Source organism: Lycium barbarum, chromosome 12, assembly GCF_019175385.1.
Source record: "Lycium barbarum isolate Lr01 chromosome 12, ASM1917538v2, whole genome shotgun sequence".
NCBI lineage: Eukaryota > Viridiplantae > Streptophyta > Magnoliopsida > Solanales > Solanaceae > Lycium > Lycium barbarum.
The window spans coordinates 87,854,471-87,998,649 of record NC_083348.1 but is presented as its reverse complement, the minus strand read 5'-3'; the positions used below and the strand labels follow the sequence as shown (position 1 = coordinate 87,998,649).

Below are 144,179 nucleotides of genomic sequence, written 5' to 3'. Positions count from 1 at the left end.
GTCGTTCTAGGGCTTGAAGGAATGAAAAATAATGATTTGAGCTGATATGGACGAAGATATATTGTTCTGGAAAATTGAATTTTACGCCCAGTTAAATATTGGCCGTATTTTGAAATACGGTCCGTATTCCGCATGGACTGCACTGTGTCTCTTCAGTAAAATGGTCATAACTCTTTGTACAGATGTCCGTTTGACCCCCATAATATACCGTTGGAAATGTATTACAAAGCTCTACAACTTTCATTAAGGAAGTTTTCCCTAATTCCAAATATGTTTTGAAATACGATCCGTATTTAACAATGTAACATCCAAATGTCAAATTCCAGAATGCTCAGAAATCTTTGGTACCAGTTTACTACTTGAAATACGGCCCGTATACTGAAATATAGTTACTGTTCATGGGCGTAAACCCCATCTTACAACTGAACAGGGAAATTCTAATTCCCACATTCTTTATCTGGTTTTCGAAGTGTAGGATCATGGTCAAAGCTTAGATTAAAGGTACGAGGTGTTACAATATCTCCCCCTTAGGATCATTCATCCTCGAATGATGGGTCATGGTTAAGAATATGGCTGGGCATGGCTGAATACATGAATGTGAAGAAAACATGACATGAAACATGAGACATGAAATAATGTGATTACATGAAAACATGGATACTGAAGCATGAGACATGAAACATGAGCACTGGATACATGACATGGGCGTGAAACATGAGACATAACATGACATGGGCTATGGAAAGTTACCTTGAGAGTTCTCTGCTTGCTGTTCAAACAAAAATGGGTACTTGGATTTCATATCTCTCTTCGGCTTCCCATGTAGCTTCCTCAACCTTCTGGCTCCTCCACAAGACTTTCACTGAGGCTAATTCCTTAATTCTCAACTTGCGAACCTTACGGTCAAGAATGGCTATGGGGATCTCCTCATAAGTGAACCCATCCTTAATTGTTATAGTATCAGCCGGAACAACCAATGACGGGTCTCCTATACACTTTCTCAACATGGACACATAAAACACGGGATGTACAGCAGCCAAATCTTATGGCAACTCAAGTTCATAAGCTACTAGACCGACCTTTCACAAAATTCTATAAGGTCCAATATATTTGGGACTGAGCTTCCCTTTCTTGCCAAATCTCATAACACCTTTCATGGGTAAGACTTTAAGGAACACCCAATCATCAACTGAAAATTCTAAGTCCCTTCGCCTCACATCTGTATAAGACTTCTGGCGACTCTGAGCCGTTTTCAAAAGCTCCTATATTAACTTGACTTTCTCCATAGCCTGATAAACCAAATCTAGTCCTAACAACTCTGCTTCACTAACTTCGAACCAACCAATTGGTGATCTACACCTTCGCCCATACAGAACTTCAAACGGTACCATCTCAATGCTAGCATGATAACTATTATTATAAGAAAACTCGATGAGAGGTAAGTGATCATCCCAATTACCTTTGAAATCTAGGACACATGCTCTCAACATGTCCTCAAGGGTCTGAATAGTACGCTTTGCCTGGCCATCTGTTTGTGGATGAAAAGCTATGCTGAGATTCACCTTAGCACCCAATCCTTTCTGAAAGGATTTCCAGAAATTTGCTGTGAACTGAGCACCACAATCTGAAAAAATGAACGCTGGGGTCCCATGCAATCTGACAATTTCATTAAAATACAGCTTGACATAATCTTCTGCTGAATCTGTGATTTTGACTGGCAAAAAGTGTGTCGACTTAGTAAGACCCAAATAGAGTCATGCCTCCTAGCTGAACGAGATAGACCTGATACAAAATCCATATTGATTATCTCTCATTTCCAGACAGGAATATCAATATTCTGAGCCAAGCCACTAGGCCTCTGGTGTTCGGCTTTCACTTGCTGATAATTCAGACACTTAGCTACAAAATCTGCCACATTTTTCTTCATATCATTCCACCAATAAATATTCTTAAGATCATGATACATCTTAGTGGAACCTGGGTGAATGGAATACCTGGAATTGTGAGCTTCTGACATGATTTGCTCTCTGATCCCATCTACATCTGGAACACACAATCTATCTCGGTACCTTAAGGTACCATCATCTCCCCCTTGTTCGAAAGCCGTTGTCTTATGTTTGTGAATCCCCTCTTTTAGTTGTAACAAGTAAGGATCATTAAACTGTTTCTCCTTGACTTCAACCACTAAAGAGGAAAGAGCTCTATTCTGAACAACTATATCGCCATCCTCGGAGTCCAAAAGTCGAACTCCAAGACTAGCCAAACGGTGAACTTCCCTGGTCATAACTCTCTTATCTGCATCAATGTGGGCTAAACTCCCTATGGAACGCCGACTAAGAGCATCGGCTATAACATTCGCTTTCCCCGGATGATAAAGAATATCCACGTCATAATCCTTAAGCAATTCGAGCCATCTCCTTTGCCTAAGATTCAGCTCCCTTTGCTTGAAGATATACTGCAGGCTTTCATGATATGTGAAAATATCAACATGCACTCCATACAAATAATGACGCCATATCTTAAGTGCAAAAACTACAGCTGCCAACTCTAGGTCATGAGTCGGATAATTCTTTTCGTGAACCTTGAGCTGACGAGATGCATAAGCTACAACCTTACCACGTTGCATTAAGACACATCCGAGACAACCTCCTGAAGCATCACAATAAACTACGAACCCTTCAGTTCCCTCTAACAGCGTCAAAATTGGAGCAGAATTTAATCTCTTCTTCAACTCTTCAAAGTTTCGCTCACAAACATCTGACCATTGGAACTTAACCTTCTTCTGAGTCAACGTAGTCAACGGAGCAGAGATAGAAGAAAATCCTTCTACAAAGCATCAATAATAGCCTGCTAGACCCAAGAAACTTCTTATATCAGAAACTGAGGTGGGTCTGGGCCAACTCCTTATGACATCAATCTTCTGAGAATCAACTTTAATACCTTCACCTGAGATCACATGGCCTAAGAACGCCACTGACTTAAGCCAAAACTCACACTTTGAGAATTTTGCAAAAAGTTCGCGATCTTTAAGAGTCTCTAACACTATTCTGAGATGGTCTGCATGATCAGCCTCATTACGGGAATACACCAAAATATCATTAATAAAGACAATGACGAATAAGTCGAGATAAGGCTTGAAGACCCTATTCATAAGATCCATAAAAGAAGTTGGCGCATTTGTCAACCCAAATGACATAACAAGAAATTCAAAATGGCCATAACGGGTTATGAAAGCGATCTTCAGAATATCAACTTCCTTAACCTTTAACTGATGATAGCCTGATCTGAGGTCAATCGTGGAATAACATTAGGTGCCCTGAAGTTGGTCAAATAAGTCATCTATTCTAGAAAGAGGGTACCTGTTCTTAATGGCGACCTTGTTCAACTGACGGTAGTCTATACACATACGTAAGGAACCATCCTTCTTACGGAAAAATAAGACTGGCGCACCCCAAGGAGAAACATTGGGCCTAATAAACCCCTTGTCAAGAAGATCTTTCAACTGGGCTTTTAACTCTTTTAACTCTGCTGGAGCCATTCTGTATGGCGGAATAGATATCGGCTGAGTATCGAGATGTAGATCAATTCAAAATTCAATCTCCCTATCAGGAGGGACTCCTGGAAGATCTTCTAGAAAGACCTCTAGAAATTCATTTATAACTAGGACAGATTGGAGACTTGGAGTCTGAGCATTTGAATCCTTGACTCGAATTAGGTGGTAGATATAACCTTTGGAAATTATTTTTCTGGCTTTTAGGTAAGAAATAAATCTACCCCTGGGTACTACTAAATTACCCTCCCATTCTATGACTGGCTCATTAGGAAACTCGAATCTTACAACTTTAGTTCTACAACATATTGTGGTTTAACATTAAGCGAACCAGTCCATACCCATGATCACATCAAAGTCTACCATTTTCAATTTCGCTAAATTAGCTATGGTTCTGCGGTGATAGACTAAAACTGGGCAACCCCTATAAATACGTCTAGCTATGACTGATTCCCCAACTGGGGTGGACACCTCAAAGTGTTCATATAATTTTTCTGGTTCAATACCAAACTTTTTAGCAACAAAAGCAGTTACATAAAATAAGGTGGATCCTGGGTCAATAAGGGCATATACTTCAAAAGTAAAAACTGTGAATGTACCTGTGACATCATCTGCTTTAGCCTCTGTATCCTGATGACCTGTCAATGCATACAAACGGTTCTGACCACCGGCTGTATTGCCAGACCTTGCCATGCCACGCCCATGCTGGGCCTGATTGTGACGAGGAGCTGCTGAATTTATGGATTGTGTCACATTACCTCTAGTACCCTGTCTGGTTGATGGATAATCTTTCTGAAAATGGCCCTTCTGACCACATCTAAAGCAGGAATCAGTACCCACATGAAACTCACCTGAGTGTCTCCTATTACACTTGCCGCCTATCGGATGTGTATAAGTCGACTGACCCATACTAGCCTGAGAGTAAGAACTTGATGGCCTGAAATTCTGCTTCTTATCAGTACGGAACTTGTGGATTGGGGCACTTGCTGTGGACGGAGCAGGTGTTGCACCCCATTTTAACCGGAGTCAATTAGGGGTATGACGTATTGGTGATTCCTAAATTGTTTTGTTTTAAGGAGTCGCCACCTAATTAATTTAACGATGAATTAGGACATCTAAATGTTAACTAAGGTAAAGTTAAAACTAAACCTCAATTAATAGTCTGCTTAACCAGTGTGATTCTAGGTAAGGGCTCTATATTATCCTAAAGGGAAGGGGTTAGGCATCCTTTAGAATCCGTTAACTTACGGTTATCCGACCAAACTTAGGTTAATTAATTAAGACTAAATATAGTGTTTAAATTTTATAAAATAGCTTAATAAGACGTTAAACCTTAAGAAAAAAAAACAAAAAAAAAAGGCTAAGAAATGTTGCTAAGGTTTTTTAAGAAAAAATATAAAAATGTTGCTGAAGATAAGATTTAAATAAAATATAATAATTTGCATGAAAGAAGATTTCAAATGCCATTTAAAACAAAATTGATAAAACTTTAAATAAAAAATGCTATTTAGAATGAGATTTGTAGAAAACGTGATGATTCGCATAAAAGGAAATTTCAAATGCCATTTAAAATAAACTTATGAATGTTGATATGATTTTGAATACTAGTGCTATTTTTGCAATAAAACTTGCAAAAGATAATTTACATATGAGTAGACAAAAATGAGAGTTTATACAGCGTTTTCACAAAATACTTGAAATAATTCAAATGGTGAGATGTTCATTGATTTTTAGGAACAAAATACAAAAATAACCATTGAAAGTTTTCTTTATCCTCTTCATTATTTTTTATTAACTATGCTTAGCTAAAAAATATATATATAATTGATTCAAACTTGAAGAGTTATTAATAAAATATACTTGAGTTCATTTGAGTATTAATGATGTTTTGAAGTGTCTATAATAGTAAAATATGCTTCCCTTTACTTGAATATATAATCATGTTATTTTGCAAATCAATTGTTTCAAATAAAATAGATATTAGACATTATAAATAGTTCTAACATGAAAAGAAGAGAATAAAAACTTATGGAATTAATTATTGGTTTACTACCCGTTACTAAGACTAAACCCCACTAATTTCACTACGGTTCATCTGAATTAACAAGTGTTAGTCATGCGATACAAATTAAATGTATAAAAATAGAGGAGTAAATAAGTTAAATGGGCTCAGCCCATTTCATGGCTGCTGTGATCAGATTGCTGTTGGGCTTCAGCCCAGTAATTTCATTGTATTGCTGTGGCCTGCTGCTGTATGGGCTTAGCCCAGAATATTTTATTGTATTGCTGCGGATAGAACTGATGGGGACGATGACTCGAGAATATTATGTTGGGCTTTTAGCCCAACATCGAATGCGGCAGAAGAACGAGTCCCTCGGACTCGTATGCGAGGTTCATGCGAAAAATAAAAGGAAAAGGATTAGTATACAATCAATAAGGTTAAACATATAAAAAAAATACAAACTGAAAACAGCTCAGTAGACTACTTATACTATGTATATTAAAGTACACTTACATACATACTTCGGATGAAATATGCTTGCAACAACGTACAAAATTTAAACACTATACTGACAATGTACTGTAACATGAATCTGCCAACACATGTTTCATTCCCACGAAGATGCACATAATATGGACCAAGTATATTCACTATGTCCAACCATACAGCAGTCACGCAAACCAATTACAAAAATATGCTAAGGCAAAGATTATGCACAACAGCAGTAGCGAACAGAAGTTTAAAGGATGTGAATAAATTCATGAAGCATATAATTTCATATAGGGGCACACAACAACAATCAGGTATACATTAGACGTATCAGCCCTTTAAATTCTCAGATGGGCTCAAATCAATTTAAATGCAAGTAAGCATAGCACGATTGCCTTAAGACTCTCAAACATATTACTATTTTTTTTTCACGGCCAATTCATGCAAAGGCTCCTTTATTCATTAGAGTTCTAAAGCTCACAAGCTAATGAAATAACGACAAAGACAAGTTGAGATATTACAGTGCATAGGTTTGTGAAGATTCAGTTAGCTCATGCACATTTAGACCAGCACAAGAACTCATATTTAAATGAAAGAGTAACACATGATGAACATTATTCTTAATCATTTCAAACGTGCTCTATACAGTTTTGGAATAAGCACAGGCTAGATCAAAACAAATCCCATCAACTTAGATATATGATGCTTCATGCTTAAACAAAGAACCAGAATTTCAACCAAGGTGAAACAGTGACGTAAACGATGCTCTTATTCTTTTAACAGGCCATGCATACTTAATGATGGATGATATACCAAATGCATATTTGATATGTAAGCCTGTAACATATCAGAACATGTGAGGACAGTATACTTGATATATCCCTATATGCATAACATCTCAATCAAATAGAAAAGATCCCATGATTTTCAGATTTTGTTGGTCCTATTTAGACTCATATTTTTACCCTTACTTTATTCGAACTGGAAGCTAACTGGAACAGGCAGGTTCATGCCAATACCAAAAAGGAAATTTCAGGAACAGTTTGTACATTAGCAAAGAAAAACTACAACACCATATTAAGCCAGTTTGGACATGTTTCATCATTTGAAGTTATTAACCACCTAAAGAATGCTAAATATAAGTTTATGTTTTAGATGGGATGAGCCGAAGTTAAATTAAAAGTGGACTTCATGCAACAGATGGACATCTAAAAAGGGGCACCTTAACAATAAATCAAATAGATAAGCAAAGGGGTTGAACAGATCTCCACAGGATGCAGAACCCAAACAGAACCATTTAAGATGTTATCAGCAACACGATTTGATCAATAAGAGTGACATTAATCCCATTTGGTTTAAACAAGTTTCAATAATAAATGAAAGGCATGGATTATATTAAACTATTACTAAGTAAATATTGAACAGAGACATGCTAAAAATGCTGAACCATTAACAAGCAGTCAACTTGTAATGTGATTAACAAATATGCTGAATTATACTAAATATAATTACTAATTCACTAGAAACAACCATAACATCTTAGTCATGCTTAGACTGTTTGCAACAAAGGAAACTAACTAACAGCAAAACTTATCAGAACCAACTCATGGACTAGGATAGAGACATTAAAGATAGCACAGAAACAACTCTGGAAATCTGATTCCCTTTAAACCTACAGGATTAATTTTCACTCTCATAATCATACTTTTACCCATCTCGGATGAAGAAACAGTGGAAGGACGAGACCCTTTATAAATAAAGAATTTGTTCGTATAAGATTAAGCCAAAACACGCAGTTAAAGAGGTTTAAACCAGGCAGAAATATAGTCATGCTTAATTATAAAATCACTTATCGTATAAGGCTTCATATTTGTGATACTACAACAGCAAACCAAACAGCAACCCATTTTAAGAACAATTCTCGACTCAAGCAAACCACCACAGAGAGATCATTTTTGTATGTCAAACACCTAGGTCACAGATGACTCTAACTTGATTTTAAAGGTACAGACATGTCTCAGGCAGTCAAAATCAATTCAACACTAGTTTCAAAAAAAAGACAAAGAGCTGAATACACTAATCATGGTGTCAAACAGAAAAGTTTATACATTACCTAATGTATATTTAACCATACTGACCAAATCCAACACCCATTAATCCAGATTTGAATTAAACAATTAATAGGCTGACCAATAAAGTCTTCAAACACAATGTTTCAGTTTGAGAGATAAGGCAAACTCTTTTAAATTTGGACAGGTTAGAATCTCAAACGAACATATACTTGGGCTTAAGGAAATAATTTAATAATATCCTATCTGTGGTGACATAACATATTTAAGGGATTTTCAAGAGAACCAATTCAAATATCAATTTGCTGTTATAACTAAAGTGACTGCCTAACTATGCATTCAAGTATGAGAGAAGAACAACCAAATTTTAACTTTTTGAGCATGTTGGAATATGAGGGATAAAGTAGACGTACTAATGAACTTTAATCATTGATTCAGACTAGACGTACTAATGAACCAAATGATGAACCATATAATCATTTTATTAAACATATAGTGCAACAAACGACAACCAGTCAAGCGCGACTCAAACTGTAAACACATGGACAACATCTATAAACACATGGTTAAACGACACTCAAACCAATCAAGTCCGCAAGCACCCCAACGATTAACTGGCTGATTTCATGAAAAACTAACAGATTGACCAACTACTTCAATAAATGGCAAATGACCAAACTAGTCATGATTGAGCAGATACTGTTAGCATTTAGCGATTTCCGGGGGGTTCCAAACTTATATCTATTTGCCAAAATTAGTTAGGTATACTCATGTGATCCAACATCAACATCGAACAAGCCAATTAATCCACACATGGTCAACAACCAACAACTTAACAATAATAATTAAACCTAAAGCAGACTTATTAAGACCAATCATAGACTAATCTTAAACAAACGCAACCAAATATTAAACATACAGATATAAACAATAAATTGAAGCACTATGCTAAAAGGAGGAAAGTTTACCTTCTTCGGGTGCAGCAAAGTGGGTACAGGGCCTCGATATCCACTCGAACACTCTAGAATCCGAGCTTGCAATGCTCGGATTCAAAGCAATACCAATGCAAACGAAAGCAGAAAAAATTAATTTCGTTTTCTTAACTCGATATTCGGAACTATTACCACTACAGATTCAAAATCTTTTCTTTTTTAGGGGATTTTTGGCCACTGGAAAACTTGTTATTTTAGGGGATTTTTGGGATTCAAAGACTTAATATTTTAAAGGACTCAAGGGATTCGAGGTTTTCATTTTTTCGATCTGTTTACTTTCGAGGGATTGTGGGTTCCTTTAGCTCGTTTTTTGTAACGTAATTTTAGGGGTTCTCCAACCTATCCCTTCTAAACGATTCCACCCAACTATTTATGGGGATTTGGGGTTCTTTTGAGTTGAAGAAAAAGGAGAGTGGAGCGGGGGGACAAAACGAAGGTGGGGAACACAGGGAAGTGGGAGCGGGGTGCAGGCGGCGGTGGTGGGGACGATGATGAGAAAAGGAGCGGCGGTGGTGGGGTTGAAGATGACGATGAAAGAGGAAAAGAAAGGGAGAAGGGAAAGGGAAGAGGAGCGGAGGGAGCGCGGAGGAAAATAAAAGGGGGGGGGGAACCCTACCTGTTTTCTTCAATTAAGAAACGGGTCGGGTCCATTTTTGGACTGGGTAGGATTTGGGTTGTGGGCTGATCTGAAAAATGTGGGCTGGTCATTATTGGACTGGTATTAAATGAATGGGCTAGTCCGAAGTGTTGGTTAATTATTTGTCCTGGGGTGAATTAAGTTGGGCTGGTAAATTAAAATGATACTAGGTAAATTAAAATGTGGACTGGTATTGTGAATTGATCCGAAAATAATATGAGTTGATTGGGCTACTACATTTAAATAAAAGACTTATTTAAATAACTTGTGTTAAAATATTACTTAATATAAAATATGCAATTATTAGTGCTCAGATAATAAAAATGGCGTTGTAATAGCCGTGCAATAATATTTTAAAAATCCACAGTAAATAAAATTATTATTTAATTAGGCGAAGATAAATGCGATGTGAGTGCGTAAACCGGTCAAATGTGCTAAAATGATAAAATAATAATAATATTAAAATAATAATAATAATAATAATAATAATAATAATAGTAACTGTAATAGAATAATAAAACGTGAGTATTAATAAGAGGCTAAAAATTATAGTAAAATATAAATATATATTTTTTTAATTTTCCCAAAATATTAGAAGCGTAAATAGGTATTTCGGAGGAGAGGCGGGACAAAATTGGGTGTCAACAGCAGGTCCTGCTGACTTGTTCTAAAAGAATTTCCTGTTTCCGTTCCCGCTGAACTGTCCGGTAGAGTTGACCCTCTTGTTGAATTCCTTGTCTTTCTCTTTCTGCAAGGCTTCTTCCCCCTTTAGCATTATCTCATTACCCTGTACCAAAGCAACCATCTTAGAGATGGTCATTCCCCCATTCTGTGCAGCAATATTGGCCCCATCATACAAATGGGAATCAAGTCCTCCAATAAACCTCCTTACTCTTGTCCACATATCCGGTACCATATGTGGAGCATGCTTAGCTAGACTGACAAATTCCAAATAGTAGTCTTGAACTGACCTGCCATTCTGCTTAAGCTTCATAAATTGCTCAGCCTTAGCCTCTCTGACTTCTATTGGCATGAAGTGGTCCAGGAATGCGCTTGTAAATTCATCCCATGTAGCATCAGGTGCATCCTCACCTCGGGATAATTCCCAAGATTCATACCAAATGTTAGCAATGCCCTATAGCTGATGAGCTCCAAAAGTAGTTGCTTCAGTTTCTGTAACTGTTATAATCCTGAAGATCTTCTGGAGAGCATCAATGTAGTCCTGAGAGTCCTCATCTTTGTTTGTCCCCATAAAGACTGGGGGATTCATCCTGAGAAAGTACTTAGTCTTAGAAGACTCTCCATTACCTCCTGAACTTGACCCAGATTCCTGATGTTGGGCCTGAGCTGCTACCAGTTGTGTGAGCATATTGATAGCATTCCTAACATCCCCATCCGAATCACTAAGAGGTGTAACTATAGGAGCGGTTGGGGCTGCTGTCTGAGTCGGAACGGTCTCTTCGCGAGTTGCTTTTACAGTAGCCCCTTAGCTGGTGGTTATAGCCTTTCTGGTGTATTTCCTTTTTACCAGCATTTTCTTAAAATACGTACACGCAGAATTAGGAAGATATCCTAAAAATACTTCTCTAACTGCACGATCTAGAATATGAAAGAAGTGAGACAATCCTGAATGTCTTGGTGGTCAACTATTTATATGTATGGGGCCCTCACACATATAAAAGTGACCCCGCTGGACACGGTTTCATAGACTCCCTAAAGACACTTGAACCTTGGATGTGATACTAAGTTTTATCACGCCCCGAACCATGTCCTTGGCGTAACACGGCATTCGGTGCCTGACTGCATGTGACCGAGTGAACCACATATTTTGTTGAATCATCATGAGGCATACATGAGCGGAAATATAACGTGAAGTGCATGATGAGCTTTTATAAAACATAGTAAGTCATAATATTAAATATAAGTACTTGGTTAAGTCATGAATGCGGACAATATAATAAATGAGCCAAACCGGCTAACCAACTTTGGAAGTCTAACATGACACTTGTCCTGTCTATGAAACCTCTAACATGAGTCTGAAACACGTAACATACTTGCTGAAACAAGGACCCCAACATACCTTTAGATGCAAAACTAAATAAAGAAAGACAATGTCTAAACCCCGAATAAGATGGGGCTCACTAATAAGCTGGTACGTGCAGATCCTAATGAGCAGAGGCGTAGTCTTGTAAATCCTTACCTGCATCATGAAATACAGGCCCCCGGGCAATAAAAGAGGACGTCAGCACATTGAATGTACTGGTATGTAAAGCAACTGAAAGAAATAACATGGGACATGGAATAACATAATAAGAACTGAAACTGAAAACTTAGACATGAACATGAGCATGAGCATTGATACATATATATATAACATAAGTAAAACACGATAAGTAGGGAGAGCATTTCATAAACCGACAACATGATATCACCAAGTGGATACATGGAGTCTGGTACCTCGCCGGACCAGCAGAGCCCCTATACCTTGCCAGGGTATAAGGTGGTAACGTGCCTGATGGATCCATTCAGTGTAAAATTAAGGAATCGTCCTAACTAGGCGGAGCGATCCTTGTCCTACGGTGGCTACATAGTTTCAGGCTATTTGAGTCTTCTCGGTAACTTGTGCAACTCCCAAAAACATGAACATGATATAATTGGCTAAGAAGCCCATGATTTTCGTGAATTAACTTGTACTTGACTTGTAATCATGATTTCACGAAATATCTTGTAAACTCGGTTTCATGAAATAACTTGTATTTAGCATGTATGTATCTTGTATCATGACATGAAAGTAATTATATAATATAGTTGCATGAAAACTTGTAGACATGTAGGATATTCATGAAATAAGCATTTTTAGTTAAAAACATGCATGCAAGAATCCATAGAATACAAGATATGGGTTTTCATGGACTGATTCTCAATAATCATATAGAGTTATTAAGAACACAATGATAGAATAATAGCAATTCATACATAATATAATCATGGACATAGACCTAGGGTTGTTATGAGCATGGTGTAGAAACCCTAGTTTTCATAAAGAATCATACTTTATGGATTAAGAGGCGTAGGGAAGAACAATGATGTTCCCACATGTAGATAGCAACTCTACATACCTGGTAATGCTCCAAACTTGAATTAAAGACTCTAACTTTGAAGAGGATTTTCAAAATCTTGAATTCTTGAACCTTTAGCTGGGTTTTCTTGAAAACCCTAGTTTAGGAACGATGATTTCTTGTTTAGATTACAAGGATATGTATTAGAATTGACTTGGAATAATTATAGTAGGCTTACCTTGCTGTTCTTGATGATGGAAGATGGTAGGAGGTCGTTCTAGGGCTTGAAGGAATGAAAAATAATGATTTGAGTTGATATGGACGAATATATATTGTTCTGGAAAATTGAATTTTTGATGTGGCGTGAATTTACGCCACAATTGATGCTTTTCGGCTATAAGTTTTACTTGTTTTTTAGCAAGTCTATGTGATTTTACGTGGTTTTTATTATGTTTCAGGTAATACGAGGTCCCTAGAGCCTAAGTGTGGAAAACAAGCAAAAACGTTAAAGAAGTTGATAACGCGCGGAAGTGACTCTACACGTTCGCGCTAGTAGGTCACGCGTTCGCGCTGAATAAAGAGAAGTGGTGCTGACGTCATCAACGCGTTCGCGCAGACACGTGGCGCGTTCACGTTGAAGGTTTTCAGGCCCAGTCCGAACAGAACTTGGATTTTGACGATTTTTGCTATTCCAGTTCTTTTAAAAATCCAACTGAGAGCATTGTAAAATTATCTTTGGCATAAAACTCAAGTTTGGAGGCTATGGGAATTTCTTGGTGATAATTAAGTTTGATACTTTTGTTGTGCTTATTTATTCATCGACATTATTTATATTCAAGTAAGTTCTTGTTATTTTAATTATTCTTGTTCTTCAACGTTTCTCGAGGGAGTGGCTAACCTTAGGACTCACCCATTTATTTTGTTTGAAACTCGGAAGAGGAAAAACGGGATTGGGATAGAATAATTAACATGAATTTGGGGCGTTAAACCTCATCTAATGGAAATTGACCTAGGAATAGGCGATACCACTTTTAGCCATATTCGGGTGTTCTTAATGCTCCTAATTGCTTGAGGGATCTTCAATTGGGTAGTCCCGTTAATCTTCGGAAGAAGTTAATTTAGAGTCATTATCCGAGGCTAAATACCATAAACTTGCTATTATTTATAATTCGTGAAATATATTGGATCGTTACTTGAGAAGTAGTTTCCTTTATTCCATTCTTGTGGCCATTGACCAATTTACTTGCGTTCTAGATTAGAATTTATATTTTCGTATTTTATCATAACCTTATCAAAAACCACCATTGATGAGTTCGGTCTAACTATTGTTAGTGATAATTCCTAATCTGCTTAAATCGCCTACATATTGTTCTCTGTGGGGTTCGACCCCAACCTTGCTAGGTTACTATATTTGACAACATCCGCGTTATGCCATTAATAGGTGTAATTTGAGCCTATCAAATTTTGGCGCCGTTGCCGGGGAACAATTGGCGTATTTTGGCTAATCTAGGAAATAAGCTAACTTGCTTTGAACCGAACCTGTGAATATTTGTATATTTGTTTTCTGTGTTTTATTTTATTTAAAAAAAATGGCATCTTTCCATGAAAACTTGTTTAGTAGTGATTTTTATTGTGAGCATGACCAAATTGGTGAGTTCAAACTCATGATGGAGTGCCTGCTAGGTGAGGGTAACGAAAATCAAAAAGCCTTGGAAGAATACTTGGAAACTAGTCTCCAACTTGGTTTGATGACAGACGAAGAAAAGCCTCCATGGGCAAATCATTATGAACTCCCCAATGCTCAAGATGAAAGGGTAAATCATGAAGATGAGTTTATTGAGAATGCCAAAGAAAAAAATGAATTGGAGTCAACCATTGTTCTGAAAAATATGGTTGGCGTTGACTCCAAGCTGGGGGAAAAAGAGGATGTCGTAATTCAAGAAGTTCAAGAGCCTTATATTTTACAATTTGAAAATTCAAGAAGGCAAAATGACATTCCTCCCTTGAAAGACAAGAAGTGTAAGATGAAAAATATTATGCTTGGCTTGTTCATCTACTTACCACCCCCGCTGCTCGTGGTCACAAACTTGAGTCCAAGTTGGGTGCCCAATTCATAAGCTCCAAATGGCGAAAAAAATAATAAAGTTGGTAACCGTCGTGCCGCGACGTTAAATCAAGTGCTTGGTGGGAGGTAACCCATCATTTATAAATTTTTAGAATAGTTTATTTTATTATTTTTGACTAACCCAAAAAAAAACGATCTGGAAAAAGGGGGTTTCATATACCTCTGCGCGAACGCGTATAACTTGGCGCGAACGCGCTGAACAAAAAAAAAAGGAGAAATTTTTTTCTTTGGTCAGTGCGAACGCGCAACGCGGATTTCCCAAGTATACATTCAATTACAAAACAAAAGAAAATAAGGTATAACCCCCATTTCCCTCCCTTTTCTCTCACTTTTCTCTCAAAACCAACTTCAAATCTTAAGAAGAATTCTTCAACTTGCAACCACAAAGGTATGCGATTCTCTCATTCTCTTGTTCATAGGGTTGTTTTTATCATCTTTTCGTGTTAGAAATTGTGAAAGAAAATTTTAACTTTCACTTGTTTAAGCATAAAAAGTTGATGAAATTGTTGAATTTCCTGTCATATAAATTATGTTAGTTGTTGAGTGATGTGAGTTGAGAGTTGGGTGTTGTTGTGTGCTAAAGATGGGGCAAAATACGTGCTTAAAATCATTAAATCGAAGCCCTAAAAATCATGCCCATAACTTGTTTGTGAAAATGCCTTTTGGAAAATCTGAAATATCGACTCAGCGCGATCGCGCTGAGACCCTGCGCGAACGTGCTGAGATAAAGAAGTGAAACAGCGCGAACGTGCCACCTTATTACGCGAACGCGCTGAAGGAAAATAGGCAGCTCACAAACAGAATGCTCGCACAGAGCTGCTCGAAACTTCTGTGACCGATTCCTTTGGCCTAATTGCCTCATTATACATTGTTTTAGGTATTCATATGTGTGCTCGACATGTGTGTTCATTTTGTAGGTACTTACGCTTGAAAAATGGCTACAACATCCAATGTTGCCCAAGTGCCTTTGATTGAATACTATGATACTACCACCTTTCAGTCAGCAAAATGTTCGAAGCTCTATGATAGACTGCTGGGAAAGAGCTTCATCGAAGAGAGGTTCATTGTAACAGAAAATTTGGAAGAAAAGTTGCTCGAGTTCTATGAAAGGCTGGTAACAAGCAGATGGATACGCTTTGCGGATGAAACAATCAAGGCAAATTATACCTTTGTGCGGGAATTCTATGCAAACGCTGCAGAGGTAGACATTACAGATCGGGCGATTGTCAAAGTCAGAGGCGTATATGTCCTGTGCAATGCTTCTCGAATCAATGCCTACTACAATCTGCAGGATGGTGATAACAGTGAGATGGCGCAAAGGTACGAACAAATGCGGCAACAATGGTTTGTGACCCACCTTCACGGTGGGGAGCAACCAAAGTGGTTGACCACAATGCAACGAAAGATTGACTCCACAGAGTTCACTGCTGAGGCCAAAACTTGACTAGATATTGTGACATCAGTGTGCTGCCTTCTAAACATGATTCAGAGGTGCCCCTTGATAGGGCTAAACTAATTTGTGCTGTGATGGAAGGGCTGCCTGTTGACGTGGGGAGGATAATTATGCGAGAAATACGGGAGGTGGTGCTTGAAAGGACTAAGAGTCTATTCTTCCCGTTATTGATCACTTATTTGTGCTCCACTGATGGGGTGCCCACAAGGCCAGGTGACAAAAAAAAGGGGTCTGGTGGACCGATTCATCCATTGAAGAAAAGAGGGCCCGGTAATGCGCAGAAGAAAAGGAAGATTGACGTAGCAGCCCCTTCATTTGGGCAGTTCACCTCTACTGCATCGGTCTCGAATGATGGGGCGCCTGCTCCTACTCCAGCTATACCAATCTTGCCACCACTACAAGAGGCCGCTAGGCTTTTTCAGTATATCTCCACCCAGGTCCATGGGGTGGACACTCGAATTCAGCAGCTAGTGGCTAGTCTCCCTTCGGGCCCATCTGGAGAGGGCACATCTACAGCTCCTTCTGGATCTGGTGGTCCAACATTAGCAGGTGTAGTGGAGGAGCTGAAGCATATAAAGGAAAAACAGGGTAAGATGGAGAGGAGACAGAAAAAGGCAAGAGAGCACGCCAAAAAGCAAAGCAAGTTTTTGAACAAGATGATGAGTATTCTGAGGAGTGTATGCGGAGCACAGAATGAGGAGGAGGAAAATGAGGAAGATTTTGTCCTGCCAGAGCCCAACAGCTCCAGCTCCGAGGGTGAGCAGAGATGACTATAGCACTCAGTGCTAGCAGGTATGCCTAAGATTTTTTGTATGCTTATGTGATACAGTGAGGACACTGCAAATTTTTTAGTTGGGGGTGGCTATCTGGTATTGTTGTATTGTACATATGTGTTTAGGACCCCCCTCGGCTTTTCTTTGCCAAAGTTCTTTTCCTGAGGGGTTTTATATTTTTTGTTGAAACTGGTATGTTTAGGATGTTACTTAGGTTGAATAGAGTAATTGTGACTTATTTGGTGTTACTCTGTAACTGATGGCATGTTGTTATGGTTGTTGAAAAAAGTTGGACCCCTCAAAAATTTGAAAAATGCATACTTAGTGTTGACACCCAATTTTGTCCCTCTTTTATTTAATTTACTCGGGTTTCTAAATTTACTAACGAGCTAAATACTTTATTGTCACAATATTTTATTACTACTACTATTAATATCATTACTTTTATTTTTTAACATTATGAGCATTACTTTACCACAAATTTTGAACAGCTAGTCATCGTTTTCGTTTCAGGTTCGGATTCGTTAAATTAATTACAAGACAACACTTTATAAAATATCTATTTTTTACATATTAATTATTTATTATCTTTACATAATATATATTATACCGGGCATTAAATCAGAAGCCCGAAAATAATTAAATAGCGGAGGAATAGCTAACAATTTTCAGCAAATTAATGGCTTAAAATACAAATACAATATTATTTCCCTACCCAAATAAACAACCTACATTTTAATACCCAACCCACATTTATATCAGCCCATATTTAAATTATTAGACCAGCCCATACCTTACCCGATCCAGCCCATTACTCCTTTGACCCGGTCCAACCCGTTTCCCCTTCCCCTTTAACCTAATTTCTCTCCCTCTTTTTCTTTTCTCTTTTTTTGATTCCACCGCCGCACACCCCTAACCTTTCCCCTTTCCCGCTCTCGTCTCCTCCGCCTTCTCTCGTCTCTCTCTTCCCAAGCTGTCATACCCCATTTTAACCGCGGAGAGTTAAGTTAGAAGTATGATGTATTGGTGATTCCTGTTTTTTTGTTTATGTTTTAAGGAGTCGCCACCTAATTATTTATGGTGAATTAGGACACCTAAATTTATTAAAGTTATTTTAAAGTTAACTCTGTTTAAGGTCTGTGAAACTTAAGATTCTAGGTAAGGGTTCAATTAGTCTAAAGGGAAGGTATTAGGCACCCTTTAAGACCCATTAACAATGGTTAACCGACCGGACTTATGATTAATTAGGTATAATATTATAGAAAAGAAAGTAGCTTTGTAAGTATGGCTAAAGTTATAGATAAGCATGTAAAAATGCTATTTGTAAAAATAGGACTTATAAATAATAATTTGTATAAAGGAATACTCATTATGCTATTTTTAACATACAACCTATAAATGTTGTTAAAATTTTAAATGAAAGTGTAATAATATTGTTTAAAATGATACTTATAGAAGAATGTAATAATTTTGCATAAAAGAAATTTCTAGATGTTAATTAGACTCAAAATATTGCTAAGGCCTTAAAGTATAGTAATGTTTATTCAAGGAATAAGATTTTGTAGAAAATAAGGTAATTTGCCTATGAATAACAGCCTTTAAAAAAGATGATTTGTCCAATGTTATTTTTTAGATAAAAAATGATGTTATATGAATGTGGCGGTATAGAAATGCCTAGATTTATGTTCTTAAATATGATGAAAAATCCATAAGTTCCTTTCTTTATTTAACCAATTTCGGCTAAAAATATGTATAATTGAATAAATCTTGAAAATGTTAATAAAATATGATTGAGTTCCTATTTACCGATGTTTTGGAATTCATGAGATAGTAAGAATAAAAGATAATTCATTTAACTCAAAATATATAGTCATGTTATTTGAAAATCCATTACTCGAATAAGTGTTATAGATACCATAAATGATTTAGAAAATAGAAGTGAATGTAATTTATGGATTTTTACTACCCATTACTAAACTAAACCTTAATGTCTAGAATGTATCCAAATTATCTAAAAGATAAGATGTTAGTCATACAAGGTAAATAAGAAATACATAACAAAAGTGAGATAGAAGGAAAGAGGAGCAAATGGAACAGTCCATTTTTTTGGACTTTTGACATTGGGCTTCGGCCCAGAAAGGCCTCTTTTTTGTTGTTGTTATTGCTGTGGGCAGCTGGACACGGAGAGATCATGTTGGGCTTTTAGCCCAACGTCAAATGTGGAAGAAAACGAGTCCCTCGGACTCGTATGCGGTAGTCATGCATAAAATGAAAAGAAACGGATTAGATATAATCAATGAATAAAGCTAGGCATGCATAAGATAAGCTCAAAGGAAGACAGATTAAAATTCATATATGTACTATGTATACCTAATATATTGCCTATTCGTAGGGAACATAGAAGAGATCTGTTAATTACTCAAAGCCCTTAGTTAATCGGCGAAATGCTCAGAGTCCGCATATTACGATTCCCAAGTTTAGCAGTAAGAAAAGAGATTAACAAATGCCTCCTTGAATAACAAAATGCAGTCGAGAATATAACACTTTGATCCGACAAATAATTATAGCAGAAATAGGTTCAAAAAGCATGTGGCACAACTCGGCAGATTTCAGACCAAAACAAAAGGGTCTTAACAAGATAACATCAGATGGAAACATGGCATTTTATATTGCATAAGTCATATTAAAATCCTACTTTTGAGAATCTGTTTTTTTGTTCCTTACCATGCAAAACAAAATTGTCCATCCTTATATTAGTTTCCAGCAGTACATTTTAGCAAAGAAAAAGGGAAATAAACTTATTTTATCAAAATGCCAACTGGTTTGTATTCGAGTTGGACGAAACTGATGACTGCGCCTAATCCTACAAAAAGACTAATCATGGACAGTCTACACTAGTTGATTATTGTTTCAAAAGAATACTTGCAAACAAATGACATAATGGGGACGAGCAGATATGCCCAAGGCTATGTTCAAAAGTCATTTTTATTAACCATCCCTAAGGTTCAAACAAGGACAGATCTGGAGTTTTGTTTCAATTCTACAATAAAAACCAATTCAAACTGTACACAATGGAAAGAGAAATAAAACCAGTAACACTCGAGGAAACTATATTTTTGTAGGGGAACCTTTGGATAACATGAAAGTATAAGGTTTCTATTTAAAACTTTCTTTGTTCAGGAATATTTATCCAGAAGGATGTATATCCCAATAGATAAAATAACACAATTACTAAAATGGAACATAGCAGTGATTCAACCTAAAGATTGTCTAAACCAGCATTTATCACAATTTAAACTCTAAAGAGAGCAGCTAAATGAGAGATATTAGTACATATATGAAATATGGACTTAATTAACTGAACTGTCAGTAACTCTTGTTAAAGCATAAGACAGATTCTAATATTTCAGGCCAAACAAGACTTACATTGACTGCTTCAGCATTATTAAACCAGGATAAAAAATGAACAAAACCCGACAGTGATCATAAGCAGGGGAAAACTGATATTGAATCCAGCAGGCAAGTCTAGAGCATCTTAATGTATTGAAGTATAAACAAACAAGAGAAATGGATTCATGCTTTGCATACCTGTTGCACTAATAGTTAAAAACTAACTTCTGAACTCACAAAAAGAAACTCAGTCATGCTAAACTGTTACTGGATCGTCAACAAACCAATCATAATTATAATTCGAACAAAAGCATAAGAATGTGAGGGAGCATTCATGTTCACTGCTAAGGCGGAGTTTAGAAAAAAAAAAGGGCAGGGATATTTTGCAAAGCTTTGTCCTATAATATTATAGGTTCAAATGGATATTCTCTTAATCCCTTAAATAAACCACAGTTAGATAACCAACAAATTATCATCGAACATTATAATCCAATCCCTTTGTAGAGGATGCAACAGACCAAGAGCTAAATAAAAATGACTATTGATGGACATATCCTAACCAACAGATTAGTTTCAACGTAGATTCATAATGATCTTATTTGATTCGAATGAGTAGCAATCAAGCTATATATGCTCATTTGACAACTATATTACAAGAATTAGTATTTTTTCACATACTCGACTAATCGATAAATACATCATAAACAAACATGCAAACCTACTGATGATAACAACAGGGAAAAAACATCATATTTCTACGAACTTAACGGAAATGTAAACACAACAGCAACATAAAGAAATAGAAACCAAATAAAGTAATTAAAGGAGGGAAAGCTACCTTAGTTGGTTGCTGTGAAGTGGGTGTCGACGGGGTCTCGAATCTATGCTCGAACTCGAAGAAGTCGATTAAAGTAACAAAGTTTCCAACTAAAAGTTAGAGTAATCGTTGGCTGATCTCTGTTGATTAAAACTTGTGTTTTGTGAGATTTTCGTGGTTCCCTCTTTTCTCTTGATTCGGGTTTCTTATCCCTAAGAATAAACCATTCAAAACCCCAAAAATCCCCCTCCTTTTAATTGAGTAATCCTTCTTCATTTATAGATTGAAGAGAGAGAGGGGCGTATGAAAGAGGAGACAGGCGTGGGGGACAAAGTGAAGTGGTGTGATGGTGTCAGAGCAGTGAGGGAGACAAGGAGAGGTGTGTGGAACGTGAGGGGCATCTGTTGACATCCAATTTTGTCCCTCCTTTATTTAATTTTTATTCACTCGGACGTCTAAATTTATTGACGAACTGGATACTTTATTAATACTATTATTAATATCATTACTTTTATTTTTCAACATTATGAGCATTACTTTACCACAAATTTTGAACAACTAGTCATCGTTTTCGTTTCAGGTTCGGATTCGTTAAATTAATTACAAGACAACACTTTATAAAATATCTATTTTTTACATACTAATTAATTATTGTCTTTACATAATATATATTATATCGGGCATTAAATCAGAAGCCCGAAAATAATTAAATAGCGGAGGAATAGCTAACAATTTTCAGCAAATTAATGGCTTAAAATAACAATACAATATTATTTCCCTACCCAAATAAACAACCTACATTTTAATACCCAACCCACATTTATATCAGCTCATATTTAAATTAATAGACCAGCCCATACCTTACCCGATCCAGCCAATTACTCCTTTGACCCGGTCCAACCCGTTTCCCCTTCCCCTTTAACCTAATTTCTCTCCCTCTTTTCTTTTCTCTTTTTTTGATTCCACCGCCGCACACCCCTAACCTTTCCCCTTTCCCGCTTTCGTCTCCTCCGCCTTCTCTCGTCTCTCTCTTCCTCCTTTTTCCCTCTTCTTTGTCATCTTCTCCATCTCTCTTCCACCCCACACCCACGTTCTCTCCACTTCGCCCGACATCGCCCTGCCATTCCTCACGCTCCCTGCCTCTCCACTTCTCACTGCCCCTCACGTTCCACACACCTCTCCTTGTCTCCCTCACTGCTCCGACACCATCACACCACTTCACTTTATCCCCCACGCCTGTCTCCTCTTTCATACGCTCCTCTCTCTCTTCAATCTATAAATGAAGAAGGATTACTCAATTAAAAGGAGGGAGATTTTTGGGGTTTTGAATGGTTTATTCTTAGGGATAAGAAACCCGAATCAAGAGAAAAGAGGGAACCACGAAAATCTCACAAAACACAAGTTTTAATCAACAGAGATCAGCCAACGATTACTCTAATTTTTAGTTGGAAACTTTGTTACTTCAATCGACTTCTTCGAGTTCGAGCATAGATTCGAGACCCCGTCGACACCCACTTCACTGCAACCAACAAAGGTAACTTTCCCTCCTTTAATTACTTTATTTGGTTTCTGTTTCTTTATGTTGCTGTTGTGTTTACATTTCCGTTAAGTTCGTAGAAATAGGATGTTTTTTCCCTGTTGTTATCATCAGTAGGTTTGCACGTTTGTTTATGATGTATTTATCGATTAGTCGAGTATGTGGAAAAATACTAATTCATGTAATATAGTTGTCAAATGAGCATATATATCTTGATTGCTACTCATTCGAGTCAAATAAGATCATTAGGAATCTACGTTGAAACTAATCTGTTGGTTAGGATATGTCCATCAATAGTCATTTTTATTTAGCTCTTGGTCTGTTGCATCCTCTACAAAGGGATTGGATTATAATGTTCGATGATAATTTGTTGGTTATCTAACTGTGGTTTATTTAAGGGATTAAGAGAATATCCATTTGAACCTATAATATTATAGGACAAAGCTTTGCAAAATATCCCTGCCCTTTTTTTTTTCTAAACTCCGCCTTAGCAGTGAACATGAATGCTCCCTCACATTCTTATGCTTTTGTTCGAATTATAATTATGATTGGTTTGTTGACGATCCAGTAACAGTTTAGCATGACTGAGTTTCTTTTTGTGAGTTCAGAAGTTAGTTTTTAACTATTAGTGCAACAGGTATGCAAAGCATGAATCCATTTCTCTTGTTTGTTTATACTTCAATACATTAAGATGCTCTAGACTTGCCTGCTGGATTCAATATCAGTTTTCCCCTGCTTATGATCACTGTCGGGTTTTGTTCATTTTTTATCCTGGTTTAATAATGCTGAAGCAGTCAATGTAAGTCTTGTTTGGCCTGAAATATTAGAATCTGTCTTATGCTTTAACAAGAGTTACTGACAGTTCAGTTAATTAAGTCCATATTTCATATATGTACTAATATCTCTCATTTAGCTGCTCTCTTTAGAGTTTAAATTGTGATAAATGCTGGTTTAGACAATCTTTAAGTTGAATCACTGCTATGTTCCATTTTAGTAATTGTGTTATTTTATCTATTGGGATATACGTCCTTCTGGATAAATATTCCTGAACAAAGAAAGTTTTAAATAGAAACCTTATACTTTCATGTTATCCAAAGGTTCCCCTACAAAAATATAGTTTCCTCGAGTGTTACTGGTTTTATTTCTCTTTCCATTGTGTACAGTTTGAATTGGTTTTTATTGTAGAATTGAAACAAAACTCCAGATCTGTCCTTGTTTGAACCTTAGGGATGGTTAATAAAAATGACTTTTGAACATAGCCTTGGGCATATCTGCTCGTCCCCATTATGTCGTTTGTTTGCAAGTATTCTTTTGAAACAATAATCAACTAGTGTAGACTGTCCATGATTAGTCTTTTTGTAGGATTAGGCGCAGTCATCAGTTTCATCCAACTCGAATACAAACCAGTTGGCATTTTGATAAAACAAGTTTATTTCCCTTTTTCTTTGCTAAAATGTACTGCTGGAAACTAATATAAGGATGGACAATTTTGTTTTGCATAGTAAGGAAAAAAAAACCAGATTCTCAAAAGTAGGATTTTAATATGACTTATGCAATATAAAATGCCATGTTTCCATCTGATGTTATCTTTTTAAGACCCTTTTGTTTTGGTCTGAAATCTGCCGAGTTGTGCCACATGCTACTGTGTTTTGAACCTATTTCTGCTATAATTATTTGTCGGATCAAAGTGTTATATTCTCGACTGCATTTTTTTATTCAAGGAGGCATTTGTTAATCTCTTTTCTTACTGCTAAACTTGGGAATCGTAATATGCGGACTCTGAGCATTTCGCCGATTAACTAAGGGCTTTGAGTAATTAACAGATCTCTTCTATGTTCCCTACGAATAGGCAATATATTAGGTATACATAGTACATATATGAATTTTAATCTGTCTTCCTTTGAGCTTATCTTATGCATGCCTAGCTTTATTCATTGATTATATCTAATCCGTTTCTTTTCATTTTATGCATGACTACCGCATACGAGTCCGAGGGACTCGTTTTCTTTCACATTTTACGTTGGGCTAAAAGCCCAACATGATCTCTCTGTGTCCAGCTGCCCACAGCAATAACAACAACAAAAAAGAGGCCTTTCTGGGCCGAAGCCCAATGTCAAAAGTCCAAAAAAATGGACTGTTCCATTTGCTCCTCTTTCCTTCTATCTCACTTTTGTTATGTATTTCTTATTTACCTTGTATGACTAACATCTTATCTTTTAGATAATTTGGATACATTCTAGACATTAAGGTTTAGTTTAGTAATGGGTAGTAAAAATCCATAAATAACATTCACTTCTATTTTCTAAATCATTTATGGTATCTATAACACTTATTCGAGTAATGGATTTTCAAATAACATGACTATATATTTTGAGTTAAATGAATTATCTTTTATTCTTACTATCTCATGAATTCCAAAACATCGGTAAATAGGAACTCAATCATATTTTATAAACATTTTCAAGATTTATTCAATTATACATATTTTTAGCCGAAATTGGTTAAATAAAGAAAGTAACTTATGGATTTTTCATCATATTTAAGAACATAAATCTAGGCATTTCTATACCGCCACATTCATATAACATCATTTTTTATCTAAAAAATAACATTGGACAAATCATCTTTTTTAAAGGCTGTTATTCAAAGGCAAATTACCTTATTTTCTACAAAATCTTATTCCTTGAATAAACATTACTATACTTTAAGGCCTTAGCAATATTTTGAGTCTAATTAACATCTAGAAATTTCTTTTATGCAAAATTATTACATTCTTCTATAAGTATCATTTTAAACAATATTATTACACTTTCATTTAAAATTTTAACAACATTTATAGGTTGTATGTTAAAAATAGCATAATGAGTATTCCTTTATACAAATTATTATTTATAAGTCCTATTTTTACAAATGGCATTTTTACATGCTTATCTATAACTTTAGCCATACTTACAAAGCTACTTTCTTTTCTATAATATTATACCTAATTAATCATAAGTCCGGTCGGTTAACCATTGTTAATGGGTCTTAAAGGGTGCCTAATACCTTCCCTTTAGACTAATTGAACCCTTACCTAGAATCTTAATTTTCGCAGACCTTAAACAGAGTTAACTTTAAACATAATTTTTAATAAACTTTAGGTGTCCTAATTCACCGTAAATAATTAGGTGGCGACTCCTTAAAACGAAATAAACAAAAAACAGGAATCTCCAATACGTCATACTTCTACTTTAATCCCGGTTAAAATGGGGTGTGACACTTAGAACAGTTATTGGTTGACATGATTGATTCTCTATATGACATTAGGATTATTGGGGTATTGTGTGTGATAAATGACTACTTAGGAGGTCACAAGTGGACAAATAATTGTCCTGATGCCAATGTGTGTGTGAGTTGTTAGTTTAATTCTGTTTAAGCATGTATAATCTAGAACTTGCCTGGTTGGTCTTGTTTGATATCCGAAAGTTAGTTTGGTTGTGAAATGATCTTAGGCTTTCTTTGTGTAAATAGTCACTTTGCCTAAATAAGTCGTACCAAAAGCTGAAAGTATCACTAGTTTTCCTTTTTTGAGCCTTTTGACCTTTTTCTTGGCTAGCCGAATGAAACCTCACCCGTTGTGCAATTTATCCATCTTCGCACCCATTCTCTCCTTGATGCTACTAGATAGATGAGGCAAAATGCCTAAGTTGGAGGTAAATTAAATGTGGAGTAGATGTTAAAAACATAAGTTAGGGGTGGTGGAGTTTGCTAGTGGAGATTCGATGTGGTAGTTGCTTATATAAAATAAAAAAAATAAAAAAATCCGAAAATTGTCACACAAAAAGAGTTGCAAGTTAGGTAGGAATGAAACCATCGAGGTCGAAAACTTGAAAGGAACTTAAGGGGTGGAAAGAAAAAAGGCGAATTAAGGTGACGAGATGTTGAAGTGTTCAAGGAGAGTGAGTCACTAATATCCAAAAAGTATCCTACCCGTCCCTAAGCCTACATTACAAGCCAGAACAAGTCCTAGTGTGATCACAACCGAACAAGCCTAGAATGAGAACAGAGAAAATAAGGGCAAGCCTATGGTATTTGCATGTGTAGATATGAATTTCTTTGTGAGTGTGAGTGTTTTTATCTTCTCTTTCGTCTTCGTCCCATTCTTGTTGTATATATGTGTGTTGGGACATTCTTTGGTCTATGTGAGGGTATAAGGATGAGAATTGAGCAAAATAAAGTGACCGCCTAAGGTAGCGTTTCTGTGCATCATAATATGTTCGATAATGTAATGTCATGCATTGAAGCTTCATTGTTAGTCATTGTGTTCCTGAGTTGTGTATATTGCTTTAAAATAGAGAATGGGGGTGGTCCTTGGAAGAAAGATATGCATGCCGGTGGTTCAGAGTCAAAACCAATGTAGACATTGTTATTCTATGATATCTAGGTGTTAGATTGAGTCGTTGTTTTGTATGGCTTGCTTGAGGACAAGAAAATACTATAAGTTGGGGGTGTTGATGTGGCGTGATTTTACGCCACAATTGATGTTTTTCGGCTATAAGTTTTACTTGTTTTTAAGCAGGTCTATGTGATTTTACGTGATTTTTATTATGTTTCAGGTAATACGAGGTCCCTAGAGCCTAAGTGTGGAAAACAAGCAAAAAAGTTAAAAAAGTTGATCACTGGAAACTAATGGAGATTCTGGAAATTTTGGTGGAAAAATACTTTGTGCGTTCGCGTAGGTTAGTCATGCGTTCGCGCCCACGCGCGGAAGTGACTCTACGCGTTCGCGCTAGTAGGTCACGCGTTCGCGCTGAATAAAGAGAAGTGGTGCTGACATCATCAACGCGTTCGCGCAGACACGTGGCGCGTTCGCGTTGAAGGTTTTCAGGCCCAGTCCGAACAGAACTTCGATTTTGACGATTTTTGCTATTCCAGTTCTTTTAAAAAGCCAACTGAGAGCATTGTAAAATTATCTTTGGCATAAAACTCAAGTTTGGAGGCTAGGGTTCCTACGTAAATATTCTTTCTTTTATTTAATCCTTGCTTATGGGAATTTCTTGGTGATAATTAAGATTGATACTTTTGTTGTGCTTATTTATTCATCGACATTATTTATATTCAAGTAAGTTCTTGTTATTTTAATTATTCTTGTTCTTCAACGTTTCTCGAGGGAGTGGCTAACCTAGGACTCACCCATTTATTTTGTTTGAAACTCGGAAGAGGAAAAATGGGATTGGGATAGAATAATTAACATGAATTTGGGGCGTTAAACCTCATCTAATGGAAATTGACCTAGGAATAGGCGATACCACTTGTAGCCATATTCGGGTGTTCTTAATGCTCCTAATTGCTTGAGGGATCTTCAATTGGATAGTCCCGTTAATCTTCGGAAGAAGTTAATTTAGAGTCATTATCCGAGGCTAAATACCATAAACTTGCTATTATTTATAATTCGTGAAATATATTGGATCGTTACTTGAGAAGTAGTTTCCTTTATTCCATTCTTGTGGCCATTGATCAATTTACTTGCGTTCTAGATTAGAATTTATATTTTCGTATTTTATCATAACCTTATCAAAAACCACCATTGATGAGTTCGGTCTAACTATTGTTAGTGATAATCCCTAATCTGCTTAAATCGCCTACATATTGTTCTCTGTGGGATTCGACCCCAACCTTGTTGGGTTACTATATTTGACAATGTCCACGTTATGCCATTAATAGGTGTAATTTGAGCGTGTCAATTTTACGCCCAGTTAAATACTGGCCGTATTTTGAAAGACGGGCCGTATTTTGAAATATGGTCCGTATTCCATATGGACTGTACTGCGTCTCTTCAGTAAAATAGCCATAACTCTTTGCACAGATGTCCGTTTGACCCCAATAATATACCGTTGGAAAGGTATTTCAAAGCTTACAACTTTCATCAAGGAAATTTTTCCAAATTCCAAATAAATTTTGAAATACGGGCCATATTTTGAAATACGATCTGTATTTAACAATGTAACATCTAAATGTCAAATTCCAGAATGCTCAGAAATCTTTGGTACCAGTTTACGACTTGAAATACTGCCCATATACAACCCCCATCTTACAATTGAACAGGAAAATTCTGATTCCCACATTCTTTATCTGGTTTTCTAAATCTAAGATCATGGTCAAAGCTTAGATTAAAGGTATGAGGTGTTACACCCTGTTGTTCTTGTAATTAGGTCATTATACAGTATTGTGCCTAATTAACATATATAGACTTCCATTCAAATTGCTATTCTAGTTTAACCGCACGAATGTTTGCTAACCTAACATTAACTTGAAGAATTTTTGTAGGGAAGGATGATAAAACCGCACGAACTTTCATTATCATTGTGCCAACTGTTACAATTGTTATTCTTATTATTTGTATTTCTGCCATCTTGATGAGGAGGCGAAAGAGGAAGCTGGTGAACGGAATTTACTGTAACAGTTTCTTATTAACAAACAATATTAAGGAAAGTTGAATTTAATTAAGACTGTTTCACTAATTTGTTCTGTGCTATTACTACTATGTTGATGAAGGTATATGCGAGGATGATACTACCAACTCTGCAGAATCCATGCAATATGATTTTTCTACAATTAAAGCAGCAACAGATAACTTCTCAAATGCTAATAAGTTGGGACAATGTTACACCCCGGAAACATTTCGTCTTACCGAGACTGCAGACGACTTAGTATGGGCTCAGGGGAGAGTAAAGATATACAAGGATTAGAGATGAAGATTCTGTTATATATGTATAAGAAAAACATATAGACGACAGTGGAGGCCATATGGTGTAAGTTGGTTAATACGTTACTTGACAAATAGCCCTCGTAACCGTAAGTTAAGGTGGGGCCCACATGTCAGGATTTTATAAAGGGCATATGACAAGTTATATGAATAGTAAATAGGAAGTTTAGTAAGTCTTAATAGGGACACTTAAGCCAAATATGAGCATAAGCACTCCAAAAGGATCATTTAAGGATACGTTTTCGGGTGATCTAGTTTTACGAGGCCAACAAACCATTATACGTTGAGAATTTGGGAAAACACAAAAAATGAAAGTTGTAGATAATTGACATATCTTTCCAACCATAAGTCTTTGGCCTTCATGTGACATAGGGATAAACAGTTATGGACATTTTAAGGAGGAAAGGTCACACTGGCAGTGGGCTCAGCCCAACCCGACTCCAAGTCGGGTCAGGCCCACTTCCTTGGCTATTTAAGGAAAATTTTCACCCATTATCTTCCTCATTGCATGCCAAAAGATCTGGAATATTTTAGAGAGTTAGAGAGATAAAGCAAGGGTTCGATCAAGTTCGAGGCCCCGAATCTCGAGGCTCGTGAAGGATAAAGTGTAATACGAGTTGTCGTCATCGTTTCAAGCTAAATATTGAGCTTGGGGGATGATAATTTCGTGGTTGAGCTGCTGCTAAGGTATGTATTATTTTCTCATCTTTGTTATTGAGATGACTACGTGGAGATTTAACGGATTAAAGTGTTAGAAATATAGTTATAATTATCGTATACCGAATATTAAGGCGTTGTGGTTTAGGGGTTGTTTTGGATAGAATTGTAAGATGAGTTTAGTCATATTATTGTTGTAAATTGTTAGATTTGTTGTTGTTGTTAGTTATTAGCTTAATTTTGAATTGTTGGGTTGGTAGGATTATAGGGGAGATGTTGTCCAAATCCCGTTAGGCGACAGAATAAATGATTAGTTAGAATAATCTTGTTGATTGTATTTTAGTTGACTAAGCTCGGGAAGGGACTCGAGGATTAGGTTGAGGCATAAATAAGGTATGTAAGGCTAACCCTTCTTTCATATTTTGGCATGATCCCTTTTATATGACTCCTAAAGAACGTAAAACACAAGTACTCTATTCTTTGTTGGATTTGGAGTCGATATCCAATGTCTTGTTTCGTTCATGCTATACTCTTGTTGATAATTCGAAGGAAGCTTCTGCGATACATTATACTTACATGTTCACTACAAAGCAAATGGTAAATGAAGGAAACTCTAAAACTTGTTCTCAAAATCTCTCCAAAGGGAGTTGTCAAGTTATCCAAAATTGCTAAACTATTACATATACAGCTAAAAACTAACTTAGTAGCGGTTGTACCATTTTTGTCATCTTAATACACATACCTAGAAATAAAGTAGAGCGTAAGAGCTTTTAGTTGTTGTTACAAACATACATATTATAAATTAAACATAAAGACTACCTAAAATTAAAATTAAAATTAAAATATATGAGATAAAAAAACTTTGTGTAATGATCCTAAACTTTGAGGCAGTACTTGCATTTTGCCCTCAATTCTCCCATTTTATTAAAAAAACTTTGTGTAATGATCCCAAACTTCAGACCCTATCCCCAAGGCTAGGGTCTCGACTACAGAGTTGTTCTTTACTCCTTAAACAATCATGTGAAATAAGTAGACCAAAAATCAAATTAATGATTAAAAGGTATAAAATATTTATAATTATTTATGAAAAACTAATATTATACATATAAATAATTATAAAATTTATGTATATAATTTATCGGTTTGGTTCGGTTATTTATTCGGTTATTTTTTAATAGAACCATAACCAAACCAAATATTATCGGTTTTTAAAATTTAAAATCAAATCAAACCAAACCAAACCAAACCAAATGTCGGGTTTTTTATTAAGTTTGGTTAAATTTTCAGTTTGATTTTGATTTTAACCAAAACCGTGAATAGCCCTAGCTGCAACTAGTTTGTCTAGAACCTTTATTAAATTTGGTGAAACTATTCGTTTATTTATTATACATTTAGTACATCTTGAATCTACTAACGCTACTGTCTCTATTTCATAGTCATTTATTTTAATTCTTGCAAGTATTTTTATTGTTCCTAATTTTTTATCTTCATTACATACTAGGGCTCCATGGTCTTCTATACTCATTAGTTCCGCTGTTAAATCTTCTGGTATTGTTCTTAGCGGCTGTATATTAGATAAACCTATTTCTTCATCTTCGCTATCTGCTTCTTTTTGTTTTCCTTTTTCTAATTTATATAACCAGATTTCTAATTCGTTTATTCTAGTTTCTAATGTCATTATTCTTATACTAATAGTAGGGTCTTCTATTTTTTTATGTATTTTTTCTTTGTGTATATTTGTCTTAAATTCTTTTTCTATACACATGATACATCCTTCTATAAAACAATTTGTACATTTTGCTCTTTTTTCTCCATTAGGAAATCATTTACAAGAGAAACATGCATTACTATCTAAACCTTTATTTCTTTCGAAGTTGTGACTACAGTCTTCTGATATATTTGCTAAATTATCCATTTGAATTGGTTCTAGGTCTAGTTTTTCTAATCCTATCTCATTGATTAATTCTTCTAAGTCTAATGAGTTTGTTTTAATTTTTTCTTCAGTATCTACACTTACTATGAAGTATATACTTTCTGTGTCTGAATATATTCATCTATATTTATTAAGGTCTCTTGAAAATCTTCAATAAGCTGTGAATTTCGTGTCTTATTATTTATTCTTTTTGGACATGTATTTGCTAAATGTTCTACACTTCCATAAGTAAAACATTCCAGTTTATTTTTATAATTTCTATCTGTTCTGTATTTTCTTATATGTCTATTTCTGTTTAAATAGGATTTTTTGGTTGATGATTTTCTAAGATAATATTTCTTTCTATTGTATTGAGGGTAGTTTCTATTATATTGGGTTTTGTATTTCTTATACTTTTCTTTTTATAATTGTCTTTATCGTAACTCTGAGTAGTGTATACCATACTTCTACAAAAATTCTTCTCATTTTGTTTTAATTGTTTTTGTATTTTTATATGCGTGCATTTTTCTTGTACTATATCCATTATATGTTGTATTCTATGTCCTATTGACCATTTTAAATTAGGATTTTGTACTACTGCATCTCTTTTATTCCATCTGTCTTCTATTTCTCTTCCTAGAGCTCCTGGTAGTTTATTAAATAATTTCTTTCCTAGTTCTTGGTCAAAAGCGTTTCCACTAATTGTACAATAATAAAAATAATCATTTAAAAAAAATAATATGAAACCAGCTACTTATACTTAACTGTTCTAATTTAATTAAAGCATTTCTTTGTAGTATTACTAATCCACTATTTGGATCTTCTCCTTGAATTAAAGTATATATTTTATTAGTAAAATTGTATGGATTTTCTCCCATGGATACTAAGTATTAAAATTCCATCGGAAAATCTTCCTTATATGCTTCCCATAGGGCTTTACCTGATTCTCCTAAAAATGTTTCTAAGTATTTATACATAGTTTCAGCATCTGTATCATTATAAGTTTTTATATAGTCTGCTACTACTATTCCTTTCCAAAGGTCTATTACTGAATTCCATCTTTATGGATCATGAGCTGCTATATTTAATATTTTTCCTTTATTACCTCATTCTTGGAGAATAGTAGGTTCTTCTATAGGCATTATTTTCCCTGATGGTTTTATATTGTCTATAGGTTTTCCTGCTGTTCTAAAAACTCTTCTTCTAGATACATTTCCTGTGCTCGTGTCTACTGTGTATTATTATGTTGTTCTTTGAAATGAATTAGAACTAGATGCACTAGATTCCATTAATTCTTTTTGGCTTATTATGGAGTCTAATTCTATTTCGTCATCACTATATTGTATATGTTCTACTCTATATCCCCAATTATCAGTTCGAGTTTCACATAATTTAAAATGACTTATGGTTTCTTCTATTGTTGGTTCTCCTAACTTACACCCTTTACATTTAAAAAGCATATTTGTGTTTTCTTTTTGGAGTCTTTTTGCTTCTTCTATAGCTATGTCTACCGCAAACTCGTCTTGTATTAGTTCTATATTCATAAAATTTGATTCTGTAATTTTATTTTCGTCTAAAGTACTTTCTTCTTTTATGTCTTTTTGTGGCGTATAATTATAATTGATAAATCTTATAGATGTCTCTCCTCTAAAATTAGTGTACATTAGGTGTGACTCTGGTTGTAGAATCTTCTTTCTACTAAGATCTTCTAATTTCCATTCTAACCCTGCGTATTCTTTAGGATTTATTTTTATAGGTTTAATTAGATTTATTCCTCCATTTCCCATTAATTCTATGACATCTTCTACTTTAATTTTAAACTTAGTATTACTATTATTCGTCATTTTTCCTAAAAATCCTATGCACATTAATAAATTATTACCATTACACATTTCTTCGTATCCTTTAGTCTGTATTCCTATTTTTATATGTTTTTCAAATTCTGCTAAATTCATTATAAAGTCTGGACTAATATAAAAAATTCCTCGATTATTTGTCATATCTACCTCTGTTATTCCGATTATTGACTTCTTCATGTCTGATCATCCATCATCATAGATTACTATTAAGACTTTAGTTCCTAAATTTTTTCTAGTTAATCCTTTTAATCCTATTACTATTAATCCCATATGCATTAGCGTCCTTCCAGTATTTTTAATTTGTCTTAAAGCTTCTGGATTTATTAGATTTATAGTAGTAACTTTAGTTCCTATGGCTGACAACTGCTCTTCTCTATACTGTCTATATAATTGTGTTGTTCTTCAAAATTGTCATATGTTGTATAAAGTGTTTGGATTTAATAGTTTTAATTGATTTTGTTGGAAAATCTGTATGTCTAGGTCTACATCTATTACTTCACTTAATTGTTGGTTGTTTTCCTCTGGTGTTCTTCTATTTAAAATTCTTGATAACAAATTATTACCTATTCTATTATCTGAAAAACTTACTCTTGGTCTTTCTTGTCTTTCTGATCCTCCTTTGTTTCTTGATCTAATTGGAAGAAGGTCTATTTTTGTGCTTTTCGGTTATTTTGACTTTTTCTTTTTGAGATTTTATTTCTACCTTTTTTAATTGGTCTATTAATTCTTCAACTTCTTTATTTTTAGAGATCTCTTTATTTTTCTCTTTTTGTTGTTCACTTAACAACCAAACGCGCTCACCTATTAATTCTAACCTTGGTACTATTATTTCTATTTTATTTATTATTTCTAATATTAATGAAATTATAGTAATATTTTGTTGTAGCGTTATTTGATCCGATTTAGCGTTAGGTATATAATCCTTATAGTCTGCTGGTAAAGTTATAGACTTTTCTATTAATTTTAAGGTTTTTTCTTGAGCTAAGGTTGGTCTACTCATGAAAGAGTGATTTCTTTTAGTTCTTCTACTGTCTTTTTTAATTCTTTAATATCACTAGTTAAAACTTCTACCTGTTCCGTTATTTTAGAGACTATTTGGGTTGTCTTTGGTTCTATCTCTTTTGGTTTTTCTGTAATAACTTTAACTAACTTTTCTATTTCCGTCTTTGTAGGTAATTTTTCTAGATTAAATTTGTTAACTAGAGTCTGGACTTTCTTTTCTAATTCTAATTCTTGTGTTTTTAAGTAATCGAGATTTTGTTCTAATTTTTCGAAAGTTTTCTTTTGCTTAGTCTAGGATGCTTCTACCACCTCTAATATTTTAGTAATGTCTTTATTATTTTCTTGTATTTTTTCACTAAAATTTATGACTAAATCTACTAATGTGTTCAACTGTTTGTCTTCACTATGTAATAGATAGTCTCTGTTACTGAAATTACACTTTATAATACTATGATCTTTTAATGCTCTATATTTCTTTTCTGAATATATTCTTAAGTCTAAGTATTCTAGATTTTTTAATGTATCTATTTTTATAGCTTTATTTATTACTATATAACACTAGTTATGTGAGACTCAAGATATAAAAGTAGATATTTTAATTAAAGAAATATAATTTGTGTTAGCAGAAGTGTACAATAACAACAACCATATACCTATTGTAGTCCCACAAGTAGGTAATTACGTAGTAATAATTAAATTTCATATAAGTATATTTTCAATATATGAAAGCAAAACTTTCATTCCACTCCGGGCCCAAACTCAAGATATAAAAGTAGATATTTTAATTAAAGAAATATAATTTGTATTAGTACAAGTGTACAACAACAACCATATACCCATTATAGTCCCACAAGTGGGTAATTACATAGTAATAATTAAATTTCATATAAGTATATTTTCAATATATGAAAGCAAAACTTTCATTCTACTCCTTTAATATTTTAACTTTCACTTGATGAAATTATTTACTTCAAATCAAATGCGAAGCCAAAATTTGACATTTATAAGTTATGTATCCTAATTTTCTGAAGTTATTTAGTTTTAAATAAATAATCTACACATAGTTAATGAACTTTTAAGACAAATACATAATTTAACTTGTGCAGCGGATGAAGTTGTTCCTCCCTTAATTAGGGATTAGGGGTTCGAACATGGATATGAAAAAATCTTTGGAGGGAGCGCTTCCCCCAAATGGGCATGATACAGTGCGAATTATCTGGATTAATTGGGTTCAAATAAGGATATCGAGCACCAAATAGAAAATCAAAGAACATGAAAAATGAGGTAGGAGATTTGATATCTTTTGAAAAGTAGACCTTAAAAACAAAAAACAAAAATTTGACTTAAATAAATAAATTAGGACCTGAAAGTAATTAATTAAAAAGTTTTAAAAAAAAAAAAAAATCTTGTGAGGACTACAAAATTCCCTAAGTTTGCCCTTATATATAATAGTAATATATAAATATACCAACAATATACTAATAAATACTATAATAGATATATATATATATATATATACACAAAAAAACAAAACAAAAGGATTTTTTTAATGTTTTGGACCAGCCGGTTCCGATTTCCATATTTGGAATCGGTAAATCGAAACCAGTTAAACCGGAACCAGTGGCCGGTTCCAATTTTTAGACCAAAAATCGGCCTGTTTTATGACCGGTTACCGGTCCGGTTCCGGTTGAACCGGTTGCCAGGCTTAGTCGTGCTGTCGTGGTTTAATTTCCAAAGGCCGAGCCAACCTGCTTCTTGAGTCAATTAGCTCGTGATACATGCCAAGGTCGTATCATCAATATTCTAATATTTATAAATGTGAAGAGAGGATTAACACAGCAATATAAATTTATACCACAAGCTATACAAATTACACATTTTAAGCAACTACTTTTATATTCCTCGTGAATATATGTCATAGTATTAAACATTTATTTCTTCTCATGTACACACGTATGCACTTCAAATTTAATTCTCCGATACATTTATTTCCTCCGTACACTTATACTTATTGACCTTGACTTTTCAAGTTCTTTAAGAATTAATAAATGCAATACTCCCTCCGTCTTATATTACTTAGTCACATTACTAAACTATTTTTTTATCCTAAGTGGGCATATGTCATAGTACTGAATATTTATTCTCTCATCATGTATACACGTATGCACTTCAATTTTAATTCTCCGACGCACATTTATTTCCTCTGTGTACTTTTACTTATTCATAAATGAAGTACTCAACAATACTAAAAATATATGTCCAAATTAATTGTTCATTTACAAAATCAAGATAAAATTAATTAAATCTTTCCCATCTTATCCTCTTTGTCCCATATTACTTAGTCACATTACTAAAAATATATATATCCAAATTACTTGTTCATTTACAATAAAATTAATTAAATTTTTCCCATCTTACCCTTAGTAATAAATGTTCTTGAATATAGTCCATTTTGATTAGAATGTATTTATTGGAGAGAGATAGGGGTGTAAGATAGTAAAATATATCTTTTATTTATGATTTCTTAAAGAACGTGCAAAAGGGAAGGTGACAAGTGATATGGGACGGAGGAAGTATATATTTTACCATAATATTTATATTTATTGGTGTAAGTCTCAATAACCTTTGAAAATGATTTGAAAGGAGTAATTAATGTGAAGGTAAAATTAATAATAAGAACACAAATTTCTTTCTCTTGATATGTTAACGTGGACAAGTAAAGTTGTGAAAATATATTCATGGACGGATGGCAAGCTCCTCGTTTTTCTTCCTTTCATCTCCTGGCTAAACTAAAATAAATACATAAGAACGGGAGTAACAGAAACAGCAACATGAAAGCGATCAGACAACTTGTTCTTTTATACCTCGGTAAGTTTTGAAAATATATTGATGGACGGATAGCAAGCTCCTCGATTTCTTTTTGCTTTCATCTCCCGACTAATAGTTAGTACAACAACTTTAAATTCAGAATAATTAAGTTGATAGTACAACAACAGTGAAGGAGTAATTCAAAGACATGTTAGAATAAAAACATCAAAACGAATGTAACGAAAACCGGAAACAGGAAAAAGACAACTATTAAAGATATAGACATTAGTGGATGAGTTGAAGGCTTTTCTTAAAAAAAGGTGCGTATAATATATAATTGAAAAAGATGCCAACTATACCACATCACAATACATCAAAAATATGCACTATAAGCAAATCTTTGTGTACCTTCTAAAATTGATTGAATTTGTCAGAAGTTATAAATATAACAATGGTCAATTTGAATTTGACTTTAAACTCCCATTAAATCCAAAAAAAAATAATTCATTTATTCCACATTCTGACAAGTGACAAATTGTAAGGGCCATTTACCATATAATTTGAGCAAAATTGAAGAAAGGGAACAACAGATCGAAAAAGGTTGGAAAAGGAAGAATAATTGGAGGGGAATGAAAGAAAGTTGAGACAATTGACGAATCGGTGTGCAAAAAAGGAGTGGGGGAACATTGTTTTTAGGTTGTGGTAATAAGTAGTAGGGTTTGTAACCGCTTCTCTTTTAATCTCTGTAATAAGAGTTACCGTGTTTAGAAGAAAATGTGACTATTAGAATATCTGTTTTATTCGAACACTTTTAACTTTTAATCATTTAAAATAGTTTTTGCTCCTCTAAATTCTGTAAAAATAGATAAATAGGAACCCTCTAAATTCTGGATGAAGGATCCCCTACCAAAATAAAGCGATGACAGTCCTCGAATAATATTTTTTAGAGCACTGGATCCAAGCACATATTCCTCAGAGTATTAAATTAACACACATAACCTTGAGACAAAACTACTTCAATGTATTTCCAAGAAAAAAACTTTACACGTGACATCTAAATTTTCCAAACAGATTTCTATTTGCTTTTAAAAAGAGTATGCATAGTAGCAAATAAGATAATTGATCCACAGGAACTGAACGACAAAAGAAACACACGAGGTACGTATCACCAAAAGAAGATTCAGGCTTTGCATTAGGGCCGGATGTAGCAGCACATTACTGGATATCTAGCAGATTACATACTTTCCTCCAAAACTTAGAAGTCTGAGAACTTAAAGCCAACTGGAGAAACTAGCTAGCGTTTATTTTCAGAAATAAATTATTAAGAAGGTAGCATATATGCCTCGGTGAATTAACTCATCTCAACAAGGGATCTCAAGTTCACAAGTACACTTTCTAATTTCCAAAGGTCTTGAATAAATTGCCCCAGACTTAGACTCAAACCTAGCAACTGATCCTAATAAAAAAAAAAAAAAAACTCAAGCTACTGATGAGGATATTTCACTTCCACATTTTTAAAGTTTTAACATGTTTTGGCAAATTCCTATAAGCTGACAAACAATATGGTAAATCCATGCCAAATTAACAAGTTAAGAACTCTGCGCCCAACGTTTACATCAAACTGGAAACAAGCCGCACATGCTGAGACTTTGCTCATATTTTATGAAGAGGGATTTTCAAAAGAACACGGCCATCACCACCTATGGCACTTCACGAAAAGTTAGCAGTTCTACTTTATGATTTCAGAACTAACATATAATGCCTTTTGTAAAGAAGAGGCAGGCTTATGTAGACTTGATATTAATCACATCAACAACAAAGAAAACCATTAAATCGGTCATGAAAACATCCAATTGTACTAAGCAAACAGGATACTTGTTATCCCTTCTAGAGACAGATTTAATCTTCACGAATCAGTAACTTTTCCTTTAATCAAAACAGGTAACTTTTTCCCTGATCAAAACAGTAACTTCTTTTTTTTCTCTACTCAAATTAGTTACTTTTTTTTTTCCTCTAATCAAAATAGTAACTTTTTTTTTCTTTAACCAAAATAGCAACTTTTCTTTAATCAAAATGATAACATTTTCTCCAGCTATATGATATCATCATATATTCACATATTTGGTTTCTACACGGAGTCACTTCAAAACAGTCTTTAAGAGTATTAAAAGAAAGAAGATATACAAAAGCGATAAAGTTACTTCAACAACAGCAAGTTTCAACTAATGCAAATTTATATAAGTCAGGGGTTTCCTTCCTAAACGCCCTTAGTTTGTATTAGCTTTTTACATGCTGCTTTTCGAATTGGAAGTGTAAACGCACAGATTTTGATGAGCACACCAAACAGAAATTTAGTTGCGATGCAATTATTCTCATAATCGATAGGTTACATAGTTATTACTCTTAAGTGTTATTAGTTCACGTAACCATTTCATCTACTATCTTTGAAACAAGAACAAACCCAAAATGCACAGAACACAAAATGAACTAGCAGAGATAACCAAACGATTACATTTTTATTACATAACTGAGAATGAAATGAGAGGTGAGGGTGTTTACACGTTTAACCTAAACTATTCAAAGTTCACACCAGGACCTCATTTTCCTTCTAACATAAGGAAATATTAACTAAAGATAAGTTTTGCACAACTACTTTACTATCCGACACATTTGCTAGTTTTTAAGAATAAAAACGCTAGTAACTTAGTCATGAACACACACTTAGCAGTTTTGGAATTTCAGGCAAGGAGCCAGTTCAATTTGCTTGAATTCGAAGTTCAAAATTAAGGAAAAGGGGGGAAATTTTGGGAGATATTTTCAATAGATGAGATGATGAAAATGGGATGGGACTTACCCTGAAATCTGCTGAAATGGCACATGGAGCCTGCAAGCTTCAGAGATGGAGTGTGAGAAAGGAGAAGAGGGGTGTAGGTAGCGGATTTTGTGGGATATTGCTATGTTTAGTTGTAGGTGTTTGGGCCGGGTCGGGTCGGTGGGATGTGGGCTGGGGCGTTTGTTGGGTGAATTGGGCTGCTGAGAATTACTTTCAAGAAATAAGGATTGGCCAAGTTTAAAAATTAGCTGAATTAGCTTCTAGTCTTGCTTTCTCTAATCCCTTTTTTACTTCAATCAATTAAAATATGCTTCTTTATCCTAATTAATTCCCGCAAAATGCATACATATATAATTTACAATATAAGCAATCTAATTTACATATTTAGTTTTAAAGTAGAGTAAAATATTATTGATACGACAATAAGTAGGATTAAAGGAAAAATGTCAACACCCATATTGATATCGGAATATCAACGTTATTTTCAAGTGATTTTAGTTATAAAATGTTATGTTTAGTAATTTTTTTTTAAGGAATGATAAAAATAATCTTAATAATATCTCAAAAATTAGTCTGGTAATTAGTGAAAATATTCAAAACTTATTTTGGGGAATTTTCAGGACTAAGAAGCATAGTGAAATTAATTAAATAAAAAAGGAAGGCCAATGGGTGTCAACACATACGTAGATACATGAGAAGAGAATAAATATTTAATACTATGACATATGTCTACATGGGATTTATTAATTCTTAAAGAACGTGAAAAGTCAAAAGTGAGCTAGCAAAAGTCCACGGAGGAAATAAATTTGTGTAGAAGAATTAAAATTGAACTGCATACGTCTATACATGAGAAAAGAATAAATATTCAGCAAGAATGTGTGGCCCAACATGATTAATTTGGTTGCTCACTTTAGGGATTACTAGCGAGATTTCAAATCAACTTATTGGTCTTATGGTATATTTCAGTATCGAGGATGAGACCAAAGAACTGTATTTGTTTATAAACTCTCTTGGGGGCTGGGTATATGCAATTTGTGCGACCAGATGTCCATAAAGTATGCATGGGATTAGCCGGTTCAATGAGATCTTTTATCCTGGTCGGAGGAGAAATTACTAAACATTTAGCATTTCCTCACGCTTGGTGCCAATGAGGTTTTTATTTGAGATAAAAGAAGACTACGCCTTCGCTATATGAATACTAAGTAACAATAGCATGGCACTTCAAATTTGATATGAGAAATTTTATATTTAAAAAAAAAATGGATTTTGTATCGAGAGACTGGTATGAGATAAGAGGGTATTTTCGATTTGCTCTTATCTATCGGGAGTTTACTTCAGCGTCACAAACTTTTTTTGTTTTAAGTCGGAGAGTTCTTAACAATATTTATGTTATGAAAGAGTCTGGAAAAAAAAAGATTTTTTCCTTATTTGATCGGATTAAAAAGAAAATTTGGGATTACTGAATCACAGACCAAAAAAAAAAAGTAAACATATTTATGGTTTGTATATTTTGCAAAGGATACTGTGATTCTCCTTAGTGAGTCTCTATAGTTTGTTTCTTTTCCTCTTATTTTCCCCCTTAATTTCTCAATTGTTATTAAAATTTATCTTATTTTGGTTATGTCCGCCTCTTTTTATATTTAGTAAGTTGATAATTCAAACATCCTACATGTCAAGTTTATAATCACAAGATTCAAAGGATATTTTATTGTATTATACACTTTTTAATTTAGAACTACAAGATTTAAAAGTCTAATTTTATTTCTTAAATTTCGTGTCTAGTCAAAGTTAGACACTTAAATTGAGACAGAGGGAGTATATGCCAAATGAAGCAAATGAAATGACAATTGAGACAATGCAGACATGTGGGGACCTAAAAAGTAACACAAAAGAGATATAATTAATATTAAACTTCTGAAATGTACACATGTTAGTTGCTGCTTAGAGTACAATTTCATGTGTTTTCTATAATAGAGTAATAAAATGAAGTGTAGAAGTAAGGAAATATGATAACGTAAGAGTGTAATACACATGTACAGGTGGCAAACCAAGCAGTAGTAATTGTTAAATGAAGTGGACCCCCAACTGGAAAAAAAAAAAAGGAAAGAAACCAAGTACAATTGAAATAAATTCAAATTTAGTATACAAATCAGACAACTCTTGGTACAATTTCTTATCGTTGTGTTAGTCCCTCTTGGACACTTAAACCAACTAGTAGTACTTGTTAAATGAAGTGGACCAAGAACTGGAAAAAAAAAAAACCAAATACAATTAAAATAAGTTCAAATTTAATGTACAACTCAGACAACTTTTGGTACAATTTGTTATTGTTGTGTTACTTGTACCAAAAGCTTTATAAATTGTACACGCAATGAATGTTTGTACCAAAAGCTATATAAATTGTAAACTTTAACCAACTACTTTTTTATCCCACATGGACACATGTCATAGTACTTAATATTTATTCTCTTCTCATGTATAGACGTATGCACTTCAATTTTAATTCTCCTACACATATTTATTCCCTCCGTGCACTTTTACTTGTTCACTTTTGACTTTTCACGTTCTTGCTGAATATTTATTCTCTTCTCATGTATAGATGTATGCAGTTCAATTTTAATTCTTACACGAATTTATTTTCTTCGTGCACTTTTACTTGTTCACTTTTGACTTTTCACGTCCTCTAAGAATTAATAAATCCCACGTGGACATATATCATAGCACTGAATATTTATTTTCTTCTCATGTATACACGTATGCACTTCAATTTTAATTCTCTGACACATATTTATTTTCTCCTTGCACTTTTACTCGTTCATTTTTAACTTTTCACGTTCTTGCTGAATATTTATTCCTTCTCATGTATACATGTATGCACTTTAGTTTTAATTCTCCATACATATTTATTTCCTTCGTGTACTTTTACTTATTAACTTTTGACTTTTCACGTTCTTTAATAATTAATAAATGAAATATTCCCTCCATCTGATATTACTTAGCCACATTACTTGATTTTTCACGTCCTTTAAGAATTAATAAATGAAGTACTCTCTTCGTCCATATTACTTGGTCACATTACTATATTTGACTTTTCACATTCTTTGAAAATTAATAAATGAAGTACTCTTTTCATCCCATATTACTGGGCCACATTACCAAAAATATGTGTCTATTTGTCTATTGCATATTTTTCTTATTATATATAAACGCCTAAGGTAGACTGAACACAACAACAATAAGTTGTACAAAAAATAACTGGAATTATTGTGATCTAAGCATAGACTAACATGTGTACATTTCAGATGTTAAAAATTAATTCTACCATTTGTGTGTTTACTTTTTAAGTCCCCACGGGTCCGCAGTGTCTTAATTGTCCTTTCATTTCCTTCATTTGGCATATACTCCCTTTGTCTCAATTTAAGTGTTTACATTTGACTAGACACGGTGTTTAAAAAATATAGATGGACTTTCAAATCTTGTGGTTCTAAATTAAAAATGTGTATAATATAATAAAATATCCATTGAATCTTGTGATTATGAACTTGACATGTAGGATATTTGAATTGTCAACTTACTAAATATAAAAAGAGACGGACATAACCAAAACAAGACAATTTTTTTTTATTTTAACAACAAACACCCAATGTGGACGAATACAGCAACAATAAGTTGTACAAAAAGCAACTGAAATTGTACTATAAGTCGGGACTAACATGTGTACATTTTAGAAATTTAACATTAATACTACCTCTTGTGTGTTTACTTTTTAAGTCCTCATATGTCCGCAATGTCTCATTGTCCTTTCATTTCTTTCATTTGGCATATACTCCCTCTTTCTCAATTTAAGTATCTATGTTTGACTAGACACGGAGTTTAAGAAATAAAGATAGACTTTTGAATCTTATGGTTCTAAATTAAAAATGTGTATAATATAATAAAATATCCTTTGAATCTTGTGATTATAAATTTGACATATAGGATATTTGAATTATCAACATATTAAATATAAAAAGAGGAAGACATAACTAAAACAAGACAAGTTTTTTTAATTTAATAACAAACACCCAAGGTGGACGAACACAGCAACACTAAGTTATACAAAAAGCAACTGAAATTGTACTTTAAGCCGGGACTAACATATGTACATTTCAGAAGTTTAACATTAATACTACCTCTTGTGTGTTTACTTTGTAAGTCCTCATATGTCCGCAGTATCTCAATTGTCCTTTTATTTCCTTCATTTGGCATATACTCCCTCTGTCTCAATTGAAGTGTCTATGTTTGACTAGAGACAGAATTTAAGAAATAAAGATAGACTTTTGAATCTTGGGGTTCTAAATTAAAAATGTGTATAATATAATAAAATATCCTTTCAATCTTATGATTATAAACTTGAGATGTAGGATATTTAATTGTCAATTTAATAAATATAAAAAGAGGCGGACATAACCAAAATAAGATAAATTTTAATGACAGTTGAGAAATTAAGGGGAAAAATAAGAGGAAAGGAAAAAAATTACAGAGACTCGCTAAGGAGAATCATAGTATCCTTTACAAATTATACAAATCATAAAGAATAACTAAAGTGAGTAATCAAATTAATCATGTTGGGCCCCGTGCATCGCTCGGGCATAGTTTGCTAGAATATGAGGGAAAATTAATATTTTAATTTCTAGATTTTTGCTTTTAAATTCTTTAATATCTTATATGTATACCAACATACATATCAATTAACTAACTGTTCAGATCCAAACATAAGAACCATTGTTGTATATATTGGATTTTTTAAAACCAAAACTAATAAAATATTTTATTAATTTAATTAAAAAATATGCTAATAAGGGGTAAATTAGTTACATTATAGTTTTTAATTAACAATTGTAAATAAAAACAATTGTGACAAAGAAATCAAAATTAGAAAGATATACATTATACCCTAAATCACCAAATTTTAATTCCAAAATGAAAATATAAAGTAATACATTTTATAAATGTAAAGAAACAATAATCAGAGAATGCAAAAGTATTGACAAAGATGGAAAATGCGGTAAAAGTCACTCCCTCCCTTTACTTTTACTTATCCACATTAACATATCAAAACAAAGAGATTTTTCTTCTTCTTACTTTACCTTTCACATTAATTACTCATTTTCAAATCATTTTCTAAGGGTATTGAGAGTGCACATCAATAAATATGGATATTATGGTAAAATATATACTTCATTTATAAACTCTTAAAGAACGTGAAAATTCAAAAATAGACAAGTAAAAGTTCACGGAGGGAATAAATATGTATGGAGAATTAAAATTGAAGTGCATACGTGTATACATTAGAAGAGAATAAATATTTTGTACTATGACATATGTCCAAGTGGGATAAAAAAATAGTTGGTTAAAGTGTACAATTTACATAACTTTTGGTACAAATTTGCATTGCTATTGTTTGTCCTCTCTTCACGTTTAAAGTATTGACAAAGAAGAAAAATGGGTACAACAGATTAACCGATTATATCGGATTACAAAGACCATATACAAATTAACGGGGAACAAAAACCGAGAGAGGAACAGACCTGAAAGTTGCAACACCAGCTGAAAAGCTAAAGAGAACTGGAAAAAGGTTTTATCTAATAAGTCTGAGGAGGACATTAAGCAAGTATAAGGAAAGAAAATACATATCAAGAGAAAGGAATTTTTCTTCTTATTATTAATTTTACCTTTTACATTAATTACTCATTTTCAAATCATTTGTCAAGGCTATTGAGATTATACACCGGTAAATATGAATATTATGGTAAAATATATACTCGCTGCATCCATATTACTTGCCTGCTTTCCATTTTGCACGCAACTTAAGAATCATAAATAAAAGATATATTTTACTATATTACCCCTATCTCTCTCTAATAAATACATTCTAATCAAAATTAAGTATTTTCAAGAACATTTATTACTAAGGGTAAGATGAGAAAAATTTAATTAATTTTATCTTGATTTTATAAATGAACAAGTAATTTGGATATATATTTTTAGTAATGTGGCCAAGTAATATGGGATGGAGAGAGTACTTAATTTGTTAATTCGTAAAGAACGTGAAAAGTCAAAAGTGAATAAGTAAAAGTGCACGGAGGAAATTGACAAGGCCAATGTGTATAGATTTTCCTACTCATCCTCTGTCAAATTATAGTAAAGTTTAAGATATCGTCTCACAAAGATTGGAACCACCTATGCCACAGATTTGTATTATCTTTGTTATTATTTGAGGGAATCAAATTGATGAAAGGTGAGTTTTTGAAATTAAAATTACTTAAATTAAAAACAAATCACTTTCGAAAAAATTATATATAAAAAGAGTTGGGCACTGCTGAATTCACTTGATATATTTTTACGATAAAATCTCAATTTCTACATGCATTTCTCTAAGGAATAATTGCTTATTGATAATACAATTATATTGTCACACTAAAAAAAAAAAAATTAATTAACACTTCGTGAGGTTATGTCAGTTAATTGCTTTAAAACTAGTGACGATTAAATTGAAATATTTTCTTGCTTGAATTGTGCTACAGGAGTAAAGACCTCTTGCGATTAGACTTTAAATCAATAAAATTATTCGATTCAATCCCTCCGTGAGAATTAGGACCGAAAGAACGAAAATAAAGACCATTTAAATCAATAAACTTATTTGAGTCAATCCCTCTGAGGGAATTAGGACTAAGAGAAATAAGATAAAGATTTGGAATAATAATACTAAAAATTATTCTCACTCTGCTATTTTACTCATTGGTTATTATATATTAATTTTGCTCTGCAAGAATTACAAAATTAATATAAGAATAACTTAGAGATAAAATATGTAGACGTGATAATAATGAATTGAAATTATCGGTCCAGCACAGTATGAAAGATAAATAAAAAGTTTCAAGCCCAGAACATATAAAAACCGAGATAGTATTAAGAATATATCAAGCTTCCTCAATTATCCCAACAGAAAGAAATTACTCCATTACGGAGTAAGAAAAACTAAAAAAATAGAAAATGTTATCTTACAAAGACAAAAAGAAGACTAGTTCTTGTATCCTGCTAAATTTTGATCCCCTTTGTCTTTGAAGTAGCTTGCTACTTATAAAAAGGGATGCTTGACTTTTTCTCCATAGACGCGTCTATGGAAGTCATAGATGCAACTGTGGTGTGGCCGCATCTGTGGATGCCACAGATGCGATTGCAGTGACGGACGCTTCTGTGGATGTCATAGATGCGATTGTGGTGATGGACGTGTCTGCAGATGCCATAAATGTGACTGTAAATTTTCACAGATGTGTCTACGGAGTTGTAGATGCATAAGTGTTTCTCTTCTTTTCTTTGGCAATTTGTTCCTTCTCTTTATTTCTCTTGAATTCTTTTTCCTGCAAGATTTGTTAGAACATATGCGGGAATATGATAGTATTATTCATGTTTATTTATAAATATTATTTTTTCTATACAAAATTACATGAATAATCTATATCCATCAGAAATAAATATGTGTAGGAGAATTAAAATTGAAGTGCATATGTGTATACATAAGAAGAGAATAAATATTTAGTAAGAACTTGAAAAGTAAAAAATGAACAAATAAAAATATACAAAAAATAAATATGTGTTAGAGAATTAAAATTGAAGTGCATAGGTGTCTTGGACACTTATATATAATATAAAAGATAGAGTAATAGATATTGGCAAGATACATGTTTCAAATTAATTACATGTGTTTTCGTGGAAATGAATAAAGTTCAACCAATCTATCCATAGACATTTACAATAATACCCCTGTTTGTACCATTTTGTGCTGCACAGGTACAACTTTTGGTCAATCATGCCTTGTGTTAAGATAATAAAGATAGAGAAATGAAAAGGAAATAAGTTCATGGTAATTAGGAGGGAGCAAGTAATTTCATGAATGGTCACTCAACTTTTACATTATTGACCTTAATCCTTTTATAAATTTATCACAAAATCTGACGCTATATTTTATGATTGTTATTTTTATATTATATGTATTAAGTATGTTACATGTAAGTAAATGCATGTTTGAATTCCTTATTGTCTATCTAAATAAACGAGTTTTGTTTCTTTGTAATGAAATATTTTCTAGATTATAATTTTAAATATATTTACAATATAAATAAATAATCTTTTACGAATTTACCATAAAATATATCTCTATTTTATAAATTATTTTTGTGTTACCTACATTGAAGTATATTAATAAATTTATTATTACCTATTATTTTCACTATATATATATATATATATATATATAATAGAGTTTTGATTAATATTAATAAAATTAATTTTCTTTCTGATAATTTATTTCATTATAGAATATCATTAGTGTCACGACCCAACCCCGTGGGCTGCGACCAGTGCCCTAGCTGGGCACCTATACGTACCCGATACCCAAATTAGCATATTAACAAAATAATATAATAATAATATTAGTGGACGCTACAGAATTTAGCATAAAAAACAGACTTGGCACACATAGGCCGATAAGGCTATCATAGAACAAAGTATCCCAAACATATGTACAGAACCCACACAGATATATCCACAGACCTCTACAGAACATAACATAATCATAAGACGGGACAGGGCCCCGTCATACCCAGAACAATGTACATATCCAGATAGCAGTGACAGACTGTACCAAAAGATGGGCTCTGAAGAAGAGAGCGCCCCAAAATAGCAGAAATGGGATCCTAAACGTGTGGATCAGCGAACCTGTCGTCTGTACCTGCGCGGCATGAAAACGCAGCCCCCGAAGAAAGGGGGTCAGTACGAAATATGTACTGAATATGTAAAGCGGAATCACAGAAGTCAAATCATAATGATTTCAGAAAATAAGTACAAAATCCAGAGTGTCAAATGCATATTTCCAAAACAGACAGAATGTGTACAGAAACATATGTCATATCATATCCGGTCCCTGCCACGGGACTCAGCAGACAGAACGTGGCCACCCTCCCGACGCTGGTGCCACAATACAGAGGAATCAGAAAAAGGGGCGTGGCCCCGTATCATAAAATGTCATATCGAAATGGCCATAACAGATCAGATCAGAATAGGCGAACATGGCACATCATACTCCACAGACCTATGTACGCGTATACCTGCCCCCTCACATCGGGACGCGGCGAACAATTGATAACGTCCAAATACACTCCTCAAAGAGAAAGTGTACACGGTCGTATGCAATATATTTACCCAACTATGAGTCGGGGTCGATCGCACAGGGAACAATATGCTAGGCGATTAAGAAAGTAAGGAACTTTCACCAACTACGCTAAAGCCAAACGATAGGTAATATTTTGGTTTTTGAGAAAATTATGACTAATGCGGAAATGTAAACTAACCTAGAAAGCAAGTAAAATGATCAATGGCCACAAGTTTGGATAATAGGAAATTACACTCAAGTAACGATCCAACGTATTTTATGATTTTACAACTAAGAGCGGGTTTGTGTCAATAGATAATGATTTCTCAAATCTCATTGAAAGTCTTCCAACCAAATCAATGAATTTCACTCTAAGCTTTTCCAAGCCTTAGAGTGTGATATTAGGCACAATCAATTTAATCTCAAGTAACTATCCTCTTCCGAGCTCAAGTTATTAGATGAGTTTAATGACCCAAATTCTTGTTAATTAATCTTTCCCAACCTAGATTTCCTTTTCCAAGCTCAATCTAAGTAAATGGGTGAGTCCTAGGGTTAGCTAATCCCTTTGGAAACATTCAAGAACGAGATTAATTAAATCAACAAAGACCCACTTCAATAGCAATAAAAATCATTCAATACATAAGCAAAACAAGAGTTTCATTCAACACTTTAATCATAGAATATTTCCATAAACGAGATTCAAGTGAAGAAAATAAATACTACACACTTAGATATACAATACAAAACAAGGAATTGAAGAAAGGTTTAAGAATTATCTCATTAAAGAACTCCAATCTTCTCCTCCAATGGTGTAGGTAAAAGAAACCCTAGCCTCCAAGCTTGTAAAATGGCAAAAGATAGAAAATGTTTTGCCCTAGCCTCTCTTTTGTAGCTCCCCCCAATTTTTCCAAGTCCAAAAAATGTCAAAATCTGCCCCCATATTTCTGTTTTTGCAATTCTGCCCGTTTTTGCAAAACTGTCCACTTTTTGACAGTTTTGCAAATCTGTCCCGTTTTTGCAAAACTGTCCAGTTTTGACAGTTTTGCAAAAATATCCAGTTTGACCTCTTTTTTTACTTTCTTTTCACTTGGTATCTTCCGATCACTCATTTCTGCTACTTGGCTTGTTTTGCTCTATTTTGTTCCATTTTGGTCCATTTTGATCCATTTTGCTCTTTTATGCTCTTCGGGCATCTTTTCCTACAAAACAACATAGAAACACAAAAAGTAACAACAAAAGTGCTTAAGGAGTCACAAAAGCTTAAGGAATTAGCGTCGAATATCGCGTAATTTCACGACTCATCAACACCCCCAACTTAAAGTCTTTGCTTGTCCTCAAGCAAACTAAAACCAAAATCTCAATGAGGATCCATTTTAAGCACAAAAGCATGACTTTGGTTGGTACCAACAATTAGGCTACAAGCATGTGAAGCTTCAACCAAATAACTCCCTCATTCAAAATACAATTTCAAGAATGCAATAGAGATTTAAAATAATCAAGCAACAACACTCAAGTCTCAATAAGTGACTCAAAACCACTAGTTTGCTAGATATGCTCACTTAACTCAACTTGGAATTTTTGAACATCACCACTCTATCGTAATCCATATGCCCTCACAAGAAAGAAAGTCCCAAAATCACAATATTCACAGCAACGACACAAGGGACAAATACACAAAAGTCGCTCACACTCAACAAAGAAGTTCTAGTGCTAACAAATATCACACCATAAGCTTGCCTTTATTTTCGTTTATCACTAACTCAAGAACATTTAGTTGGAGATCACATAGGGACTTTTTAAGCTTGTAATGTAGGCTTAGGGAAGGGTAGGATAAGTATTTGGGATACAAGTGACTACGCCCTCCTTGAACACTACACAAAACCTTTCGTCCACTTTCCTCTTCATTTCAAAACAACACTCCTTCCTTTGCATACTAGTTTCCCCAATTATTCCAACTTCCTTTATAAAGTTCCAAAATATAATGTGCTAGCACATGCCACCCCCAACTATAAATGTTGCAGTGTCCTCGCTGCACATAATCAAAACAAAACATAAAAATAGAAAAGGAAAGAAATTTTTTTTTTTTTTTTTTTTTTTTACTCACTGGCACGACCTGCGACCCCACATGCGAATCGCAGGTCTGACCTGCGAGTCGCAGGTGATGTCACCTGCCAAATTTTTTTTTTTTTTTTTTTTTTTTTTTTTTTTTTTTTTTACAAAGATGCATTTTTTTTGCACAAAAAAGTTTGCAACCTTTTTGTATTTTTCAATTTTTCTTCCTTTCTTTTGACTTTTTCACAACACCAACCTTCACCACTCTCAAGCAACACTAACACCCCCAACTTAGGCTTTTGGCCTCAAATTCACAATTTCATGTTCAAGGAGGGAAACGTTCAAAAGAGAGACTTTTCATCAAACATGGTAAAGGCTTGTAATGTGGCAATCAAAGAAAAGGTCATAAGCTCAAATAGGGTTACTAGTGATATTATTTATGCAATGGTAGGCTAGAAAGGCTAAAGAGGTTTTTTTTTTTTTTTTTTTTTTTCACAAAGATAGCCCAAGGTCATCTCTCCAACCAACATAATCAAAATTAGCATTGAACGACTAACCGGGCAAGTTCTAGATGATAAAAGTAAACACAAGATTTATTCAACAAACACTCACACACATGGCATATGAACTATTCAAGGTGGATCAATTTCACTTCCCAAGCAAGAACAACTAGTTCAGTATCTCATAATCCAAAGTCAATACACTAGTAGGTAGAGAGTCACAAAATGAGCCAAAAAGTTGTCACAAAGATCATTCTTTCCTATGCACCTTGCTTTTTAACTTTCACAACAATTTGGAGAGGTATTCACATTTCAATTTCACATGCAAGAGACTAACTCTATTAGTACCAAACAAGCCAAGAGTTTTCACATTTTTCCTCAAAGGAGAACCTACGCCTAAACTTACAAGACTAATGAAAGAAGATAAAATAATAAGAGTGACTAATCCACAACATGTCAAAAGAACAAAATTTTTAAAAATTTTGAGCAAGTTTCAAAATATAATGCGCTACTACGTGCCACCCCCAACTATAAACATTGCAGTGTCCTCGCTGCACATAATCGAAACAAAACATAAAAATAGAAAAGGAAGAAAAAAAAAAAAAAAAAAAATTTTTTTTTTTTTTTTTTTACTGGCATGACATGCGACCCCACATGCGATTCGCATGTATGACATGCGAGTCGCATGTGATGTCACCAGAGAAAAAAAAAGTTTTTTTTTTTTTTTTTTTTTTTTTTTTTTTTTTTTTTTAGTGTCTGTCACCACATGCGACGCAACATGCGATTCGCATGTATGACATGCGAATCGCATGTTGTGACACCAGAAAATATTTTTTTGCAGCTTTTACTGGTTTTGGGGGCTGTCCGGGTATCCGATATGCTCAAAATAACTCCAAAAGTTCTGAAACTTTGCAGATTAGTCAAAAACCATAAACTAAACTATTCTAAAAAATAAAATTTCAAAAACGATTAAAAACTTTTAAAACGATGGGTTACCTCCCACCAAGCGCTTGATTTAACGTCGCGGCACGACGGTTACCTTTACCACTTTTCCTTCCATTTGGAAGATATGAATTTGCGCCCCAACTTTGAATCAAGGTTCCGATGATGCTCGTGAGGCGGTGGTAGGAAGTCAAAGAGGCCAACCCTCAGGTGTCGCATTTTGCACTTCTTGGCCCGTAAGTGAGGCATGCCATTTTGTCTTCTTGGCATAGCAAACTTCAATATGAAAACGCTTTCTTCTTCATCTCCAAAATTCTCCATTGGCTTGGTTAGTTCAACTTCCATATCATCAACCAAGCACAATGTTGAAAAATGGTTAGAATGTGGTCCAGCGCGCTCAAATTCCAAATTTGCATGAGTTTTGACATCCTCACCAAAAAATGAACTAGAGTCTTCAAAAATTATATTATGAACTCTTTTATGCAACTCTAGTATCATTTCTTTAACTTCGGCATCATTCACTAATTTTGGGTTGGTAGGTTGGCAATTCGCCATTAGCTCATCAAAATCAATCTTGACCTCTTCTTCATTGGAAACCAACTCAAAACTACAATCCATGGCCCTTTGATATTGAGCATCACATGCCTCAATCTTTGCATTCAATTCGGCCTCCAATTTTTGGATAGTAATTTCAAGTAGCTCCACTTCTTGACTTTGCTCAACATGCATTTTCAGAAATTCTTCCATCATCCGCGAAATGCCTTCACGGTGATTTCCATAGGCTTCAAGTTGTTGAGCTTGATTCATTAGCCAATCTTGGCTCAAAATTTCCATTTTGTCAAAATTTTCTTCATTGTGAGAGTCGTCCAACTCTTGTAAAAATCCATCCATGGTGAGATATACCTTTTGGATAGTTTCATCATCTCCATGTTGAACTTCTTCCCACAATCTGGTCAAGACTTGCCCATAGTTTTTGTTCCTCCCCATTATGCTTTTCAAAATTTCCTCAACTTCTTCTTTTTGAGAATTGGAGATTTCTTCTTCAAGATTTTGCTCTTCTTCTTCAAGTTGAACCACTTCTTCAATTTCACAACTTTCGTTGTGGTCACACGAATTTTCGGGCTCATCTTGTAAACTTGAAATCTCTTCTTCAACCATTTCATTTTGAGGAGTTGACACTTCCATGACAATTGAGGAATTGGCATCCTCCAATGAATCATTCATTCTTTTCATGGCTTCTCCATTTTCTAAAACGGATTGTTGGAGGAGCTTTCGCTCTTCCTCCATTTTAGCTTCTCGATCTAAGTATGTTTGGAGCATTGCCATGATGCCTTCATATCCGGCACTTTGTCCTTCACTTGTCATGTTGTTGGCCCTGTCAAACTCAAAAGCACAACTCGCATTTTCGTTAGAACAACTTGGGGGAGGGGAAGTAAAATAATTGGGACAATCACCCCAATGTCCACCTTGGCCACCACATACATTACAAATACTCTCATCATAGGATTGAGACGGTGCACACATCTCTCTCCCGGGAGCATATTCACAATCTTGCCAAAAGTGGGGTCCTTCACAATATGGACATGGGTCATCAAAATATGGATTGCAACCATCAAACCCATTTTCGTTTTCATTCCAAGATGCCATGTTTTTTTTTTTTTTTTTTTTTTTAGAACTGGACAGTTTCTGCAAAAATCAAAAACTGGACAGTTTTTCAGAACTGGACAGTTTTGCAATTCTGCAAAACTGGTCAGTTTTTCAGAACTGGACAGTTTCTGCAGAAGCAAAAACTGGACAGTTTTTCAGAACTGGACAGTTTTGCAATTCTGCAAAACTGGTCAGTTTTTTTTTTTTTTTTTTTTTTTTTTTATATAAAAATAAAATCAAGCAAAGAAAACAACTACACTAATATTTACGAATTTTGACCAAAGCAAGCAAGCTTAAATCCCAAACTAACCTAAATACGCCAAATTGTTCCCCGGCAGCGGCGCCATTTTTGATAACGTCCAAATACACTCCTCAAAGAGAAAGTGTACACGGTCGTATGCAATATATTTACCCAACTATGAGTCGGGGTCGATCCCACAGGGAACAATATGCTAGGCGATTAAGAAAGTAAGGAACTTTCACCAACTACGCTAAAGCCAAACGATAGGTAATATTTTGGTTTTTGAGAAAATTATGACTAATGCGGAAATGTAAACTAACCTAGAAAGCAAGTAAAATGATCAATGGCCACAAGTTTGGATAATAGGAAATTACACTCAAGTAACGATCCAACGTATTTTATGATTTTACAACTAAGAGCGGGTTTGTGTCAATAGATAATGATTTCTCAAATCTCATTGAAAGTCTTCCAACCAAATCAATGAATTTCACTCTAAGCTTTTCCAAGCCTTAGAGTGTGATATTAGGCACAATCAATTTAATCTCAAGTAACTATCCTCTTCCGAGCTCAAGTTATTAGATGAGTTTAATGACCCAAATTCTTGTTAATTAATCTTTCCCAACCTAGATTTCCTTTTCCAAGCTCAATCTAAGTAAATGGGTGAGTCCTAGGGTTAGCTAATCCCTTTGGAAACATTCAAGAACGAGATTAATTAAATCAACAAAGACCCACTTCAATAGCAATAAAAATCATTCAATACATAAGCAAAACAAGAGTTTCATTCAACACTTTAATCATAGAATATTTCCATAAACGAGATTCAAGTGAAGAAAATAAATACTACACACTTAGATATACAATACAAAACAAGGAATTGAAGAAAGGTTTAAGAATTATCTCATTAAAGAACTCCAATCTTCTCCTCCAATGGTGTAGGTGAAAGAAACCCTAGCCTCCAAGCTTGTAAAATGGCAAAAGATAGAAAATGTTTTGCCCTAGCCTCTCTTTTGTAGCTCCCCCCAATTTTTCCAAGTCCAAAAAATGTCAAAATCTGCCCCCATATTTCTGTTTTTGCAATTCTGCCCGTTTTTGCAAAACTGTCCACTTTTTGACAGTTTTGCAAATCTGTCCCGTTTTTGCAAAACTGTCCAGTTTTGACAGTTTTGCAAAAATATCCAGTTTGACCTCTTTTTTGACTTTCTTTTCACTTGGTATCTTCCGATCACTCATTTCAGCTACTTGGCTTGTTTTGCTCTATTTTGTTCCATTTTGGTCCATTTTGATCCATTTTGCTCTTTTATGCTCTTCGGGCATCTTTTCCTACAAAACAACATAGAAACACAAAAAGTAACAACAAAAGTGCTTAAGGAGTCACAAAAGCTTAAGGAATTAGCGTCGAATATCGCGTAATTTCACGACTCATCAACAATGCAGAGAATCACGCTTGACAACATATCCTGGCCCGGGCTCAGTGTGGGAAACATTGGGGCATCCACGAATAGAGTAGTGAGAGACTAATGTAATTTAAAAATACCATAATTGTTTTCAAAGACTCGAAGAGGCATATCAAAGATAAACAAATCCAATGAAGTCGGACGGAATCATAATAGATGCATTTCGGGTATCATAATAAATTACAGAAATATAACCTCCCTGAAGTCATTCCGAGTGTCAAAATAATTTATAAGATTTAATAGAATATTTAAAACAATATTCGTTATGCGATTAGTAGGGTAATCAAAACATTTCTTTCAAAAATCGCTTAAAAAGGAAGCTTTAGCACATTAAGGGCAAAAACGGGAATAGTGGGCCCGCCTCGGGACAAATAAGGAGACGGGCTCAAATTATGCCCTCTAAGCTTATGGTATCACCTAAGAAGGTTCTACAAGCATTCTATGACTTTCCAAGTAATTTGGAGCAAAGTTGCATTATTTCAAGAAAAGTGTACCAAAGTAGTTCAATTCTACTGAACGAAAAACTGAAATTTTTTCTTGCGGATTCCGAGGGCCAAGAGGTCCTTCGAGGCCCGGATCCGACCCTAACACATTAAGGGCATGCCAAGGGAAGAATTGGGTTGCTTTACATACCTTTCACGCTCCTTACGCCTTTCCAAACTCACTTCCCGTTTCATCGAAAAACTGCAATTGGTCAAGTTTACCAATTGTAAGCTATGAATGCCAAAGTTTCAACTTAATGCATATTTGGCTACCGAAATTTCGGCAGCACTTCCCCTATACATATGGCACCCCGAGAATTCAACTCGGCTAGAAATCATCAACAACAACCCAAACGACAACATCAATATCAACAACGAATATTAAAAACATAAATATCCTTCAACTAGTCATCTTTCTAGCAAGTTGACATAATCTTCATTTCAACCCAACTTTCAACTAATATCAATAATTTCACATTCATCAACAATCAAGATCATCACCATATAGTTCTAGAAACATTTCATATCGTTTTCCTCAAGTTATACACTCGATATACATGATATACAACTTTCCGTCAAAGTCATAACTTATGCAAAACACCAAATCTTTGGCATACAACTTCATAACATGTTTCCAACTTCCAAATTCATCAATGATCATCACAATTAACAACCAAACAACTTTATTTCCTTAATGTCAGAAAATCATACTAAAACGACATAAGTTTCTACATTCCAATTCAATACAAACTTATATCATTCTAACTTCATTTACAATACAAACATCACAACAACACTCTAACACACTAAACAACTTAATTCATTTCTATCCCAAATCAAGCACACCCTACGGCCATATGCTTATTTTTCCATATCAACTAAATTCATCCAACTTTCAATTCCCATATGCATTTCATCACAATCACAACTAGAATGTAACATAAATTCAACACATTATCACCATACAACACACACACACCCACGACTACAAGCCATATTCCAAACCCACCTTGCAAACTTCCATTTTTCCACACAATCAACACATTTCTATATACTACAACACAATCAAAACTTCATAACACAATAAAAAGGTAGAAATTCTTACCTTTTCTTCAAGTCTTCTTCACTTGGAGATATGATCACTTTGGTGATTCTAATGCTCCCCACTCCAAAACAACTATATCAAGTTACAAAGGAACCTTGACTTAGTAGGAAATCAACAAGAAATAAATTTTTGGAGCAATATTTTTGATAGCTAATTTTTCCTCCCAAACCCGAGAGAACCCCTTTCTCTTGCTCTTGTTCTTGATTTCTATCCTTGTCTATTTTTCTTGAACCTTCTTAAGGGATAAGGACCAATATATAATATAATACCTTATGTTAATTAATCACATGAAAATTTAATACAAATTGTGGGCTTGGGCCACACCATGGCCGGGCACTCCAATGCATTGGGCCTTAAATTCCATTCCATTATTTTTTTGGCCCAATGACTTATAGTCCACGTTTTGTAATTCCCGAAACTAATTTCCAAAATTCCAAAATTGTCCTTAGCCTTGTCCCACACTTCCATGACTCTATTCTTTCATGCATAACTCCTATGTTCAACAAAATATCAAAATTGACCTTATATCTCAAAAATCCAATATATAACAAGTCTTTCCAAACGTGTGAAAACACGGGATATAACAATTAGCTTATATGTTCAATTAGTATTTCTCTCTACAATATTTACTTTTTTCATAGAAAATTCGAAACATAGATTAAAAAAAGGGTGAATGACATATAAATATTTAATAAGAAAAGTATTTGCGAAATATGAAGAAACTTTTTAATTTGTGAACATAACGAATTTTCATCTTTCATATAAAAAAATTTTAAAAGGATTTTTTTAAAATTTTTTTTTTTGAAAACTAATTTTTTAATTAATTTTTAAGAATTATTTTTTTAAACATATATATTTTTTAAAATAATTTTTTTCTACTTAAGGCTTAAAAATTCGCTCAAAATTTTGTGTATAAAACATGTATAGAACGTGTATGTTTGGCTCAAGACTTAAAAAGTTCGCTCAAAATTTCGTGTATGAAAACTATATGATGTGTATCTCGTTCAAGGCTTGAAAAAATCGCTTAAAATTTTGTGTATGAAAATGGTGTGAAAGTTATATCTTGCTCAAGGCTTAGAATTTCGCTCACATTTTCGTGTATAAAGTTCATGTTAGTTTTCTATAAAATTAATACAACTACATTGTATACAACATTCAAGAATTAAAAAATCACTCAAAATTTTGTGTATGAAATGTGTATATCTTGCTCAAGGATTAAAAAGTTCGCTCAAATTTTGAGTATGAAAAATATATAAAATGTGTGTATCTCATTCACGGCTTAAATATTAGCTCAAAATTTTCTATATGAAAATGGTATGAAATTGTATATATCTCGCTCAAGACTTAGAATTTCACTCACATTTTCGTGTATAAAGTTCATGTTAGGTTCATAGAAAATTAATACAACTACAACAACACTGTATACAACTTTCATACAATATTCAAGGCTTAAAATTTTGCTCATAAATTTTTGTATGAAAACTATATTAAAAATTTTGCTCACATATACACATTACATACATTTTTCATACACAAAAATTTAAGTTAATTTTTTAAGGCTCGAGTAAAAAAAAAATAATAATAATTTTAAAAAAATTAACAATCCACTTATTTTTGAGAAAAATTATAAAGTTAATTTTTTCAAAAAAAATTAAAAAATTATTTTAAAAAAATTAAAAATTATGTTTTTAAAACTTAAAAGAAAACGAAAAAAAATATGAAAATCCGTCATGTTTCGTTAAATATCATTACATTTTGTTAATAAGAAAAATTTCTATATATTTTGTAATAAAGAGTCTTAAGTAGGTACCCTATGTCATGTTCCTTAGAAAAATTATCATGATATTTAAAAAGTAAAATAAAAAGACAAAGGATGCTAATGTAAGGATAAAATAGGCATTCTAAAAAGTCAATCAGGATAAAGGGGAGACAATGTTTATCTTTCAAAGATGGTTTTTTTTTTCTTTTTCTTTTTTTTTTGGCGGGGGGGGGGGGGTGGGGGTGGGGGTGGTTTAGCTTGTTTATTAAAGTAAAGTTGTCAAATTTGAAAAAAAAAAAGAAGAAAAGGAATTTGATGTTTGGCACAAAATATTCCATTGTTTTTTCATGACCAAATTTGAAAAAAAAAAATTCAATTGTTTTTTCATGTTCAAACAGAATTTTAACTTTCAAATCTCTCTTTCAACTTAACTCCAAAATTTGGGTGAAATTTAAAACTCAAGGAAAAAAGAAACTAATATAAGTGTAAAAAAATTAGTGGGATTTCGTTTTCTGAAATCATGTAAAGTTATACGTTCAAAGAAGAGCAAGTAGCAGCCATAATTTTCCCACCTTGGCGATTCGTTTTTATCCACTGCTTTATCATCAACCCCATATTTTGGAGACGTGGAATTCCATAAATTCTAAGAGTTAATTAGTCAAGAGATAGACCAAGTCAAAAGTCAGATTGCTCAAATGTAGTCCACCACATCCTTTGAATCCTTTTTCTCTAACTCCATTTACTTTTCAAGCTCTTGCAGATTGCAGTTCTATCAAAATCCCTCACTTGTAGCCAACTATTCTATTTATCAAGTCCATATCAAGTCTACACTTCGATAAGCCTTGAAGTAGGGGGTATTTGTAAGCATATCAATTTTGTGGAATTGATCCATATTTAATTTGGATAAATTTTCATGTTCAAGAAATATTAAGTTTGAACGAGGGTTAAATTATTTAAATCCAAGACATGGATTTAAAATAAAGTCCAATTTTATTGGGCTTAGTCCATTGAGTTTGTCTTCAAATAATGAGTCCACTCTATTAGCCCAAGGTCCACACCACGTGTTGAATGACATAGCGTGCCAAGTCAAGTCAAATCAAAGATCAGTAAAATTGTGCCACGTGCATAAGTCATGTCAAGTCAATAGAAGAACCAATCAAATTTTGTCAAGTGTTCAAATGACATGGTTCAACCAATCATATACATACTCTAGCTCTCCTATGCAACTATAAATCAAAATTATCCAAACGAAAGTAAAAGGCGCACGTTTATGGGTTCTCTCGGCGCACGTTAAGCTAATCTGCGCCAACCCATGGGGAAGAGATCGAAATCCAAAAACCCGCCTGAAAATAGTCACCGGAAGGAGAGTATGAAAGGAACAAAACAAAATGAAGACTTAATTAAGCTGGGTAGTGGAATTTCCCCAAGTAAAGGTACTGGTCCGGCCATTGTCAACCTAAAAACCAGAGCATGGTTTCGATTAATTTGTTTAAAAAAAATAAATGAAAAAAGCTAAAAATCATGGTTTCAACTTAGATAATGAACTAAAGTTAATATTTTAGTTTGTTTTTCATTAGTATATTGACTATTAGCATTCACTCAAGTAAACTTAATAATATCATTTTACAACAAGTTAAATCTTGATATATATATATATATAACTAACCGCGCATTACGCGGGTACATATACAGTCAAATCTCTCTATAACAGCACCCGCATATAACATCCCTCTCTATAACAACCAAGTTTTTTCAGAATCGATTTTTTATGTTATATTTTACTTCTCTATAATAACATTTCACCTATAGCAGCAATAACTAACTTTATAACAGTACACTCTTTGTAAAATTACCCCCTATATAACAGTTTTTTTTTTTATAATATAATAATTGACCATTTTTATAAAAATAGAATATCCATGATTACTAATAATAAGTGTATAGATTTTGACCGAATATTTGATCATTTAATACACTATTTATGACAAAAAATATCATATGAATATATATATTTTCATTATGAAACGATTTTTCTTCGTTGTATAAAGTGTGATTAAGCTTAGAATTTGATAATTAAAAATGAAAATTAGATTTTATGCCTCTTTTTTGCCTATAACAGCGAAGTATTATTTAAATGTCAATGCTGTTATAAATGTATAATAGTCATTCTCTATAATAATTGAAAAATTTCGGACACAACGACGCTCTGACTATACTAATAAAGATAAAAAATGAAAGAAAACAAAACTCTCCCCCGCCCCTCCACCCCCAATTTACATCGGCAGAGGTCCCAACATTTTCGTGGAATTGGGGGCAAGAGCCTCCACAAAAACGCGTTATTTTAAATAACTTTTTGAAAGTTTCTACTCCCATCCTTTTCAATCTTTTAATTTTCCATTTGACTTCATAAACAGAAGACCTTTTCAATCTTTTAATTTTCCATTTGACTTCATAAACAGATTCAACTTCCAACACTTCAAAAACTGAAAAATTGGATTTAAACAACTTCCAACACTTCAAAAACTGAAAAATTGGATTTAATCTTCCTAACAAAAAGAGCACAGCCATTCTATTTATACTGTTTCTGTGTGGATTGGGCAGACAGCTATGGGTATCTTGAAATGGCTGATCATTCTAATATTCCAACTTTACTACCTTTTCTACCTCAACATAGCAGACCCTGATTTCACTTTTCAATCAGAATGTAAAGGTAATAAGACCGAGTTCTCCCCAAATAGTGCTTACGACACTAACCTCAACACACTCCTCTCCTCTGTTTCGCGTAACATAGACAGTGATGGTTTCTATAATACTACCATAGGCCAAGACCCTGACAAGGTTAGTCTCATCGCGCAATGCAGGGGAGACGTCGACTTACAAACATGCCGTGACTGTATAAATAATGCTACTCGCTTGATTGTAGAGGTATGTCCTTACAGGAAAAAGGCCTTTGGCATTTATGATAGGTGTCTGCTAAGATATTCAAATGAGTCCTTCATAGGCACCGTGTCGACTGACCCACAGCAAATTTATTATGTAATGCGAAATTTCTCGGATCCCAATTTGTTCTTTAACCAATATCTGACACCTGTGTTGGAAAGTTTACGAAGTCGAGCTTCAATGGGTGGGAAGCGCAAGTTTGCTGCTAATGTTACTGGCGCCCTTGATTTTCAGACAGTATATGCACTTGTACAGTGCACAGCCGATTTATCAGCTCAAGGTTGCTTCGAATGTTTGAGTACTATCTATAGAAGTTTGCCTGGCTGTGAATGTTATGCAAAATACGGCAACTACATTTTGATGCCCAGCTGCATTCTCCGGTATGAACCTTACTCTTTCTTCAATGAGTCGGCATTGGCTGAAGCCCCGCCGCCCTTATGGCGATCGCCACCACCAGCCTCATTGCCACCGCCACCCCCAGGTATTTGAAATATTTCAGGGGACATGCTGTTCAAGTCGAGCCTCTTTTGTTGGGCTCGGCGGTCTTAATTGCAAAGCTAGATCCAGATTATTCTGTGACTTGGGAGCGTAAAATTTGTTTCACAGTACTGCCTTTATATAGAAGTTCAGATCTACAGAGTAATTAATCGAGTAACTGAATTGTGGACTACAATTTTAATCATATACCCTGTGGTGCTTGCGATACTAACTTGATGCATTTTGTTAGGAAAGGATGACAAAACCGCACGAACTGTCATCATTATTGTTGTATCCACTGTCACAGTTGCTGTTTTTATTGTTTGTATTCTTGTCATCTTGATGAAGAGGCGAAAGAGGAAGCAGCTGGTGAGCAAAAGAGAGGGTACGCGTGGCTTGTTGACCTTCAATGATTAAGTTTTTTTTTTTTTTTTTTTGGGTAAATAAGGAAAATTAAATTTTAATTAAGACCATGTTTCACTGATTTGTTCTGAGCTATTACTACATTCTGTGTTGGTGAAGGTATATCGGTGGATGATACTAGTTTTGTAGAATCTTTGCAATATGATTTTTCAGCAGTTAGTGCAGCAACATATAATTTTTCCAATGCTAATAAGTTGGGACAAGGCGGATTTGGTCCTGTGTACAAGGTGATTAAATGTACTTTTCGTTGCATGAGTTTAACTTTTAGGCTGTAAAGATTCTTTGCACTGTCAGTGTATATAAATGAAGACTGTGTTGAATAACAACCAAGTTGGAGCAAGAATACTACTTAGTTATGATTTCATTGTTTTAATTCATAATTTTTCAATTTGTTCTCGCATTATGTTTCAGGGTAAGCTTCCAAATGGTCAGGAAGTTGCAGTGAAAAGATTGTCAGCAGATTCAGGCCAAGATGATCTAGAATTAAAAAATGAGGTCATGTTGGTTGCCAAGCTTCAACACAGGAATTTGGTTAGATTGCAAGGATTTTGCCTAGATGGAACAGAGAGACTTCTTATCTATGAATTTGTTCCCAATGCAAGCCTTGACTACTTTTTATTTGGTATGTATTGTCTAACTTTTAGTTTACCTGATAGTGTAATTCTTCCACACTGTCTATATATAGAAGTTAATTTTTTTTTTTAATAAGATATGGAGCTTGAGCATCAATCATTTATGTTCTTTGTTTAACATTTGTCCAATGGGAACACAGATCCGGTTAAACGCAGACAATTGGATTGGGAAAGAAGATCCAAAATCATAGGAGGCGTTGCTAGGGGAATTCTTTATCTTCATGAGGATTCTAGACTTCGGATCATTCATCGTGATCTCAAAGCTAGTAATGTTCTACTTGATGCAGAAATGAATCCTAAAATTGCAGACTTTGGTATGGCAAGGCTATTTACACTGGATGAAACTCAAGGCAACACAAGCAGAATTGTTGGGACCTAGTACGTTTTACAACTCTCATTAGATTGACTTATTTTTCATATCGTTTGGAAGGATTCTTTAACCATTTAGCAAGAACAAAAACCTCAATATACTTGTAAACCAAATCATTCCTTGAAATGTTACTAGAACATTCAAGATGAATTTTAATTTTTTATGTAGTTGCTTCAGAAACGTTACCTCATTCTTGTTTCTGCGTCTCAATTTTGTTGAACTGGAATTTTGGTCATCCCTGTGATTAAGGTGTGGAATGCTAGAAAGTCTTGTAATTTTTGTTTTGTCTTTGCAGTGGATATATGGCACCAGAGTATGCAATGCACGGGCAATTCTCAGTCAAATCAGATGTTTTTAGCTTTGGAGTGCTAGTCCTTGAAATTTTAAGTGGACAAAAAAACACGTGTTTCAGAAATGGAGAATCTGCGGAAGACCTTTTGAGCTATGTAAGTAACCAAGTTAATTAATCAACTACACGTTAATGTCAAACTAGTTGGGATCATCTTCATGCGTATAATCTTTTACATAGTCAATGTGTAGAGCTTCAACTCTGAATTAAAATGTCACAGGCTTGGACGAACTGGCGTGGAGGAACAACTATAAATTTGATCGACCCCATATTGAGGGGAAGCACAAGACTAGTTCGTGACATAATGAGATGCATCCACATAGCTTTATTGTGCGTTCAAGAAAATGTGACTGATAGACCAACCATGGCAGCAGTTGTTCTCATGCTCAGTAGCCTCTCTCTGAGTCTTCCAGTGCCTTCAAGGCCTGCATACTATATGCAGAGCAGTAGTGCAAAGATGCCGCTTATGCAAGAATACAACACAAGAATGTCAGAATCTAGTGAATTTGCCAAATGTAAATCTATTGGTTCATCACGAAATGAGGCGTCGATATCTGAGTTATATCCTAGATAATAGCTTTATATACAATTGCCTTTCTTAATGATGAGATGGATGAGATGCGGAGGCATGTGTCAGCAATGAATAAGAAACTTAGAAGCCCAGAGATCAGATCAACATGCTATGGTTATTTGCTCCCTTCCTCCCTCCGAGTCTAGTGTTAGTGCCTCCGATGAAAATGAGAAATAACTTGTTTATTTGAACTTAGTATCCTCATATCCTTAGTAAACATTTTACTGTTAGTGTTATTTGAGTTAATTGGTTATAGTTGAGAAGAGGGCTTCTGGCCTCATTTAATTGCAAGAAAACATAGACATAAATGTTCCTCAAGACCCAGACGAATACGTTTACTCCGATCAGTCGTAGCTGAGTGCTTAAATTATGTTTAGCTCTTCTGTTTGAATATTTGATGTTGCTTCTGTATAGTCGTTGTGGAAAGGGGAACCCAGAATAGAGCAAGTACATTAACCATCACACTTGCGGGGTGAACATCTTACGGGCAATCATCGACCTGCCTCGGTGTCTGGGCAAAGGGCCATTGGCCAAACAAATCGAGAATAAGGTTAGAACTGACTTGCATATACAGAGTTTGTCCCAAAATAATTCTTACTTCGGGAATTCAAGACTAAAGTTGATTATTATTTGCTACTATGTCCTTAACATTAAAGAAGTATGCACAATATTTAAGAGGAAAAACTAATCTACTTTAATCAAATAGGGTAACCTAGTAAACTATATCAAATACTTATTTTCTTTTTAATGGCGTGAAAAGAACTAAAACAACAATTAAAATGCGATGGAGGGAGTATTATTTTACATAACAAATGTGATATTCTAATAACAATCGATTCTTCCGTGACACTTTAAAAATAATGTATCAAAAATTAACCAAACCATATTGCCAAAGAGAAATCGAGATAGATTGAGATAGTTTTCAAAAACGTAATTTGATTATACACAATAGAGTAATTCTTTTTTTGTCGCAGTAGAGTAAATATGATACAAATTTCTTAAGATAATCGGCCGGCCAAACCAAACACTTAAAACCCCAAAACTTGTCCTTTTCGATTAGTTTACTTCATAGATTGAAAAGTCAGAGTCAATCTTCCAATAAGAAGTTGCGAAGACTTCAGAAAATGAAAAATTGGATTCCACCTTCCTAACTGTTAATACTGTCTCAATTAAGCTTTGCGTAAATTGGGTGCATAACTATGACTTCCTTGAAATGGCTGATCATTCTAATATTCCAATTTTACTACCTTTTCTACCTCAACATAGCACAGCCTAATTTCACTTTCCGATCAGCATGTAAAGGTAATAATACCGAGTTCTCCCCATATAGTGCTTACCACACTCACCCAGTGGTGGAGCCAAGATTTTCAGTAAGGGGGTTCAAAAATATAAAGAGGTAAATATACAAGAAGCTAAGGGGTTCAACACCTACTATATATACATAAAAAAATAATTTTAACCTTTAATATACACTGTAATTTTCTGCCGAGGGGGTTGAACCCCCCTCAACTACACTTGGCTCCGCCCCTGACTCACCTCAACACACTCCTCTCCTCTGTTTCACGAAATATGGATAGTTATGGGTTCTCTAATACTACCATAGGCCAAGACCCTGACAAGGTTAGTCTCATCGCGCTATGCAGAGGATATGTTCAATTACAAACATGCCATGATTGTATAAATAATGCTACTCGCTTGATTTTAGAGGTATGTCTTTACAAGAAATCGGCCTTAGTCATTTGCGATAAGTGTCTGCTAAGATATTCAAATGAGTCCTTCCGTGGCACCGTGTCAATTTACCCACGACTTTCTTATTATAACAACACAAATTTCTCAAACCCCCAATTATTTTTTAACCAATATTTGACACCCTTTTTGACAAGTTTACAAACTCAAGCTTCAATGGGTGGGAAACGCAAGTTTGCTGCTAATGTGACTAGTGCCCCTGATAATGTGACAGTACATGCACTTGTACAGTGCACTGCGGATTTATCAGCTGAAAGTTGTATCAATTGTTTAAGCTCTGGCTACAGAAGTTTGCCTAGCTGTTCATGTTATGGCAAGCTGGGTCTTAACTTTATGATGCCTAGCTGCAATTTTCGGTATGAAACTTACTCTTTTTTCGACAAGTCGTCATTGGTTGAAGCTCCGCCACCCTTATGGTCATCGCCGTCACCAGCATCATCGCCATCTCCACCACCAGCGTCATTGCGATCTCTTCCACCAGCCTCATTGCCACAGCCACCAACAGGTATTCGAAATCTTTGTGGAATTATATTGTACTTCATCTTCGTATTCATCTTCAGGGTACGCAGTAGCTGTTCAAGTCAAGCCGCTTTTGTTGGGCTAGACGGTCTCATTTGCAAAGCTAAATCCAGATTATTCTGTGACTTGAGAGCTTAAAAGCTGTTCTACAGTACTGCCAGTACATATAGAAGTTCAGATATAAAGTGCGTATGTAGAGTAATTAACACGAGTAACTAAATCGTGGACTACAATTTTAGTCATATACCTGTTGTGCTTGTAATTAGGTCATTATCCAATATTGTGCCTAATTAGCATATACTATATACTTCAATCAAATTGCTATTCTAGTTTAACTTTGCACTAGAATTGAAAAGAAGTGTGAAAAATAAGAATATTTGCTAACCTAATACTAACTTGAAGCATTTTTTTAGGGAAGGATGATGAAACCGCACGAACTGTGATCATTATTGTTGTACCCACTGTCACAGTTGTTATTTTTACTGTTTGTATTCCTGTTATCTTGATGAAGAGGCGAAAAGGGAAGCAGCCGGTGAACAAAAGAGAGAGTAAGCGTGACTTATACCTACAATGTTTAAGGAAAGTTGAAAAGTTGAATTTTAGGTAAGATCATGTTTCACTGAAATTTTGTTGTATGTTTTTATTACTACTTTGATGAAGGTATACACGGGGATGATATAAGCACTGCAAAATCCTTGCAATATGAATTTTCTATAGTTAGAGCAACAACAGATAACTTCTTAAGCGCTAATAAGTTGGGACAGGGCGGATTTGGTCCGGTGTACAAGGTGATAATATTGGGTTTACTTATTGTTGCATCAGCTTAACTTTTATAGCGAAAAAATTATTTACGCTAACGGTGTACAAAATTTAATCTTTTTTTCAATTTGTGCTTGTCTGCTTCAGGGTAAACTTCCAAATGGAAGAAAAATAGTTGTGAAAAGATTATCAGCAGATTCAAGACAAGGTGATTTAGAATTCAAAAACGAGGTCTTGTTGGTTGCCAGGCTTCAACACCGAAATTTGGTTAGGTTGCTAGAATTTTGCCTTGATAGAACGGAGAGACTTCTTGTCTACGAATTTGTTCCCAATGCAAGCCTTGACCACTTTTTATTTGGTATTATTGCTTAACTTTAAATCTTTAAGTTGCCCTGATCTTCTACACTGCAGTGTATAGAAGTTAAACTTTTTTATATAACATGGAGCTTATTATTCATATTTCTTGTCCAATGGAACACAGATCAGGTTAAACTTAGGCATCTGGATTGGGAAAGACGGTCCAAAATAATAGGAGGCGTTGCTAAGGGAATTGTTTATCTTCATGAGGATTCTAGGCTTCGCATCATTCATCGTAACCTCAAAGCTAGTAATGTTCTACTTGATGCATAAATGAACCCTAAAATTGCGGACTTTGGCATGGCTAGGCTATTACATTGGATGAAACTCAAGGCAGAACAAGCAGAATTGTTGGGACATAGTAAGTTTTACAACTCTTACTAGATAGATTCTTATTTTGCATAATTTTCCACTTAATTTGCAGTATAAATTGCAGCACAACATTTACTACTGTAATCCATGGGGTTCATTAATGGAACATGTATTTCTGACTTTTAACATTAAGTAGCTCCCTATTTTGACAGCTTATAGTTTTTCTGATCCCACTGTTTGGACATTCGAATGGTGACCCACTGTTTAAATTACTAAATCCCATAATTGAGTTTTTAGCCTTTGTACCTTAGTCTGTTGATGAGAAAAGAAAAATATATATGTTGAAGAAAAAAAAACTTAAAAATTGAATCATATTAAGTTGCGGAATGTTATGTAATTCTTGTTTTGGCATTGCAGTGGATATATGGCCCCAGAGTATGCAATGCATGGAATATTCTCAGTAAATCAGATGTTTTTAGCTTTGGAGTATTAGTCCTAGAAATTTTAGATGGCCAAAGAAACACTTGTTTCAGAAATGGAGAATATGTGGGAAACATTCTGAGCTATGTAAGTAATATAATAACCCAGCCAATTTATCAACTATACCTTTCAATTTCAAATTAGTTAAGATCAGTTGCGTATAAATTATTTTACACGCTAAAATTCTTTAATTAAATTGTTATAGGCTTGGATGAACTGGTGTGAAAGAACAGCTTCAGATTTTATAGACCCATGCTAAGGGGAACCTCAGAAAAGGTTGGTGACATAATGAGATGCATCCAAATAGCTTTATTATGCGTTCAAGAAAATGCAGTTGATAGACCAACTATGGCAGCAGTAGTTCTCATGCTCAGTAGTCTATCTCATAGTCATTCAGTTCCTTCAAGGCCCGCATACTATATGCACAATGATGTTAGCCCAAAGATTGCGCCTGTTCAAGAATACAAAGATCAATGCCAGAATCTAATCAACTAGCAAAAATTAAATCTATTTGTTTATCACAAAATGAGATGTCAATAACTGAATTATATCCTAGACAATAGACCATAGACAGATCAGAAGATGGTGGTGGAGTAACCAGATCTGGAAAAAGGAAAGTTAGCCGGATATTCCCTTTTCTGGCGAGAAATATATGGAATTTTAAGTTAAGATCATTTCACACTCACAAGGGATGTGAGAAATGTTTTCTTTGTGATGTCAGCCTATTGTGTTAATAGACGCATTTTGAATGTCGTTAGAGTGTCTATTAGGCACAAACATTCTATCTTCACTATTTTCTTCAAAATGTCTAGGATTTCTACAGATTGAGCAATTTAATTAGTCATGGCTATAGCTATTCAGAAATTAGTTCTTTAATCTGAATCGCTTAGGAGGATTTTCTTCGGAATCAGATAAGAGGAGCAACTAGCAGCAAGAATTTCCCACTTTTTGGGCTGGTTCTCACCAAATCCCGTCACATCATCCCCATGAATTAGAGTTGTTTGAATCCATTTAGTCCAAGAATCAATTTTTCGAAGCCGGCCGAAGGGAAGACCCAAATCAAGAGTTGACTGACTTTAGTTTTAGGACTAAGTACCGGCATTCATGTTTACATTATTTTATAGGAGTAAAGTAATCAGCACGGAATTGCAGCAATCATTCAAAGATTGAGCAACTTACATGGCTAATCAGAAATTGCTAGTCTTTCTTATTTTGCATACTTATTTTCCTTGGTCTCATCCTAGCGCAACCTGATTTACTATTCTACGATTGTGGTGACTACATTCAAAATGGTGCATACCTGAGCAATCTTAACACATTCCTTTCCTCCCTTTTGTCAAATATGAATGTAACTATGGTTTTTACAACACTTCAATTGGCCAAAACACGGACATGGTCAGTATTATGCACTTGTGAAGTGTAGTCCTGATTTATCTCCTAACGGTTGCTATGATTCATTAGTTGGTGCTTATGCAGCTATGACTACTTGTCCCTGCAATGGCAATAGGGGCAGTGGACAAATAGGTAGGGATGGCAAACGGTGTGGTGCCATGCATAAACACGCCCCGCTTAATTTTTTTAATTATTTTCTTGAATGAATTTGATAGTTTTAAGAAAAGCACCACTGATGCATAAGAATTATTTTACATAAACTGAATTCAGAGTTAAATAGATTTCAATATATGGATGAATAGACTATCACTTGGAAGGACTTTCTATAGAGATTCATACTTGCTAGTAAAGAATGTGAGAGAATTTCCAAGAGTTTATTCCAACTTTTTCTTCCTCTATCTCTTTTTGCTTTTTGTTTTCCACTATCCAGATTTTTGAAAAATATTCTTATTCTTGATGAACAAGGGGAAAAAAACCATAAAAGTATCTGTCGCCAAGGACCACACGAGAAAACCCAAAAAGTAAAATCTCACTACTAAACTGCAGCCACTTTGTGCTGCACTAACTAATAAATATCAAGACCATTGCTTCCTTTTTTTTTTTTTTTTTTTTTGACTCTTTTAAATTGGCTTACAGATTTGATCTTGTTGAATAATTATGACATCCGATCCTTACATAGTAGGAAAATTAGTTTAGATATTACTACATATTTGTCACCTTCATCGATATTTGCTAGCTTTATTTTTTTCTTTCAAAGATTAATAGCTGATGAGTGGTGGTACCATCTTATCTTTCATCAGTCCAGATTTTAGAGACGATAAGATTCGAATAGAAATCATTTCGAATATTGAAGTTCACGATAACAAATTGGTACCACAACCAACTGTAAAATTACACTAATTAAAGCCAATTTGCCAAAGTTGAATCATTAAAGCCACTTTCTTGTTGCATTTGAAAAGAGACTATAAGACATTATCTTCATATTGCCAAATACTAGGAAAAATTACTAATTGGTAGAAGCAATTATACAATTGTTAAAGTTTTCAGCCTAATATTTCCTCTTATCGTATCTCAAATAGATGCCCCTTCTTCCTCTTTGAGAACCTTAAAATATTTGACATAAATATTTAAAACATGTGACATTGTGCTTCTTTTAAGCAAAAAGTGGTCAAGATTCTATGAAAGCAGTGGTAAAAAAGATTGGTTTCTTCGGACATATTTGATGCACTGTTGATAAGAACATCAAAAGATGGATTCTTAGGGCTCAAACATCCAACTAGATATACAACAACATTTTCCAGAATAATAAAGCTTCATAATTGGGGAAAGACTTGGCCCATTTAATTTCCACAAAAATCAGAGTATAGTCAAATTATTTCACCAAAATTTGCCGATCTGTACGTAGTTTAAATATGAATTTTCGAAGATCTTTATGACTATATGTATATAGTCAGAGTCAAAATAATAGTGCACTCACACCCCTGTGGTACAGGTGCAACTGCAATTGAAGTCAACGTTATTTCAAAGCTGAAAAAGAAAGAAATGGTTTGCTTTTTCTGTGTTAATAGGCACTATTAATTTATTTCTTTTGATCATGTTGATAATGTTATATTTTTATGATAATTTTTATTATTTGTGTTTATGTTCATTTTATGTCTTACTATTAATTTGTTTTTATGATACTTTTTATTCTTATTCTCTCTCTTTTCATCTTTCTACACATAAATGCCTTTCTTACAACTTTGACAAGGACTAGTAATTAATGGGAAACAAATATGTGATGATACTTACAACTCGTGCCTAGGTGTTGTTATCACACGGACTAGTAATTAATAGGAAACAAATATGTGATGATACTTCAAATCTTGACATAATCAATCAGAGGCCGCGACTTTTGTGGTACAAAAAAAAAGTTGAACCAAAATAACATTAAAAAAAAAAATAGACTTCACGCACAAATTCTGTGCGTGAAAGGACCAAACTGTAAAGTTAAAACTTTGGTCCTTTCACGCATAGAATTTGTGCGTGAAAGAGGGCAACATAAACTGCCCCCCTGCCTTTGTTCTTTGGCCAATTTTTTTAAAAGTTCACATTTTTTCCGTACTTTGACTGAAGATTAGTCATGTTTCAAAACGCCAGAATATCAATATTTTATATAAAACTTAATATCTTTTTTTGCGTAAAATAATGACGGCTCATTACATCAAGTACACCTAAACGTTTGGATCGTCGTTTTAGGAGTTCTAAAGTGCCCTGAAGTAAGTTTTGTTTGTTTGGAAACTTGTTATCTTTAGATTAACTGTCATTTTTATAGGGTTTTGATTAATTTGGGACGTTGCACGAGTTATTATTAATCGACAATAAAGACTAAGATAACTAATCATCATTAAGAAACAACAACAACAACAACCCAGTGAAATCCCACAACGTGGGGTCTGGGGAGGGTAGAGTGTACGCAGACCTTACTCCTACCAAGGTAGGATGGCTGTTTCCGAGAGACCCTCGACTCAATAAAAACATAAAAAGAGGTCAGATACGGTTAAGAGATTCAAAGCGATATGGAAATGAAGTAACGCAAGCGACACAGATAACATAGAATAATCAAAGCACAGGAAATAACAGATAATAGCATAATAGCATAAATTAGAGCACAAGAAATTATACTACGATAATGCGACTATTAATAAGGCAGGGTAATGAGACTATCTACTAGCCTTCTACCCTAATATGGGTCCTCCAAACCCTCCTATCTGATTAAGAAAATCATCATTAAGAAAATAACAACCAAATATATATATAATATTAACATGAAATGTACACTTTATTTACAAATACACAATCTCAGGTCCCACATCTGGGAGCCTTTAGAGTACGGATAGGGCTAAGGCCAACCCCACCACCCTCACCATCATCTCCATTCTCCTTCTTCCTCTTAATCCGTACATGCTCTATGGCATGATCATCCTTGCTTCCCTTCCTTCCCTTCTTTCGACCCGTACCCTGGTTCATAACATGCTTCCTATGGGAGATGACGATGGGTGGTGGGAGTGGGAAAACAGCATCAGGAGTCTCGTCAATCTCATCAGGAGACCCGTCCACAGGCGCAGAAGAATGAACCTGAAATAACATACAAACAATTTAGTTTAGATTTAAATCTAAACTAAACATGAAATAAACAATTCATTAATAAATTATTTTATTTTATTGTAAAAATCAAATCTGTGTGTCGACAGCCTCCTGAGATGGCTGGTGAGAGAGCTCCTGAGCTGGCTCCTCAATGGTCTCCTGAGTGGACTCCGGAGCTGGAGATGGGTCCACAGGCGCAGAAGAATGAACCTGAAATAACATATAAATAATTTAGTTTAGATTTATTCTAAACTAAACATGAAATAACATCTAAAAAATAATTAATAAATTATTTTATTCTAAAAAGCAAACCTGTGTGTCGACGGCCTCCTGAGATGCCTGGTGAGAGGGCTCCTGAGCAGCCCCCGGAGCAGGAGATGCAGATGGTGTCAGAGCTGCAGATGGTGCCGGATCAAACACGAAGTCCTCGAACATAGCGTCGAAGTCCAGATCTAGGCCACCCTATAGATCACGAACCGGTCACTCACCCTATGGATCACGAAATGGTGGATGTGGAAATGAAGGCCAAGGCACATAATCTGACAAAGGGTCCAGCGTATACAGAGGTATCTATGAAGTCGACGGCCGGGAAGAAGAAGCCGATGAGATATTTGTAGTTGACGGCCGGTAAGAACTCGACGGGATCTCTGAAGCCGACGGAGCCTCATCACTTCTGCCAGCCCTTCCACCTCTGCCAGCCCTACTACCTCGGCCACCAGCTCCTCTGGCCCTACTCTCTTGGCGACCAGCACCTCTAGCACGGCCACGACCATCCGCTGCCTGAGGGGGGCACAAGGAACACTCTCACCGAGACGCTCAAAGTCATGTGCCTATAGCATACCAATCTCGGCAAGCTCAATCATCCGTGCTGCATACTCCGCTGCCTCGAGGGCCTCCATACGGGCAGTGCTCTCATAGCACATCGTCTGAACGGTACGTACGTGAAGTCCAGCTTAGCAGCACCCCAACTATAACATCCTGACTCGGCGAGATCATCAATATACCGAAGATACCTCAAGCTCACATGCGAACCCGAAGTGTTCGGGAACAAGATGCCCCCGAATATGATGAGTAGGTACAGACACGCACGTCGATCAACATCAGCCTGAGGTGTGTCCTCTCCAATCGGATGATCCATGTCTATGAGGCGCAAGTGATCATGAAGGGCCGACATCAAAACTCAACTCTGGCCCAAAAAATCATCACCTGGAGCCTCGAAACCGGTGAGCCTAGTCAAATCATCCTGGTAAGGCGGAAGCTTCTGAGGCTCTTCAATATACAATAGGCGTCCATCAACTTGTAGCACATAAATGACCTCCACATTCTGGAGGATAATGGTAACCTTACCGATGCAGAGATGAAATGTGTGCATCTCCGGTCGCCATCTCTCAATCAAGGTTGTCACTAGCGACCTATCGTGCTATACCCGACCAACATCGACGTACCGGTAGATACCTCCCCGACGTAGTATATCCAGGAAGCGAGGATGTGGGGCGCGAGCAGCTAAGATCTCCCATGCTGAGTCCCCCAATCGGATACAGACCTGAGCCTCAGCCTGTAGCTCGGATGTCCATATATGCTGCGACCTATGCTCCCGCTGAAGATAGAGTAACTCTCGTCGAAGGGCCCCGGATCAAGAGGGTGGTGATACATCTGTTTTACGCATTTTAAATCAATCATTAACAAGTAATAATAGTTATGTAATCTTTTATCAAAAATTATATTAAGGATTGTGGTGATCCATCTGTTTTATGCATTTTAAATCAATCATTAACAACTAGTATTAGTTATTTAATCTTTTAATGAAAATTATATTAAGGGTTTTCTATCCTAAACTACGGGTTTTCAATCCTAAACTAAGAGTTTTCAATCCTAAACTAAGGATTAAGGGTTTTCAATCCTAAAATAAGGGTTTTCAATCATTAACAAGTAATATTAGTTATGTAATCTTTTATCGAAAATTATATTAAGGATTGTGGTGATCCATATGTTTGACGCATTTTAAATCAATCATTAACAAGTAGTATTAGTTATGTAATCTTTTATCGAAAACTATATTAAGGGTTTTCAATCCTAAACTATGGGTGTTCAATCCTAAACTAAGGGTTTTCAATCCTAAACTAATTAGCAAATAAATAAATTAACAATTAAAATATAAAGATTAATAATTAATAAGTCAAATAATTAACAATTAGCTAGCAAACAATTAGCATAAACAATTAATAAATAAACAATTAACTAACTAATCAAACAATTAACAAATTATTAACATATAATTAATAAATAAACAATTAACTAACTAATCAAACAATTAACAAATTATTAACAAATAAACAATTGGCTTAACAAAAACTAAATAAATAATTAGCTAGTTTAAAAATTGAAATAGCTAATCTAACAATCAACAAATACTTAAGTCGCTAATCTAACAATTAACAAATACTAAATAAACAATTAATAAATAAATAAATAATTAACAACAAATAAAAAAAATAAAAAAAAATGAAAAAAGGGGGCAGTCCAAACAGCCCCCAATAACACAAAAAAAAAAAAATTTAAAAGTTTTTTTTTCGACATCCGCAACAATTACACAATAGTCATGCGTAGGGTAATAATATATTTAACAATGTAATAGAAAATTCGTAGTGAAATACTTAGATTGAAGGCTTTTTTTTTTTTTGAGTTTTTGAAATGAGTTCTACGCTGCTCTATTCCGAAACCAAACCTTCAATATACCAAGAATATTGACTTTCGAATTGAAAAACAACACGAAAACGGCGTTTTCTATGCTTGGGGACCACGGAATTGCCTTTAATGGCGTTTTGGTTTTTTTTTTTTTTTTTTTTTTTTTTTTTGTGAAACGAGGGACCGTTGTGGGGAAGGAGAAGGGGCAGCTTATGTTGCCCTCTTTCACGCACAAAATTCGTGCATGAAATCTACTTTTTTTTTTTTAGTGTTATTTTGGTTCAACTTTTTTTTAATTGTACCACAAAAGTCGCGGATTCAATCAATCAATGTAATCTGTGGGGGAAAAAATCAATGTAATCTCAATCTTTCGGCCTCACAAATGTAAAAAGCGCAAAAATTAGTCGTAGATGTGTATGGCCTCGAACGTATTATGCAGCATAAAAAGAATGACAGAGAGTTGCAAACATATTTTGTAGTCGTGTTAAAGATTTTTTTCCCTTTAAATTCTCCATAGCGTTGAACCAGTAATTATTAAGGTATATCGCGTATTGCAAACTTTCTATCTTCTTTGTTTATTATTATTTCCAATGTTTGGATATGATAAACAAGGAATTGTAGTAAAATCTTTTAGTTTGAAAACCTAATTCAACGGTTTGATTACGTGAGACTAGATTTGCAACCCAAAAGCACCTTCTATATGGCACCCTTCAATGAATATGCACTCAATTCGGAAATAAGGAGCTAGAAACTAAATTGTGTTGACATAAAGCGGGTATATTTTGATGATTGACAAAGTAAATGAACAAGGCAAGTAAATCAGGTTTAGAGGCGATGCAGAGACAGAGTGAATGAACCAGCTACAAGATGCGAATGAAACAGAGACAGGTCCAAGGTGAAGTGATGCAAGATTCAGAGGTGAAAGAACCAGGTGCTTGAACCAGACAAGAACATCTTCCAGCTCAGAGTCCCACTGCAAGTAGGATTTGTGGTTTATGGTAAAGACTAGGCGAACAAGTTTACAAGATTTCTTGTCATAATTAATAAGATACATCAGACTACAAGGACACTAAAGTCGTGTGAATACAAAAATTTCAAGTCAACTCAAACCCTAACTCTCATAATGGGTCTTACCATATAGTGATTGAGTTCCGCCGACTTGATGCAAACCTAGTACTATATATATCCAAGTCATGTCATAAAGAAGTTTTACACACTCATAAAAAGAGAAAATCAGAAACTGAACAAACCCTATCAATGCAATAGTTGAGGAAGTTCTGATTACTGAAGTGTGCCTTGATACAAGGACGAAGACCGAAGAATCTGTTTAATGGAGTTTATGTTTTACAGTTCTTGAGTCTAGAATTTTGTATTAGGATTGTTTATCGAGTTGTACCTTATTAGTTTTCATAGAAGCAATTATTTGAGGTATAAACGTTAGTCAAATTTAACTTCAAGTTGGGATAATTTGAAGTGAGCTCATTAGTCTAGGGAGATTATTGATCAGATGGGAATTAGAGTATAGTTCCTACGTTATAGAATTTCTTTCTTGAATTTGCAAAGGCTTACCGTTGTAGTGGAGTTTGAAAAAAATCCTGTAGAGGTTGTGTAGGTCGTGATTTTTTTCACCCTTTGTGAGTCGGGTGGTTTCCACATAAATATTATTGTGTCCTTACTTTTCAGTTATTACTATTCCATGAACACTAATTTGAAACATGTAGAGTAACGTGATCTATCATATAGACGATATACAGTAGGATAGATAATTGGTCGTGCAAACTATCAAACGGCCTTAATGATGATCTAATGATAAGTTCTACAGAAAGAAAAATTTACTTAACCAAAGTGATTATACACACAAAAAAAAAATGATAACGTGTATTTATTAACTACAACTAATTGATAAACGTTTATATATTAAAAAACAAAAATACATAATAATGTATGTATTTATAAAATTGATAAAGCATCGGGTACATGCATGTATGTCTTACTTCACCAAGTAAACCAAAAGTCATCCAACTTATCAAATCCAAGAAGCTTCGATGATGCTTCATTTCATCCGTTTTGATCTGTTCACATGCACTCCAAAATATGGTTGATAAGCTTCTTCGCGTGATGTATCAATTGATTTAAAAGCAAGTTACACGTCATTTTCGTCTATTGTAGGTGAGACTACTAGGTTCTGTCATCATTCATTAGCTAGTAATAGAATAAGCTCAAAACGAACCTATACGTGTAATAATAATTACTTTCACTACAAATTAATCTATTAGAAAAAGTTACATTGATCATACCATGCATATAGTTTCTATTTCTCAACAAGTCATTTTCAAATTCTGCTTATTTATTATCCTCAATTACGTGTTATTTGCCATAAAGACACTTAATGTTACATAGAGTTTGAGGCTTTAAGCATTGATCTGTCCCATTTTTCAACTTATTGTTCAACCCCTTTAATTTCTTCACTTAAAAGAGTAGCAATTTGATCAGTCCCCATTATGCATCTGATATATTATCCCATCCTAAGAAGCAACTCCACTGTGAATTGCTAACAATCAAAATATATACTTGGATGTTGATGATGAGGACAATTGGTGAAAGTTATATTTATGACAAAGTGGCAAAAATTCGAAAATAATTCTAGTTTACCCCATGCATTTTGTACTATACCTTCACTAAGTCCCATATTTTAAATCATCACCTTTTTTAGGCCACCACACCATCTTAAAAAGTTAAAAGCCTCTCCTCCGCCAAAGCACACTCTCATTGTAACAAAAAATTTCAAGAAAATGAATCCTCACAACAACAACTACTTAAAGTTAACATTTTTACTTATTTTTCTAACCACCTGCAGATTTTCTATAGCAAAACAAACAAACCCCAAATCAGATATCCCCAAGTTGGATCAATTCTTGAATGCAATCTATGCATGGAGGACTAATCAACAGCAAAAACAAGCAGATGAAGGTCTAAAATTTGGAGTCCCCACTGTAATAGCAGGGGTACTATGTTTTTTAGCAGCCTCTATATCAAGTGCTGGTGGGATTGGTGGTGGTGGCTTATATGTACCTATTCTCACAATAATTATTGGAGTAGACCTCAAAACAGCTTCAAGTTTTTCTGCATTTATGGTAACAGGTGGCTCTATTGCTAATGTTGTTTGTAGCATGTTTATTAGAAGTCCCAGAAATGGGGGTAAGATTCTGATTGATTTTGATATAGCATTGCTCTCTGAGCCATGCATGTTGTTGGGTGTCAGTATTGGAGTTATATGCAATAGGGTACTCCCAGAATGGCTTATTACTATACTTTTTGCTGTGTTTCTTGGGTTTTGCACTTTCAAGACATGTAAATCAGGGTTCTTCTATTGGAAAATGGAATCAGAATTGGAAAATGGGCTGTTGAAAAATGAAAGTTGTGATGAAACTGAGCCTTTGTTGAAGAAGGAAGCAAAGGAAGGAAGCAGCAGTATTCCATGGATGAAAATGGGGATGTTGTTTTTGTTCTGGTTTTCCTTCTTTTTACTCTATCTTCTTCGTGGAAATCGATATGGACAGGTATGCTTCTTTTATCTTGTCTTCACTTCACTTGGTTTTGTTTACACGTAGCTTTCTCATATGTCTTATATATCCTTCTTCTGGACACTTCATGCCACAACTCCTATGCAGGAAGGTGGATGCAAAATGAGGTTCATAGTTCAGCTGAATCCAGATTTTTAACACGTAGCTTAAAGATAAATTTGAAATCACTAAATATTAAAATTCTTTTTTGAAAAATGGAATGGTAAGAAGATAAAGATTGAAGCTGTCAATTAGTTTAATCCGAGATTCTTATTGTCCTATCATATGACTTGGTTTGAATGGGATATGTTTTTAGATTTTAAACAGTTTGGATTTACCATTTCTCACATTGGTCACCAAAATTAGCCATAGATCTTCAAACTTTACTGAACTTCTTAACTCCTCTTTTCGTTTCCCTTTTAATGCTAAGTTCAGATTTAATTTCTCATCACCAGAATATGATGCTAAATTCTCATTTTTTTTGTCTAATCTTGTTAGCATCACAAACATGAGGCTACTTCCTGTCCTTTTTCAGTATTGACATTTATGTCCTCTTCCCCTGTTTGAATTACTCGGCTAAACAGTAAAGTAATTTTTTTGTCTCCGAAAAGAAAAAGACCTAGCTCATTTTGAGACCATGAAAACTGCAGTTGGGAAAAACTAAGTAGTCTCTTCAACTATCTTTAGTAACCACGTTTGTTCCTCAGTAGAGAGGTGGACAACATAGACTCTTTCCGGCCTCAGAGAGAAAAGGACAGATACTTGAGAGATATACTATCTTTCGCTTTATATGCTATCTCTCGCTTTCTTCAATTCTGACACAGGAAATAAAGTGAGTTCTGCTGCTCTAGATTATAGAATTGATATGTGTTATTGCTCAAGTGTTTGCAACTAGTTCAATTTGTTAAAGAACTCTAATTGCCAGATGAGGAGAGAAGTATAAAAAGGAAAGTTATGATGACACTGAAAATTTTAAAATGTTAGATTACTTGTTTGTAACATTGTAAGAAATTGTTCAATAATGTCCAGGGCATCATTCCTATGGAGGCATGTGGAGTGGGATACTGGATCATTTCGTCAGTTCAGTTTCCTATGGCTATAATCTTTACATCATGGATCTTGTATAATAGAGAAAGTCAGCAGAACATGCCTTCCAAGAAACAGGTATTTAGAAATTAAAAGAGAGTATGTCGTTTGCTTAATTTCTTGATTAAGAACTAACTTGGTTCGTTCATTGAGTGCAGGAAGGAACTGGTGAAACTAAACATGGACCTTCAGGGAAGCTCATCTTCCCGATAATGGCACTACTAGCAGGGGTTCTCGGAGGCGTTTTTGGAATTGGTGGTGGAATGCTAATTAGTCCCCTTCTAATCCAAGTTGGAATAACTCCTGAAGTAAGCTTTGTCTCACCTATTATTCTTCCATCGTAGTTATACTCAAAATTGTATGTTCGTAGGACTGATGACTCTGTATTACTTCAGGTGACAGCAGCAACTTGTTCATTCATGGTATTTTTCTCTTCTACCATGTCAGCTGTGCAATACTTATTTCTAGGGATGGAGCACGTGAACGATGCCCTCATCTTTGCAGTCGTATGTTTTGTTGCCTCAATTATTGGATTAATAGTGGTTCAGAGAGCCATAGAACATCATGGGAGAGCATCCCTCATTGTCTTTTCTGTTGGCACAGTTATGGCTTTAAGCACTGTTCTCATGACTAGTTTTGGAGCTGTTGATATCTGGAAGGATTACACTAGTGGGTATTACATGGGGTTCAAGCAGCCTTGTTGAGAAAAGAAAAAGAGGAAATCTAAAGAGATGGTCCAGTTCGAGGCATGGTCCAAGTTTTGCATTTTTATGCTCTATAAAGAATTAGATGCTTCTTGGGAAGCTTTTGTTAAGAGAATCATATTATCAAGAGATCTGGACTGGGCTATGAAATGTTTGTAACCTGGATTGTGAGTTTAAGCCATGATTATTACATATACTTGTGCATTTCCAATTGTTAAGTTTAAGCATTAATTATTAAATAACAGTAGCTTGTACGACGATTGTCTCTCATAGAAACGAGTTTCAAGTGAATCTTTACTTAGCACGAGGAATGACATGATTTACAGAAGATGTTTCTTCAATGAAAACCTACTTCAGTATCAAACATAGTTTCTGAAAATAGTTAACTGCAGTGTAGAGTAAAAAGTTGTTAGATGGACTAACATGACTCTAAACAAATAAATTGCATGTACAGCAAAGCCAGACCCAGAAAAAAAGTCATATTTAACAAATAAACTGCATGTACAGCCTACTAGTAAAACTAGTGTTCAAGCTCTTCCTTTCAAGTCCATAAAAACTAGAGAAAGTAGTAGCTGACAATATATTATCTACAAGGTAAATGGTAAAGAGAGCATAGGGTAGCACTCATACACGGTTGCTCTAAAACATATGCATTGTTCACATAGAGGATGTGAAGGCACTAATCATTCCTGCCTCTTAACAACTAGAAGGTATTCAGCTGAGTGCAACACTAGATTCATAAAAGTAGAGTCAAAATTGAACAACCAAGAGTAGCATGTCTTGAGGATGCTATGCTTGGTCAGATGATATAACATAAGGTAGGTATTCATGTAAACTTCAACGAGATTTACATTTTAGTGTACATAATCAGTTGATTAACTACCTCATTATATTATATGTACCAATCTGCTCATATTAGGAGAACAAAATGTCAGCAAACGTCAACAAGGTTTGTTGACATAGGAAACAAACATTCGTATAATTCTGGTAACAAGAAGTCACCATAATTTAAGCAACTGGGGGACGGAGAGCATGATCTTCTGACGTATCAACTGCAGCAGGCGGCACAAACTGCCACATAGGGATTCCAGGGTAGCCCATATATGGCATCATTTTGCTTGCATAGACTTGATGTGGGGCTGAAAAAGGGGAAGCCATTGCAGGAGGGTGTGGTAAAAACCCAGGTTGAGTGTTCAAGGCCTTCAGATGCTGCTCAAGTTTCTCTTTCTCTGCCTTCAGCTTCTGTTTCTCATCTCGGAGTTCATTTTTCTCGGCCTACAAGACCAAAACAATAACCACTTTATACACAGCTCAATGAAGAGAAAATAACAAGACAGGAAAACTTAATCAGTATACAATTGATTGCATGACCCCCCGTATTACTTGTGTAGAAACAACGAGATAATGAGTTCAATCATCACACCTTCAATTCATTAACCTTCTCCTGCAAGTTGTCATACGACTCTTTGAGCTTCTGAGCTTCATCTCTCAACTGCACCACTGTTCGTACCGCATCACCCAAGATAACAGTTTTATCCATTTTGGGCTGCTTTCCAGGTTCCAGGATAGAACTTAATTCTTGGAACCTTGAAAAAAAAAAAAGAAGAGAAGAACATTAAAACACTTTTTTATTTTAAGAAAATTCAACAAGCAGCAAAAACAAATTTAAATGCAGCACAACCATCAGTCAAGCATTAACACAGAGAAAGAGAGAGAACGAGAGAGTACCTGTCATTGAGCTTGTCCCTGCGCATTTTCTCCCTATGTGCTTTTGAATCAGATGCACATGCTCCAGATCTCACCCTGAAATAAATGGCCTTTCATATAAGGGAACAGGGGAAAGAGGGAAAAGGAACACTTCACAAACAGAGAAAGAACATGATATGTTAGATAATGCTACAAAACATCACTGATGCTTTTAAATTTTAGGATATATAATACAATTGAAAACACTACACATTACCACAAGACATACACTGATGTTATGTGCTAGAGCCTACTGTTTTCGACTTTCTTTTATTTCTTGTTTCAAAAACTCCAGCAAATTATTGATTAAGAGAAAAATACCTCTTCTTGGAGCCACATTCCTTCAAACTATCTGAGTTTCCATAGGAATCCTCTAATCCAGAACTGTAATAAGGTACAAAATACATCACATTCAGCACATAGAATCTAATGATCAATTGGATTAGTTGTGCAACACAAAAATGGGAACATTTTCATAGAATTCACGGTTATTAATGCAAGATATTGAATCGTCTGCTAAAACCGAAAGGACTTATAGCACATGCAAGTTCCTCCTCATACTAGATTTAAGTTAAAAATAAATTAGTAGCTCCTCTAAGAGTAAGTCTACAGATTAACTAACACAATCTTCAGCACAGATCCGCCAGGAAAATCTCTTTAAAATCAAGCATGTCTAGTGCTCCACTTTAAATACTCAAAAAAATATTCATATCATTGAATTGATTTTTCTTTTAACTTATTTGGAAAACCATCTTCTCATATTTCTTGAAGCTTGTTTTATCCATGATCTCTGCATCTCAGCATAACTCCTAATTTATTCATAGTATTTAATGATATTAACTAAAGCATCTGACATGGAAATCCTTGAAGACCTATACATTTATAGATAACTCTATCTAACCAAGAGCTAAATAACAATAAAATCAATCATTTGACAGCTTCAGTGGACCAAATCCAATTAGACTAACAAATCCATTTGACATATACATTACCTACTTAGATAGTCACCATCCTCATCTTACCCACATCCTCCTTTATTATGAAATAGACCAGCATAACTACAACCCAAAACCAAGATTGAACTGTCCTCTGTACATAAAACTGGAACTAAAGCTATTTTACTAGTGAACAGGCACAATATTTTTCACCCTTTTATAATAAGGAAATGAACGATCTAAAATGGTGTTCAGCAGTCAACAGATTATGAGTTGCATACACTGCTGAACAAAATTTATCTTCTTCCTTTTTTTTTGGCCTTTTAAGTAGTACACACTTAAAGTTTTTCTATTGGCATTTTAAATAGTTAAGTTCTTTATTCAAGAAAATTCAACCCCACATTTTCATTTCACCAACTTAATTATATTTTCAAAAAGAACAATTAAAGAATGAAACTTGAATCCTCAGACAAAAGTTACAAACAACTATTAGCAACCTAAGACAAGAATCAAAGCAGAGCAATATGAACAGGAGTAAACCTCAACTAAAATTCAGTGGGGGTTACAAAGGGCATAAATTTAGAACCTGAGATTATTAGGAAGGGAGAAAGCATTGGAAGGCCATTGAGCGTTGGGTTCAAGGGAAGGCAGGTCATCCATTAACCCTAATTCTATAAGCCAATTTGAGCCATCTTCCTCTGTTTCCCCCATTGAAATGGAAAATTTGAGTTGAAGATTGGTAGCGTGTTAGGTGGTTACGGGAAAATGAGGAGCAGAAAGAGTTGTGGAAGCAAATTAATATGAGTGGTGGAGGCAGATTTTGTTTTTTCACTTACCTTTTAACGTCACATATTCAGTGGCATGGCCTCCTTTTTGACTTTCTAAAGCATCTTCCTAGTAATGGTTACTGCTCCCTCGCTTCCAAATAAGTTTCCGTTTTTATTTTGATTCAAAATAAGTGTTTATCTATATAAAAGTTTTTATATAATAAAAATTAATTATATTAATTGTTACTAATTGTCGTTTCTGTATTTTGATTATCGTATTGGTTAATTACAATTATTGTTACTTCTCTATAATGCTTATTTATACTCCCTCCGTTTTAAAAAGATTGCTTTAATTTGATTTTGTACGGAGTTTAAGAAATAAAAGAAGAATTTTGAAATACGTGGTCTAAAACAAGCTTTAGATATTTTTATGGTTGTAAATTTATCTCATAAAGTTAAATTGTCTCTAAATATAGAAGTGTGTCAATCTTTTTGAAACAAACTAATAAAGAAAGTAAAACAGTTTTTTTTGGAACGGAGGGAGTAGTATTTTTCCGTGGTTGTTTTACTGTCGTCTTCTCTGTTATGCTTTTTCGTGATGAGATCTTTTGGAAACAATCTCTCTACCTTCCAAGATAGGGGTAAGGTCTGCGTACATTCTACCCTCTCCAAACTCCACTTGTGAGATAACACTAGGTATGTTGTTGTTGTTGTTGCAAAAAACTATATTAATTAGGTAGTATCTAATTAACGATAATTTAGTCAAAATATTTATTTATTCTAGGAATTAGTATGTGCTAAAAGCTAAGTAGAGACTTAATTTAAACCGGAGGAGCATTAGTTACTGGCACCCTTAAACTCGAATTTTCACCAGGAATGTCCATTAAGGTAAAAGATAAAATTCTTAAAACATTTGTTTAAAGGTGGACATATCCTTGCACCATGCCAAAAGGAGACCTAAAATTGTTCCAAAAGAATAATCAACAGTTTTCTTAAAAACCTCTTTTTCGAGAGAATACAATTTTAATTGAATGGTTAGTCTTTTTTAATTAGATAAAATGTAAATGGTAACGCATGAGCAAGAGCTCTTATCTTCTGATTTCTGAATATGAGGGATAGTGCATTGGTTGTTGGGCCATAAGGTTTTATAGTTTAATCATTAATCTTAAGTTATTTTAATTAAACAAACCATGTGGGCGACTTTTGGAAAAAATTGTTAGTAGAAAACGTGTTTCAACAATTGACAACTTTTTGTGAAGACTTTAGTGAGCGTTCTTTGAAAATTTGTTTCATTACTATTCATCACCAAAAAAATGTGGATTAGTTTTTGGAAAGAATCTTTAAAACACCTTAAACAACAACTTATGAACTTGTCGCAGAGCAGTTACTTTAAGAATTTGCTACTTCTATTATGCGTTTAACAAATAACAAATTAGAATATTTGTTGGGAAAAAAACAAATTTAGAATATTTGCAAAAGACTGTCCCTTCCTATTTTAGATTTAGGGTTAAAATGAGTGATCTATGTCGGTATACTTTACTAGGAGTATAAAATGTTCTGGTGCCACAACGTGCCACGACTACTGCTTATATAGTTTTGGGGGTGTTCTCTGTTTATTCCATATCCTTATCCTATTTTATATATGACAATAACAGTATTATCGTCAAAGGATGTAATGCAATGGATGGGGTTGTTCCTCCTTTAACCAGAGGTCTCGGGTTTGAGTCCTGAATATGGAAAAATCCTTAGGGAGCATTTTTCTTGAATGGGGCCTTGCGCGGCGCGAATTTGAGTATAATCGGGCTCTAATGCGGGTACCGGACACCGAATGAGAAACTAAAAAAAATGACAACTGAAAGAGTGTAGTTTAATTTGAAACATCATGTAAATGTTTTTAACCATAACTGGTATTTGTAAATCATATTACACTTTATGTAATTTCTATACGTAAATTTTATTTCACAAAAAAATATAAGAAACAAATCTTCAAATTTATTCCGAACATAAATGTGTTGCTTCTTCTCGTAATTCAAATTCATTGGATCTTATTGGGACGACAAAAATATAAGAATATGTGTCTAAAATGAAAATTGTTAATTTGTGGATTCAATTGTAACGATAGAAACATAGGGGCGAAAAAAAAAAAAAAAAAGAAAAAAAAAAGAGGATGCTCTGTGTCCCGGGAATAAGTCATTCATAGCCCTTCAAAGTGTGGTTGTGTTTCTAACATTATTACCCACCATTAACAGTGTCTCTTTTCTCTTATATGGTCCCTCCAGCAAATTTATGCCTAGATATTTTTATTCCAAAGAAATCTTATATGCTTATCTTCCATTCGTTAGTGGATGTGGCCTTTTCGACTATTCCTTTTTACTTCATTCATTCATATAACCAAACTTAGCATTCGTATTAGTAGCAATAATTTAGGTGAAAGCGACTATCCATTTACGTAACCCGTATACTCACAAGTCAGTCTTTGATGTGGAACGCTGGCACGCGACGATAAGGAACGATTTTGCCAGAGTATTTTCTTTTGGTAATTAATGAAAGGAGTCTTAACACAACCGTAAAAGTTATGTGGTCATGTGATCAAGAAGTCATGAGTTTAAGTCGTGGTTATAGCCTCTCGCGAAAATGCAAAGTAAAATCAGATTCAACTTTGGCCAGTGAAGGAGTCATGGTGCAAGTTGCAACCCACAAAAATTAGAGTGGTGTGATTAAAAGGACATGTGTTTAAGCTGTGAAAATAATCTCTCATAGAAATACAAAGTAAAATCGTGTATAGTATATTCAATACAATCTAGGACATTTTTTAACTAGACCTTATGATGGTGAGAACTTAGTGCACTGAACAGCCATTTATTTCCTTTTGGTAAGTGAGACCAAAGGTGAATTCAACCACCACACTCTGGGTCTAAGCTCACTTGACTAAATGTGGTTAGTCAGTTTCATGACTTTGCTTGGCTTGCAATAATATAAAAGAACAATCTTTCACGATCTACTATCTAGGTGGCTGAGAAAAGAGATTCCATGGACTTAAATTCTTTCGTAATTTATGTCCTTATAAGTAGAAAGAAAGATTTAAAAGGATGAAGTATCTAATTCTTGATAAAAATTGACCACATTGTCATCATACGCTCGAAAAAATCGAGCTAATATATAATCAATCAATTGATGCCTCACAAAAACAACTAAGCGTGAAAGCCACACTCCATTAATATTTATTCACCCGTTTACGTCATGCCCAATACATCAATAGATATGTGCTTGAGGAATCTCGATATCTATACCAGATATATCCTTTTGGCAAGCGACACCAAAGTGTTAGTAAAAACTGCTGTTTTAACATCTTCATCAAGGAAGCTACTACTAGCATACATATCTAACACGAATCCGATGCATTTAACTGAATCTCAGTCTCAAATTATGCATACATATGTAATAAAAAAAAAAAACTTTTGGGAGAATACACATCCACTGGCGGTAAATGTTAGATTCGCCTCTACATGATCTAACTCTTTTTCTTGTTGCAATTTACTAGTAGGTAGCGACATCCATAAACAAAAGAAAAGTCTTTAACATAAGAAAATTCAAAACCAAAGATTCGCGGTAAGTTGAATTAACGACACGAGTCTCATTTATTGTTCGTTTACTGGTGCAAAGAGAAATTCGAAGTCCTTTCGTTTTCAGATTCCTTTTCATTTGGCATGCACATAGATTCCAGGACCACTACTTATATAAGGCTAAATACCTTCACAGTATCCAGAAAAGCCAATCATGGGTAATTAAGTTACTAGATTATTTGTTACTTACACGCCTTAAAGACAGAAAAACACTTTGTTTCAACAGTTATCTACAAGTGGAGATGGAATTATCTACATTTATAGATGAAATAGCACAAGCCACACAATCAAAGGATCTCTTTTGCAGCACACTATAGAAATATATTCGAACTGACTAGGATATATCTGTGGGGTTGGACTGAGCAAGAGTCTGGATCCTTTTCTTTATCTCGTCTGGATTTGCACCAACTAGCTTGTCAACTGGCACTCCATCTTTCAGCAGCAGAAATGTTGGCATGGCTTTCACCTCATATTTGCTAGCCACCTCCTACCAACCGCAAAACAAAAAAATAACAATGTGCATCACCAACATATCATCCCAACAAACAAGATGCAAGCCTTTGAATCTGTGTATATTAGATGGAAAACAGCCTCAACAATACGAATATATGGTGTACTTAATGTCCTGTTGCTTTTATATTCATATAAATTATCAGAATGCACTTTTTCTACGAGGCCCCACTTTGCTTTAAACCTGAAACTGAGAGTTATAACTTAAAAAAGTCCCATCCTAGCTAAATAAACCCGCTGCCACATAAAGCAGTAACCTTGCGATACATACAGCCATTTCAACACCAGAAAATAGAGCGCCTGCAAAGGAAGGCATACAACAATAACAAAATCTTGGGGTTGAAATCCTAAAGAACTGGTATTGTTGTTTGAATCTCAATGAGATATTGAGTAATATATGACCAAACATTCAAGTAACAAAAAAGGACCAAGGTTATTGGTACTTGGTAGCCCATAATCTTATAAGTCAATTATGTCTATCAACTGACGAAAAGCTTCGATCCTCTAATACTATGTTAACATTCTGAATCCAAATATTACCACTTCATGAATTTACGGAATACCCCTTGTTGAAAGAAAACAACAGATACTTTTCTCCTGATAATTGAAAGAGAAACAATAAATTCACACAGCAGTACTACTATAGAGTGGACAATGGTTTCTACAGACAACACGGAGAAGTTCATCTGTCTATGGAGACTCGTGCCAATGGATTTTCAGCAGATCAAACCGACAGCGGAGGAGCATTGTTTCAGAGACAAAGCAGAGAAACTAGGTCGCAAAATAAAATCCTAACAGGTTCACTGGTAGCTGCTCAAAGACTTCAACGTCATAATGACATTTAGTTTCCTAGAATACAATTTCATACCAGCTGGAACAAGAATTGTTATTTTTGCAGAATCAAAATTATGCAACAGCCTTCTAAATTAATCAGATTCTCCATCCACAAGTAATAGTGAAAAGATCAGGAATCTCCGAAGAAGAATTCGGTTAGATAATCATCAAACTCAGTCTACAAATGGGAATCTTGCAGTCTTAATCTAACATATCTTAAATAATGCTAGAAAGTATCTATAGTGACTGAATTGTATTTATAATGATAAAGGTGAAGCCTTTCCCTAGACTAAATATTTGCAGATTCCTGTCTAATTGCAGTGCACGTAAGAACTAGGAGTTATGACCAGGAGATTAAGAATCTCTCAACTTGGCCCCTTGGAAATAACGGAAATCACTATTCTACTCTCGAATGTCTTAAAGATCAATCAGCTTATATCTTAAAAAGTAAAAGAAATGAGGAATGGTAAAATTGGAAGACGAAACTCGAGTGGTTATTCTCTGATTTAAAATGGGAAATTTGAGCGCTATGTGTTAGTACATCACTTTCCGAAAATCATTTCATGGTTTTAATTTCTTCATATTTAAAGTATCGTTTATTCAGAGAAAAGGTAAGGGAGGATTTCAAGTACTACTATAGTGAGATATGTAAGTCTTACTGACTGCTCAATATTTCAGGACATGAAGAGCAGCAAAACAAACTTTATCATTGTGTGAAGACTTGACAAAAGATACCACTATGACTCGGTTGACATTTGACAAGCATGTGAACAATATCAAATGACTTTGTAGAAGGCAAGAAGCCAATTAGCCCCAAGTGTAAAGTTGGGGCAACTAGAGAATAGATGCCTTTAATAGACCAGATCAGAATTATAAGCAAAACTTGGAATATACACCAGAAAATAGAAAGGGTAGAAAAACTTTTCAGCAAAACAATAGAGATGTTGATCTCTCTGACTCACTCATATAAGCCAAACAATAATATGTATACAAGCTAAGCAGACAAATCTCAAACTTAAACCTTTTCTGTTGGGTGTTGGAGGACTTTTAGTTAAGAAAATCCCATCAGAAGCATCTTATCCAAACAGTTCCCTTTTTCATGCAAATCTCTCTTTCAAGTGGATGATACTAACTATGTAGAAAAGGACCCAGCTTTTGTACAACAGGAGTTGCCTCCTCATCATATTGAAAGGCCCAAAATAGTAGACAAGCCAAAAGAATCAAAGGGAAAAACCAATCTAATCAACTTTTTATGAATCTAATTGTGTTATTCACTTTGTCTACGAACATATTCTTGTTGCACAATGTGATATTGGCATATTATATGCCTATGAGGTTACTCTGACCTCATTGTAAGAATGATTCATCATAACCAAGGACTAACGTCCAGACACTAGACATTAGAACAGATGAACATAAGTGCAACTCACAGAGAACACTCATGATATGTGCGCATCAGTAACTCATGAAACTAAAAGAGATTGAATATTATTCTCAGAATAGTGAGAAGTGGATTGTCATAAATTCTACATGTTTGAATGAAGGAGAAGATAAAATAGATGATCTCATTGAAGGAACATTTTTAGAGTCATCATTTCCAAGACCAAGTTTTGTCTTGGTATAAAGTATTTATAAAAGACCCTCTTGATGCCAAATGAAATCACTATCCGTTACATCGGATAAAAGCAAGACCAATTAAACCCAAGGTTGATAGAAACCAAAACAGTTCATTACCATTCATTATTTGATTAGAGGAAATATCTAGTCCAATATATCACATCCTTTTCAAAATACCTGTCTCATACGTTTTTCCTGATGAAGATGTGAGCTTTTAGACGGAGAGCATTATCGAAAAACTTGTAGACAAGGATGAATTGCCATACAGATAATTGGATCCTCAATTTTTTTTGTACTTTGTTTATGATATCTCAACATGCTGTATTTAATTAGAGAGATATACTACCGTAAAGCTAAAGAAGGACCTTTACAGCTCTAATATAAGACATCAACTCGTCTATTCCCTCATGGAGTCAATTGGCTCATAGAATCTACTTCTCTTGCTGTAAATGTTTTCTCGCTCTTACCTTTTCTCGTTCATTTTATGGTGATCTCTTAATAAATGATCAAAATCAATGAAGAAATAGAAGTTCCTAGTATTCCTTGAAATGTTAGACATATTGCACTAGCAATCCCGCGGCGAGTTTATTAGCACAAATTATACATGATAAAGACAAAATGAGAATTATCCAAATATACCAAAAGTTATAACTATATCACATGCATTGAAGTCCTGCAAATTGACTCCAACATCTGGCATAGACTCAGCTCCTGTTCTACTTAAAACAAGTGAGTATATTGGGCTTTACACTTTAAATACCCGGCTCATGACAGTGTATTTCTTTTGACCACTTTAACTCAAACCAGAGGGATTACAATATAAGTATTTTTTTTTTGAGGAAATTTCCACATCTTTTACACCATTAAAGTTGTGTATTTTACATCAAAGTGGTAAAGACCTTACCTTGACCTCATCCACATCAATTGTGAGAAAAGAGATATTTTGGTACAAAGAAGCGAATTCCTCCATAAAGGGGTTCATTGCCACAGAGGGAATACACCAAACAGCCGCAAAGTGTGCCACAATCTACAAATACCCAAAAGAGGAAAAATTAATTGACACATACTAGAAATAGAAAAAACTTCAATAAAGATTCCAAATTTTAACAAAAGAATAAGCTTAAAATTCACAGATGACTTGTTCAAAAATCAAGATTATTGTAGCCATGTTGGTTTTCCTTACAGGGCATCCTTGAACTGTGGCTTGATTTACATGAAAATCCCATGATTCTTTAGAGTCTACCTTCACAACTCTTGACCTGGTACCCTGTTCTTGGTCCTCCATTTTTTACTTTTTTTGCTCACTATTGAGAAAGCCAAATTTGTGCTTATCCTAAACATTCACTATAGAATTGAGAAAGATTAAAGAAGGTTTATTTTCATTAGAATTTAAAGAATTGGACCCCACCATTTTATGCAGTTATTATTGGAAGCATGGAATTTTGGGCCTTTCCCGAAGTTTCTTCTTTATCTGATTTTAATAATGACAATTGGACTACGCACTAGATATTAAGCATGAACTTTTATGATTGTTTTGTGCTTATATGATTTTAGTAATGACAATTGGGCTAGGCACAACTGCACAGGTATAGAGATCCTTCAAGGAATTGAAGTAACATTCTTGAGCACAGATAAAAGAGTATCCTTATCAAGGTCAGTATACTCCAGTTGTTGAATTGCAGTTTTAGTAAACTTTATGGGAAATTGACATGTACATACAACTCCCATTTAGAATTGACACATTTTTAACCCAATAATTTATTTAAATTTTAGCCTAAAAATAATGGCATTCTTTAGCCAAATTTGTATCCAGCAGACGAAAGATTAGGAGCACAACTTCTTTCCTCCTTAAAATTACGCCACTTTGCAATCTTTGATATGGTTACTTATCCTTATCAATATAATATTAGAAAAATATGGATGTTTGTTTTTCAGAAAAAAGTCTACTACCTCAAATTATAAACATGCACCATTATGATTTACTTTTTTTCCAATGATTAATTTTTTTCCCCTTATTTGACGTTGGATATCCCAAAAATTAGGGATTCAATTATTTTGTTTCCCTTATTTCATGGTTTTACAGCAGCATTCAAATTTTTTCCATATCAATTAAAAATTTGTCTTTAACGTCATTTATGTAGAACTCATTCTGCATATTATTGTCTATTGCACACTATACAAATGTATAAATGTGTATACAGATCAATATATAGTAATGCAAATAAATGTATATCAATTTATTAAGTGAATATGGACTCTTGGTATTTGTTAGGTGAATATGGACCAATGTATATCAATGAACAATTATAAAGATGCTAATGCAAACAAAAGTATACCAATTTGTTAGATTAATACAAATCAATGTATAAATACAAATGCATACCAATTTATTAGGTGAATACGCACCAATGAATAACACTATAAACAAATGTATACAAATTTGTTAGCTGAATTCGGATCAATGTATACCGATGCAAGTAAATGTATACAAATTTGTTAGATGAATACAGATCAATGTATACCAATGCAAAATTATAAAGATCAAATGTATACCAATTTATTAGATGAATACAGACCAATGTATACCAATACAAATGTATAGCAATTTATTACATGAATAAGCACCATTGTATACTAATAGGTACATATGATATATACATCAAATTCACGAATACATGTATAGCAGTTGGTATACATATGATGCATGCATCAGATTCATGAATACATGTATAGAAGTTGGTATACATATGATGTCATGAATACATGTGTATACATATTTGATATACAATGCATAACAAGTACAATTTATCGTTGGTTTTTATACATGAAATATCATTGTATGCATAGGCTAGCGAAAAATCCTGGAACGAGCTATACACATGCTGATTTGCATACATAGGCTAGTGTACACATATTTCATTATTTGTATATAAAACCAAAAAAAAAAAAAAAACTAAAATCGCTCAAGAACCTTGAAAAATTCGAAATTGCTCAAAACCTTGAAACCCCTAGAATCTGCATGTCAAAAACACATTATCAACAATATTGATATGGATATAGCGAAAAATCTGATATATATTGTGAAGGATTTATGATTTTGTTTGAGAAATTTAAGGAGAGGTAAGGAAAGAGAATGAAAAAATGGAGAGAGATGGGACAATGTGAAGCTACAGATCGAACAAGTTTATGAGTCATATAATAGAAACTAGACGGCCTATGCTTTAAGCATAAGTTGATACTTTCAATTTTAATTCGATTAATTTAAAGGTGTAAAATACTTATTATTTTTTATCAAATTTTGATTTGGATAATTCTAATTCAAATTATTAAATTAATTTTACATGTTTAAAACGAAACAAAGTAGAAATTGATTTTCTATTTAAACGAAGAAATACTATTTTTTAATTTTTGGTAAATATTCTCGGTTTAGCTCATTTTACTTGTCATGTTGTCTTTTGGATGGTTTTTAAGAAAACTTCGATTAGAATTATAATTTGACTAATTTACCTTATTCATTATTTGATCTCCTTTTGATATATTTTTTTTACGACATTAATCTCTTTTCACATTTATTAGAGTAAGAATAAAAATAAAAAAGTAATTAAATTCTATCTTATTTTAAAATATAAATATTTTAAGTATATTTATTTTAGTAAACATAACAAATAAATGACACGGCGGAATAACAAATACAACAGTTTAATATCTACATTAGATCTCAGGCTAATATAAAAAAAGAAAGAAAATTGTATGGTTTGACTACTTAACATTTTGAAGAAAAGTAATTTCATTTGCTCCCACTAATGGATTGATACGCACGCGGCAATGAATCCATCATTATTGACTTAATGAGATACTTTGGAAATTACATGAATATTGTTTGATTTTTTAATATGGAGTGCACTTTTTTTTTTTGACATTATTAATTTGCATTATTGTTATGTATATATATAATATGTTCAAAACACGATTAATATAACATTGTAGTTTGTACTTTGTATCTAAAACTTTATTATATTAGTGTTTACTACGAATACAAAGTCTGCATTTTTTTTTGACATTTTTTTTTTTTTAATATGGGGTTCACTTTTTTTTTTTATATTGCTTGATTTTGTTAATATAGGGTCCACTTTTTTTTACCATGAGTTTGGAGATGGTGGGTTCCACTTTTTTTTTATATTGCTTGATGTTGTTTAGTATGGGGTCCACCCTTTATGGGGTGTACTTTTTTTTTTTTGGACATTATTAGTTTGCACTATTTTTATGCATATATTAGTACTATATAGAAGCATGGGTTTGCACTATTTTTATGCATATAATATATGTATATATATATATTATGTTCAAAACACGATTAATATAACATTGTAATTTGTGCTCTGTATCTAAAATTTTATTATTAGTGTTTGCTACGAATACAAAGTCTGCACTTTTTTTTGACATTATTTTTTTTTTTAATATGGGATTCACTTTTTTTTTATATATATATATATATATATATATATTGCTTGATTTTGTCAATATGGGATACTATGTTCAAAATACGATTAATATAACATTGTAGTTTGTGCTCCGTATCTAAAATTTTATTATATTAGTGTTTGCTATGAATACAAAATCTGCACTTTTGTTTTTTACATTGTTTGTTTTTTTAATATGGAATTCACTTTTTTTTTTATATATATATTGCTTGATTTTGTTAATATGGGGTCCACTTTTTTTTCCGTGAGTTTGGAGATGATGGGTTCCACTTTTTTAAATTTTTTTTTTTGCTTTAACTCATTTTACTTGTCATGTTTTCTTTTGCACAGTTTTTTAAGGAAACGTCAATTAGAATTATAATTTCATTAATTTACCTTATTAATTATTTGATCTCCATTTAATATTATTTTTCTTTTATGGCATTAATCTCTTTTCACATTTATTAGAGTAAGGAAAAAATGAAAAAGTAATTAAATTCTATCTTATTTTAATATATAAGTATTTTAAGTATGTTGTTGTACAATAATATCATTTGCTCCCACTAATGGATTGATACGCACGTGACAATGAATCCATCATTATTGATTTAATGAGATACTTTGAAAATTATGTAAATATTGTTTGATTTTTTAATATGGGATGCATTTTTTTTTTATATTGCTTGATTTTGTTAATATGGAGTTCACTTTTTTTTTCCGTGAGTTTGGAGATGGTGGGTTCCCCTTTTTTTTTTTTAATATTGGTTGGTGTTTAGTTGGGGCCCACATTTTTTTTAATATTGGTTGATGTTTAGTTGGGACCCACACCTTTTTTTTTTGGGTGGAAAACGGACGACGAAGCACGGGTGCAAACCTATGCTTCTTTTGGGTGGAAAACGAACGACGAAGCATGGGTGCAAACCCATGCTTCTATATAATATAGACGGCTTATGCCCGTGCTACGCACGGGCCCAACACTTTAGATTATAGTGCATCTATGTGTATGTAGTTGTCTTTGAATAGTGATTATATATATATATATATATATATATATATATATATATATATAGAGAGAGAGAGAGAGAGAGAGAGAGAGTATATGTTATGTTTAAAACATGATTAATATAACATTGTAGTTTGTGCTCCGTATCTAAAATATTATTATATTAATGTTTGCTACGAATACAAAATCGGCAAATTTATTAATATTTTTTAAAAGAGAAGACTTGTTGTAGAAATTGATTTTCTATCTAAACGAAGAAATACTATTTTTTAATTGTTGGTAAATATTCTCGGTTTAGCTCATTTTACTTGTCATATTGTCTTTTGCATTAAATTCTATCTTATTTTAAAATATAAATATTTTAAGTATATTTTAGTGAACATAATAACTTGATTTTGTCAATATGGGATACTATGTTCAAAACACGATTAATATAACATTGTAGTTTGTGCTCCGTATTTAAAACTTTATTATGGGGCCCACATTTTTTTTTAACATTGTTTGTTTTTTAAATATGGGATTCACTTTTTTTTCAATATTGCTTGATTTTGTTAATATGGGGTCCACTTTTTTTTTCCCGTGAGTTTGGATGTGGTGGATTCCACTTTTTTTTTTAATACTGGATGGTGTTTAATATGGGGCCCACAATGTGGGATTCATTTTTTTTTTTATATATATATTGCTTGATTTTGTCAACGTGGGATACTATGTTCAAAACACGATTAATATAACATTGTAATTTGTGCTCTGTATTTTAAACTTTATTATATTAGTGTTTGCTACGAATACGCACGGTATATGGAGTTCACTTTTTTTTTTCCTGTGAGTTTGGATTTGGTGGGTTCCACCTTTTTTTAATATTGGATAGTGTTTAATATGCGGCCCACATTGTTTTTAATATTAGTTGTTGTTTAATATATATGGGGCCCATAAGTTTTTTTTTTTACAATTTTTTTTTATGGGCCTGTTTAATATGGGGCCCAAATTATTTTTTTATATGTACTATGTTCAAAACACGATTGATATAACATTGTAATTTGTGCTCCGTATCTAAAACTTTATTATATTAGCGTTTGCTACGAATACGCATGGTGTTTAATATGGGGCCCACTTTTTTTTTAACATTGTTTGTTTTTTAAATATGGGATTCACTTTTTTTTATAATACTGGTTGGTATTTAATATGGGGCCCACAATTTTTTTAAAATATTAGTTGTTGTTAAAGATATATGGGATCCACAATTTTTTTTTTTTATAATTTTTTTTTATTTTAGGGCCTGTTTAATATAGGGCCCAAAAGTTTTTTTTTAATGGGGCCCATTAACGGACGACGAAGAGGGACGACCAAACTCCCTCTTGTAAGTAGTAATAAAAATCAACGGACGACGAAGAGGGACGACCAAACTCCCTCTTCTAAGTAGTACTAGATGGTCTATGCCCGTGCTGCGCACGGGCCCAACACTTCGGATTATAGTGTATCTATGTATATGTAGTTGTGTTTAGATAGTGATAATATATATATATATATATATATATATATATATATATATACTATGTTCAAAATACGATTAATATAACATAGTAGTTTGTGCTCCGTATCTAAAACTTTATTATATTCGTGTTTGCTACGAAAATTTATTAATACTTCTTAAAAGAGAATAAATTGAATTATCACATAACTAAAAAGGACATTTTCAGAACAGAATCAATGGAACTAACTCAGCTTCTTTACTAAAGAGTATAAGTTGAATTATCTAATACAACACATTTAGACGTCTTAAGCTTGCTTCGTAATTCAAGGACCACATAAGCAACTTTATGTTGATGCTAGAGACAGTTTTGTTACCACTGTTAGGGATGACAGTTCGGTCGTTACCACTGTCACAGGTGACAGTTTTGCTCTCGGATACTGAAACGTGAAAAGCATAAGCTTCTCAGGTTGTCTCACACCATCACCAAAGCAAGATAATACCTGCAAAATGTTGATGCTTGTTTAAGTTCATAATGTAATTTCCACGATAAGTGAAAATTTGTGAAATGAATCAATGTACCAGAGGGAAACCAAAATTAATGGTGATCACTGCTTAAAGAGCACTATCAACAACAAACCACATATCATCCCAAACACAGACTGTTAACCCCAAAAGAGCATAAGAGAGTAAGAATTAAGATTATTACGTTGCAATAATAACAACCACAACGTGCTTGCTGCAAGAATATAAGTATTAAAGTAACAATCACAAGATGCCTGTTGCAAGAATATAAGTATATAAAGCACCAACCTTAATGATCCAGTTAACTTGTATTCAAAAGAGGGGCTGAACATCCTTGGTTTCAGATTGAACTTATTGATATCATAAAAGAATTTATCTTATTACAATTATCAAGCACAGGAAGAATATGGTATATTTGAAAAGATGTGCACAAAGAAGAAGTCTTCGTAATTTAAGTATATTCATTGATGAATATGAAGGATATTTCTTCCTACAAACATCATTTTGACAAATAATACAGTCAGTGTAGGAGAAATTTATAAGTAGAGAAACATGGTTCACGTTCAACAATGTTTTAATCGTGTAAAAGATGACTAAACTTCTAAAAGTTTTTGCAAAAACAAATATGATAAAGGAGCGACCAGCATATGCTTCAACTATTTCAGACATTTTCAATATCAGCAACCTTTATATACTCTTCATGTGATGTTTTCCATGCAACATCCGCGAATGGACAAATTATGAACCAAAATTGGCATTTGTAAAGTTATCTCGATATCACAATAAAAAAGAGGAAATTAACATATTGATTGGTTATACGCATGTCATTTTTTTTCATAAATCTTCTAATTTACTTCGATGTCTATTCTTATTAGAGGAAAAGAACTCCATTTTCTGATTGAAAATACTACATATACTTCCTCTCATTTTGTGAATTGGGTTAGTTCGTTCCAAATTCATTAACATAAATCTATTGTATTAATGAAAACTAATCAACTGTAAAAGGCTGCTTATCCAACTAAATGAAAATATAGAGTATGTGAGAGTTTCATCCAAACTATGACCTTTTTTCCTCAAAAGAACTTGTAAAGAGGATCGAATACTTAACAACTTATAACTACCTATCATGCATTCCATGTCGATCCATTTTCAAACATTTAAACATAAATGAAAATGCAAAAGCAGAAAGATGTTTTAAGTAGAGAAAGTAACAGTCAACACCGTCTAAGAAGAACACAAACCTCCAAATGATCAAGCCTGAGCTGGCCGAGTTGTGTGAGCCTCAACTACAACTCTATTTAAGTATGTACAAAGCACAAGGAATAATAGAAATATTATTTAGCATAAAGAAGGAGCAGAGACCTCAGACTGAGTCCTATAAGCCCAAAATTGTTTCCACTGCTTCCTCCAACTCACTTAACAATCTATTCATTCTTGGACATATTTTTTGAAGCTGGTAACTTTTCATTCTTGGACATATTAAGACTCCACTTGTACATCAAAATAAATATTTAAAGCAGTAATTCGAGAAATAACCATTGGGCGACACACATCGACATACATTGCAAGGAGCAGATTAGTACAAGGCACCAATAGTAAGGATGAAAGAGATTATAAAGGGGCATCCAAAAGAAGTAAATCTATTTTGATTTAATAACAAAACGCCATGAAATAGATATATCGATGCCTCTGCATACCATACAATAATCAGATACCTTCTCCTAAGTGTTGCAAAATGTAGTGTCACATGGCATAAGTAAGGAGAAAGAAGAATTATGCTCAAATCATGGAAGTACATGGAAACAACATAAATACCATTATCAAATATACTTGTTAGTTAAAACTACATTATGTTTATTCTCATTAATTTCCTGTCATCTCAATTTTCATATAATTTTCTAAAAAGATTGAAGGTCTTATTTCTCAAAGGAAATAATGTTGTTGATCTTTACATGACTAAAGTGCCTCTATGCTTCTAAGAGAATAATGAAAAACCTTGAATCAAACAACATTTAGAACTACTTCTACCTTAGCCTATTGCTTAACAGAAAATAGGAAGATCTAAGGAGGAGGCTGACCAGAGATAATTCGCAACATGCCTGCCATAGCATTTTCCAGATGATTCATGGATGGCCTGAGAGGAAATTAGCCAGATGGAAGAGCCAATATTTGTCCTTGAGGGGTAGAGTGACACTCATCAACTCAGTCCTTGATGCCCTACCAACATATATGATGTCTCTGTTCCCAATTCCAGCAGAGATTATCAAGAGGTTGGATAGCATCAGGAGGAAATTCCTGTGGCAAGGAAATAAAGAAAAAAAAAAACAGTTTGTAAATGTTTCACAAAATTTATACAAGTTCAATTGTAAGTTTAAACTTTTATTCGTACACCGCACACATCTGATACGATATAACATGAAATATCAATTACAACTATTTATCATCATACCGGAGCATATAACATCAGAACCAAAAAAAAAGTTAACAATGATAGGAACAAAATGGCGATACTTTCAAAGGTACAAAACTATCAGTAAGGCATATGACTATTCGGAGAAACACATAGCATGAGCTATTCATGGTTCAACAACGTGAATAGAACACACAAATTACCTCTTCATAGTTGAAGTGGTGGACTTTCTTCAAAATTATTCCGACTAAATGAAATAAAAGACATGAAATTTAAATAATTACATCCACAAATTGCATAATGAACCTTTTGAGGAAAGAACTTCTTGAATTCATAAGACTTTCTCTGGAAAATCAAACAGTGCCGACCCCTCGAAAAAAAAAGGGCAGACTTTATATTCGTAGTTCAGTCATGAAATTTATTTGAAGCTGTAATTTGTATCTTAACTACAGTTAAATTTGTGAATCTCCTCTGCAATAAGGAATCATCATATTATTTTTTTTAAAATTTCTCTATCACATTGCCTGTTGTCACTCCCTACAACAATATCTTAGAAAAACAAACCTGAAGATTTTTAGTTTTTCCTAACAGAGAATCAGGAAGCACATATAGCATATTGATACTCCTATTAACAAATTGAAAAGCAAAAGAATTACATACCTTCCTGCTCACTGTTCTTGAAGAATTTTCCTTCAAACATTCAGTTTCTTCTATTTTACCCAAATATTATCCCCAAAAAAATTAAGCAAAATACAGAATAAATAGTGTGCTAACCTTCTGAAATTAGCGGACTATGTAGAGTATATGATTTATATAGAGAAAATTAGAGTAAAACAATCCCACATCTCCGCTTAAAGAACTCATGACAACAATAATCAAGAGAAGAGTACAAAAAAATTGAAGAATAGTCTAAAATGAATATTAACTTTAAAATTGAGCTCAAAGTTTTGCCCTAAACTCTTTCTCCTTCAAGCCTAACTCTCCAACTCCAAAATACTCAAATAGTCCTGAATGGATGTTACAATTTCCCTGATATACCAAGAAGCTAAAATAAAATAAAAATGAAAATGCACACATCTACTGATTTTAGTCAACAAATTTATGGACTAGATATCATCGAAAGAGGAAAAAGAAAATATACTTATAGATGCGACTCCAGAAGAAATGCTTTAAGAGCCCATTTGGATGGGCCTATCTTGACTTAAAAGAACCAAAAATAAGCCAATCCAAATAGGCTCTTAAGTACGTACAGATGAATAATTTTATCCCAATTATCAAAGATAAGATGGCTCCTTTGGCACTTCTAGCCCCTGAATTATCACCTTCAAAAATTAAGCAAGCTTTTTAATCGTGTAAAAGATGATTAAACTTCTAAAAGTTTTTGCAAAAACAAATATGATAAAGGAGCGACCAGCATATGCTTCAACTATTTCAGACATTTTCAATATCAGCAACCTTTATATACTCTTCATGTGATGTTTTCCATGCAACATCCGCGAATGGACAAATTATGAACCAAAATTGGCATTTGTAAAGTTATCTCGATATCACAATAAAAAAGAGGAAATTAACATATTGATTGGTTATACGCATGTCATTTTTTTTCATAAATCTTCTAATTTACTTCGATGTCTATTCTTATTAGAGGAAAAGAACTCCATTTTCTGATTGAAAATACTACATATACTTCCTCTCATTTTGTGAATTGGGTTAGTTCGTTCCAAATTCATTAACATAAATCTATTGTATTAATGAAAACTAATCAACTGTAAAAGACTGCTTATCCAACTAAATGAAAATACAGAGTATGTGAGAGTTTCATCCAAACTATGACCTTTTTTCCTCAAAAGAACTTGTAAAGAGGATCGAATACTTAACAACTTATAACTACCTATCATGCATTCCATGTCGATCCATTTTCAAACATTTAAACATAAATGAAAATGCAAAAGCAGAAAGATGTTTTAAGTGAAGGAAGTAACAGTCAGCACCGTCTAAGAAGAACACAAACCTCCAAATGATCAAGCCTGAGCTGGCCGAGTTGTGTGAACCTCAACTACAACTCTATTTAGGTATCTACAAAGCACAAGGAATAATAGAAAAAAAATTTAGCATAAAGAAGGAGCAGAGACCTCAGACTAAGTCCTATAAGCCCAAAATTGTTTCCACTCCTTCCTCCAACTCACTTAACAATCTATTCATTCTTGGACATATTTTTTGAAGCTGGTAACTTTTCATTCTTGGACATATTAAGACTCCACTTGTACATCAAAATAAATATTTAAAGCAGTAATCCGAGAAATAACTATTGGGCGACACACATCGACATACATTGCAAGGAGCAGATTAGTACAAGGCACCAATAGTAAGGATGGAAGAGATTATAAAGGGGCATCCAAAAGAAGTAAATCTATTTTGATTTAATAACAAAACGCCATGAAATAGATATATCAATGCCTCTGCACACCATACAATAATCAGATACCTTCTCCTAAGTGTTGCAAAATGTAGTGTCACATGACATAAGTAAGGAGAAAGAAGAATCATGCTCAAATCATGGAAGTACATGGAAACAACATAAATACCATTATCAGATATACTTGCTAGTGGACTTTTCTTGCTTTAACTGGTTAAAACTACATTATGTTTATTCTCATTAATTTCCTGTCATCTCAATTTTCATATAATTTTCTAAAATGATTGAAGGTCTTATTTCTCAAAGGAAATAATGTTGTTGATCTTTACATGACTAAAGTGCCTCTATGCTTCTAAGAGAACAATGAAAAATTGCAGTCATTAACATGTTGTTTTAGTTTTTCTTAACAGAGAATCAGGAAGCACATATAGCATATTGATACTCCTATTAACAAATTGAAAAGAAAAAGAATTACATACCTTCCTGCTCACCATTCTTGAAGAATTTTCCTTCAAACATTCAATTTCTTCTATTTTACCCAAATATTATCCCCCAAAAAATTAAGCAAAATACAGAATAAATAGTGTGCTAACCTTCTGAAATTAGCGGACTATGTAGAGTATATGATTTATATAGAGAAAATTAGAGTAAAACAATCCCACATCTCCGCCTAAAGAACTCATGACAACAATAATCAAGGGAAGAGTACAAAAAATTTGAAGAATAGTCTAAACAAAAAGGCAAAACCCCAAAAAAATTGCACTTTTGCGAAAGATTCAAAATCCACTAAAACAATATTCCCAAAGAAATGAAAATGGATATATATACCAAGAACTCTATATCTACTATTGCAGTTTCTTCTCTTCTTTTTGGAGCTGTTGGATTTATCTATATTTCTACTTTATCTCCTTTTTGCCCTAAAACTTTCTTTTCTTTACAAATTAATCCAACAAACTCTTCACCTGTAACTGTAAGTACGCTATCATTTCTTTTCCATAATTTCGTTTATTACATTAGAAAGTTGAAGAAGCTTTAAAAAATGGTGAAGAAGCTTTAAAAAATGCTATCAAAAGAAGAAACGATGCTCAAATTAGAAGAGTTCAAAAATTAATACCTGATATCTGAAAATTGCAGCACCAGCCTGAGCAAAATTATACTATATTTTTGGTGGTATAAATTGATGAGAAGCTTCTTGATTTACTGTATGTGAAGAGGCTGAAAATTTTCTGGATTGAGTTTTGGGTGAAGCTTGTAGCTTCTACTACTTGTACTTGTAGAAGTTTCTGGATTGATTGTGGATTGAAGGTAATATAATCTTCTACCCTTTAGAAGTGAAAGCAGCTGAATTAAAAAGCAGGTCATAAAAAAATATGTGGGCCCATAATATTTTTTTGGGCCCACAAACGGACGACGAAGATGCCTGTTAAACTGGCTCTTCTAAAGGATAGTAAAATAATAATACTAATACTAAAATAATAGCCCAAAATGTGGATTTGGCTATTCAATGCCAATATTATTTTATAACAAGGGTTGGTAATTAATGCCAATAATATGCTAAAGTAGTTACACCGTGCCGAATCCCCAAACTTTATGGCTCCATTTATAATTATTGCCTATAAGAACCTTAGCCAAATTATGTCACATGGGCTGACCTGTTAAGGAGAATACTAGGCTAGGCCCGATCTAACAACAGAACGACCGAGGTGATTTGCAGTTTTGCACATATATTTGACCTTTTTTTGCGTGGATTGGCCTTCATTTGGGGTGGTCTTTAATGTTTGCCCTTCAAATTGGTGGTTTTTAAGTTTTGCCCCTCACTTAACATCCCGAGATTGTGGGTTCGAATCCTAACTCAATAAAAAAATAAAAATCGCAAGTCAGAATTTTACAAATCTGCCCATGCAAATTCTGCCTATTTGAGCCTTAAGGCAAAATTTGCATGGGCACAGCAGAATTTTTGTCCATGCAAATTCTGCCTTCAGACAGAAATTCTGACTGTGCCATGTAAATTCTGCCTAAAGGACAAAATTTAAAGACCACCATTTTGAGGGGTAAAAATTAAAGACCACTCCCAGCGAAGGGTAATCCTGCAAATTGCCCTATATTTGATTGATTCACTATTTGAAATTTAACCTTGTTAAGAAATAATCATTTCTCCAGAGGTAGGAGCAAAATTCTGGCATGTCGGCAAGAATTTTTATTTAATATTTGGAAGACTTCCGGATGATTATCATAATTTGCTGTGTGGAAATTTTAGCAATTTATGTTCATTTTTTTGCGCGGATCGGCCTTCTTTTGGGTTGATATTTAATTTTTATCCTTTGCTTAAAAAGGTGGCTGAAAACACCCCGAGATTCTGGGTTCGAACTCCCGCTCATTAAAAGAAAAATGTAATTCCGCAAAGCAAGACTTTTGCAAAAAGTCTGCCTTATGCGACAGACTTTTAGTTATGCAAAGTGTCTCCGGCATAGGTTCTATTTAACTTCACCCGAAAAGAAACCTATGCCTTGCGAAATTTTATTTTATTTTCGACTCTGCTAGGTTTCGAACCTAGAACCTCGGAGTATTTTCGGCCACCTTTTTAAGCGAAGAGAAGAAATTAAAGACCAGTCCGTATGAATGGCAATCGTGCAAATTGCCCATTTATGTTCTGGTAGATTTTGTGTGAAATAAGGGTCTGTTTGGACCAACTATGTAGCAGTAGGGGCATGATTGGGCGAGACTATTAACTAATGGCAAATGTTTGAATTTCACTTATTTAAAAGGCATTTCGACCCTTTTCCACTTATTTTAAATGATGATTTTGATATTTCAGATATATTTGGCTAAATCTCAAAAGTTATGTTTAATTTCTTAAACTTCACATTCTGTCGAACACTTTCACATAAACTGAGATGAAGTTGTTGGTAATAAGCATAAAATTTTGGAGTTTCCTCCTCTGCATCTTCAATTGGTGATTGTACATACTTGTTGCAGTCTAAAAGGAGAAAACCTCCTAGTAAAGTGGCACCTGGTTAAATGACGCAATGACCGATTTAAATTTACATACTGAAAACCTGTTATTTTGACTATTTCTCTCCTTGCTTGGCACAAAATGAAATGCTACCGGCTTCCCTTTGAAAGAGATTTTAGGTGCCTATAGGAATACAAAATTTGATTCAGTATTCACTCGATCAACTTTTATCACATGGTAAGAGTTGCCACTTGCCAACATATGACTAGAATGTGAAAATAGATGCTTGCAAAAATATAAGATAAAACTGTATACAATGGTCTCAATGTGCTACGGCCCTTTTCATAATCCGGGCGGATAATGGTAGTTTAGAGCTTTGGACTACCCTTTTTACTCATTCGACAAGCTTTAGAAGTTTCATCAATTTCAACCTATAGCTATCATGCACAGTGACAGACCCAGAATTTTGAGTTCGGGGGTGCTTGATAATAATAAAGAAGTAAAATTATTACTTCATGGTGTTCTATTAACTATTTATATTTGTTTCCTTTATATTTTCTATACATCTATACACTCCGTGACTGAGTTCAATGGGTGCTAGAGCACCCAAAATTTGCTAGTGGGCCCGCCACTGATCATGCATAATGACTTGTATATTGAAAATCTACTTGGTCCAGGTGTCAAGATGCTACAGCTTGGAAAAGAATCTAATCCAACATGTCAACAAGTAAGGCATTGATTGGCTCATAGTATATCCTAAGCCAGATAAGGTGATCCTAAGTGTAATCACTCTGCATCACAAACACAAGAAATTGCAACATCCACATCATACTTACCACAAACATGAACTTATAATTCCCAAACATTTCTAATCACTCTTACCTGAAACATTTCTTCACAAAAAGAAAATCAAAACTACAGGCGCTGAGAGATGGCTCATGCTATGGCTTCTATGGGTGGCCTAATTGGTTCTTCACAAACTGTATTGGATGGTAGCCTCCAGCTCAGTGGCTCAGCCCGTTTGAGCAGTGTTAACACCAGCAGAATTGCCTTGGCTAGACCAGGCCTCAGCGTTAGAGCCCAACAGGGGTCTGTTGACGCTGAAACTAGCCGTAGAGCCGTCATTGGTCTTGTTGCTGCTGGCTTAGCTGGTTCCTTTGCTAAAGCAGCTTTTGCTGAAGCCAGGTCAATCAAGATTGGAGGCGCTCCTCCTCCCTCTGGTGGATTGCGTAAGTCGTCTTACTTTTGGTCAAGGTCTTTATTTACCTTTTTTCCTTTCTTAATTGCCAGCGGTGAATCAACAGTTAGAGTCGGTATGTTCTGCTTTTTAAAGATTGTTACCATTTTTTTTTTTCAAAGACATATATATAGTCTGAGTTACACGCTAAGGGTTTTGTCGAGCCCTCTACGTATAGTCTTAATCCGTCACTGATTACTGGAACGACTCAATAGTAATATCATAACAGATATAGCTACGGATTACTGGAATGACTCAATAGTACGTAATATCATAACAGATATACTTACGGACAATTGATAGCAAGATTCACATATCCAAGAGAGAGGAGTGACTCCCCAGTGCTGTATTTCAATTCATTTAGTTTTGCTTGAATTTTGTGATTAGAACCTTTAGATCAAGCAACTTGTTACCTATGTCAGCAGTATCAATAGATAGATGGATCAAGGAGTAGATTAAGATCTGTTATTAGATCATGTCAAGAAGAGAAATCCTGAAGTGAATTAAAAGAGAGTTAAGCTTGAGAAAAGAAAAAACAGGAAGGGCTCATAGTAAGTAGTTAAAGATTGCATTCGACAAGATGATTTTAATCCTTTTGAATGGTCTGTAATTTGAATGTGAAGCAATCGACTTCATAAGCTATACAAAAGAAGACACCTTCCCAAATTGAGAAACTCTGAAACTAATTGAAAAATGATAGTACTACAGCTATTACTCAGTTTGAAATCTTTAATTCCTTGGATTCAGTTTTGAGTTAGTACTTGAATCAACCTTTTTGCATTGCATTGTATGCCAAATACAATAAACAAAGTGGATGTTTAGAACTTGGAATTAGTTATGAAGAGGACTGTCATGGTTTCTCATTTTGGTAAAATTAGATGTACAGCAAATTTCAACAGAATGGTTACAGGAATTAGAAAATTAAAGATAATGTATGATATATCATTGGGATTTATGTACTCAAGCGGAGGATTTGGGTTTTGGCAGCTGGAACACTGAACTCAGATGAGGCAAGGGACTTTGGTTTGCCATTGAAGCAAAGGTTTTACCTTCAACCATTGACTCCAGCTGAGGCAGCTGAGAGAGTTAAGGAGTCAGCCAAGGAGATTGTTAGCGTCAAGAATTTCATCGACAAAAAGGCCTGGCCATATGTCCAGAATGACCTTCGTCTCAGAGCAGAATACCTTCGTTATGACCTTAAGACTGTCATCTCTGCTAAGCCAAAGGAAGAGAAGGGTAAACTCCAGGACCTGACTGGAAAGCTATTGAAGACCATTAGTGATGTAAGTCAAATGCCTAAATTCTCGGTTACATAAATAACATAGCAATCTGAATCATTTCATATGCTTTCGCGTTCTTCTGACAATCTGTTGTTTTCCTTTCCTCAGCTTGACCATGCAGCAAAGACCAAGAACAGCACTCAAGCAGAGAAGTACTATGCTGAAACTGTATCTACCTTAAATGATGTTTTGGCCACCATGGGCTAAAAAGCTTATCTATACTGTGTTATTACTTTCTGTAAGTTACGAAAACTTCCTGAATCCAGTTGTGAAGAATGATTTTGGATGTTACGCCTAATCTTTAATTTGTTTCCCATAAAAGATTCTACGTCTGCTATGAAGTTTCAGTATATCTCCTGTCTCAAGTCCTTCCGGCTTGCAATACACGAACTACATGACCAAACCTAACATTCAAAATGTACATAGCCGTCCTGCAGACTCAAATTTAAGTACTTGAATGTTAATTAGTATACTATTAGCATGCATAGGGATAGATTAGTAACAGCAAGGATGTTAATAGGCAAAGAAGTACTGATATCATATTGCAATTAGGCTACAAACGATTTGCAGAAAATACATTGAATATTGTACAAGTAAAAGTATGATCCGATCTTCCTGATCCCCCACCAACAATTCTTTTAATATCTTCTTTTTTCTTCTTGGAGAAATGACAGAGCTGATATTGCAGTTTGGCTAGGAAATATTATGAACAAAGCTGGATAATGAAATTGATGGATCAAGTAAATGTGCTATCGACATATATTGGTCCCTTAAGTACCCTGCGGTTTTGCATTCCATTAGAAGTCACTGGACTAGGGGTGTAGTAGTAGAGCTCCTCTGATATGATATTTGGGCATTGATGGTCCTTCCATGCATATCATAGGGGGGAAATTGCCTTTCTTTCAACTAGAACCACAAATCACACCATGTAATTATACTAACGATAAGGAAAACATGTAAAAAATTTACAAGGAATTTTGTAGGAAAATTTAATCCATCAGCAATCTAGTAAAACTTACATTAGAGTAAAGAAAATGTTACAAATAACATAAATAAATTCAATAAAACGTTACATGAAAATTAGGATTTTTTAAAAGGAATATATGGGAGTCGGTTATAATGAATTTTCCATATATATGTTCTGCTTTGGTTTCTCTCGTATGAAGCACTGAGTTAATCTACTTCTCGTTAGTGAAGGCTGTGTATTAAAAGAGAGTAATTTTTTTGTACTCATGCATGACCTCCATGTTGATTCAGCTTGTTATCTTCCTGGATGGTGGCAGTGGCAGAGATGTAATAGGAAACAGAGAAAAGTCCATGGATAAAGCACAATATTCCTCCTATCGAAAAGAAACGATGGTGTGATATGCCACAAGATTTTCTTGCCTTCCCGTTTGACAATGTTCCAGCTACCAGCAATGAAAATGCAATGCCCATAATAATCCTAGTTTCAAAACAAAAATTTTAAGTATACAGCCACGAATAAGATAGGAGCAAGAGATAAACAAACATTAAAATGCCATGTATGCATGATTCATGAGTAGAGACGAATCTAGAATTTTAAGTCGGTGGATGTAGAGCACCACAGCGTCCAGTGCCCTCATAAATAGATCCGTCTGTGCTACCCTAGAGGAATGTAGTGGGATGAGTTAGAATCCTTTCATCTCCAGAGATCTCGGGTTCAAGCTCTTTGTGAACGAAGAACCTTTCGACAGGGAGCGTTTTACCCCCTAGTAGCCCCACCTCGCATATCTAAATAAGTCGGGAGTGAGGGGGATTTGGAAATTACCATTGGAATACAAAGGAAGCAAAAGCAAGTTGCTTGTTAGAAGAGGCTTTATCCAACTCTTCCTTAGACTGGATGCAAATACAACCAGCAAGCAGATTAGAAATAACTTGTGCCAGAACCAAAAGTACTGTTGCAGCCAGTCCCAGCTTAAAAGCTTCATAGCTTGGATCTCTACATTCAAAGATCCACACCTTCAAATCTTGAACCTGTTCCATCAAATCAAGGCTGATTGAGTTACCAAAAATTAACAAGAGAACTTTGTACCTCAATATCCTCATCACAATGAAAATTTTATGTTTGAGACTATAATTAAGTTAATAAAGGTGTGCTCTCTTTAAGCTTAAACTTTTAGATGAGAGATAACCACACACTTTAACATGATCTAAGAGCATATAGAGGTCCTGGATTCAATTCGAGTCTAACTGCCACCGGTTATAAAAGGAAATGAAGAATTAACCTAAATAGCTGCTTACCCAACTGCTTAAACTAAAATAGTCAGCGACTGCATAATATATGTGTAATTCATGTATAAATATATATAATTGTGTATAATCTATGTATGCCAGTTAGGAAAAGTAGACCATGAATCCGGCATGACACATTAGTAAATTTATACTAATAAAATTTGCCAAAGAATATTTACCTTATTTTGCTCTACCTCAGCTTGAATTCCTAGTATACCAGCTGCAACATCCAAAATCACAAGAAGAAGGCAAACAAGAATGCCGATGTTTTTAGCCATCTTTTACAATTTTAGTTAATTACTACTTTCAGATTAGAGATGGCTGATCTTCATGAGAAAACAAGGGACGCCCTTTTATAAGGAGTTTGATACAAACACAGAGAATTCATGAAAACAGCAAAGTATGGCGTCCAACGTGGGAATCTCTACAAAGGAGATGGATGCAAGAAACCTAATACTTAATGTTGTATGATACATGAGTTAGATTAGCTGGAGCTTATGGAGAAAAAGTCTTCCTTTGTCTTCAAAGACCTCTTTATTCTACTTTTTTTTTCTCTTTAGATTTGGATTCCTTTCATGAGGAACAAGGAAAGCAGGGTATCCCAGCAATTGGGACAGCTCAAAATTTTGTTATTCTTAAAGCCTTATTTATTCACTTGCATGTTACTGCAGCTTTCACTCAATATATATTAAGTTGTATTCAGATGGTTTGTATATTTAAGTGAGAAGTATGCATAGATGGATTCTTTTTGATGGCTAACAATTAATTACACAGTATTTGCCTTGAGATCAATTGGTATAAACATTCTTAAATTTTTACCCTCGGATTATCGGAGATTTAAGTTCGGACATTATTCTAGTTTTGACATTTTCACCTTCTCTAACTTATATAGCTCGGCATATATCACATCTTGGAAAAGAGTAAGAATTTAATTAGGAATTTTTTTTATACGTTAATCACTATCAGTAGATAGTACAATGCCTACAGTAGAAAGAAGCAACAGTTTAGATCATTCATTTCGTGATGTTTTGGAACTATCATATCATACGAAGGTTGCATTCGGATTTGGTTCGTGAAAACTTCTCTAAAAAAAAGGTAGACCTTTCAAAATGGACTTTCTACTATTTGAAGGAGGAAAAACACGTTGCAGCTTGTTGTGAAAATCATTAAAGCCCAGCCCATTCTTAGCATTATGCTGGACTGAGTACATAAAGAGGGGTCATTTGCATTTTTGGTACTATTTTGTAGGGTAGGCGTTCGGTATTCGGTTCAGTATTTCAAAATTTCGGGTTCGGTAATTCGGTAATCGGTAATTAAAAATAGATATCAAATACCGAACCAAAAAAGTTCGGTTCGGTTCGGTAAATCAAACTTCGGTTCGATAAATTTCAGTACGGTATTCGGGATTTACCATTCAAAAGAGAATGATCAATAATCTACTATACTAATTTAAAATGAACTGTCCAATGCTCCATGAAAAAACCAATTCAGTGCTTCGTACATAGTTTTGAAGCAAAATATGTCATGCAAAAGTGTTGTTCTATCAATTGCTGTATGTCAAAACAAAATCTCTTTAATAGCAGTAACTTATATGGTTATGGACTTAAATTAGGAGCTATTCGTGTGTTTAATATTAACACTGCCTTGAGATCATTGCTTAAAGGTGTAAATTTGAAATAGAGGGTAAAAAGTAGAAGTTTCCTTTTTTGATGTTTTATTTGGTATTTGTTGTTTGGACAATTATTTATTTAATAAAATAAAAGCCACTATCTTTATTCTTCGGTGGCTGACCCATTTAAAAAAAAAAGGATTAGGGATTCTGCCAAGTGATTTTAGATGAGTGATGGGAGGCCTAGCCTATTGGGCTAGACTAGTAATTTAATACAATGGGCTTATGGCCTAACCAAATTTTATATTTTATTCCTGAATATCGAACCGAAAATCGAAATACCAAAATAGCCGGTTCGGTTCGGTAATTCAGTTTTCGGTGTTTTATGTCTAGCCCTACTATTTTGTGTTGGTTTTTTTTTAATTTTTAGCCCTCAAGCCAAACAATTTTTTCGCGAGGCATAAATTTATATTTTCTCATCATAATATCATACAAGTAATGCCTCGTGTCCTTAAAACACGTATGCCCATTAGGCATGAGTTCAATTTTAAAGGATAAAAGTTAACGACCAACCCATTTGAAGGTAACCGTGCAATTTCTTCCATAGCAGAGCATCCAATCCTGTAAATACCTTTGGGCTGATTCTAGTTCTGCTCTTCCCCATTCAATGCATTAGAAGTAACAGCCCATCTCAGAATTTATTTTTGCAACTTACACAAATGACTACACTTTGGGATTTTTTTTAAGCATAGCTACACTTTTGTTAATTACATTTCGTAGCTACAATAACGTGTATTTAAAATCGGCTGTATTTCAATTCGACTGTATTTCGCTGTATTCAATTCTGTTGTATTCATCCATAGCTACTTTTACATTATATTCAACTTAATGTATTTAAATTCGGTTGTATTCAAATAACATAAATGCAAAAAATACAGGGATATTTAGTTGTATTCAAAATTCACAGTATTCATTTGTATACAAAAAAAATCTCCTTCAAAATACAGGCGAAAAATACATAAAGAAACATTGTATTTTACATTAGAAAAAATCGAATACACTCAAAATACACTTAGATCTGAGATACAAGAAATAAAATACACTCGGATTTGAGATACAAGAAATTAAATACACTCGGATTTGAGATACAAGAAGTTAAAAACACTTCAAATTCACTGTATACAAAAAAATCTCCTTCGAAATACAGGCGGAAAACACAAAATACACGTTAGATCTTTGACGAAATACAAAATACACTGTATGTATACAACAATACAGTGTATTTTTCGATCAAATCTGGATAATACTGTGTATTTTCCGGTCAGATCTGGACAATATAGTGTATTTTATGATCGTGTCTAGGCCTTACCGACCTATTCCTTTTCCGATCGGTGTGTGCCGGCGGCGGTTAGAACTCGCCGAAGAAGATGGAGAGGAAGACGACGACTATGCCATTGACGAAAGATGACGTCGTGTCCATTCAAATCAACACAGATCCACAAAAAAAAAAAAAAAAATCAAGCAAACTGGTACGGTAAGGCCTAGCCCGCTTACTTGTACTTATCCCAATTGAGGACTTTTTTTATTTTTGATAAAACGCCGCTAGACAATATGTCTAGTGGTAAAAAGTAAAAAAAATAAAAAAAATCAAACGAATTGTTAACAATCCAAAACCCTAGGGTTATGAAGTGGACATGTAGATACACGATATAAAACGAGTATACGTGTATATATGTGTGTGTGTATGACGGTGACACTGGTGTTTCGATGGCGAAGGCGGTTAGACTCACTGGAGAAGATGGAGAGGAAGATAGAACAAGACGTTAGAGAGAGTGAAACCAGACAGACAAGGAAGAACCAGACGTTAGAGAGAGAGGAGGAGAGAGTTCCAGAAGTTAGAGAGAGGGAAAGGAGGAAGAATGTAAATACACTCACGTTTGATGCGAATTGTAATTAGCTATATATTGTAATTATTTTAATCTATAACTACTAATGATAAATACCTAATAAATGTTAGTTACGCCATGTAAGAATCCCATTTATTTTCCTCTATTCTACTTCAAGTTATCTGATTTTAATCTATTCATAAGAATAATAATTTATATAATTTAAAATAATTTAATTTTAAAATTTTCATTATATTTTTAATGATATATTTTTAATCACATAAATATAAACGTATTTAAAAGTTAGCACTACAATGTTCAAAAGCAAATTTTTTCTCCTTAAAATTCTGAGGGACTATTTATCTGCTTAAAGATAGAAAATTTGATACTTCCCGTGTCTCAAATTATCTATTGTGATTTTTAATAATAGTTATCTCAAATTTTATCATTTTATGAATTCAAGATAAATTTTTTTTTTTTTTTTTTATCATTTTATCCTTAGTACTACTTATTGTTAAAAACTACAAACATGAGTAAATATTTAATGAAAAAAAATTATATCTTAAGGCATAAGTGAAAATAAAATAATAATAATAAAAAAATTAATTAATAATTTTTTAAAGAAACGTTAAAGAGAAACGCGACGATTGAGGTTAGTAAATATTTAATGAAAAAAAATTATATGTTAAGACATAAGTGAAAAAAAAAAAAAGGTTAATTAATAATTTTTTTAAGGAAACGTTAAAGAGAAACGCGACGATTGAGGTTAGTAGCAAGATAAATTCACATCATTTACGTTAATGTTATCAAATAATATTAGGTGTGTCTGTCACACAAAACTCTAGAAATCATACGTGTCAAAAAGGAACAAACTAGAGAAATCTTTTCCTGTATATATGTTCGTGTTGGTTCTAGAAACCCCTGAAAACTTGTTCAATTCATAATAATCAAAATTCAAAGAAGACAGAAATTTTGAAGTGTGTCCCCAAACAAGCTCATAAATCGTTCTTCTGCACATTCACATTTTCCTCCTCTGTGTGTGTGTGTGGAGGATGTCAGCATACAGGTGGAAGAGTTTTAACGACGAGGGAGATCGTCCAGAGAAACCTCGTCGTTATGGCGTTACTGAAATGAGGGGTCCACACTATTCCCTTTTCTCTCGTGGTCTTCTTGAGGTAGGAGTCATTTTTTTTTTCTTTCATAACATTTTTGGCACTTCTATTGAAAGTTTTTTTGTGTATTGATGAGATCATTGTACAAAATTGAGCTAAGCTTATTAAATACGAAATGTTCAGCGTCATGGAACTGACATTACTATTGAATTGTCTAAACCACTTAATTTAAAAAAGCTTAAGTTGTTAGGTCTGCGCACGAATTGAACCATGTATGTCTACCTATTCCCTTTTGCATTGAAGTGTCTGAATCGTCCCATCCAAAAGTTTAATTTTTCAGTGATGTGATGCGTTTTTTTTCAGGTCTATAATAACTGGGAATTAATGTGCTTTCTAGTTTCAAAAATTGTGCTTCTTAGTCATTTCAGGTTCATGACCCACCTCTTGGGAATTCAAAATTGTGATTGCTGCTAATTGTAGAGGGTAAATTGTATAATTGATTGGGAGGGGGGCCACTGGCAGCATATGTAATTGAAATTGAAATAAGTAAAATGAAGAAGACGAAGTAAATAGAGAGGTTAGGCGATTTCGTGTTCTCAATCGTATCAGAGCTTCCTTGAGATAGAAAGGTACAATGTTCTATCTAATAAGAAATCTTAAAAGGGGTTAAGGGGGTGAATAAAATATTAAGTGAGCCGAGTAACTTGATAGCAGATTGTTTGGCTTTTTGGTCAAGGAATGTCTGACTTCCTTATATAGAGAAGCAGACTTGGACCTCTCCAAGTCCCAAGTTATTTGAGTCTCTAAAGACAGAGACGAGTTAGTTGGGCAAGATCTTGGACAAATGTCACAGGGGTGGTTTGGACTTTCAACCTTATCCCTTTAGACTTGAGCAAAGTTTGTTTCATAGATAGGTCGTGAGCCGTACGCAGTGGTCGTGCTTAGGGCCTAGAGATTCACATGTCCTAATTCCCGAGCACGGGTGGTTCGGGAGCTCATACGGTCGTCGAATAAGTTGTATGCTGAATATGCTCGTTGGGCTTTTCTGATGTGGGAGTTGGTTTTGGGGCACAGTAGTTAAGCCCGTGTTATTTTTTACCATTACACTACTAATGCTAATAGGACTTAAAACTGTGTGTTTGTATACAATATTCTGTGCTACTTTACGTTCTCAACTATCCAATTTGTTCAATTTCTCATTTTTTCGTTTATAGGATGTTTTCGAGTCTATGGGTCAGTTTGTTGATGGACTAAAATTCTGTGGTGGATCTCATACTTTGATGCCAAAGACTTACATCAAAGAAGTGACTGACATTGCACATAAGCACAATGTTTATGTTAACTCTGGTGATTGGGCTGACCAAATGCTTCGCCAAGGTCCTTCTGCTTTTAAAGAACATATCGAGGTATAAGGAAGTGAATATGGCTGCAGCTTTTCATTTCTAATTGATTTTGATATTTGGTATTAATGCGTTACTCGTTGTAATCTCGTAGGAATGTAAACAATTGGGGTTTGATACAATTGAGCTTGATGTTGCATCACTTGGTCTACCTGAGGAGACCCTTCTGAGATATGTGCGGCTGATTAAGGGCGGTGGGCTTAGAGCTAAGCCTCAGTTCTCTGTTAAGTTTAACAAGTCTGATATAGCCTTCACCGGCAATAGAGCTTTTGGGGCTTACGTGGTTCCTGCACCTCAAACCTCTGGTATGCTATTAACTTCTGGTTTAAATTTATTTTTGCTATTTTTACATTATCTTAGTGAGTGGCGCTGACATTGTCTATACTGGAAGAGCATCATGTACCATCTCATTAGCTATACAGAACAAAACTTGATTAATTGCTACAAGGATTCATTACTGATAAAGTCGGAAAGTATTTTGTTTTGCTTTTTCAGGAAGTTCAACCCCCATTACACCATAGAATAGGCAAAACAAAAGGGGTGGGAGGTGGGGTGGGGGATGGAGATAGAGGGAGAGAGTTTGCAGCTTCTTACTTGTAAAATTAGTACTTTCATTGCTGAGATTTACCTTCCATGCTTCGGATTGGATAAAAGATCACGATTTAAAGGACTTGAGAGATGTTCTTAGCTTAATCGCCGCCAATGTCATTGGACTTGAGGAAAATATGTCCCTGCAACCTAGTAATCTTGTACCTGCTCTTGCCCGATTGATAAGGTTTCCCTGACTATTGAAGCGCTCTCTTACAGCCTCATTCGTTTTTGCCAAATATTTAGAATTTGCAAAATGGGAATAGTTTCTTAAAAGATAGCCTTTCAGAATATTATCCAAGAAAATTTTCTGCATTTCTTGATTTTAGGAGAGGTCAAAATATGGCTAAGTTTTTGGAGCCTAGTCAAGCTTTGGTAGTACTTTCTAATGTGACTACTATGTCTTTGAGATTCCCATCTTTGACTTGGAATTTATGTCATCTTCATTTATTCTGAAGCTTGGGATTATGGGATGACACTGTGTCCCCTTATATATATATATATATGCTTCTGTTGTTTAACCACGATGAGTTCATGATCTGCTGCCTAACCTAGGACGTACTTTTCCAAGGATAGATCACTACTCCTGTCATATCATCAATAGATTTTTAGACGCAGTATTCAACAAAATAAAAGTTTGTTTAAGTAGCGCAACCTTAAACATTTAACTCACTAAAATTGGCAAGGGAAGGTAGCCTGTTTCAATTTGATTGAGTTAATATAGAAACAATACTTTCAAGGTTTATCAGAAGAATAATATGTTGGATTGCAAATTTCATACTCAAATCAATATGTATCATGTCTAGAGCTTATTTTATGAATCTTACTTATTCGCTAATAATACATGATTAACAATTTGATCGTATTTGATGGGTTAGAACCTTTAGGAGTTTAGATATAAGGACTTTGGATAAAGTGTTGACAACAAAGTTAGAACTCCTAGCTAGTAAATCATCTTTTCCGAATAATCAGCTTTGGGATGTAGTTGTTGAGCTATTCCTCAGTTAGTGGTACACATCGTCTTCCATTTTGTCTATGCGTGGGAATAGCACATTCACCTATGTGTTTGCAAATGTTTAAGAGAGACAAAGGGGCATCTTTGAAAACCTTAACTAAATAGTTTAGATGCCTCATCCTGAAAGGTCGATGCATGTTTTTTTCCAAAGGTTGTTTGTTTAGCAGGATCATGTGTGGCAGTAAGGAAGTTATACAGTGCAGAACTCCATGGTAGGTTAAGAATGAAAGAAGGGCATATAACATGCTCTCCTGCATGGGGCAACTTTTTAATGTTTGGCGTGTCATGGAATTTGAAGAGTGAATTGCATAATAGTCTCTTGCATGTTCCATGCTCTTTTGTCTCTCTGCAGAGATGGTTGAAGATGTGGATCTTTTGGTTAGAAGGGCAGAGAGATGCTTAGAAGCTGGGGCAGACATGATAATGATCAATGCTGATGATTTAAGTAGGCAGGCTGATTCACTCCGATCAGACATGATTGCGAAGATTGTGGGCCGTCTTGGACTTGAGAAAACTATGTTTGAGGCATCAGATCCTAAAATCTCCGAGTGGTTTGTCAAATGTTATGGTCCAAAGGTACTAAGCTTCTCCAAGCAAATCTTTCTTTAAAAAACTACATTGCATAGCGTGACGGTTCAAATATTTCATTTTGCTGGTGTTTTCAGGTTAACCTCTTTGTGGATCACTCACAAGTGATGGATCTGGAGTGCCTCAGGGGACGTAACCTGGGTCAAAATCACTCATCTCTACTTGGCAGGTCATATTTTCTGCTCTGATTTTGTGGCATCCATAGAGAAAAATGTGCATATTGTGGCAAACAACTCATCTATGTAATGCTTTTGTTGGTCATGTTCAGATCCTGTCTAAACTTTTATATGAATAATAAAAAAAAGGTATTTCATGCACTCCAGTTTTCAGTCTTTTCAGAGACTCCTTTTTGCTTGGAATTCAGCTGCTTGTAAAGATGCTCTTTTATATATGTTCTCGTGCCTAAATGGCTGAAAGTTCACCAAATCTTCTAAAGAATTGAGTATCTGCGCTTTTGTATATTGTACTGTATACCATACCACCAATGTATTCGCCTGTTAATGGTTTAGTGTTTGTAGAGGTATTAAAGCATTGTAGTAACTAGAGCTATCTCATTTCCATGACAGTTAAACGCCCTTTATTCATGACGTATCGAAGATAGAATGGAACACTATGTCTCGTCTTTTCTTTGTTGATATTACTATTTGATTTCATGCGTTGGAATCTAGGCCACTTAGCATGTGCATAGCTAATCATTTTAACAACTGGTTGAGCCTAGAGTTTTTGTATTTTATACATTTTGTCTCTATAGGGATAAATCTAACTGAATAGGGGTGACATAGTCCCGCCCCTGGATTATATAAGAAGTCCGGAGGTAGATCTATCAGCATGCAAAACACACTCATTCTTGTTCCTTTGTATTCGTTCAAATCAATTACAATAGTTACCTTGTTGAAGAGGGAAGGTTTAAGATCCATTAACCAAAGCAATGGTGCTAAAACAAATTTAATCAGAGCAACAGTGTTAACAGTAAGGCTTTGTTGACTTGGGAAATAGGCCTTTCATATATCAAGAAAAACTACTAATGATTTCTTTGTGTATGGAAAAATTGGTTCAACTATAGCTCGCAATATAGGTAAATCGTTTAATTGGAGATGAAATTCCAGAATCTAAAACAATTCAGTTTACAGCTCAGTTAAGTAGGAAGGAATTAATGAATTGTAACCAGCATAAAAGTAGGTGGTCAATTGCCATGTGACATTTCTCTATCTCCAGCTTATCAATGTTCCGTGTGCTATCGTGTTTTTGACTTCCGTTTTCAGTTTAGTTGCCCAACAATGTTTATGGAGGCGACGTGCTGATGTAATAAGTTTCAAAGCCATCTCCTTTCCCCTCAATAGAAGCAACCCTCTGCTTTTTAAAAAGAAAAATTAGCAACATGAGTAATTCTTGACAAGTTATATACTCGTGGTATGCCTTGGCAAATCAGTTGACAAATTAATGCATACACAGAGAGGAATACATGAGCAGAACCACTTTTCCTTTCGATCTCTTTCTTTGGGAAAGTATAATGGTCTTGAAAAATCTTTCTTGTTGCAGAACTAGATATGTAAATAAAAGTATTGTTTTTCAGTTGAGTTTTTATTGATACAGTTGAAAACTTGAAATACTTCATGTCACACATCAACAAAATTTCGAGAGATTTGACCCAAAAAAGAAAATTTAGTCCCACAACCAACATGTTCCAATAAATAAATAAAAATATGGTATATCAAAACATTACATAATAGTTTTAAAATGATTCAGTTTATATCGTTTAACGTTTCTTGCAAATAACTTATTGCTTTTCTTGTGGGTGACATATCGACAAGTAGGGTAACTTTGTTTTGTTCTTTTTCTCTGGCTAGAAGTAGGGTAAATTAATTTATGCATTTGACAAATACCTAATGAATAAGACTGTGTACAAATTTAGTGAATCTATTCTTATCATAAATAACATTAAATAAAGGATGTTGGAAGAAATTGAATGTGGTGGATTTCATCTCAGATGGTAGATAGAAATTGAATAGAAATGGGGCCCCTTAATTTATCACTGGCCACTATTCTAGATGAATTGGCATTTTGGAGTAGGAGATGCTTTCAGTAATTATTGATCTACCTGCACAAAGATAGAAGTAGGTCCGTCCAACCTGCAAAATTAGCGCTATGTCCTGATCTTTCTTCTTCCTGTAAGTTATGACGGTAGATGCACCCAATAGGCACAAGAGCAAAGTTTTAATGTTAGATCACACGTAGGGGTATACATGGATCGGGTTGGTTTGAATTTTTTAAACATCAAACTAAATTAATTGCGTCGGGTTTTAAAATTTATACACCAAACCAAATCAATAAAATTCGGGTTTTTCAACCTCGGATTTTCTCGGGTTATTCGGTTTTCTCGGGTTTTTCGGGTTTTTTTTTTTCGGAATAGTTTTGATACAAAATATATACACTTTTACTTTAAATATTTCTTTAGTCCTAGTAAGATACAACTATATAATTAAGGTGTTTCTTAAGAAAATAACATAAAATGTGAGAAGAGTGATGACATTATATTAAATATTCAGCAAAAGATAATAAAATCGGTTAAAATAGATATTGCTAATTAATAAGTCATAAAGAAAATAGCCATAATCTAAAAATACTAAGTCATCTAAAATAAGTACAGCTAACAAGTATTAGTTACATGACAAAGAAAAAAAACTTAAGCAATGTATTTTCACTCCCTAAACCAATTATACAAAACTAAAGAATAGATATTCAACATTATTGTCATTCTTAGTGGTAGATTGAATTTCTTTTGTGCATTAGTGTTGAGTTGGTTTTGGTTTGGACTTTATTTGAGTTACTAACATCCATAGGATATAAAACTTATTGACATTCAAAATTCTAAGTTCAAACTTGAATAATATGATAATAGATAAAAAACTACAAAAAAATTTAAGAAATATTTTAAGTCTTGAATATTGTATCAAAGTCATATACAATGTTATTGTAGTTGTATTAATATTAGAGAAATCTAACATGAACTTTATACACGAAAATGTGAGCGAAATTTTAAGCCTTGAGCGAGATATAAATTTCATCCCGTTTTCATACATACAATTTTGAGGTGATTTTTTAAGTCTTGAACGAGATATACACATTTCATACACTAAATTTTGAGCGAACTTTTTAACCCTTGAGCGAGATATACACATTTCATACATAAATTTTTGAGCCAAAAAGATAAAGAATAATTTTTTTTAAAAGTATATTTGTTATAGGATTTGTAATGTTATTTTTTGTAAATAAAAACCATCATCACATTTCGTAAATATTTCTCCTTAATATGTATATATAAGTAATTTAACCCTAGTTATTCCGTATGAGTGTGTGTGTCAAACTGAAGACGATATATAGGTGTAGGCATACCGAAATGAATGCTTTAAATCTATTTCTGCATATAATTATTTGACCAAGTGATTTTCGTATTATGACATTGTAGACGCAATTTAGCCATCTATATAGACTAGGCGATCTATGCCCGTGTTGCGCACGGGCCCAACACTTTAGATTATAGTGCATCTATGTGTATGTAGTTGTTTTTGAATAGTGATTATATATATATATATATATATTATGTTCAAAACACAATTAATATAGCATTATAGTTGTGCTCCGTATCTAAAATTTTATTATATTAATGTTTGCTACGAATACAAAATCGCCAAATTTATTAATATTTTTTAAAAGAGAAGATTTGTTTAAAAGGAAACTATTTTCCTCTCTTTGAGATAAAACAATAGCAATATTTAAGCATCAATTGATACTTTCAATTTTAATTCGATTAATTTAAAGGTGTAAAATACTTATTATTTTTTATCAAATTTTGATTTGGATAATTCTAATTCAAATTATTAAATTAATTTACATGTTTAAAACGAAATAAAGTAGAAATTGATTTTCTATTTAAATGAAGAAATACTATTTTTTAATTTTGGTAAATATTCTCGGTTTAGCTCATTTTACTTGTCATGTTGTCTTTTGCATGGTTTTTTAAGGAAACGTCGTTTAGAATTATAATTTGACTTATTCACCTTATTCATTATTTGATCTCCATTTGATATATATATATTTTTTTACAATATTAATCTCTTTTCACATTTATTAGAGTAAGAATAAAAATAAAAAAGTAATTAAATTCTATCTTATTTTAAAATATAAATATTTTAAGTATATTTATTTTAGTGAACATAACAAATAAATGACATGGCGGAATAGTAAATACAACAGTTTAATATCTAGATTAGATCTCAAGCTAATATAAAAAAAGAAAGAAAACTGTATGGTTTGACTACTTAACTTTTTGAAGAAAAAAAATTTGATTTGCTCCCACTAATAGATTAATACGCACGTGGCAATGAATCCATCATTATTGACTTAATGAGATACTTTGGAAATTACATGAATATTGTTTGATTTTTTGATATGGAGTGCACTTTTGTTTTTTGGACATTATTAATTTGCACTATTTTTATGCGCTCGCGCACACACACACACACTATGTTCAAAATACAATTAATATAATATTATAGTTTGTACTCCGTATTTAAAACTTTAGTATATTAGTGTTTACTACGAATACAAAGTCTGCACTTTTTTTTTACATTATTTTTTTTTAATATGGGGTTCACTTTTTTTTTTTTTGGATATTGCTTGATTTTGTTAATATGAGGTCCACTTTTTTTTTACAGTGAGTTTGGAGATGGTGGGTTCCACTTTTTTTATTTTTTTTATATTGCTTGATGTTGTTTAGTATGAGGTCCACCCTTTATGGGGTGCACCTTTTTTTTTTGACATTATTAATTTGTACTATTTTTATGCATATAATATATCTACATATACTATGTTCAAAACACGATTAATATAACATTGTAATTTGTGCTCTGTATCTAAAACTTTATTATATTAATGTTTGCTACGAATACAAAACCATCACTTTTTGTTTTTAACATTATATTTTTTTTAATATGGAGTTCACTTTTTTTTTTTTTTTTGATATTGCTTGATTTTGATAATATAGGGTCCACTTTTTTTTTCCCATGAGTTTGGAGATGGCGAGTTCCACCTTTTTTTTTTTTTTTTTTATTGCTCGGTGTTATTTAGTATGGGGCCCAACCTTTTTTTTAAGGGACAACGGACGACGAAGCATGGGTCTAAACCCATCCTTTATATAGTTTCTTTTATTTTTTATTTTTATTTTTTATATTGCTTGGTGTTGTTTAGTATGGGGCCCACCCTTTTGGACATTATTAGTTTGCACTATTTTTATGCATATAATATATATATATATATATATATATATATATATATATATATATATATATATATATATATATATATATATATATATTGTTCAAAACACAATTGATATAACATTGTAATTTGTGCTCCGTATCTAAAATTTTATTATATTAGTGTTTGCTATGAATACAAAGTGTGCACTTTTTTTTTGACATTGTTTTTTTTTTTAATATGAGATTCACTTTTTTTTTTATATATTGTTTGATTTTGTCAATATGGGATACTATGTTCAAAACACAATTAATATAATATTGTAGTTTGTGCTCCGTATTTAAAATTTATTATATTAGTGTTTGCTACGAATACACACGTGGCAATGAATCCATCATTATTGACTTAATGAGATACTTTGAAAATTACATGAATATTGTTTGATTTTTAATACGGGGTGCACTTTTTTTTGGACATTATTAATTTACACTATTTTTTTAATATTAGTTGTTGTTTAATATAGGCTTAATACCTAGATGGACCCTTAAACTTGACATGTTTTGTAAGATAGACATATAAACTTATAAGGTGACCAGATAAACACTTAAACTTACTCAAAGTGTATTTTTCAAGTTTTTCAGTTGTTTTGAAAACAAAAACTATATTTTTCAAACACTCATAATTTTCATGGCCAAACAAACCCTAAATATATCACAAAATATTTTTTTTAAAATGCAAAAATAAGGCAAACGCATATACATGAGACTATAAATGTGCACTTAAACCAATAAATACTCGCTAATCGCAATTTTGCAGCTTTCAATTAACTCGGTTTTTTTTTTTACACTTGAATAATTAAAAAATAATAACTTTAACCAATAAAAATCCTTAAAAAAAAGAAATTTCAAATTAAGAAATTTCTAAGTTCAGTATTTCAAGTGTAAAAAAAATTTCAAATTAAGAAAACTGTAAAGCCGAGAAGAAAATCCTTAAAAAAAAAAATTCTTAATTTAAAATTTCTTTTTTTGGATTTTTATTGGTTAAAGTTATTGTTTTTTAATTATTCAAGTGTAAAAAAAAAACCGAGTTAATTGAAAGCTGCAAAATTGCGATTAGCGAGTATTTATTGGTTTAAGTGCACATTTATAATCTCATGTATATGCGTCTGCCTTATTTTTGCATTTTAAAAAAAATATTTTGTGATATATTTAGGGCTTGTTTGGCCATGAAAATTGTGAGTGTTTGAAAAATATAGTTTTTGTTTTCAAAACAACTGAAAAACTTGAAAAATACACTTTGAGTAAGTTTAAGTGTCTATCTGGTCACCTTATAAGTTTATATGCCTATCTTACAAAACATGCCAAGTTTAAGGGACCATCTAGATATTAAGCCTTTAATATATATGGGGCCCACAACTTAAAAAAATAAAAATTGGAACGGATATATATATGCCATAGAATTATGGGGCCCATATTTTTTTTATATTAGTTGTTGTTTTTAATATATATGGGTGGGGCTCACAATTGTTTTTTTTATTAAATTGAAAACGGATGACGAAAAAGTGAGTTGAACTCATTTAATATGAGATTCACTTTTTTTTTTATATATTGTTTGATTTTGTCAATATGGGATATTATGTTCAAAACACGATTAATATAATATTGTAATTTGTGCTCCGTATTTAAAACTTTATTATATTAGTGTTTGCTACGAATACGCACGTGACAATGAATCCATCATTATTGATTTAATGAGATACTTTGGAAATTACATGAATATTGTTTGATTTTTTTAATACGGGGTGCACTTTGTTTTGGACATTATTAATTTACACTATTTTTTTAATATTAGTTGTTGTTTAATATATATGGGGCCCACAAATTAAAAAAAATAAAATTGGAACGGATATATATATGCCATAGAGTTATGAGGCCCACATTTTTTTTATATTAGTTGTTGTTTTTAATATATATGGGTGGGGCCCACAATTTGTTTTTTATTAAATTGAAAACGGATGACGAAAAAGTGAGTTAGAACTCACTCTTCTAAATAGTTAGAATTTGGTAGCTAATGAAGTTCAGTTTAGAGGATGATGTTCCAATATAATTTCTGATAATGTGTGTCAAAATTTTGAGTTAGTGAATGCACAAATTTTCCTGCACTCATCATTATACTGCGACAATTTGAGCAAATATAGTATAAACATACTTCTAAAAGTTTTAGTACATTTTTGTATAGTTCTTGCTTTCGGAGAGAGTGCAGTTATAAAAACTCCACATGGACCAATAGTTATAGTACTTCCCAGGGGCGGATCTACCCTTTAGGGTGAGGTGGCATGACACCATCTAGATTGATAATTTTTTTATATACTTATGTTATAATTTGCTTAAATTAGGTTAAATATTTGATCATGCCACTCTCAGTCGCAAATTAGGCAGCGGCGACATGGCTGGTAGACACAAGTTTGAATCTATTTTGAACATTTTCGATTCCCTTTTTCTTGTGCTTTTTAGTTCTTTTGTACCAGTAATTCCCTTTTCGGCTCTCTCAATTTTCTATTTATCTTTTTATTACTTATATTGTCTTTCCTTTATTGTATTATTATATCTGTGATCTCTAGCGAGAACACACAAATAGAAATTTCAAAATCACTTAAATTAAACATTTTTCTTAATCTCAAATATGTGAGTATTTAAATCGAAAAACTGGGGTCTCAATGGGAATTTTGGATTGAGATAATTTTTTTTATTTTTTATTTTATAATTTCTTTTGTTTATTACTCCCTCCGTCCATGTTTACTTGTCTATATTAAGCAATAAATAAAATGAGAAATGAATTGGAGTACTTAATAATAAGGGTAAAATTGGTATAAAATGGTAAATTATGTCTTGTTTTTTCAAACTATATAACTTACAAGTAAAAGTGAACATATATTATTAGTATAGCGAACAAATAAAAATGAATTGAGGGAGTGTATTATAAAAAATTGCTTTATTCTATAATTATTAAATTCAATTTAAATCACTTTACTACTTAAATTGTGATGGAGATTTCACAAGCATTGCTTAGAAAAAACATGAAATTTATGATTTATTTTGAGAACTTGTAGTTTATCTAATTCTACATTTACTTATGGGGGTGTAATTACCTATTGAAGAGCTTTTCTATTATTTTTCTTATTTTGATTGGTGTAATTCCCTTATTGAAGATGTTATTTTACTTGTGCAAGTTCATTTTTTAATATACATAAAAGATGTAAGTCCCTTGGTGAAAATGTTGATTTTACCTTGTTAATGGGTGTGATTCCTTGTTTAAGATGTTAATTATGTTCGTTTTCTTGATTTTTGAGATGTAATTTTCATATTTGCAAATAAAAAAAGGCCTATTAAGTTGACCCGAATAAATTAAAAAGAGATGGACCCGACCCAACACGTTTCTAACAAGATGTACATTGAAGAAAATTATGACACGCAACACCTTCAAATCCTAAATCCGCTTCTGGTCCTTCTGTACATGTGATTTTGGTTGCTGTAGTAGTTTATTGGGATTCCTTCATAATCAAATTGTTTTATGATTTCACTTGGTATCTTACACTCGATCGAATTTATTGTTTCAATTTATCATTACAGGAAAAAACATTCGATAGAAGTTCTAATTGATGGATGTCTTTTACAGGTTTATGCAGTTATTTTCCAATGCTACTGCCTATGATAGCACTTTATTACCTTCTGTTGTGTTTTTGTACTCTTCTGACTTGTCCTTCAAAATTTTCCACCAAATTAATTTAAATTTCCATATTAAGATATTTATCGACGAACAGACGTCACATGCCTCCTAACTCTTCGTGGTCAATAACTAACAACTCACTGTATTTAATTGAATTTCTGGACCATCTATTTATTCCACATTGTTAATTAGAGTAATTCATTTTCAACTCCAATTGTATTTGAAAAGACGCCCTAAATTTACATATATAATCGTACTAACAATATCATTTCACACAAGTGTACGAGTTACAAGAGTTCAAATGTAATTTATTTAATCAAAATTTAATTTTGACGGGATGTTTTATTTCAAGCTACCAATAATTTAAGCGTATCTTAATATTCTTCTTCGCTTTGTATTTATATAATATACAAATCAAACTACTCTGTTAAGTTCCGCATCTAATCAATTGGTCTAAAATATTCTTTTCTCCCTAGATGTACTACCCATTGGTTTGTATATTAATGTCACGTTGTGGGATGATTCTACACGGCAGAGTTCCTCTTTCCCATTGAATAATATCGTTATCATTAATTAAACCCGCAATTAAAGACCATAACTTAGATGCTGATTTGTCTAATAAATGTTATAATAAACGTGTTATGTTGGTTTTTCATTGCATGGAAATCTGAATAATGTTTCTGAAGAAGTTCCCATAAGTTCAGACCTTAGTAAAACTACTGCATTTATTATGGTTAGTAACTTAGTACAATATAGGATACAAATTTACTCAAATCGTGACTTCCCTTTTCAAACTGGAAAACATATATGGAGGGAAGATTTTTTTTTTCCTTTACAAAATGTTTTCCTTCCCAATACCAATACGTTGTACTCTAAATTTTTGATTCAATGTATATTTGCAAGATTTCTCTAGTTTGAAGGTCAAAGAAGAGGGCAAAAAAAAATAAAAAAATGCCAGCAGTTTGGTTTGCTTTAAAGAGATCATTGCAGTGCAGATCAGAGATAAAAGATGTGCATGATCCAAGAACTGATGGCAGAAATTTAAGCAAGATATCGACGAAAAGGACGACAGTTAGGTCAGGTTGTTCAAGGTCAATTGCAAATCTGAAAGATGTTATACATGGAAGTAAAAGGCATATGGAGAAGCCACCTTTGCAGAGTCCAAGATCTATTGGAAGCAGTGAGCTATTGAATCCAATTACACATGAAGTTGTGTTAAGCAATTCAACTTGTGAACTCAAGATTACTAGCTGTAATTTCCAAGATGGTAATGGGAGTATTAGTGGCAATAGTGTTGAAAGTATTTCTGCTTTTATGGGTACATTAAAACCAGGTACCCCTGGTCCTGGAGGACACCATATTGGATCTTCAAGAAAATATAGAGGCTTTGGTAGCCCTATAAGAAAAGGGTCACCTGTGAATTTATCAAGAAAAACGGGGGCTGGATTTGGAGGTATTGTTTCTAGGCCTAAGGCTTCTTCTGGTGCAGATTCCCATGGCTTGACTTGTCATAAATGTGGTGAGCAATTTGCTAAGTGGGAAGCTGTTGAAGCACATCATCTCTCCAAACATGCTGGTAATTCTATCTTTCTTATTGTTATTATCTTTTTTCCTGGTTTAATCATCCTGTATCCGCAGCTTATTGGCTCAATTAATCCGGATTCACGCCCTCCTTAGTGTCTATAAGGAATTAAGTTCTCCATTCTCAGACTCAAACCGAGAGCTCTGGTTAAGGGTGGAGGATCCCGACCATAGCACTACACCCCTTAATAGTATTATTAATTATTAACTAATAGTTACTTTGATGAAAAAAATGATTGGATCTAATCCCTTTTTGAGTTTGTGTAGGCTTGGTTCAAATTTCCGTTGTTAGTAGCAATTTAAGAACATTGTTTCTGATACTTCTCTTGAATAATTCCATTATATATCAATTTGTTTTTGGTGAATGTGTTGCCTTAAAGCATATTCTTGTCTGTTCTGCAGTGACAGAACTTGTTGATGGGGATTCTTCAAGGAAAATTGTAGAGATAATATGCAGAACTAGCTGTTCAAAGCCTGAAAACAATTCAAATGGGATTGAGAGGATCTTGAAGGTTCACAATATGCAGAAAGTACTAGCTCAATTCGAGGAATACCGCGAATTAGTAAAAATCAAAGCAAGCAAACTCGCCAAGAAACACCCTCGTTGCCTTGCAGATGGGAATGAACTATTAAGATTCTTTGGAACAACTGTTGAATGTTATCTTGGCATCAATGGCTCTTCTAGTTTATGTGCATCAGAAAAATGCAAAGTTTGCAAGATTCTAACGCATGGATTCTCAATCAAGAAGGAAATCAATGGTGGGGTTGGTGTCTTTACCGCTTCCACAAGCGGAAGAGCATTAGAAGCTATTGAGGAAAATGATGATAATATGCTATGTTTGAGAAAGGCTCTAATAGTATGCAGAGTGATTGCTGGTAGGGTGCATAGACCTTTAGAAAATGTTCGAGAATTGATTGGTCAATCAGGATTTGATTCATTGGCTGGAAAAGTAGGAGTCTACTCAAACATTGAAGAACTCTATTTGCTCAATCCTAAAGCTTTGCTTCCTTGCTTTGTGGTGATCTGCAAATCATAAAAATAGAGCCATTCTATCACAATTGAAGTTCTTAATATTTAGTTGATTCCCTATTTTTGGTAGTCGTTCTTATTTTTATTTTATTCTGATTAGAGAAATGTTCTGTTTCTAACAAGTGTAAATTTATTCTTTTGCATTGAGGTACATGGGTTTCAATCGTAGTGTTTCTCGGTGATTTCTACTTGCTACTTGCTAGTGAAATATTCTTAAATCTACTCTATACTAGTTAAGACATGTGACCACAACACTTCGCTTAACTTGGTACCGGCCACCAGAGCGTAGAAAGAAAAAAAATAGTGTACAAGAGGGAATTCCTAAATACTGTGATGGAATATATGAAATTCCTTCGCTCTTGATAGGAGTTATTGGGTTCGAACCCAAAAATGAAGAAACCTCTTATTGGAAGCGTTTCTCTCTTTTAATATGAATTTGACTAGTTGGTCCAATAAATATCAAATACAAGATATAAAAAGAAGGAAATCCTAAACTCCCTAACGTGGGTGAGGGCAAATTCTACTGCTGCAACTCTGGAAAGAATCCATAAAATATGTCATTTCTTCCGACAAAACTACTCCTCTCCAACCCCACACATGGTAGCTATTGTTACAGTAAAAAAATAAAATAAGTAATAACATTACCTATATTTGACAATTTAAACGATTAGATGACAGACATTCGAAATTCAAATATCACTATCAATAAAACATAAACATTGGATATGTAAAACAAAAAAATATAAATTCATCTCTAACAGTTTAGATTTTTAAAGAAGACGTTCACACGGTTTAATACTGTTGATCCTAGTTGTTGTATGTACTATTCATGGTCCTCTTATTCAAATCACCAGCTGCACGCTTCCATAATTTCATAAACACTAATGGAAGGGGACAAATAAAATTTAAACTGGAACATCAGCAAAAGCCAAAATTTGTTCTTAAAAGTTAGTAGAATTTAACCTGCACATAAATTAATTCAGGGGAACACACCCATTCATGAACTTTTGTCTTTTGTGTTAATAATGACAGTGGTTAAACCTGTAAGAAATCAAAATCCTACTATCGTACAAGATTCGCGATGAGTGCTCTTCTTTTTTTTCCCACAACTAGTACTGTTCCTTGGGTCAAATTCATAATACAAGTTTGTCCAGGTTATAATGTACAGTAGTCCTTGAGAAATCCAAGAAGAGAATAGTATGCATTTATTCTTTGGATTGGACTGAACAAAAATTGGAAATAAATTCTGGCACTGACTTGCATTTGCATTTATCTCCTATTACAGTTGGTGCTCTGGGTCATTTTTCTTGGTGTAAAGGCAGTCAATTTAAAACAAGAAGGCAGAAACAAACAACCTCAGCACATTTATTCATTGCTAAATTTTGCCACATCTCTAACCTTGCACCATTTTTTACACCAAATCCTATTTTGGTGTAATATTTGGTGTGTTGGAGCTCCAACCTTGCACCATTTCTTACATCATTTTGATGTGTGAATAGTGTTGCATCAAATTTGGTGTAACACTATTCATCAACACCATTACTATTCATCAATATTTTTTTATTATTCTTTTATTATATAGAACTTTTAATTTAACATATTATAAATTTTAATTTTTTAATTTAGGTCCCCAATATACCTAATTATTTTTTATGTAATATCTTTATAATATTAGTTTTACATCTTAATTTTGGAGTGTAATTTTTATAAATTAATTTTCGTATATATTATTTTTATATAAAATTGTAAGTTAATTTTATTATAAGTTATAATTCTATAAAAAAATATAACCATCACAAAAATGAAAAGTACAAATATAAAATATAATACATTGTTAATAAATAACACAATGTTCAATAACATAATAATTTAGAATTGAAAATACATTAAAATTATAACACAATGTTCAATAACTCAATGTTCAATAACATAAAAATTTAATTTAGTACTCTGGTAGGTCCAGATCCACCGATATCATTAAAATATTGAGTGTATGGGGCAGAGGATTGTTGTGGCGGTTGAAATTGTTGACTTCTTTTATCCATTATTCGTTTTTGTTCTTGTCGAATAAATTCACGAATATTTGGATCATCAATAGAATCCAAATTCGATATATTATACTGCACAACATGATAATCGAGGATGAGCGTAATCTTAATGCACCAATTCAAGATGCTTGGAAAGGTCCAACTCGAACAGTAGAAATGGTAGTAGATGAACAAAGATGCTCATTTTGCACTTCGCAATGCATTAATAGAGCATTTATGGGAGCAACATACTATCATGGAAGTTGAATATTTATGTAGAAATTAAAATAAATTTTACCATAATGTAATAGTTATTTAATTATATTTTATCAATGATTTCACTTTTATTTGAATTATCCATTAATATGTATAACGTATAATATTTGCTTACAATTTATATTATTTAAAAATTTATGGTATAAAATAATTTTATATTAAATGGTTATATAACAAAGGAATAAGAATTACATGGGAAGAATATGTAAAAAAGAAAGGATTTGTTTTATGAAATAAAAAAATAAAATTTAAATAAAATAAAATAATATAATATAGAAGAGAGAGAAGAATATAAAAGGAATATTTTTTTTTGGTGTAAAAAATAGTGTAATGGATTGGAGTTAATTTCCATAATTTTGGTGTAAAAAATGGTGTACGAGGTTGGAGATGCACTCAAGAACCATACGCTGTTAGCCTGTTACGCAATGTTTAAAATTATATAATTTGGGCATCTATAACGTAACAGAAACCTTACAAGTGTATTTTTAGGACTGTAAGACTATTTTATCAATTGTAAACACAACAAATTCTCTGCCTTTATATTTTCGTTTGTTTTTATGTTTTATGTTTTGTTGTCCCCTCTAGGCTGTGTCTTCCATTAGCTAAGTCTTTTTTCTTTTTCTTTTCCCTTGGGGAAGTGGGGTTGGGAGATCAGGGCAGGGGAGGAAAAGTCTACCCTACTATAGTGTTTAACTAAATGTTATTTATTTTACTTCTTTTGATAGTTTTCCAAGGCACTGTTTTGAAATTACAATTCTCAACTTTTAGTATGAGGGAAAACATGTCTATTTACTTATTTCTTAAAAATATTTTGGGACAGATGCTTTTCGATGTTTGGATAGTCAAAAAATGTCATTAAAGATGACAATAATGCTAGCATGTACTTAGCAAATTAGATAGTTTACTAAACTTTTGAATATCTCAGCATTCCTGTTGGGTAATGGACTTGAACAGAAGTTCTGAGTGGGCTAGAACACTACCAAAGTTTTGCTCGCGAACCAATCTTGAGATTGGCCCAAACAAATGACCCAAAAGAATTGGAAATGAACCAAAATACCTCAAGAAAAAAAAAAGTGATACCAAAGTACCCTTAACGCAGTAAATTATTGCATTATTCTGGTTTTTTTTAATTACTCTCTTTCGTTTAAATTTTCACACTTTTTCCGTACTTTGGCCATACATTAATCATGCTTCGAGACTTCGGAACTTCAATATTTTATATAAACTCGATTTGTTTTTGTGTGATTAATAATGTAGGCTCAATATATCAAGGATACATATGTCTTTGAGCAACAAGATTTATGAATGTTTGATTTAAACAATGTGGCATGAACTTAAGTAGTCATACAAATCCAATTTGATAAGATAAAATTATAAAATAAGGAGTATAGGGAGAAAAAGTAGCTGTAAATTGGTGAAACTTTAAACGGTCATAACTTTGCGCTCGGATGTCTGATTTACACGTTTTTTTTGTTGCTTTTAGGTATTTTTTTAGAGATCTAACCGCGCAAACCGCTGCAAGGGGGTTTGGCCAGGCCAATTTTTAGGAAAACATCCTTTATCCCATTCATTTTTTGTTTTTCCCGAAATTGGTACACAATTTTCATTCATCATTAGTAAAAATCTAATGATAAAAAATATATTTCAAGATGGTAATCCCGTGATAATGATGTTTTGACTGTCAATTTCAAGGTTCGAAATTAATTTATGAAAACAAGTTAGATAGCATTAGTGAACATTATAAATAATAAAACGTGTCTACATTGTCACTTTTCACAAACTTGGCTTGGTGGTTTAGCCTTCTCCTTTTGACTTCTTTTTTATCCCAACCATCAGGGATCAAATCTAGGCAGGCCTTGGTTCGGTGCATGGTGCATGATGCATGGTTTAAGTAAATATTAAGTATATTTTTTGCGTATCGCTTTCTTAATGATAAATCTTATTTTACTCTTTGTTATCATTTATAACCAACTCGTGTGACATCCTAAACTAATTATAAAAAAAAATCACAACATATTTGAAACAAAGTTACGCATTAACTAAAAAATAACACGCTTAAATCTAAACCCTAAAAATAAAAAAACTTAAAGCTAATGATAATAGGTTTTCAAACAAAAACTTACTTCGAGCACTTTAACTACTAAAACGACAACCCAAAGTTTTGTGTATCCTTGATATATTGAGCCTACATTATTAATCGCACAAAAAAAAAATCGGGTTGTATATAAAATACTGAAGTTCTGGAGTCTCGAAGCATGATTAATCTATGGCCAAAGTACAGAAAAAGTGTGAAAATTTAAACGAAAGAGAGTAATTAAAAAAAAAACCCAGAATTACTGCGTTATTGGACTTAACTGAGTCGTTATAGTTAAGTCCAATAACACATTAATTTACTACATTAAGGGTACTTTGGTACCATTTTTTTTCTTGGGGTATTTTGGTTTTTTTATTGTTGTGCGGATTGCCCTTCAAAAGCACTGGTCTTTAATTTTTGGCCTTTGCCTAATACTTCAAGGTTCTGGGTTCAAAGCCCAGCTCAGTAAAAAAAGAAGAAGGAATTTCGCAAGGTAGAAGTTTGGATTCGCAAAGCAGGCAGAATTTTGAATGTAAAACTCTACCTGGAGGTAGAGTTGTTTTGCATTTAAAATTCTGTCTGAGGCCTAACTTTGCTACAAAACTCTTCTTGCGATTTTTTTTTTTAACTGAGCCGGGGTTTGAACCCCAAACCTCATGGTATTAGGCGAAGGGAAAAAATTAAAGACCACCGATTTGAGGGGAAAAAAATTAAAGACCATCCCAAAATAAGGGCATTCCTGCGAATTGCCCCATTTTGGTTCATTTAGGTTCCAGACTCCATCTCACTGTGCTAGAATTTGGTTTGATCAACCAATTTTGCCCAAAGTCCACCTTCAAGGTAATAGCTAAAATAGCACTTAAGAACCATTTTTAAGCTATATTTAAAAATTAGCCACTTTTATGGAGTTTCAAATTTCACATGCATGATGATACCCTGAAGTTTCACCTTTAAAATGTGAAATTTCAACATAGTAACTAATTTTCAATTATAGAGGCAGAAAAGTAGTTAGTTGTGATTATTTACCAAAGTAACTGATAACAGTAAATTAGTTTCTATGATGGCCACGGTTTTAGAAAAACATTGACGAATGACGAGTATAATATGCAAATCATATTTTTTCCCCACATTTTAATCTTCAAAACATTCCTTGAAGGAGACGATGCTAATTGCTACCCGATAAGAGTGTTCACGATTCTGTCTAGACTAGATTACTTTTTCACCCCAAAAAAAACACCAATTATGTCAGTTTGTTAAATGATAAGGCAAAGTACATGTTATGTTTTGATGATTGTCAAACTGCTGGAGAAATAGAGAGGGACTTAGTTCGCGATCTACTTTCTCTGTACGTTGTACATTCAACAGCAACAACTGTAAAGCAGCACTGCCAACTGCACAACTGTACAACAGTGCTGCGGCTCATGCTTTAAGTCAAACATGGGATGAGTGGTCTCTATCTCACCCACATGTTCCCCAATATATATACAACTTGTTCCAACATACTGGGTAACACTTGAAAACCTAAACAATCTTGTGCAAATCCTTGCTGCCACAAGCTCTCAAGAACAAAGCCACTTACAAGTTGAAGAACCTGATCCAGAAACCAGATTATGTACATTTTCTTTAGGTTGTTGTGAGTTTTTGTTCACTTGTTCTTTAAACTGTAAACTTACTCTTCTTTCAAGAAGTTGTTGTAGGTAGCTTAAATTCTCAGTAGTTGTTAGGCACTTTACCTATTCAATCTATTGAGCGATACCCTTGGCTAGAGTTAGTTAAAGTATATTAGTTTGGTTTGGCTAGAGTTAGTCAAACGTGGTTGTGTGCTTGGCTAAGGGTAGTCAAGAGTTGTAGCTTACAATAGGTATATTGTAAGGATAAGGGATTTATATGAGTTAAATTCCTAGATTGCAAGAGGTTGTAATCTAAAGTTGCTCAGTGTAGTGAAGTGAAATCCTACGTGGTAGGTCGTGGTTTTTGATCCCTTGAGCAAGCAGTTTTCCACGATAAAATCTTACGTTTTTTTTACCTACTGCACTACATCAGGGAACTGGTAACTAACCAGGTCCCTCAGATATTATTTGGTGGGCGCATTGCTTTTAACAAGTGGTATCAAAGCAGGTGATTTCTAAAAGGTTAACACCTAGAAAGAATTTGTGAAATAGCAGCCTCACCAAACTTGGAAGAAGGTCAATCATCCACTAGACCACCCAGATTGAACGAAAAATATTATGGGTGGTGGAAGACTAGGATACATGAATTCATTATGGCTGAAGACTCAGAGCTGTGGGATATCATTTGTGATGGTCCTCATGTCCCCATACACAAAGATGAAGCTGGTTTGGAAACCACTCCTAAAACTAGGAAAGAATACACCGAGGCAGACATGAAGGTTATGGAGAAGAACTATAAAGCAAAGAAGATTTTTGTCTGTGGTATAGGAGCAAATGAGTACAATCGAATCTCATCATGGACAACTACTAAGGAGATCTGGGAAGCTCTCCAAACTGCTCATGAAGGGACAACGCAAGTGAAGAACTCAAAAATTGACATGCTCACCACAGAGTATGAGCTGTTCAAAATAAAAGAAGGTGAATCTGTTCATGATATGCACACCAGGTTTACATCTATAATCAATGAGCTTAACTCTTTAGGAAAAGTTATCACAACTACCAAACTGATGAGGAAGTTGCTTGGTGTTTCACCTGATTCTTGGGACAATCAAGGTAAATACCATCCATGAAGCCCAAGATCTCACCAAGCTGACTGTTGATGAACTGATTGGAAATCTCAAAACGTATGAGATAAAGATGACCATGAAGAAGATTGAAAAGAATGAAATAAATAAAGAGAGAAATTTGGTTCTCAAAGTTGCCAGAGGAGATTCAAGTGATGATGAGTCTAAAATGGCTTATCTTACACGAAGGTTTCATAAGATAATCCGAAGAATTGGAAGGATCCCGAAGACAGAAAGTTTGAGCATAAATTTCAAGGGAAATGACAACTGCTTCCATATGGAAGATCTGACCACTTCGTTAAAGAATACCCTCAGAATAAGCAAGACAACTGTGACATAATTGTGAGGAGGAATCAGGTTCCCGACAGAAAATTCAGAAGAAAGGAGTTCGCTGATGAGATAGTAAAGCAGTTGCTTGTAGCATGGGAGGGCTCCTCCAGTGGATCTGAAGATGGAGGTGACCAAAGAACTACATCAATGGTGGCCATAGAAAATGAAGCAACCAAATATGAATCAATCTTTGCACTCATGGCTGAATCAAAGATAGATGATGATTATGAGAAGGGAGAGGTAAACTTTCATGAAGTCAAGAAAAATTTGAAAGTCTACTCTCAGAACAAACTCATATCACTATCAAGTGTGTTAATTGATGCGTATCACGCTCTCATTACTAAAAAAGGTGATTTGAATGATGAGATTGGTGAAGTGGAACAAGAAAGAGATGACCTGTTAATCTTCATTGGGGATATGAAGTAACAAATCAATGAGACTAATCAACAAAACATTATATTGGAAAGTAAAATGAGAAGAGGCATAAGAGTGTCCTCTAAAGGAGAGAATGAAGCCAGTAAGGCTCAAGAGGAGCTTGAAAATGAACTCAAGAAAGTGAAACAAAGCCTGACTGTTGAGATTGAGAAAAATGAGCTACTAAAAGACTAGCTGAAGAGGGTAAAGTTTGACCTTGATAAAGCTCTTAAGTGGACCTGATCCTATGACGTAATCATTTCCATGCACAAGAATAAGGAAAATGATAGAGAAGGACTCGGTTTTAAGAAGGAGAAGATTCCCTACAATCCTCACATTAAATGTGTTTCCACAATAGAGAATCGGGTGTGTACGTATTGTAGGTAGGTTGGTCACTGCAAGGATGCCTGTAAAAAAATTGGTCTTTCTCAAGGGAATTAGTACTTTGTCAAACAAAAGGTTAGGACTGAAGGAGCTGGTCCTCAGAAGAAAATGAAGGGAGTCGGTCCTCAAAATAAAAGGCTTCAAAATAGAAAGGGCAATGTACTGCCAAGGTGGGCTAAAAGAAGTGGGACTTGATTCTCAGGGGGAACATTATGCCAAAGTTTGTCATCGTCAAAAAGGGAAAATTGATAAGAAAAAGTATATTATATGTTTTGATGATTGTCAAACTGTTGGAGAAATAAAGAAAGACCTATTTTGTGATCTACTCTCTCTGTACGTTGTACAGTTAGCAACAATAACTGTAAAGCTACATTGCCAACTACACAACTGTACAACAGTGCTGCGGCCCATGTTTTAAGTTAAACATGAGATGAGTGGTCTCTATCTCACCCACATGTTCCTCAATATATATACAACTTGTTCCAATAGATTGGGTAACACTTGAAAACCTAAACAATCTTGTGCAAATCCTTGCCGCCACAAGCTCTCAAGTGCTCTTAAGAACAAAGCTACTTACAAGCTGAAGAACCTGATCTAGACATTAGATTATGTCTATGTTCTTTAGGTTGTTGTGAGTTTTTGTTCACTTGTTCTTTAAACTGTAAGCCTACTTTTCTTTCAAGAAGCTGTTGTAGGTAGCTTAAATTCTCAGTAGTTGTTAGGCAGTTTACCTATTCAATCTATTGAGTGGTACCATTGGCTATAGTTAGTTAAGGTGTATTAGTTTGGTTTGGCTAGAGTTAGCCAAACGTGGTTGTGTGCTTGGCTAAGGGTAGTCAAGAGTTGTAGCTTACAATAGGTGTATTATAAGTGTGGGGGATTTATGTGAGTTAAATTCCTAGATTGCAAGAGGTTGTAATACGAAGTTGCTTTGTGTTGTGAAGTGAAATCCTACGTAGGTCATGGTTTTTAATCCCTTGAGCAATGAGTTTTTCATAGTAAAATCTTGTGTTATTTACCTACTGCATCAGGGAACTGGTAACCAACCAGGTCCCTCATATATTGTTTAGTGGACGCAGTGCTTTTAACACTAAATAAATACTCCACCAAATCAAATCCGTAGCATCGATTTTTCTTTTCAATTTTGAGTTCTTCACTACAAGAAAGTATAGAAATCGCAACAAAATTTTTTATATTTGGCAATAACTAAGTTTTATTGTTGGCAAATGATTTTCTTGTTGCCAAAGAATTTAATTTTGTTGCCATAGTATTGATTATTGTTGCAAAAAGTACTTTTGGCAACAAAAAAAAAAGTTGTTGCACGTTGTTGCAATAACAGCCGTTGGGAAAAGGTCATGCAACAATTTTTTTTTGGTTGGCAAAAGTACTTTTTACAACAATAATCAATCTATGAGAACAAAAAATTTTTGTTGCCAAATATATTTTTTCTTGTAGTGAGCTTGCTTACTTTTCGGGTCCGTTACTTGAAATGCAAAATTATTGTATTCACAGTTAAAAATTGATGTAACTGATGGCGAAATTAGGGTGATAAGTATGTATATGTGTGTACACGTGCGAATTTTGTCCAAAGTACTTGAATGTTCAACAAGGCTACATAATGGGGGTGGAGTCATAAGAAATGCTAATGGTGACTTGGTTATGGCATATTCCATTCCTATCATATGTGATAGTAATAACCAAGCAGAAGCTCAAGCTGATAAATATGGAGTGAAATGGTGCAAGCAAAACAACATCAGAAATTTTGATTTGGAATTGGACTCAATGATCATCACTGACATGATAAGAAATGAGGACACTTCCAATCTCAAGCTCAGAATAGTCATCAAGGATATACTGTTGAACATCAACAAGGGAGAAATCAAAATATACCACTGTTTTAGGGAAGCCAATTAGGTGGCAGACTTTTTGGCAAAACTGGCATTGTCAAGTGGAATGGGCACCTTGTACTATTCCTTTCAACATCTTCCAAAAGAAGTGAAGGGATCCTTTCAACTAGATAAATGTCAACTTCTTAGTATTAGAAGAAGATTTGACAAAGCTAATTTTTTTGTGAGCTAATTCTTTTGTTAATATGGGAAGAGACATTGTATAGGCTAATCTCTTCCCTTGAAGATTGTTATCTTACGGTCTTCCCTTTTGCTATTTGAAGTAAGTTACATGTCCCCCTCACTTTGTAATGCTTTTAAAAGAAATAGACATGGTAGAGGTCAATGCCTAAACCCCCAACATTGGATAATGCCTTGGTGATGGCTTAAAATAAAAAAATAAAAAAAGGGCTACATAATGAGAAACTTTGAAATTGGGGTATAATAACGTGATAAGTATGTATGTGTGTACACGTGTGAAAGAGTGAATACGCTCATGACCTTCATGCTACTAGAAAAAAAAATTCTTTCAATAATATTTTTTTCATCATATTGAGGAGAAAAATTGCAACTTGTGGTACTTTTCATATGGTTTTTGAATATCTAAATTTAAATTTAAATTATAGAGTTAATCAAATCCAATTTAGCTTCAAGGATTAGCAGGGCGGTCTCAACAAAATTAGGGGCCTAAAGCCAAACTTCGGAGAGAGGCCCTAAAACATTTTTTTTTTTAAAAGGAAAGATTGAAATAGTTATTTAGTAAGAATATCAACAACGACAAATTGTTAATGAACATACAAATAAAGTTAGAATAATAGAATATGACTCAAAAAATTGATAAGTTGATATAACGATATCGAAATAGTGTTGCACTGCTTCAATATAATGATTGCTTGAAATTTTGAAGAAGACATCAACAAGCAAATTTTGATCTCTTGTAACTTGTAAGCAGTAGTAATTTTGCAGCCGTTTGAGAATTCAGAATATTGAGAATAAGAATAGTGAAACGGAGAATGAAAAAGGTAAATGTAGGAATAATAATGTGGTCCATTTTAGTTGTTAAGATATAAATGAGGCAATAAAGTAGGTATCCAACTACTTACACAAGGAAACAATTTCGTAAAAATTATTTCATTCCCTAATTATTACAGCGATTCCCACATTAAAAATTAAAAATTATTGTGTTTTCTCCTAAAAAATTTCTCTTCAAATTTAGCAAATTAAATTTTATTTTTAATAATACATACAATACATCTTTAAGAAAAAAGTGGGCCCCCAAAAAATTGGGGCGCCAAGCCATTGCTTGAGTGGCTTCATAGTCTACCCGGCACTGAGGATTAGTCAAATTAACTCTCGAAAAATAAAAAGTGTCGCATAAATTGGGACATAAGGAGTATTAACTAGCATGCATAAATTGCTAAAACCAGAAAACAAATAAGAAAAACTTATACCATGGGAAATATCTGATATAAAAAGTATATGCATATAACCTTTTAGCTAAAACATTAGACTTTATAAAAAGAAGACTACAAATTAATCTGCCAGTGATAAGCACCTATAGTATTTTTATTTTTTATTTTTTATGCAGCTAAGTACAGGACTTTGCTCTCTACGTGGAAGTGGAATACATGCAACAAGAACCATCCATAAA

General features: G+C 33.8%; 8 protein-coding genes, 2 long non-coding RNA genes and 1 pseudogene across 13 annotated transcripts; 6 read left to right on the top strand and 5 right to left on the bottom strand.

The window, feature by feature from the left end:
• Nucleotides 1–39,213: 39,213 nt before the first annotated feature.
• On the bottom strand, nt 39,214–40,816 carry LOC132623730 (uncharacterized). The gene is made up of 2 exons (XR_009576362.1): nt 40,731–40,816; nt 39,214–39,576 (listed from the first exon to the last, which is right to left on the bottom strand). It is a non-coding gene; the product is annotated as an uncharacterized LOC132623730 (long non-coding RNA).
• Nucleotides 40,817–62,517: 21,701 nt separating this feature from the next.
• LOC132623726 (cysteine-rich receptor-like protein kinase 10) lies at nt 62,518–66,037 on the top strand. 4 transcript variants are annotated; one of them, XM_060338528.1, is made up of 7 exons: nt 62,518–63,505; nt 63,752–63,886; nt 64,024–64,151; nt 64,336–64,546; nt 64,697–64,934; nt 65,222–65,372; nt 65,496–66,037. In XM_060338528.1, exons 1-7 carry the CDS (start codon nt 62,692–62,694, stop codon nt 65,847–65,849), a joined length of 2,031 nt encoding a protein of 676 aa, XP_060194511.1. In that variant the 5' UTR covers nt 62,518–62,691; the 3' UTR covers nt 65,850–66,037. The 4 variants fall into 4 exon arrangements, with proteins under 4 accessions (XP_060194511.1, XP_060194513.1, XP_060194515.1 ...); XM_060338530.1 differs by having other exon boundaries at nt 63,264–63,505; nt 63,757–63,886; XM_060338529.1 differs by having other exon boundaries at nt 63,310–63,663.
• A 265-nt stretch (nt 66,038–66,302) lies between these two features.
• On the top strand, nt 66,303–71,328 carry LOC132623727 (cysteine-rich receptor-like protein kinase 44; annotated as a pseudogene).
• An 8,470-nt stretch (nt 71,329–79,798) lies between these two features.
• On the top strand, nt 79,799–82,767 carry LOC132622031 (sulfite exporter TauE/SafE family protein 5-like). The gene is made up of 4 exons (XM_060336541.1): nt 79,799–80,782; nt 81,815–81,949; nt 82,030–82,179; nt 82,267–82,767. The coding sequence occupies exons 1-4, from the start codon at nt 80,015–80,017 to the stop codon at nt 82,573–82,575; spliced, it is 1,362 nt and encodes a 453-aa protein (XP_060192524.1). The 5' UTR covers nt 79,799–80,014; the 3' UTR covers nt 82,576–82,767.
• Nucleotides 82,768–83,294: 527 nt separating this feature from the next.
• Nucleotides 83,295–86,094, bottom strand: LOC132622033 (transcription factor ILR3-like). The gene is made up of 5 exons (XM_060336542.1): nt 85,843–86,094; nt 84,643–84,705; nt 84,304–84,378; nt 83,999–84,161; nt 83,295–83,850 (listed from the first exon to the last, which is right to left on the bottom strand). Exons 1-5 carry the CDS (start codon nt 85,965–85,967, stop codon nt 83,584–83,586), a joined length of 693 nt encoding a protein of 230 aa, XP_060192525.1. The 5' UTR covers nt 85,968–86,094; the 3' UTR covers nt 83,295–83,583.
• Nucleotides 86,095–89,782: 3,688 nt separating this feature from the next.
• Nucleotides 89,783–94,055, bottom strand: LOC132623071 (thioredoxin-like protein CXXS1). Its single transcript, XM_060337776.1, has 3 exons — nt 93,791–94,055; nt 93,512–93,634; nt 89,783–90,133 (listed from the first exon to the last, which is right to left on the bottom strand). The coding sequence occupies exons 1-3, from the start codon at nt 93,890–93,892 to the stop codon at nt 89,981–89,983; spliced, it is 378 nt and encodes a 125-aa protein (XP_060193759.1). The 5' UTR covers nt 93,893–94,055; the 3' UTR covers nt 89,783–89,980.
• A 5,705-nt stretch (nt 94,056–99,760) lies between these two features.
• Nucleotides 99,761–106,199, bottom strand: LOC132624002 (uncharacterized). Its single transcript, XR_009576501.1, has 4 exons — nt 106,004–106,199; nt 104,485–104,549; nt 102,142–102,358; nt 99,761–100,041 (listed from the first exon to the last, which is right to left on the bottom strand). It is a non-coding gene; the product is annotated as an uncharacterized LOC132624002 (long non-coding RNA).
• A 2,474-nt stretch (nt 106,200–108,673) lies between these two features.
• On the top strand, nt 108,674–110,650 carry LOC132621885 (oxygen-evolving enhancer protein 3-2, chloroplastic-like). The gene is made up of 3 exons (XM_060336356.1): nt 108,674–109,071; nt 110,067–110,362; nt 110,468–110,650. The coding sequence occupies exons 1-3, from the start codon at nt 108,774–108,776 to the stop codon at nt 110,564–110,566; spliced, it is 693 nt and encodes a 230-aa protein (XP_060192339.1). The 5' UTR covers nt 108,674–108,773; the 3' UTR covers nt 110,567–110,650.
• A 684-nt stretch (nt 110,651–111,334) lies between these two features.
• Nucleotides 111,335–113,328, bottom strand: LOC132621886 (protein DESIGUAL 2). The gene is made up of 3 exons (XM_060336357.1): nt 112,792–113,328; nt 112,149–112,354; nt 111,335–111,803 (listed from the first exon to the last, which is right to left on the bottom strand). Exons 1-3 carry the CDS (start codon nt 112,888–112,890, stop codon nt 111,590–111,592), a joined length of 519 nt encoding a protein of 172 aa, XP_060192340.1. The 5' UTR covers nt 112,891–113,328; the 3' UTR covers nt 111,335–111,589.
• A 3,666-nt stretch (nt 113,329–116,994) lies between these two features.
• LOC132621745 (protein HEAT-STRESS-ASSOCIATED 32) lies at nt 116,995–121,248 on the top strand. The gene is made up of 5 exons (XM_060336121.1): nt 116,995–117,282; nt 118,434–118,625; nt 118,714–118,924; nt 120,575–120,798; nt 120,888–121,248. Exons 1-5 carry the CDS (start codon nt 117,160–117,162, stop codon nt 120,996–120,998), a joined length of 861 nt encoding a protein of 286 aa, XP_060192104.1. The 5' UTR covers nt 116,995–117,159; the 3' UTR covers nt 120,999–121,248.
• Nucleotides 121,249–130,351: 9,103 nt separating this feature from the next.
• On the top strand, nt 130,352–132,566 carry LOC132623350 (uncharacterized). The gene is made up of 2 exons (XM_060338091.1): nt 130,352–131,368; nt 131,776–132,566. The coding sequence occupies exons 1-2, from the start codon at nt 130,744–130,746 to the stop codon at nt 132,408–132,410; spliced, it is 1,260 nt and encodes a 419-aa protein (XP_060194074.1). The 5' UTR covers nt 130,352–130,743; the 3' UTR covers nt 132,411–132,566.
• Nucleotides 132,567–144,179: the final 11,613 nt, after the last annotated feature.

Bases quoted from the DNA above. Each gene is read 5' to 3' on its own strand.
- LOC132621886 (XM_060336357.1), bottom strand. From the start codon at position 112,890: ATGGCTAAAAACATCGGCATTCTTGTTTGCCTTCTTCTTGTGATTTTG. The intron at 112,355-112,791 runs GTAAATATTCTT...TTGATGGAACAG, and splicing joins CTGAGGTAGAGCAAAATAAG to GTTCAAGATTTGAAGGTGTG. The intron at 111,804-112,148 runs GTAATTTCCAAA...TTTTGAAACTAG, and splicing joins GCTTCCTTTGTATTCCAATG to GATTATTATGGGCATTGCAT.
- LOC132623071 (XM_060337776.1), bottom strand. From the start codon at position 93,892: ATGGAGGACCAAGAACAGGGTACCAGGTCAAGAGTTGTGAAGGTAGAC. The intron at 93,635-93,790 runs GTAAGGAAAACC...GGGTATTTGTAG, and splicing joins CCACAGTTCAAGGATGCCCT to ATTGTGGCACACTTTGCGGC. The intron at 90,134-93,511 runs GTAAGGTCTTTA...TGCGGTTGGTAG, and splicing joins TTGATGTGGATGAGGTCAAG to GAGGTGGCTAGCAAATATGA.
- LOC132621745 (XM_060336121.1), top strand. From the start codon at position 117,160: ATGTCAGCATACAGGTGGAAGAGTTTTAACGACGAGGGAGATCGTCCA. The intron at 117,283-118,433 runs GTAGGAGTCATT...TTTCGTTTATAG, and splicing joins TCTCTCGTGGTCTTCTTGAG to GATGTTTTCGAGTCTATGGG. The intron at 120,799-120,887 runs GTACTAAGCTTC...TGGTGTTTTCAG, and splicing joins TCAAATGTTATGGTCCAAAG to GTTAACCTCTTTGTGGATCA.
- LOC132623350 (XM_060338091.1), top strand. From the start codon at position 130,744: ATGCCAGCAGTTTGGTTTGCTTTAAAGAGATCATTGCAGTGCAGATCA. The intron at 131,369-131,775 runs GTAATTCTATCT...TCTGTTCTGCAG, and splicing joins TCATCTCTCCAAACATGCTG to TGACAGAACTTGTTGATGGG.
- LOC132622033 (XM_060336542.1), bottom strand. From the start codon at position 85,967: ATGGGGGAAACAGAGGAAGATGGCTCAAATTGGCTTATAGAATTAGGG. The intron at 84,162-84,303 runs GTACTCTCTCGT...TTTTTTTTCAAG, and splicing joins AGGGACAAGCTCAATGACAG to GTTCCAAGAATTAAGTTCTA. The intron at 83,851-83,998 runs GTGTGATGATTG...TTGGTCTTGTAG, and splicing joins AGAAGGTTAATGAATTGAAG to GCCGAGAAAAATGAACTCCG.
- LOC132623726 (XM_060338528.1), top strand. From the start codon at position 62,692: ATGGGTATCTTGAAATGGCTGATCATTCTAATATTCCAACTTTACTAC. The intron at 64,547-64,696 runs GTATGTATTGTC...ATGGGAACACAG, and splicing joins CCTTGACTACTTTTTATTTG to ATCCGGTTAAACGCAGACAA. The intron at 64,935-65,221 runs GTACGTTTTACA...TTGTCTTTGCAG, and splicing joins AGCAGAATTGTTGGGACCTA to TGGATATATGGCACCAGAGT.
- LOC132621885 (XM_060336356.1), top strand. From the start codon at position 108,774: ATGGCTCATGCTATGGCTTCTATGGGTGGCCTAATTGGTTCTTCACAA. The intron at 109,072-110,066 runs GTAAGTCGTCTT...GGGTTTTGGCAG, and splicing joins TCCTCCCTCTGGTGGATTGC to CTGGAACACTGAACTCAGAT. The intron at 110,363-110,467 runs GTAAGTCAAATG...TCCTTTCCTCAG, and splicing joins TATTGAAGACCATTAGTGAT to CTTGACCATGCAGCAAAGAC.
- LOC132622031 (XM_060336541.1), top strand. From the start codon at position 80,015: ATGAATCCTCACAACAACAACTACTTAAAGTTAACATTTTTACTTATT. The intron at 81,950-82,029 runs GTATTTAGAAAT...CATTGAGTGCAG, and splicing joins ACATGCCTTCCAAGAAACAG to GAAGGAACTGGTGAAACTAA. The intron at 82,180-82,266 runs GTAAGCTTTGTC...GTATTACTTCAG, and splicing joins AAGTTGGAATAACTCCTGAA to GTGACAGCAGCAACTTGTTC.